At 25.4% G+C, this 101,694-nt stretch overlaps 9 protein-coding genes across 12 annotated transcripts; 3 read left to right on the top strand and 6 right to left on the bottom strand.

Moving 5' to 3' along the window:
- Window positions 1-7,303: 7,303 nt before the first annotated feature.
- LOC127286348 (ubiquitin-conjugating enzyme E2 C) lies at window positions 7,304-17,358 on the bottom strand. 2 transcript variants are annotated; one of them, XM_051312747.1, is made up of 5 exons: window positions 17,208-17,358; window positions 17,012-17,117; window positions 15,841-15,955; window positions 12,932-13,136; window positions 7,304-8,463 (listed from the first exon to the last, which is right to left on the bottom strand). In XM_051312747.1, exons 2-5 carry the CDS (start codon window positions 17,113-17,115, stop codon window positions 8,339-8,341), a joined length of 549 nt encoding a protein of 182 aa, XP_051168704.1. In that variant the 5' UTR covers window positions 17,116-17,117; window positions 17,208-17,358; the 3' UTR covers window positions 7,304-8,338. The 2 variants fall into 2 exon arrangements, with proteins under 2 accessions (XP_051168704.1, XP_051168703.1); XM_051312746.1 differs by having other exon boundaries at window positions 17,012-17,279.
- Window positions 17,359-17,830: 472 nt separating this feature from the next.
- LOC127286347 (DNA polymerase beta-like) lies at window positions 17,831-20,301 on the top strand. 2 transcript variants are annotated; one of them, XM_051312745.1, is made up of 7 exons: window positions 17,831-18,026; window positions 18,263-18,462; window positions 18,556-18,716; window positions 18,906-19,203; window positions 19,413-19,608; window positions 19,750-19,847; window positions 19,911-20,301. In XM_051312745.1, the coding sequence occupies exons 1-6, from the start codon at window positions 17,960-17,962 to the stop codon at window positions 19,842-19,844; spliced, it is 1,017 nt and encodes a 338-aa protein (XP_051168702.1). In that variant the 5' UTR covers window positions 17,831-17,959; the 3' UTR covers window positions 19,845-19,847; window positions 19,911-20,301. The 2 variants fall into 2 exon arrangements, with proteins under 2 accessions (XP_051168702.1, XP_051168701.1); XM_051312744.1 differs by having other exon boundaries at window positions 19,750-20,301.
- A 633-nt stretch (window positions 20,302-20,934) lies between these two features.
- On the bottom strand, window positions 20,935-29,044 carry LOC127286343 (heparan-alpha-glucosaminide N-acetyltransferase-like). Of its 2 annotated transcripts, none has more exons than XM_051312738.1 (12): window positions 28,879-29,044; window positions 26,498-26,708; window positions 26,058-26,176; window positions 25,852-25,961; window positions 24,786-24,898; window positions 24,522-24,616; window positions 24,342-24,449; window positions 23,921-24,185; window positions 23,461-23,755; window positions 22,307-22,431; window positions 21,830-22,013; window positions 20,935-21,317 (listed from the first exon to the last, which is right to left on the bottom strand). In XM_051312738.1, the coding sequence occupies exons 2-12, from the start codon at window positions 26,645-26,647 to the stop codon at window positions 21,136-21,138; spliced, it is 1,746 nt and encodes a 581-aa protein (XP_051168695.1). In that variant the 5' UTR covers window positions 26,648-26,708; window positions 28,879-29,044; the 3' UTR covers window positions 20,935-21,135. The 2 variants fall into 2 exon arrangements, with proteins under 2 accessions (XP_051168695.1, XP_051168697.1); XM_051312740.1 differs by having other exon boundaries at window positions 23,461-23,740.
- A 556-nt stretch (window positions 29,045-29,600) lies between these two features.
- LOC127286345 (uncharacterized) lies at window positions 29,601-35,981 on the bottom strand. The gene is made up of 7 exons (XM_051312742.1): window positions 35,398-35,981; window positions 35,171-35,309; window positions 32,741-32,976; window positions 32,376-32,557; window positions 31,263-31,431; window positions 30,246-30,376; window positions 29,601-30,080 (listed from the first exon to the last, which is right to left on the bottom strand). Exons 1-7 carry the CDS (start codon window positions 35,606-35,608, stop codon window positions 29,760-29,762), a joined length of 1,389 nt encoding a protein of 462 aa, XP_051168699.1. The 5' UTR covers window positions 35,609-35,981; the 3' UTR covers window positions 29,601-29,759.
- Window positions 35,982-38,071: 2,090 nt separating this feature from the next.
- On the bottom strand, window positions 38,072-46,002 carry LOC127286346 (QRFP-like peptide receptor). The gene is made up of 4 exons (XM_051312743.1): window positions 45,543-46,002; window positions 42,837-43,004; window positions 42,221-42,423; window positions 38,072-38,556 (listed from the first exon to the last, which is right to left on the bottom strand). The coding sequence occupies exons 1-4, from the start codon at window positions 45,917-45,919 to the stop codon at window positions 38,114-38,116; spliced, it is 1,191 nt and encodes a 396-aa protein (XP_051168700.1). The 5' UTR covers window positions 45,920-46,002; the 3' UTR covers window positions 38,072-38,113.
- A 5,089-nt stretch (window positions 46,003-51,091) lies between these two features.
- On the bottom strand, window positions 51,092-75,119 carry LOC127286344 (protein NDNF-like). Its single transcript, XM_051312741.1, has 7 exons — window positions 74,702-75,119; window positions 63,001-63,131; window positions 58,290-58,596; window positions 57,032-57,269; window positions 54,489-54,725; window positions 53,303-53,452; window positions 51,092-52,431 (listed from the first exon to the last, which is right to left on the bottom strand). Exons 1-7 carry the CDS (start codon window positions 74,938-74,940, stop codon window positions 52,063-52,065), a joined length of 1,671 nt encoding a protein of 556 aa, XP_051168698.1. The 5' UTR covers window positions 74,941-75,119; the 3' UTR covers window positions 51,092-52,062.
- A 15,159-nt stretch (window positions 75,120-90,278) lies between these two features.
- Window positions 90,279-93,335, top strand: LOC127286312 (sarcoplasmic reticulum histidine-rich calcium-binding protein-like). Its single transcript, XM_051312697.1, has 5 exons — window positions 90,279-90,729; window positions 90,816-91,124; window positions 91,202-91,316; window positions 92,939-93,180; window positions 93,279-93,335. The coding sequence occupies exons 1-5, from the start codon at window positions 90,529-90,531 to the stop codon at window positions 93,333-93,335; spliced, it is 924 nt and encodes a 307-aa protein (XP_051168654.1). The 5' UTR covers window positions 90,279-90,528.
- Window positions 93,336-95,112: 1,777 nt separating this feature from the next.
- On the bottom strand, window positions 95,113-96,339 carry LOC127286311 (uncharacterized). The gene has a single exon (XM_051312696.1). It carries the CDS (start codon window positions 96,337-96,339, stop codon window positions 95,113-95,115), a length of 1,227 nt encoding a protein of 408 aa, XP_051168653.1.
- Window positions 96,340-101,150: 4,811 nt separating this feature from the next.
- Window positions 101,151-101,654, top strand: LOC127286286 (uncharacterized). Its single transcript, XM_051312665.1, has one exon. The coding sequence runs from the start codon at window positions 101,151-101,153 to the stop codon at window positions 101,652-101,654; it is 504 nt and encodes a 167-aa protein (XP_051168622.1).
- The last annotated feature ends 40 nt before the right edge of the window (window positions 101,655-101,694 follow it).

The raw sequence follows: 101,694 nt of genomic DNA, 5'->3' as shown, positions 1-101,694 counted from the left end.
TATCTGTGCGAATTAAATTTAAATAACGATCGAATTCAGGAAGTTCTTGATTCCTTATCATTTCCTTTAATCTCGCGATCACGTTAGCATTAATCACGCTTCAGTTATGTTTCTGATTATTTTAATTAATTTACTTGAGTTGATGAACTCAATAGTTAAAACGGAAAATTCAAGTCAATCGTTATTTCTATATATATAATATAGCTAAAGAAATAAATCACGTATTGTATTCATATTAATAAAAATAAAGTCAAAATATTTATATTAGGAATATTTATAGATATATAGATTTATATTATAATAATTATTATTCGCATTGAATAAAACAAAATAAAAAATTGAATTATAATTTATTTATAATAAATATAAAGATACAAAAAACAATTTTTGAGTAAAAACAATTGTTTATTGTTGAATCTTTTAATAATAAAGAATTAAAACGTTATTTTTTACCTTTATATTTATATGATGATGAATAAAATTACTATAACAAGTTTCATTTAAATTGGAGATGAGATTTTATTCCAAAATGTCATTAAAAAATTCCTGGAATAAATAATAATAAATTTTCTGACACATGCAAATATTTTTTGGTGGTTATGTTGTTCGATTGTAAATTTAGAAATTGATTAACACACTTGAAATCCTTGAGATATATATATACAATAAAGTACTCATTTCGTAGTCACTTATTGCTCCCTTCACTTCTTTAATTTTGACCACCCTTCTAGAAAAAATCGATTGAAAACGATTGAAAACAATAGGAAAGAAATTTCTATTGTCCCCAATCGTGTTTCTTAATCGTGTTCTTACAATTGAAGACGATTGACTTTCTTATTAAATTCAATCGTTTTCAATCGTGTTCTATAGATTGTATTCCATGCACTATTGCATGGTGGGAGTTTTTGAAAATTTTTAAAAATGCAACTAATTAAACAGTCTAGAAACATATAATTATTTCAAAGATTATTTTCCGAACTAAAAAATTAAAATATTTATCAATGTATTTGTCACCAAAGAAGAAAATCATATATTTTATCAAAAATTAATTAAAAGTTATTTTTTAATTTATCTTTGAATGAAACTGCACAAGACGAAATGTTTCTCGTTTATAATTTATCGAAAAAATGTTTAAAAAATAATTTTTGACAGATACATCAAGTATTGTTTTAAATTGAATTACTGAAAATTTTTTTTTAATTTCAGTCAATAGTGAATTTTTTTAAATAATCGAATATTGGAAGATCTAAAATAATTATAAGATTCATTAGAAATAATTAAATTTCAGGTGATTTTAAATTGAAAATTTTGAAAATATTTTAATAAATGAAAAACTTTATACAAATGTAACGGGTTTAACATCCGTTTCTAGCACGAAATAAGTTTGTAAAGAATTTTAATTTAAAATTTTTAGAAAAAATTGATATTTCGAAGAGTTGCAATCAAAGTTTTTAATAAAAAATATTTTTTTTTAAATTTATGATAAAATTTGCAAAAAGTATTAGTTAAAATTTTTTATAAATAAAATAATTATAGAATTTAATAGAAGTAATTCAATTTTGGAAGAGTTAGAATTGAAAGGTTTTGACTTATTATTTTTAAATAATTGAAATTTTGTAAAATTTAATTGAAAAATTTGAAAACAATTGAACTTTTTAAAGAATTTGATTACAATTTTTGAAAATATTTAATTGAAAAATTATGGTTTTTTGTTGTTGGAAGGAGTTTAGGTGAACTTCGAACAAAATTTATTCTGAATAATTTTCTTGTTAAATTTTTTTGAAAAGCTGCTGGACACCTAAAGTTTAGAAAAACTAAAAATTTTGTTCTAAAAAAAATTAAAAACTGAAATTATTTTAAAATGTAAGAAATAGAATTTTTTCTTATATTTATTTTTATATGTACCTAATTATTTATTTAATTTCTGTTTATATGTATTTTTTTACGTACCCATTTATTTATTTTTATTTTTTTGAGGTTATGTATTAACAACTCGAAGATTGTCGTATTTAATTTGTTCATATATAGGATAAGTAAACATATTGACATTATCCATATCACTAGAAATTTTACTTTAGATTTTAAATATTTGACACATATGCACGAACAGAACAAACTATATATTACAAAAGACTTATAAGAATAACATCTTTCCTGTTTGATTCAACACTTTTCTTATTCTTATAATTAACTATTTGCGCATGTGCGTATATCGTTCTAACGATAGCAGCCGATTAAAAACAATTGAAAAAGATTAACTTATTTTACACGATTGAAAACAATTCGAATCAATTGAAAAAATATATACTCCAATTGAAAACAATTCAAAACGATTAAAAAATTTTTGTACTCCATCGTTCTGAATCGTGTTTAATTGATTTTTTCTAGAAGGGCAATGATTTACTATATGTAAAGTTTAATTAAAAATAATATTTTAACACACAAATACGTATTTATAGCAAAATTCACTTTTGTCAACTGTAATCAGCAAATTATAAACATCAAAATAAGTTTATAAAGGTTTTCTACCATTGCGCTAGATGTCACTTTCGATACGTAACTTGACATTGAAATATATTAATGAAAATTATTACTATTAGGTTTTTTAGGTTGGTTCCACAATAGGCAAAATTGTATCCTATTTCCTGCTTTATTTTTTTAATTTTTCTATTACATTATACAAAATAAGTAAATGAGTGATATTCCTTGTACCCTTCTCTATCATTTCTAAAAAAAATTTAACCTCAAAAATCTTTTTTCATTTCATAACAAGTTTGATAGTTTTAAAAAATGTCTTTTTCCAACTAGGTCTTAAGGCCAGGTGCAACTCGTTAAATGTAAACAAACATGAAAATGTACGTAATTATTGACAAATTTGCGACAGACTATTTTTTAAATAGAAAATAAAAATTATTCTTTCTCTATGTGAAAATGGAAAATTCATATATGAGTCGCCGGAAAGTAAAACCACACATAAAATTCTGACTCCCATTGAATTAACATGGCCGTCAGAATTTTATGTGTGGTTTTACTTTCCGGCGACTCATATAAAACTACAGTCTGACACCGTATTTGACCAATAATATGAATAATATTAATAATTATAATAAAATGAAAATTACACTGAAACAACAATTTTCTCAAGGTTACGAAAAAATAACCATTTGAGTATATCTGACGCATGGACGAAGTAGACCTCCCAGATAGTACGTAAGCTTGCAGCAACCTTGCGGCAAGCTTTCCGCGCAATATTGCCAACCTTGCATGGTAAGTTTGCCGCAAGCTTCAAATGTCCCACCTAACCCAAGCTTGCATGGTAAGCTTGCCGAAAGATTGCACAGTAAGATTATCGCAAGATTGCTCCGTAAGCTTGCACCGTAAGCTTGCCATGCAAGTTTTCTCGGCAACCTTATGGCAAGCTTGGCGTAAGCTTGCGGAATATAATAAAAAAAATTTTGGGCGGGAGGAAATTCATTTTTGTACATACATTAAGCACTAGTTCCTGCGAGGTCAAAAAAATGTACTGCGCAGCCGTAAGTGCTTATGATTGCTAGTGCGCATAGTCCTCATTTTCAATGCAAACTTCTCTGCTGATTGGGCAAGGTTATTGGGCAACCTTGCACCAACCTTGCGACAAGCTTACCGTGCAAGCTTACTAAGCAATCCTGCGATAATCATACTATGAAATCTTGCAACAACCTTACACTGAAATCTTTCGGTAAGCTTACCATGCAAGCTTGGGTTAGGTGGAACATTTGAAGCTTGCGGCAAACCTGCCATGCAAGGTTGGCAATATTGAGCGGCAAGGTTGCAGCAAGCTTACGTGCTATCTGGGCTGAATGGGAGAAATAGTGTGGGAAGGGGTAAAAGACCCAGTCTCTGTCATCTGTTGGGGGTATAATTTCAAAATTTTACCCTTTCGAACATGTGACTGTCCAATCGCTCAACTCTTTCTCCCATCTACACTGTAAAAAAATTCTCTGTAATTTTACATACAGTGTATGCGAGGAAAAAAACCTACACGGTGTTGGACATTTTTACAGGATATAGTAACTGTACATTGAGGTTATGTGGATTCACTAGCGCCTGTAAAATTACTAAAAGTTGTAAATTTAATAAATTTAACTAATAATTGTGATTCGAAGTACACGATATAACCAAGACGACATACGAAACGAAATTAATTTAATTATAACAGATTATTAAAATAGTTGTTTAGTAAACGAAATCAGACAAAAAAATTCGAAAGTAAACAAATTTTTAAATTTAAAGAAAATTTAATTGTCGATGTATTTTTCTATCAATATGTGATTTTACAATGAAAAAATTGCTTTTTTACTTTTTATTTAGTAATTTTACAAAATTCATAATATTCACATTTTTAAAATGTAAATTAAGTAAAAAATGTAACTTTACACTCGTCCATAAAATTACATAATAGTATATGCGAGGAAAAAAACCATGCCACAGCAGGGCAATTTTACAATCGCCATTTAAAATCGCTATACACTGTACTTTAAGTTTACGGAATCTTGTATTTTTAACCTCAAAATCATTAATATTGTCAAACTGAGTGCAGTAAAATCACATAATTTTGTAACGAAATTTGTTACAGAATCTTGTAATTCTACTATTTAAATAGTAAAATTAAAACCTTTTTTACAGTGTAGGTTTTTTCCGTCCGTGCGTCAGATATACTCAAATGGTTTTTTTTCATAACTTTGAGAAAATTGTTGTTTCAGTGTAATTTTCATTTTATTATAATTATTAATATTATTCATATTATTAGTCAAATACGGTGTCAGGCTGTAGTTTTATATATGAATTTTCAATTTTCACGTAGAAAAAGAATAATTTTTATTTTCTATTAAATAAAATGCTGTCGCAAATTTGTCAATAATTACGTACATTTTCATGTTTGTTTACATTAATGATGAGTTGCACTTGGCCTTAAGTGATGAATACTTTGCAAACATTTTTTTAAATTTTATTTCATGCAAAATAAATTTATTTACAAAGTGTAAGTCAGAATATAAAAAATGAAATAATTTTTTGGTAATTATAATAGCAGTGATCCATTATCAATTGTAATAAATATATTATATTAACAAAAAAGTGCTCAAAATTTTTTTAATTATAATATTACTACGGCTTTGAAAAAAATTGATCCATTTTAGCTCAATTTCATCTATTTGTAAATAAATTTATGAATAAAAGAATTTCCATATTTCTATCGTCATTATTTTAGTTGACGATAGGTATAATAATAATAATAATATGTAGAAAATATGAGTACAATATTTCCTTTTATTTTTTTTTTTCATTACAATCTCATAAATCTATTATTATTTCTTCTATTACTATATATATATTCGTTTCACATTTGCACTCCATATGAATAATTCTGAAGACACCTACGATTTGTGATATCTATTCAGAGCACGAGTTTTACAAAATAGGAGAGAATATAAATTTTCTTTTTTCAAGTGTCTTTTACAATAAATATCATAAATTCATTTTGTTGTTGTTAACTTTCAATTCCCCTCATTTTTAAAAATTAATATACGCAAAAATTGATAATTTATCAACAAAAAAAAAAATTAAATTTCCTTTCATAATTTTTTAAATCTAAAACGCGTTTTTCCGACATTTTTAAAATTGAAAAATTTTACATTATTTAATTGTTACTTAAATGAATTTTAATTTAACAGACTATTTATTTAATCGAATTTGAATTTTTCAAAATTATTATTTCCTCGAATTTTTAATAGAATGGTCAATTTAAACGAATTTTTATTTTACAAAAAAAATATTAGAATTCATTTTTAGCTGAATTTTATCATTTATTCCAATTTACATTTGACAGAATTCTTAACACGCCGAATTTATATTTTACAAAACTTTCATTTGTCCGAATAAATATCTTGCAGCATTTGCGCACCCAAAAATTTTCTGCCAGTTATTTATTCGGACAAATGAAAGTTCTGTAAAATAAAAATTCAAATTGAAATTCATTTCAATTCTGTAAAATTCAAATTTGACTAGAAACGAATTTTTTCTAATATTCTTTATGTAAAATAAATATTCTTTTAAATGACAATTCTGTTTAATAAAAAATTCGAGAAAATAATAATTTTACTAAATTCAAATTCGATGAATTAAAAAGTTTGTAAAATGAAAATTTGTATAATAATTTTGTAATATAGAAATTCAGATAAATGAAATTTCTGTTAAACAATAATTTGAAGAAATGAAAATTCGGTTAAAAGTAAATTTTAGGTAGCGAAATTCTGACATATGAAAATTCTAAAAAATTAATTTTGTATTTTATTCATGCGTCTCAAAAAAATTATTTTTATAAAAAAAAAAAAATAAATAAAAAAGAAGAAAAATTGAGTGTACAATACAATTAATGAATTTTTCTTTTTTTGATCTTCAAAAATTTGAATCTTCCATATTGAATTAGCAATTTTTCATTTTATACTTCTTATGACAACAATTTTTATCAGTAATCTCTAAAGAATTTCTATAAAATTGAGAATAATTTTATTTATTATTTCCTTATTTTTTTGAAGAAACATTTTTTTTTCTAATACCAATTCGATGGAACCAAATTTGTGTAGGTTTAAATTTATTTCATTTTTTTTTTTCAATAAACAGAAAAATAATTTTATTGATAGATATCAGAGATTCAAATTAATATTTATGAATTTCTGTTATACATAACTTAAAAATTGGTTCATTAAAAAATTGAAAGTTTTTCTCATAATATTATTGAAAAATCGAAATAACTGTTCACTTGAATATAAACGTGAACCTTTATAAAGCTTTGTCAGCAATTTTTTTTTTTTTTTTTTTTTTTTTCAAAAAGGTTTCCAACGATTCCTCCTCGCCCACGATCCGAAGTCACGACTTTCCTTTCCTTATATTCCCTCCGACCGGTTATCCCACGTTTTTCTTTTTCTGCCACGTCATTCATTTATTGTATATATATATACACTTTTTTTTATGCACCTACTCTTATATTTAAATCAAAACAATCTCTTACTTAATTTTTAATACATGCACGTACACAAAACCAACAAAATATTACAGAAATAAAAAAAAAATCATATGTCGCACAATAATTATTTCCGAATAAAAAAGAGAAATTTCAAATGTAATTCATTAAGTAAAATTAATTTTTAATAATGAAAAAGCAAGAATAGAAATGACTTTTGTTAGATGATTTTGTTTTTCAATTTTCCCATTCTAAAACTCTTTCAAAAGGGATAAGAATCATAAAAGCACTAACAATAAAAAATGATGATTAATGAAGATTTATTCAATTCTAAAGTCACGTATAAGAATCAAGAATAATACATTGAAAGACGAATTTTCTAATTTTTAAAATTAATTAACTAAAGTATTATTAAATATATATATTTATGTATAATAATAATTCTTGATAAACGTAGACCAGAAAACCGAATCAGTACTTTTTTTGCTTCTTTTTTCTTCTTTTTTTTTGTAATATTTATTTCAAAAGTACATGACGTTACACAGTAAACGAAATGATCATATATTTTCACTAATCATTATAATTCATTAGTACACAATTTACCAAACAATGTTTTACATTGATATGGTTTTTTTTCAAAATCGATCACTCGTTTAAATAAATATTTACGTTCAATAAAAAAAAAAGAAAGAAAAAAAAAATTACAAAATTCGTGATGATAATAATGATTATGAGCTTTCTTTCTTTCAATCTCGTATTCGTGATTCGTTTTCATTTAGCGTTACATACAATTTTTATTATTTATTTTTTTTTTTTATTTTTTATTATATTTTGAAAGCACTTAGGAGAGACAATTTACGTGAACACATTTTATTTATATAGAGACAGCTAAACAATCTCGAGTCCCGAATACAAGTTTCTTTTTTTTTCTTCTTCTTTTTTTTCTATATCCTAATGTACTTGACACAAAAATCATTCTATAAATTCCTAATTTGATCCCTTGACAATTACAAAAAAAAAAAAAATAAAAAAAAAATAGGGTGAATAATATTAAAGTATATATCTGTAATATAAACTTATAGCCGATTTTACAATAAAAATTGCTCTACAAAAAAACCAAAAAAAAATTAAAATAAAAAATAAAAAACATTTCTCAAAAATTATATGTGTTGATGTATAGAAGGAAAAGGGAGGGAGGGAAGGACTCAGTGCATAAGTGTTCTTTGGGAATTTTCAAACGGAAATAGTGTTTGATTTTGGATATTTAATTAATTAATAATAGGTATTAGGTAAGAATTGCATCAGTTAGTTTTTGAATCGAAAGATAAATATTGCTTATCATGAGTCTTGTTGACTTCTACTCAGAGCCCTGTCATATTCGTCCTTCAGGTGTTTCTTGTATTTTGTTTGATCGTTCCAAAGTTCCGCAGCTTGGATATTAAGGGGACTCTCATTATTTGGTTCTGTCAAGCACAAAAACAATGTACAATTATTGTTAATACAATGGAGTTTATAAGCAAATCATTAGTTTCAATATATAGTTTAATCCTTTTAAAGGCATGTTCAACTTAATTACGTCACACCATTAAATTTAAAGCGACGCGTCGCACAAATGACGTCATTTCTTTTTCTTTTTTGTTTATTTTGAAGTTATGAAAAATTAATTTTTTTCAGAATAAATATAATTTTTTTTTTTATTTGTCCGAAATTACAAATGGTCGAACAAAAATCGACAGAAAAATTTTGGCTCAAATTTTTAAATAAGGTAAAAGCACCAGTACCTGGACGCTATTGTAGGGGTCTCAAATTTATTTGTTTTCTACTAAGATAATTCAATATAATTGATAAAATAAAATGCTTGGTCTGTCCTTCTGTCCTAACTTGAAGTTGGCCTTTTCTGATTTTACGTGTTTTTTTTTGAATAGTAATTTTATGACGTGTCAAATTTTGACAATTCTTTTTCTCATTTTTGCCAAAGTTGTATAATTGTGTCTCCAAATTTCGGAATAAGTTTCTTTAAAATTCCAAATTCGAAAATTCAATTCACGAAGCTGAAGTACACAACGTTTACCAACGAAATTTTTTTTAAAGTTGTATATTGATTCAAAAATTGTATACAAATACAAAAAATTTATGATTAACAAAAAAGCTGCGCCAGGAAATTTCGTACAAGATAGTAATTTAAAAAAAATTAATTTTTAAGGTACCAGGGGCCAACGAACACCTATTAAATATTAATTATAAAAACACAGGCCTCGAATCAACTTAAAGACACAAAAAGTCGTTTTAGTCGATTTATATTCCAAAAAAAAGTGGATTTTTTTTTTTTTTTTATTTTAACAAAAATATTTTACAGATTTTTAAATAAAAAATTTTTTTTTAATAATAATCCTTTTCGAAGGATTAAAGTTGAAATTTTTAGAAATAATTAAATTTCAACAGATATTGTTAATTTTCAAATAATTATTAAATTTTACAGAACTAAAAATAATTTATCAAACAATTATTGGAAAACATTTTTTAAATTTAATTGAATTTTCAAAGATTTAAAATTGAGATTTTTGAAATTAATTGAAACTTTAAGTGATTTTTAATTAAAATTTTAGATGATTTCACTAAAAATTTATTAGAAAATGCGGACAAAATACAATAATTTGAAAATCATTTTTAATTGAAAAATGGTTTCAGATAGTTGAATTTTCAAAGAATATTATTAAAATAGTTAAAAATAATTAAATTTCCTTAGAGTTATAATTGAAATTATTAAATTTAAAAAAAAAATTTTCGATGGAAAATTTTAGAAATAATTAAATTTTAGACGCTTTTAAATTCAAATTATTGAAAATTCAATTAATTTTGAATTCAAATTTTTGAAAATAATTAAATTTTATTTGATTTTAAATTTGGAAAATAATTGAATTTCAGTTCATTTTGAATTGAAAATTTTGGGAAATCATTGAAATTTAATTGAAATTTTGGATAATAATTTAATTTAAGTTCATTTTTGATTGAAAATTTGGATAATTAATTTTGAATAGAAATTTTAGAAAATAATTGAATTTTATTTCATTTTAAATTGAAAATTAGGTAAATAATTAAATTTTAAATTGAAAATTTTTGATAATTATTGGATTTTTAATTGATTTTGAATTACAATTTCGGGTAATAATTGAATTTTAGTTTATTTTGAATTGAAATTTTTAAAAAATAATTAAATTTTATTGTGATATTTTTTTTTAAATTATAAATAATTGTTAAATTTCATAAAAATTTTAATTGAAAAATAATTTTGATATAATTAAATTTGTGATGTATTTCATTAAAATTATTAAAAATAATTAATTTAGTGAAGAATCAATTTAGTTCAAAATTTGTTAAATAATTGAATTGAAGTAGATCTGAAGAAGATCTACATTTTATACTAAAAAAAATGTATTTTATTTACATTTTTTTTCAAATATAAAAAAAATGTCGCATTTTATAAAAATAAGTCGATAAAAGTCGTATTTTTGAAAAAAAAGTCGGAAAAAGTCGTATAATCCGAGGCCTGTAAACATATAATTTTCATTATTATCATTTAATATCTAATAATATTCTAATAAATTAAATTATTATTGATAATATTAATCTTTAATTTCTTTATAACAAACAATTAAATACCCAATTTGGCGCGCTTGCGCCCGTTTAATTTTGCTATATTAATTGATAAAATGTTTGTATTTTCGTTTTATTTACCTTTAAAAAATACTAATTAGACAAAATTAATAATAATAGATGTTTTAATTAAATTAAAATCATGAAATTGCACATTTGCAGCAGAAGTTGGACATGGTATTTCGAAAGCCGTAGTAGTTGGACATTAAATAAGTAAATTAAATAATAATTTATTTATTTAGTTATTTTGATTATTTAATAAATTAAATAATTGGACTAAAATATAATTAAACTAATTAAATTAATTAAACTGATTGAGTTAATTGAATTAAATCTTTGTCCAACTATTGGGTACAACATATAAAGCGGTAGGTTAACTTGGACAGTCAATTCAGACAGAATTGGACAGCGATTTTAGAGAAATTGTTTTATATATTTTTTTTACTCCTACAATTAATAAATTTTATTTTGCCTAAAAGCTAATTATCTAAAGAGTATCTCAAAATTTTTTTAACTTAATTTAAGTGATATTTTAATTTCTTTTTGCTACTGTCCATCTGCTGGTTCCAATTTTTCCTTTGTCCAGGTACTGGTGCTTTTATCTTAATTGCCTAATCACGATTTTCTTGATAATTTCTAATTGGTCAATTTTCAAAATTGTAACGATATCTTTCTATCGATTGTTTGTTCGGTAATTTGTAATTTCGGAAAAATAAAAATTCGGCGTCTTAAAAATTATATAAATTAAAATTTGGTGAATTGGAATTTCTGTCATTTAAAAAATGAAAAAAAAATTGATAGTTAAAACCAATTAACGTGAAAAATAATTAATTTGTAGGTATCTATTTGAATTTAAATTAATTGTAATTTTCCGTTAATAATTGAAGCATTAAAAGTTTAAATTTTGGATAATTTGAAACCTAAACCAATTATTAAATTTTAGACAGATTGAATTTTCGTTAATTATAAGTTTGGATCGATTGAATTTGTATTTGATTCAAAATTTTAATAAAATAAATTTATTTTCACCAATACAAATTGGTATTGATTGAAAATTGAAGGAATTGAAATTTGGCTCAATTAAAATTTTTTTTAATTCAAAATTAGATGAATAAAAATTTGAATCTTTTCAAATTTTAATTAATTGAATTGATGGTTAATTAAAATTAGAATAAATTTATCTTTATATCGATTACAATTTTATCTAATGAATTCATCGGCTAATTTAAATTTATTGAAATTTGACCTCAATTTTTAAATAAAATTAAAAATATTTATTGAACTATGAAGAAATAAAGAAATTTATATTTGTTAAATTATTTCAGTGTTTTTTTCCAAAATTATTCATAAAATTGTGATTGGTTGATTTTAAAAATCGCGCCGAAATCTTTCTGTCGATTGTTTATTCGGCTATTTGCAATTTCGAACAAATGAAAATTCTATTAATTAGAAATTCTGTTAAATGAGTATTCGGTTAAGTAAAAATTCTGTAGTATGAAAAATCGGTTATATATGGAAATTATATCAAATAATAATTCGAACAAATAAAAATTCGACTCAAAAATAATTATGACTAATGAAATTCCATAAAATGAAAATTCTAAATAATGATTTTTAGATCATATTCATGCGTCCCCTTAAACTTTGTTCATGAAAGAAAATTTTTAAAATTAAATAAAAATATAAAGTAGCTCGTTCTCCAACGCCAAATTTTGATAAGATAAACAAAAAATGTAACATAAATATTAAAATAAAAATTGGACATTTTCGTTTTTCTCCAAAGAAATCATTAGTGTTGAAAATAATCAAAAATTATCAAAACTTCATGATTAAAGGTAAACTTTTTCATATTTCTGAATTAAAAAAATTAATAATTGAATAATATTTTTAAATTTTCATTACAAAAAAAACATATGTAATTAAAATGTAGGTATTAAATTTTTAACATTACATTGGAAAGTTTAAATAATAATTTTTAATATTTTGGATTTGTTTTTAAAGAATAATCAATTATTATATTAGTAAATTAAAATATTATGAATACTAATAAATTTTTGTAACTATTAAAATAACCCTTCTTCTTTCGATCTCAATTTTATAATTCAAATTCAAAGTTATAAATGCAGAAAATTTTTATAAAATAATTGTCAAAATTTGTATTCTAAAATTATTTAAAAAAAAATTTCTTCGATTTAGGAAAAATTTTTCTAAAAATAGGTCACAATAATTTTTAATGAAATATTTAATTGATTAATCGCATTATTTTTGAATACTTACCACCAAGCAATGACTGTATAGAGAGTAAAATTGTGCGCACGTCATACAATGCACTCCACTTGTCCTTTAAAATGTCAAGGCAAATATTGCCAGCATTGTCTACATTAGGATGAAAACATTGCGTTGCAAAACGTACAGTTGGTGCACTATAAGGATAACTTTGCGGAAATTCCAGAGACAATTTGTATGTCAAACCGGCATAAACCTAGAAAAAATATTAATAAATTGAAGTAAACTATTTTTTTTAAATGTAAATACTTAATTAAATTAATAAATTACTTATTAACTTTGATCAAGTTTCAATTAGAAAAAACTAACAAAATAAAATCTTAACTGATTTTTAACTGCATATAGCAATCAATGAAAAATAATAATACACACTATTTTCATTAACAAAATTTCTCATTAAAAAAGTTCAATATTTAACGATTTTATTATTACGGAGAATTTTTATTCTAAATAATTTTTATTTAACACAATTTCTACTTAGCGGAAACTCCATTTGATTAAAATTTTAATTGTCCAAATATTGACATTTTATGGAACTTTTAAGGGGAGGGACCAGTGAAATTTAAATCCATCAAAATTATTGTTGTTTAGGGTTGTCAATTAATTTGTTAATATTTTTTTCAACTAAAACTAATTTCCAATTCACCGAATAGATTTTTTAAAACGCCAAATTTTCATTACCACAAAATTTCAAATATCCTAAAAAAATTTTTTAGAAATAATTGAATTTCAAAAGATTTTGTTAATTTTCAGACAATAATTAAATTTCACAGAACTAAAAATAATTTATCAAACAATTTTAGATAACATTTTTTAAATGTTATTGAATTTTCAAAGATTTACAATTGTTATTTTTGAAATTAATTGAACTTCAAGTGATTTTTAATTAAATTTTTTTTGATGATTTCACTAACACATTTATTAGAAATTTCGGACAAAAATACAACAATTTGAGAACCATTTTTAATTGCAAAATGGTTTTGGAAAGTTGAATTTTTAAAGAATATTATAAAAATAGTTAAAAATAATTGAATTTCCGAAAAGTTATAATTGAAATTATTAAATTTCAAAAATTTTTCGATGGAAAATGTTAGAAGCTTTTAAATTCCAATGTTTGAAAATAATTGAATTCCAATAGAAATTTTAGACAATAATTCAATTTTAGTTGATTTTTGATTGAAAATTTTGATAATAATTAATTTTGAATTGAAATTAAGAATAATAATTGAATTTTAGTTGATTTTGAATTGAAATTTTTTAAAATAATTGAATTTTATTTGATTTAGAATTAAAAATTGGCGGTAATTTTATTTGAAATTATTGAATTTGTGATGAATTACATTAAAATTAGTAAAAATAATTAATTTAGTGAAGAGTTTTAGTTAAAAATTTGTTAAATAATTGAAATAAAGAAAATCTGAAGAAGATCTGCAATTTATACTAAAAAAAACGTATTTTATTAAAAAATTTTTTTTTTAAATGTAAAAAAAAATCGAAAAAGTCGCATTTTATTAAAATAAGTTGAAAAAAGTTGTAATTTTGAAAAAAAAGTCGGAAATAGTCGAAAAAGTCGTATAATCCGAGGCCTGAAATAACAATTTGTGCAAATGAAAATTCTGACAAATGTAAATTCGGTGAAATTGGAAATTCTGACATTTAAAAATTAGAATCACTGAAAATTCCGTTGAATGAGAATTTTACTAAATTAATATTCGATTAAATTAGAATTTTTTTTAAATAAAAAATTGTGTAAATAGAAATTCTGTGAAATAAAAATTTTTCCAATTAAAATTTTGGTACTTAAAAATTTTGTTAATTAAAAATTACTTTAAAAATAAATTCTGTTTAATGATAATTCAAAAAATAAAAATTTGTTTAAAAAATCATTACATATAATAAAATTCAATCAATCAAATTCTGACAAATGAAAATTCTAAAAAATTAATTTTAGAGGCATGCGTCGCATTTTGGATAATTTTTTGATTGATTGATTTTAAAATTTCCATTGAAATATTTTGGCAGAGTATTTATTTAGAAAAATAAAACTTTTGTCTAATTGAAATTTATCGTTTTATAAGTTTAAAAATAACAAATATTCGGATAAGTAAAAGTTCAATTAACTAAGTTTCGGAGAAATAAAAATTCTTACAGTCAAAAATCCAGCTAAGTAGAAATTCGGTTAAATAAAAATGATTTGGAATAAAAATTCTCCTTATTGAAAATATAGTTGAATACTGAAATTTTTTTTTTTTAGAAATTTAGTTAAATGTGAATTTTGTTTAATGAAAATAGTGCGTCAAGCGAATATTCTGATAAAAGTAAAAATTCGATTAAAGAACAAATCTGTTAAATTAAATTATTTTTTAAAGAAAATTTTACTAAATATAAATTCTGTTAAATGAAAATTCTATAAACTAAAATATCAGCTATATAAAATTTCAGCTTAATATAAATTCTGTTAAGAATTTAGTTAACTGAAATTTCTTCAATATGGAAATTTGGTTTGATATAAAGTCCCCCTTTATAAAATTCTACTAAATAGAAATTTGATAATTTTTAATTTATCACCACAAAAATTCCTTGAAAGCCTAATGTGGTAAATATTCATGCGTCTCAAAATAATTAATTATTGAAAAAGGACTAATTATCCATAAAAAAAATATTGAACAAATAATAAAAATTTATTCATTGAATTAAGAATAATTAATTAATAGTAATTTACTGTTTCATTAAGTTCTACATAATTTTAAAAAAGAATTTAAATATTTAAATTTTTATTTTAAGAGATTAGTAAAATAAATACTATTTGAAAAATTAGTGACTGCTTCTTTTTTACTGATATATTATTTTTTTTACTAATTCAAATTTAGAGGGTAATGGAGAAATAATGATAAATATACCGTGTCAAGAGGTCCTGTGATAGTTCCAACCCATTTAAAAAGGTTTTCTCCTTCCGGAAAAGCAGAAACTCCTTTCTCTGAGCTCATCATTAGGACCATCAGTTCTTTTTGAAGTCTGCAATGTAAATAAATATATCCTTGGTCTTTAGAAAATAATTATAAAAATTGTTAACTAATTTTTCTGTTTCGTATTTTTGATAATAGTTTCTGTAATTCTCTGGTAACATATATTTTTTACAAAACTATTATTATTAACTATACAAGTTATATTTATACACTATATAGATATACAAATAAAATTCTATATAAATAATTAACAATTTTTCTCATTTTCTTGATAGAAATTTTACTCCACTATTTATTTTCATTGACAAAATATCATTAGTTATCATCATTTTTTCCCCCCAAAAATTATATATAATTTTTTGTAATAAAAAAAAAAAAAAAATGTAAATACATAACTAAATGAAAATAATTCTCAAAAATTTTGACCACTAAAACATACTTACTTTCGTATAATTCACTGTAAAGATTAATTCTCACATTTCAAATTTAAAAATTTTAAACTATTTAAAAAAAAAATTGTAAATCAAACTAAATGTCAAAAAAAAAATATTAATAATTCACAATTCACAAAAATACACCGTTCAAAAAAAAAAGAATATTTCACACAAAAAAGCATAAACAATCTGAATAAGTAAAATTATAAAAACTCAATTTCTACATAGATATAATATTATCCAAGAAAAATTGTAGTTTACAAAATATATTTATAATTACTCTAATTAAAAGTTACATTGGAAAAAATACATAAAATGCAATTGACTTCTTTGCATAATACATACACAAAAGAAAATATATTTCACGTATGTGACACATTTTTTTTTATAACTGACAGATTAAAACATATCTAAATTGATTAAATTATATATATATACATATACACAGATGCTTCAAATATATTTTAAGGTTATGTTTGTTTTACAAGGCCAAAAATAAATATCCACAAATCATTGAGAAATTATTATATAAATATTAATTATAATTTACGCCAAAATAATCAAATAATATTGAAACATTTGCAATTTAATAATAAAAATTACATAATAAATTTCTCTATTATAAGAATAAATAATGAATTAATAATTATATATTGCGTCCATTGGCGTACCTTTTGCTTACTGCATGATTATCTTTTGGTAAATTGGGCTTCTCCTCCTTAGCTTTATTTTGAGGATTTTGCGACGAATAGAAAGGATTAATGTTTTGTGCCATTCCTATTTAATATGAAGTGAAATAGATAAATATCCGAGAATTGAAATGAATCCTTGATTTTTTTTTTTTGTTCGAACAGATATAAGTTATACCTGGGAGAAGAAGCACAACAGTCACCACAAACAGTCACTTGAAATTTGAATGCTCCCTATTATATTCTACTGACTTTTCCAAAAACATTATTCCAGCTAACAGCTGTTTAAAGCATACACGCATCCATTGATTTATTTCTCGTCAATGCAATTCTATATATATTTTTTGGTGGCTATTAAATTTTTAATAATGTATTTAAGTTTTATATTCTAAAATTAATTAACATAATTATAATATTATAATCTATTTTCTGTATTTGGTGTATATAATTTTATATTAGTAAATAGAAGGACAATAATGAATATTTATGCACTATTATTGCAGAATGGCCTTTATGAGTCTTATGGAAAATTGGGTCACGTGACCCAATCGAAATCGACGATTGGTTATTTATTGAAAATATCAGTAACGTAACAATATTAATTGTTTAATGTAGGTTTAGTGTTTCGATTAATTAGATGAATTTTTATTATTACAAAAAATTAGTTGCGAGAATTTTTTAAAATTACATACATTATTCTTTTGGTAAATATTAAAAATTAATGCGGTGAATTAAAAAAATGTATATATATATATATTTTTGACGTTTTTGACGCAGATAATAGGAATAAAATGACGTTTTGTCTGGGTTGTTAGCTAACTTCACATCGTTTACATTTCTACGCACTTTTTGCTATTTGAAAATATATATACAAAATACGTAAATGTAAACATTTAATTTTATTTACAAAAATTGTTTTCTATTCTAAAAATGGGCAAAAGAAAAGCACCTGAAAATTCTGAAAATCCAAATCATGATTTGTGTGAATTTTTAACAGGTAAATTATAAAATATTTTTAGATTTCTTTTTTAAAAATTATATATATACTTTTAAATATATCTGTAACCTCTAAATTTTTTTTGCTACTTATTTATATTAGTTGAAAAAAATTTTAGATTTTTTTTTCAATCATATTTGTAAATCTTATTTTTTTTTTTCTCAAATTTGAATGTCGATTACAAATTATAATTTCTTCTATAAAAAGAATCAAAATTTATACGGATTTTTTTTTAGAGCTTGCAAATTATGAGCGTAATGTTACTAAAAATATTTATAAATCCAATGCATATCGAAAGGCAGCAGTGACTCTCAGTAAATTATCAGAAAGAGTGAAAAATGGAAAAGAGGCGAAAAAGCTGCCTGGAATTGGTGATAAAATTTCAAAAAAAATTGATGAATTTTTAGAAACTGGAAAATTGCAAAAACTCGAAGATGTCTGTTATTTTATTTTTTTTCCATTATTATATTACAAGTATTTTTTTTAAAAATCTCCATAAATATTTAAAATAAAATTTTGTTTTTTCTAGATAAAAAAAGATGAAGGAAATTTAGCAATTAATCTACTTACAAGAGTATCCGGAATTGGTCCATCGAAAGCGAAAGAATTGGTGGATTCTGGAATAAAAACTTTGGAAGATTTAAAATTGCATCAGGACAAATTAACCCATCATCAAAAACTTGGTTTAAAGTAGGATAAAAAAAAAAAATTATTTTAGTCTTTAAAATCTAAGTTTTCTAAAAGAATAATTAGAATAATTTTAAAATAAAATAATAAATTTCAATTTTATTCTATTCATTCTTAAAGAAGATGAAAATTACTTATTTTTTTAAACTATTGGGAAAAAATCAATTTTATATACCTTCTTCCGTTTTTTAGATATTTTGAAGATTTTGAGAAAAAAATACCACGCATGGAAATTAAGAAAATCGAGAAAATTCTCAAGGAAGCGATAAATAAACTCGATGATAAATATTTAATAACAATTTGCGGAAGTTACAGACGTGGAAAAGAAGAAAGTGGCGATATTGATGTTTTATTGACTCATCCAAATTTTACATCATCAATTAAAGAATCGAAAAAGAAAAATAATCAAATTTTAAAATCTATCATTCAATGTCTTGAAAAAGTAAAATTAATCACTGATACAATTTCACTTGGTGAAACAAAATTTATGGTAATTGAAACAAATTTTATGGATTAAAAAAAAAGTTTCTTGAATTTTTTTTTATCTTTCGTTAATATTTAAACTTTTTTTAAATTTCAATTGTTTCTAGATTAAAAAAAAAATTTAGTCATTTTTTTAAAAATATTTTTAAAATTTTTACAAATATTCATTTTTTTCTAAATGCTAAATAGAATAATGTAAAAGATAATAATTTACAGGGAGTTTGCAAACTTACCACAGATGAGAAAGCTTTGTTTAGAAGACTCGATATAAGACTTGCACCTTATGATCAATATTATTGTGCAGTTTTGTATTTCACGGGTAGCGATTTGTTCAATAAGGAAATGCGAGCTCATGCTTTGGAGAAGAAATTCACTCTAAATGAATATACATTGAGACATTTGACTCTGGAAGGTAAACAAAAATTATTATATTATAAAAGAAGATTCGTTTTAATAAAATGAATACTATAAAATAATAGTTAAAACAAATTTTTAAAAATTAATATATTTAAATTAATTATAATAAAAAGCATTAATTTTTATATTATCAAAGGAGTTCCAGGAGAGCCGGAAAAAATTACCAGCGAGGAGGATATTTTTAAAATTCTTAATTATCCATACAAAACTCCAGAGGAAAGAAATGAGTAAATTTTCATTTTTTTAGGGAACGTGAAGATAATTAAGTATAAATGCCAATGAAATTTCCATAAATTTATAGTTCTACTATAAAATTTAATTCAATATTTAAAAACTTAAGTTAAAAAATAAATAATTTAACTTAATTAAAAACCAAAAATTTTTGTAAACTATTTAAAAAAAAACTCTAAGAGTAATCCTATTTCAGGGTGGCCGTTTTTTTCACCAAAAAAAATTCCCGGTCATTTCCCGGTCATGAATTATTTTTCCCGGTCATAAAGGAAAATTCCCAAAAAAATTATTCTATAAATTTATTGAATATTGACTCTTTATTAAACATAAAACATATAAATACGTAATATACATTTAAAAAAAAACGTTTTATCACGTTTATCACATTTTGTTTCTTACTTAATGTTTATAATAAACACATACTATATATTTTTTTAATAAAATAAACTTTTTCGTAGATATTTGTATCTCTTTTCAATTAAACTAGAAGTTAACTTTTAAAAACTACATTTTTAATATCACATTCAATATTTTAACATCTTAATACTTTGAGTTTTAAGATAAACATATATATATATATATATATTTTAAATTAAAGATACGTTCAGATACGTATTCAGTTAAAAATCAGGTTTGGTTATTTAATTGTTTAAGTTCTAAATCAATGTCTTCTGCACACTTGCGAGCATTTTCTAAGATCAAAGCTTTTTTTTCTTTCAACAATTTTTGAATTAAATAAAATACTTTTTAATAAAAAATTTCAAAATTCCCGGTCAAGGTAAAAATTCCCTGTCATTTCCCGGTTTTTCCAGGTCAAAACAAATTCCCTGTCATTTCCCGGTTTCCCGGTCCACTGGCCACCCTGTAATTTATTAAAATCTATACATAGGATGTTAATTTCTATAAGAAAAAAAAAAGATTTTACAATACAATTTTTTTATTTAAAAAATGTTTTTCAATATTTTGTTTTTTCTATCAAAAATTTTGTTTTGTGTTTTCGAAAAATATATCATGAATCAGTTTGTTTAAATTCATGTTTATAAAACACAAAAATTAAAAAGGTACGTAATAAAAATAATGTACACGTATATATAGTAAATATATCACATAATACTGTATATTAGTGAAAATTACTGTATAACACAAAATGTAAAAACAAAAATTTTTTTTCTTGTATATATAAATAAAATAAATGTATATATAAATCTAATCACAATCAACGAATAAATCAAATTTAATTCTAATTCTCTTTAGGAAGATTCTCTTTTAGAATTTTTTTTTTTTTTTTTTTTTAAATACTTATAATAATATCTTTTCTATAAAGTAAATAGGCAATAAAACCCCAAAGAACAGTTGTCCATAAATTCATCAGTAAAGCAAAAGTATGTGTTGGTGTTCCCATAATATCCCAGGCAAATGGAAAAAGACCTTTTGTCAAATAATGTCCAACGTAAAGTAAAATTGGATTTGCTCCTAGAAAAAGTTATTTAATTATACAAGTTTCACATAAATGATCATTGGCAATCGTTATTAATATTATAAATTATATAAATTTAAATTAATACTAAAAAATTAATTTTTCTTTTTGAATGGATGATAAGAAATTGAAGCAACTTTTAAAAATAAAACATACAAAATTGTTCAATAATCTAAATTTTGAAAAAACAAAAAATGTGATGAAAATCCCTAATAACTTACAATTAGTTCTCAAAAATCATTACTTCACAAATTAATCAAAAAATTTTTTTACAATTTTTCAATCATAATTTTTTAAAAAGTTGGAATTTCAAAATAGAAAAAAAACAAAATAATTTTTGTAAAATGAAAATTTCAAATAAAACAAAAATTGAGAAAAAAAAGTGAAATAAGTTACAAATTTTCAAATAGGTGAAAAAAAAGTAATTTGGGAATAACATGTGATCAATTTATAAATTTAATTAAAATTTTCGTAACTAACTGATAATAATTTATTAAAAATGACAAACCTGCGTAAATAAAAGGTGCGCCAGTCCAATATTTTTTGTAATCAATTAATAAATGCAGAATTGTAAATAAAAGAAATGCAAAAGACGAAGTGGCAAGAACATAGGATAAAGACATCATATTCTTGTTTATTGGTATCACACCATTTTCCTTTTCGAAATTGCACAATAGTCCAGCAATGAGACCCTAATTTATTTTAAAAAAGAAAATTTTTTTATTAAATTTATTTATAAACAAAATTACATTTATACTAGTATGAATTTGTTACTTTGTAAATAATATGAGATAAAAAATAAAATTTTCGGCAAAGTTACGATTTTACAAAATAAAAAAATTTGAAATGAAATATTTATGTAGTATTATTAAAATTATTTTGGGGACCTCATTAGTTTTATCATTTTAATTAAAATTCATTTTTGTCTATTGAAATACAATTTTAATGTTATAAAACTGTGATTATAGAAAAAAAAAATACCTACCGTGACAACGGACCACACGAGCCATCGTATCATTTTCGCTGTACATTGGTAATAAGTGAAAAAAATTCTGCCCGCATGAACACCCAAATAAACGATTAAAACCGCCGATAATGTATTCATTAATCCTATAAATTAATTTAAAAAAAGAAATTTATTTCCTCATTTTTAAAATTTAATTAACGTTTATAAAATTTTGTATAAATTATAATTTTTCAACGCATGAATATTACCGACTTTAGATTTGTAGGAATTTCTGTGGCATAGAATCACTAATTTTTAAATTTCTATTTAGCAGAATATATTATTTTTTATTGAACCAAATTTTGAAATCGAAAAATTTTTATTTAAATAAATTCGACGTTTTAGATTTTTTTCTTGTAAAACGACAATTTGAACCAGTAAAAGTTCCAACAAATGGAGTTTCGGTAAAATACAAATTTTCATGCTAAATTCTGTTAAATAAGAATTTAGTTAACTAAAAAGTCTTCAACATGAAAATTCGGTTTAATATTAAGTCCAATTTATAAAATTCTACTAAATATTAATTCGATGATTAGTAATTCGAAGCCACAAAAATTTCTACAAGTCTAATGTTGGTAATATTCATGCGTTCTATTATTTTTTTTTTTTTTCATTTTAAGGAAAAAAATAATTCAGGGTGTCAAGCAAATTTTAGAAAAAAAAAATTCAAAGACTTATCATGGTTTCTTAAGATCCAAAATAATTTTTTTCAAGGTCCACTTTTGGCGTAGAAACTATGATTATTAATAAAAAAAAAAATTGATTATTATTAAAAGTTTTATATATTTTTAAACTTGATAAACAAATTAGTTTGCATTTAACAGTTTAAGAATTGAAAAAATGAAATGATAAATAAATGTTTAGAAATCCTAAAATAAAAGGAGAATTTGAAGGAAAAATTTAAAACACGAACAATTTAAGGAAAACAATGAGAAATAAAAAAAAAAATTGAGAAAGAAAAATAGAAAATTTAAGGAAAAACAATTTTAATAATTCAAGGTTTTTCTTATAAAATTCAAGGACTTTTTAACGATTTCAATGTCCGCTGGACACCCTGTTAATTTATAGGAAAAAAATAAAAAATAAAAAAAATTACAAAATTTATTATTGTTTTAGAGGAAAAAATAACTCACCTTCGGGATCATGTGGCAATGTATGACGATAAAGTGGATTTTCCGTTTTATTGTACAAATGATTACCAAAAATTTCTCTGTCTATATAGCCAACAGCACCACCAGTACAATTAACATATTTACCACGACGATGACATCCACCGGGTCCAAAGTAACCATCAGGACAACCGGGAACGTGAAGTAAAAATATCATCAAAGTATGCAATGTTGTGAGTGCCGTAACAATCAACCATTGTGGCCAACTATCAAAAATATCCGAAAGAAATACTAATCGGCCGTACTGCAAAAAAATCTCCTGAAATATTATTATTACTCTTTTGGTTTTAATTATTATTATTGATAAATGAATTAATTAGATAATTAATTAATAATAAAGTTGAAAATTTAATTTTTAAAGACAAAAATTAATAAACATAGAAATTATAGAAGAAATACAGAATTTTGACTCTTTTTTTTTTACCTGAAAACTTCGTTGGGGTTTTAGAAAAATAGTCTCTATAGCCGCACAAATGAAAAATGTAATTGCTAAAAGTTGTAAAATTCCCGGAAATCGTAAATTCCACAAAGTGTATTTTGTTTGCGCATATGAATTCACCATTAAACCCAAAAGAATAAGAATTAAAGAACGTCTCATCAATTTAAATAATATTCGCTTTCGTGAAATGGATAATTGTAAACTAACTCGAATCGATTTTACAATCATGAATCCCATAATCCAAGCAAACCTAAAACAAATTTCGAAAAGAACTTTTAACAGTTGAACATTTTCAAATTGTATATAATTATAAATTATTATTATAATTTAATATAGTAAAATTCATTAATATTAATTCATTATGTGTAAATTAATCGCGTTTTATTAAATTTTTCAATAAAATTACCAAGGTAAAACGAGATCCGCTACAGTGAGACCATTCCAAGGGCTATGCTCAAAGAAATAATATTTTCCTCCACCATTATTGACAAATATCATCAATAAAATAGCAATTCTAAAACACACAAATTGTCTCTTATAATTATCTGAAATGAAATTTTTTAAAATTACAAAAAATTGAAAATACCCTCGAAACGCATCGACCGATTTCATTCTCGATGATGTTTTTGAAATGCTAATTAATCCTGGCGATGCGTCTGATTCTTGTAATCTCTCGTGATCCTGCGACGGAAAAAATTAATTATTTTACTCAAAATCAAAATGAAAAGTGAAATAAAAATATTTTTTTATTCTCATAAAAAAAATTTTTTTCCAAATAATAATTTTTTTTACATATGTATACACTTTTTTTGTTTTAGTTTCTTATTCTTTAAATTTACATAATACTTACATTGTCAATACCATTTTCACGTTGTCGAAAAAGTTTCACTGTTCTTATAATCATTTTTGATGTTGTGAAAATAGTAGCGACGAGTACAAACATCATTAAGGCTGCTAAGATTGCTGTAATAAACAAAAATTGATCGATAAAAAAAATAAATATTAAAAATTGTATTAAATAAATAAAAAGTGAAAAACGTTTTTCAAGAAAAATTCAAGTCAATTATAAATGGAATTGAAAATTTTTTCGAAATTAATAACTTTCAAATCATTGTAGGATATATTCGATACAAACGGAAAAAAACAAATGAAAGAAAATAAAAAAATTATTTCAACTTAAAAAAATCTGGAAAAAGGACAAAATTGTTGAATTAAGGTAAAAGCACCAGTACCTGGACAAAGCAAAAATTGGAACCAGTAGATGGACAGTAGCTAAAAGAAATTAAAATAGCCCTCAAATTAAGTAAAAAAAAATTTGAGATACTCTTTAGATAATTAGCTTTTAGGCAAAATAAAATTTATTAATTGTAGGATTTAAAAAAATATATAAAACAATTTCTCTAAAATCGATGTCCAATTCTGTCTGAATTGACTGTCCAAGTTAACCTACCGCTTTATATTAATTTCCAACTTTCAATAATTGGACAAAGATTTAATTCAATTAACTCAATCAGTTTAATTAATTTAATTAGTTTAATTATATTTTAGTTAAATTATTTAATTTATTAAATAATCAAAATAACTAAATAAATAAATTATTATTTAATTTACTTATTTAATGTCCAACTACTACGGCTTTCGAAATACCATGTCCAACTTCTGCTGCAAATGTGCAATTTCATGATTTTAATTTAATTAAAACATCTATTATTATTAATTTTGTCTAATTAGTATATTTTAAAGGTAAATAAAACGAAAATACCAAAATTTTATCAATTATATTGAATTATCTTAGTAGAAAACACAAATAAATTTGAGACCCCTTCAATAGCGTCCAGGTACTGGTGCTTTTACCTTAATCAATGAAATTAAAAGTTGTAAAAAAATAGATTTTTTGGGGGAAAAACATTACTTACGTAAATAAGGATTCCAGGAAGTGTACATAGTATAAATTGAAGAACATCCTCCATTTTCGTCCGTAATATTCCAACCGTAATGTCCATATTGTCTAAAGTTGAAAGTATCACTATAAAAATAAAAATTTTTTCAATTAAATTCCTCTCAATACAAATGAAAATATAACGAAACTAATTTTGCCTAAATAAAAAAAATATATACTCACTGACACCATTCGTAACCTTTTTTTGAATCTTTGAAAAAAATATGTAAAGGTAATTTTGCCTCTGTAACAAGTGTCGTATTGCTGTGAGGTAATAATGTTGCCCATTTTAATCCTTCGCACTGAAAATTTTATCAAGTAAAATTTTCAAAAATAAAATACAAAAAAAAATGAAAAGAATAAAAGAAAATAAATTTTTCTAAATAAAAAATAAATAAATTATAAAATATTATTTTTAATAATAAAATATTATTCTTATTTTTATATTTCATAAATAAAATTATTAAAGAAAAAAATGTTTAAAAAAGTAAATAAATGTTTTTATGTATCAGAAATAAAAACAAAAATTGAAAATAAAAGAAAAAAAAAGTTAAAAGTAATAACAAATAATAAAATTTGAGTAATTTTAAAAAATAGATAATTAAATTATAATCGTAACTTACATTTACCACGTAGCAATCATTAATTACTGAATACAATGTTAAATTTCCCGGAGTATCATTAATAACACTGAAACAGGCTTGATCTATTCCAAGAGATAAATTTTTATTTAGGCACGGATTGTCTTTATCATTATTAATTAATGTTAACATTTTGACACTATTATTAATTTCTTAAGACCAGCTTAATTTGTCAAATGCAAATAACGTAAACCTGTAAGAAATATATTGCAAATATTACTGTAAAACATTATTTTATATTTTCACAAAATCTAATATCGATTGATGGCGTCGGTGAAGTTCACAATGTTTATGATCAACGATTTAAAAGAAAAAAAAATTTTTTTTACATGCAAATTATTAAAATATTCTAAATAAAAGGGTTAGCCCACTGACTTTCGTCTAATAGTGGTTGCGACCAAATTTTAAAAAAATCTAGTTTTAATATATGTGAAACTCGATGATTCCCTGAGTTCATTAACCATAATATTATGGTAAAAATTTTATTCCCTTTAAAAATATTAAATATCAAAAGTAGGAGGTTCACAATGTGATTTTGTAACCTTAAATTTTTCAATTTTTTTAAAAACGCTATTATTAAAAAACTATTAAAAATTAGATGTTGGAACTCACCAAAAACATAAATCACTTTATTTCGCACAGAGGAACGAAAGAATTATTGCAAAAATTTATTATTTTTGGATGATATACGATTTTAAAAAAAATTTTATTTAAATATTCTCAAGATTTTTATTTACTTATAACTTTTTTGTCGGTGCTCCGAAAAAATTGAGGTTTTGCACAAAGATTTTTTAAAATATTCTTTATCTTCTATTAAAATCTTACGAAGGTATTTTGCTTCGTTTTGGAGATATTAATTTTCCAAATTTTTTATTTAAAAAGGTTAATTAAAAGACTTGAAGTTAACTGACCAATTTCAAATCGCCACATTTTAATATATTTTTATAAAAAATGGAGTAGTTTGAATTTGGTTAGTTAACTTCAAGTCGTTTAATTAACCTTTTTAAATAGAAAATTTTGAAAATTAATATCTCTAAAACGAAGCAAAACACCTTCGTGAGATTTTAAAGGAAGGTAAAGAATATTATAAAAAATCTTTGTGCAAAACCTCAATTTTTTCGGAGCACCAACAAAAAAGTTATAAGTAAATAAAAATCTTGAGAATATTTAAGTTAAATTTTTTTTAAAATCGTATATCATCCAAAAATAATAAATTTTTGCAATAATTCTTTCGTTCCTCTGTGCAAAATAAAGTGATTTATGTTTTTGGTGAGTTCCAACAGCTAATTTTTAATAGTTTTTTAATAATAGCGTTTTTAAAAAAATTGAAAAATTTAAGGTTACAAAATCACATTGTGAACCTCCTATTTTTGATATTTAATATTTTTAAAGGGAATAAAATTTTTACCATAATATTATGGTTAATGAACTCAGGGAATCATCGAGTTTCACATATATTAAAACTAGATTTTTTTAAAATTTGGTCGCAACCACTATTAGACGAAAGTCAGTGGACTAACCCAAAAATATTATTGCAATACTTCTAGATTTATAGGACAAAAGTGTTATTATTTTTTGCATGAATTTCACCGACGTGATTAATGTTAAATTATTTAAATTATATTAAATATTATACACATTTTTTATTTTTATAATAAATATTTTTAATAGTAAAATTGAAATATCAATTATATTTATTTAATATTATAAATATTTTTGATTCAAATAAATTATATTTGTTCTAAATAAATGCAGATAAAAAATTTCTCTTTGTGTTTTATTATTTATTTTTCTATTTTCTATATCAAATTTTAATTTAAAACTTTTTCTTCTTGAATGACTTTTGGCATAGTCAAATGTCAGAATTATTATAATTTAATTTTATTAAATATTCTATTTATTGTTACATATAAAAACTGAAATGTATTCTTAATTATTTTTCACAGTAGCATATCGCAGAAAAATACTGATATATTTTTAATTAGATATCAACGATGATGAATAATCTTTTTAGAGGAAAAATTGATAATGAGTTATTTTTATGCGTAAAATGTCAGTAAAAATGTAAAATTTGTCAAATGTGCGAATATATGTAATGTTTAGATGTCATAGTAATAATATATTCCATGACAATATGAATATTAAAACATATAAAACATTCAATTATATCAGTTATTCGAAAATAACAACAATTTTTCAACAATATTACTTTATATATGCGTATTTTTGCATTTTTCCCATAATCAAAACAAAGAAATTTTGAGGTTAGGAATGAAAAATGACAAAGGAATCAAAACATCAGCTGAATCTGACAATTTTATAGAAAAGAAAATGCTGATTAAAATATGATAATTTTCTCTTACCTCTCTTGAAATCATCACCCTACTGCAATTTAGAGATAGTTTGTTGAAAATTTGCGACTTTAAATCGCTTGTCAAACATTACTTGTCATTGCAATATTAAAAACTGAAATTGCAAATTGCGATGTTGCACTGTGCCAATTAAGTTAGTCTGCGCGATTGTGACATCATAATGCGTCGGTAAAATCAACACGCTCAATTACCGGTTGGTAGTCATATTATTCAAACTTATATGTAATTAAATTCAAAATTAAATTTATTATTATTAAATGATTTCATTAGTTAAAGAAGATAAAAAATAATAATATAAAATTTTTTTAGTTAAAAAATTGTACTTTCTTGATTTTTCCGATTTTCAAACTAAACGGTAAATAGCTCTTTTGGAGAAAAACGAAAAAAAAACTCCGCAAAAGTGTTTGAAAATTGGAAAAATCAACAGATGTGAATTTACAATTAAAAAAGATTGTATATTTATAAAATTAAATAAAAAAGCAAGAAAATCTGAAAGTACTTTATGTTGAGTAAAATCTTAAATTATATATATTTTATAATTCAAATTGAAATAATTAATTATTTTATTAATTAATTAATTAATTGAAAAAAATCTCAAAATTTAGTTATTTTTCAAGTGAAATTTTTAAAACTAATTCTATTTTTGTAATTAGACTACAACTACCTTAGTCGAAATATACTGAAGTGACTTTGGGTTTTAAATTAAATAATAATTATATTAAAAATAAAAATATTTATATTTCTAAATTTACAAGCATTTTTTACAATACCAATTATAAAATTCAAATTTTTAATTTTGCTTTAAGTAAGCATGATAAAATATTCAAAATATTATTACAAAAAAAAAATTAAAAGTTAAAAAAAAAAAAATTCTACTGTAACTGAGTAATTAGCTTATTAACAGCTGAGTCTTCTCTCTCTATTGGAATATTAAAAACAAATTTTTGAAGAAACACCCAGCAACCTTTGCTTTCAAGAGGATAATTTGTATTAAGTGCAAAAAAAGCTTTAAAACAAATATCAATTGCTTTTAAAGGCGTATCAATTAAATATTCTACGTCATTTATAATTACAAATGAACTATGAATTTTATCTAATGAACCACATAATACTGGATACGGTTGAAAATTTATATTTTCCTCTAAGTAAATTTTTCTTTTCCTTTCTTGATATAATATCAATTCCTCGTATGTCTATAAAAACATGAATATAAATATTTACTTAAGTATAATTTTTAAATAAATAAAAAATTTATAAATTTTTACCTAATTTGTCTAAATTTTTTTATCTAATTTATCTAAATTTTTTATTTAATTTATCTAAATTTTTTATCTATAATTTATTTAAATTTATTATACCTCAATGTGAAGTATAAAAGAATCCAGAACATCTTGTTTGCTAGGAGTCCAAATGCTATCCTTCTTTCGTTTACGATACGACGATCCCAATAAATATGGTAGAAGAATAAGTGCAACTAATTCTATGTTACCTATATATAAAAATAAACGAATATTCAAAGGTAAATAATTTATATTGCAGTAAAATTTAATTGACTGGTAGAATAAATATTCTAAAATGAAAAAAGAAAATGAATATTTCCTATATTATATAGAGTTGTAGACATTTTTGTGGCGTCGAATTAAAAATTTAATTGAATTTTTATTTAGCAAAATTTTACAAAAGTGTACTTTTATATTGAATTAGATTTTTATATTGAAGAATTTTATAGTTAACTAAATTCTGATTTAACGGAATTTATTTTCTGAGGAACTTTTTTTTATAACAGATATTTTAGTTCATCGAATTTTCATTTAATAGAATTTATATTTAGCAAAATTTTATAGGACGAAGCTGAAGTACACAACGTTTAAATGATAAACAATTTTTAAAAAAATAATTTTTTAAAATGAAAAATTCTATAATTTTTTGCCTAAAAAATATTTTTTTTTATTTTTCATTAATCAAAGAATTGTAAAAAAAATATTTATTAGACAAAAAATTATAGAATTTTTTATTGTAAAAAAATTATTTCTTTAAAAATCGTTTATCAGAAAACGTTGCGTATTTCAACTTCGTAATTTTATTATTTTTAACTAATATTGATGAGAGGTCTATTATTTTTGAAAATTTTCCAAATAATGAAGAATGATTTTTATTTTTCTATAGAAAAACTATTTTCCCCCTTTTTTTTTGAGGGAAAATAATTCCTAACAAGCATTTGGAAAATCTGTTTCTCTCTTCATTTCGGAAATTCGATGTCACAAAAATTACTACAAATCCGCAATGTGAGGGAAATATTTATTCTTCTCAAAGAGCTAGGAATATTATTTATTCAATGATCAAAAGATAAAAATATGATTTTAATTATTATATACCTTCGTTGATTAATCTTTTATTTTTTTCTAGCATTTCATTAAGTTCAACATATTGTCTACTTTTACCCCTCTTTTTTGAAACATTAATAATATTTTTTGCTACTGTTGACCAATTTTGAAGAAAATTTTCACTATTTTCTTTATAAATCAAATCAAAATCTTTTAGAAGCTGAAAAAAAAATTAATTAATTTTTCTAAAATTATTAAATATTTATTTCTTTTATATTACATATTTTATTCTACGATAAAAATATGAAGGGTAGAATGACAAAAGGGGTCAAGCGCCAATTTATCGAAAATGAGGTTTTTGCATAAAAAAATCAAGAAAATTCATTTACACATTTCTGTAGAAGGATTTCCTTTTTTATTGCGTATTTAAATCAGTTTTTAATAAAAATTAAATTAATAAAATAGCCTCAAATTTACTTTATTGCAACCTAATTGAAAAACAAAAGAAAGTGGTGTTCAATTTTGATCAAAAATATTATTTTTTTAGGTTTTATTTTAATATTTTATTTTAATTTTATTTTAATTTTATTTTAATTTTATTTTAATTTTATTTTAATTTTATTTTAATTAATAAAATTAATAATAATAATATATTTTCAATTTTAAACAATTTTAAAATCATTTTGTTATTAATTTTTAAATATTTTTATGGTTATACTAAGTGAACAATTGAATTTAAAGATGAAAGTATTGCTCAATTCCAAAGCAAGCAATTAATTCGTAATTTTCTTGAAAACAAACAATTTTTTAAAGGAATTTTTTTTTCTATTCATTTCGTCGATTCCATAGAAAGAAACTAATTTTCCAGTTTTTCTTTAAACTGTATATTTTTTTTATAATTAATGCTTAAAGAAAATGTGCGCAGTTGATATAACCTCAAGGAACCACAGTTTTTTTTAATTTTATCGTTAATATGTAGGTTTATTTCAACAAATTGTTGTTTATTTATTAAAACATACTAATATATCGAAACGGTTTTCTCAGTTTTTTTTTAAATGACCTGCAAAATTTTTAAAAATGTTTTTTTTACTTCCTGTAAAAACAGTGAATTGGCGCTTGACCCTTTTTGTCATTCTACCCTTCATATATATTAACTATATTTACCAGTGTAATTCCTAAATTTCCTTGCAAGCATTTAAATGTATTATAATAATCATTGATGCCAGATTTTTTTAAATTTAATCGTGCTTGAGTTGTTGCCATCCACGCATTTATTATTCTATTTTCTGGTTCTATATTATTTTTTAAAAAATCTAAAGAATCCAACACATCCTCATCGTATAATGCTATTAAATAATTAATAAATTAAATTTAACGATTTTGTTTTTTTAAGTGATATTTTCTTTTATTTTTTATTATTTTATTAAGTATTTGAAAAAAATTTTATTTATTTGTAAATACATTCTTTTGACTTTTCTTTTTACCAATAATAATTCTTTAGTAATATGTATATAAAAAAATAGACTTACTTTCTGTAACTGTGTCCTTATTTACATTTTGCTTTCTTTTTAGTCCTTTATTCATATAATTAATTTCGTTTAAAATTCTTCTTTTTTCATTATATTTATTATATAATTTACCACGTGGGTTAATTACTTCCCCATTAATACTGCGTGTTAAAGGCGAAAACCAGGCTTCTGGTAATTCTGTTGGAAAAATTTCTTTAATTTCATCTCTCAGCTTAAGAAATCTTTCTTTCTTTATCCTATTAAAAAAATTCAATTAATTTTGTTACATTAAATTTATGTGAATTTTCAATGATAATTTTCTAATTTTGTTCTCTTTATTAAAGCATTTTTATTAAATTAAATGAAAAAAATTAATTAATTCCCTTTTTTTCAAAGACTTTTTATTTGTTTCAATAAAGAGAAAATAAAAAAAATAAGGAAAAATTGGACGAACAATTAGAACAAAAGTTAATGTATGTAATATAAAAATAATTTTTTTAGTTATGTTAAATCGTTTTCTATTGTCAAATTAAATGTAATTTTTATTGAAATATAACTTTTAATGCTTCTAAACTGTTCGAAATTAAAATAAATTCTACTTTAAAGTGTAAATAATTATTTTATTTAAAAATTCGAAAATATGTATATGAGGCATGAGAATTCCGGGTCATATCTCGGATTTTTCTCAAAATTCGGTAAATTGTAGTGATAGTGGTGCTAAATAAGTGTACAAATTTTGAATTTGAAATTTTTAATATTTTTTTCGAGATATTTACAATAACAAATTTGAGCAATATTTTTTTGCTTTACTTATAACTTTTTTCCTATTAAAAATAGAGAAAAAATGTTGTAAATGTTTTTTACGCAGAAGACCTTAAACGTTTAGAAAAAAATTAATTTTTTAAAAAAATATTAATTTTTATACAATTTTTTAAAAAATAAAATTTGTTTCTAACTTTTAAACATGTTCTCCCTCATTTTGAAGCGCGAAAAAAATCATGAATATTGTTTAAGTCATAATAAATCGATAGTTAAATTTTTGAGATGGCATTATTTTTTGTTTTCGAGATATTAATTAATTATCTAACAAAAGTTAATAAAAAATGAAATATTTTACGAACAAATAAAATTAGATGTAATTTTAAAAACACCATTAGAATGCTTATCAAAATCCGCATCCAACAAGTCCCAAATATGAACTATTTCTGATAAATGGGTGTTAAATTAATGATTAATAATAAAAATTATTTAAATAATTAATAACATTTGAAGAAATGAAGATAAATCGTCAATTCTTTTTTTATTTGGAAGATCATCTACTTCTGTGTTAAATAAAACCAGTGTAAATAACATTTTTAACAAATTTAAATTATTAACAGATGATTATTGAAAATCGATGTTTCAGCACCCCACGACACAAGTTGGAAGAGGCTGTCTACCTACTCGGCATGGTATTTTTCAGTCTTTTCCTAAATAACATTTTATAATTAATTTTTGATTCTTGGTAATACTTAATATTCTTTTTTTGACACAGAATTAGATGATCTCCCAAATAAAAAAAGAATTGACGATTTATCTTCATTTTTTCAAATAATATTAATTATTTAAATAATTTTTATTGTTAATTATTAATTTAACACCCGCTTATCCAAAATAGTTCAAATAGGACTCGTTGGATGCGGATTTTGATAAGCATTCTAATGGTGTTTTTAAAATTACTCTAATTTTATTTGTTCGTAAAATATTTCATTTTTTATTAACTTTTGTTAGTTAATTAATTAATATCTCGAAAACAAAAAATAATGCCATCTCAAAAATTTAACCATCGATTTATTATGACTTAAACAAATTCATGATTTTTTTCGCGCTTCTAAATGAGGGAGAACATGTTTAAAAGTTAGAAACAAATTTTATTATTTAAACAAATTGTTTAAAAATTAATATTTTTTAAAAAAATTAATTTTTTTCTAAAAGTTTAAGGTCTTCTGCGTAAAAAACATTTACATTTTTCTCTATTTTTAGTAGCAAAAAGTTATAAGTAAATTGAAAAAATATTGCTGAAATTTGTTATTGTAAATATCTTGAAAAATATTAAAAATTTCAAAATCCAAAATTTGTACACTTATTTAGCACCACTATCACTACAATTTACCAAATTTTGAAAAAAATTCTAGACATGACGCTGTATTCTCATATGAAATGCCTCAAAATTTTTAAACATTATCCAAATGAATCTTTCAAAGAAACAAATTATCAAAAATAAAATTGCTAAAATTACTGAAAATCTGTTTAATTAAAAAAAATTTTCTTCGTTTTCTGAAAAATACAAAAATATGAAGTTGAACTGTTTTTGACTGTCCTTCTAATTCTTCCTTATAAGTAAATTTGCGTAAACTATTTGTAATAGCGTAAGTGTAAAGGGTTTTTATCAAAATCAAATAATATAATTACTTGCAATCTAAACTATTTTCAAATTCATTTTCTATTATAATTGAACTGAGTTCGCTTTCTAAAACTCCTGTTTTGCTCTCATAATATGCTAGAACTAATTTCCCTCTGAAATTTGAATTTAGTAACCTTAGCACTGAATCTAAAACAAAAAAATTTGGATTATAAAAATTAAATTAAAAAAAAAAAATCCACTTGAAATATTAAACATTAATAAACAATAATCTTACTTGATGTCAATTGTAAATTATCTGCATATGTAGTGGCAATTGGATTTATATTTAAATTATCTTGTGTTGAATTAAAATCAACATCAAAATTATTCTCTTCTTCTTTAATATTTTCTTCTTTGATAAAAACACTTTGATAATTTTTTGATGAACTTTCTCGATTTCTTATAAAAGTATATTGATCATTTTGTTTTGATATTAATTTACTCATATTCACGTGAAAATAAAGTTTCGTAAATAATTTTATATTTTCTAAAAAAAATAAAATAAATTCAACTATAATGAAATGAAAACTATAGTTATTAGTACGTTTGAGGTTATGTTATTTGGAAAACACAAATTCTTCAAATAAATTGCGGATAATCTCCACTTTCCCGCAATTATCGAAAAATTATTTTGGTTAGATTAATTCACCGCTATTACTTTGAAACTCTCAACCATAGAGTTAGACTATAAAAAAAAAATTGAGTTTCTGACACATAAATTGGGAATAGCACAATTCAATTTGCGTTAATACAGAGGCTTAACGCATGCGCAAAAAAAATGTAAGTGTGTCACACACTCAATCAGATTTGTGTGTTTCCCAAAAGTCATCTTTTGTGAATACTTCAATTGCGATTTTTAGATGGCGCCAGAAATGCTGTTGATAACACAGAAAATTTTTTTCCGTGAATAAATCTAACCGTCTTGTGAAGTTTTGCGCCAAGTGAATATAAGTGACTGTCGGTATAGTAATGTTCATCGATGCCAATCGATGCTTTCCTGGGATTAACCGAATACACATTTAATTCAATTAACTCAATGAATTTAAAAAATTTAATTAATATAATTAGTTTAATTATATTTTAGTTCAATTATTTAATATATTAAATAATCAAAATAACAAAATAAATCAATTTTTATTTAATTTACTTACTTAGTCTCCAACTACTGGGTCTTATCATGTCCAACTATGCATCCGCTGGTCCAATAAAAGAGTGCCCCATACATTTTTTGGTCAGAACATTCTTCTAACTACATTGGGGGTATTCCCGAACGATTATCTCGCAAATTTTATTTTCCGAAAATTTTTCCAAAATTATTTTAATTGTAGCTCAGCATCCGCTGGACCAATCTAAAAGTGCGCTATACATTTTTTGTTCGAAACTTTTTCCCTATTTTATTGGCGGTATTCCGGAACGATTATCTCGCAAATTTAATTTTTCTAAATTTTTTCCAAATTTGTTTTCTAGTGTAGCTCAGCATCTGCTGGACCAATCAAAAAGTGCGCCATACATTTTTTGTTCAGAACTTTCTTCTAATTACTTTGGCGGTATTCCCTAACAAATATCTCGCGAATTTTATTTTTCGAAAATTCTTCCAAAATTATTTTAAGCGTAGCTCAGGATCCGCTGGACCAATCAAAAAATACGCCATACATTTCTTGTTCAAAACTTTTTCCTTATTTTATTGGTGGTATTCCAGAGCGAATAGCTCGAAAATTTAATTTTTCTAAATTTTTTCCCAATTTGTTTTCTAGTGTAGCTCAGCATCCGCTGGACCAATCAAAAAGTGCGCCATACATTTTTTGTTCAGAACTTTCTTCTAATTACTTTGGCTGTATTCCCTAACAAATATCTCGCGAATTTAATTTTTCGAAAATTATTTTAAGTGTAGCTCAGCATCCGCTGGACCAATCAAAAAGTACGCCATACATTTCTTGTTCAAAACTTTTTCCTTATTTTATTGGTGGTATTCCGGAGCGATTATCTCGAAAATTTAATTTTTCGAAAATTTTTCATTAATTTATTTAAGTGTAGCTCAGCATCCGCTGGACCAATCTAAAAGTGCGCTATACATTTTTTGTTCGAAACTTGTTCCCTATTTTATTGGCGGTATTCCGGAACGATTATCTCGCAAATTTAATTTTTCTAAATTTTTTCCAAATTTGTTTTCTAGTGTAGCTCAGCATCCGCTGGACCAATCAAAAAGTGTGCCATACATTTTTTGTTCAGAACTTTCTTCTAATTACTTTGGCGGTATTCCCTAACAAATATCTCGCGAATTTAATTTTTTGAAATTTTTTCGGTACTTCATTTGAGTGTACCTCAGCATCCGGAAACAGTAGAATTATATATAAATTTTCAATAAAATATGAATAATAATATATTACTATTTGGTTCTAAAAATAGATTTGTTTTCTTTATTTGGGTAAATTTTACACATATATTATTGCATATTTGGTATAATAAGATAACGAGGGGATTAAATTTTCATTAGATATATATAATAGGTATATATTTATGTAAATTTTATTCATCTTAACTGAAATTACAAAATTTTTATTATTTATAATTAACATTCTTAACATGAATTTTTTTTTAAGTTAATCATTGCACACATAAACTATTTCTATATTGAAAAACGAAATAATTTTTAATTCTGCTTTTAATATTTTTTTTGTTAAAATAATATTATAATAAAACCGTCTACTTTGGAGAAAAATATTCTTATTTTGAAAGAATAACTGGGTGTAAAATTAATTTTGCAATTTTTTTTATTAATAACTATTTTCTGAATATTTTTTTTAAATTACTTTTTTTTAAATGTATCATACATTTTATTCCTACATTTTAAAAAAGTAATTAAAAAAAAATATTCATATATTTTATTCTCAATATTTTTTTTCCTTTTTTAGTTGGGATATATTATTTCTTAATTTATTGTAAAAATCGAATCAATTATTTCTATCCTGTTGTAAATAAGGACCTCGAGGAATAATTTTAATAGCGTCTTTTTCAGTTACATTTTCCCTTTCATTTCCATTTGTATTATTGTTAATTGACGTGACTTCAAAATTTCCTTTTTTCCATGAGCAAATTGTTGACACAAGTGATAAAGTTTCATTCAAAAAAGCATAGAGAAAAGGATCGACAGTTGCATTGAGAAGGGATAAAGTTGAAAATACAGTTTGCAAATACCACCAAAAGTTTCCCTCGAGTCTCACGTGTAATTTAACAAGAAGAAAAATCCAAAGTGGCAATCTACAAACTGCAAATACTATAATCAGAATCAAAATAATATTGAGGGTTCTCTTTTTACGTTTAATATGCGTTGGCCATTGAGAAGACTTTTTATTATTGTTAATCTGATGTCTGGATGAGTTTCCACTGTTTGATACTAAAAATAGAACAAAATTTTAGTTGAGAACAAAGAATTTAGGAAAGTGGCGTATATATGTGAATAGGAAGTTTGAGAATCACGCAGTTATATTCAACTGGACATTTTAAACAAAATTTGTAATTGACTTTGAACTGCCAATTTGTTTTTGTAAACGCAAACTTGATTATATATACATCGTTTAACATGGAGAATTTTCAATGAAATTTGAGAAAAGACCTCCCACTTAGATGTCGACATTGTTGCTCTCTATATCATCATCAATGAGTTGTTTATTTTGTGCCGATTCTCGCTCTCAGTTTTAGGGAGATTGTTTCTTAAGGCCAGGTCCAAGTGAGGCAGCGCCATCTACATTGATACTAAAATTTTAGAAAATTTTCAACAGCCTTTTCTTGAAAACAAGAAGGTAAAATGCTTTTTCCTTTATGGGTAATTGATTATTGGCAAGATATACACCAGCTAAAACTTTTTTTGAGTTAAAATAATGAAAAAAATTTCATGTCGATAAATTAAATATGAGCACTTTTTTCACAAAAACTGTAACAGTACTTTCTCAGAAATTACAATCAAAAATGCAATTTCCATTTGGAAAATTAATAAACGCTAAAAAATACACGACCTAAGATTTACCAATCACGAAAATAACAAAAAAAAAATTTTATTACATATTTAACATATGGACACTGTTTTACTGATTGTGACAGCCCTTTGGTAGATTATGTATTTCAGGTGGTTAGCAACAGCGCCAATCTCCTCCTTTCGGCAAAACCGCGAAACGTCTGGTGACATACATAACCTGCCAAACGGCTGTCATAATGAGTAAAATATGTTATGTTAAAAAACTTTTTTTTTTGTTATTTTCGTGATTGGTAATTCTTAGGTCGTGTATTTTTTAGCGTTTATTAATTTTCCAAATGGAAATTGCATTTTTGATTGTAATTTCTGAGAAAGTACTGTTACAGTTTTTGTGAAAAAAGTGCTCATATTTAATTTATTGACATGAAATTTTTTTTATTATTTTAACTCAAAAAAAGTTTTAGCTGGTGTAAATCTTGCTAATAATCAATTATCCATAAAGGAAAAAGCATTTTACTTTCTTGTTTTCAAGAAAAGGCTGTTGAAAATTTTCCAAAATTTTAGTTTCAATGTAGATGGCGCTGCCTCACTTGGACCTGGCCTTAATGCGGGGATATTTAACCTGATTATATAATTTTTCCCCGTGTCATATATGAATTTATTTTTCAAAAATCGAGTGGGAATATTTACATTAATAAACATATTTATTATGTGGATATTATAATATTTCGATTAAAGTCATCGCCGATTACACGGAAAGAAAATAAATACCAAATTTTATATAAAAATATTTTTAAATTTTGTAAAAGGTATTTTCAAGTCGTGAAAAATATTGTAAAAAGCGAAACTTCCATATAAGAAATACTAATCTTTAATAAACTTTTATGAAATTTATTATATTTAGTAGAACGTATTTGATTTATTATATTAAATGATACAAAATTTTATTAAATCCTGTATAAAGTTTATAAAAGTTTATTAAAGATTAGTATTTCTTATATATATGGAAATTTCGCTTTTTACAATATTTTCCACGACTTGAAAATACTTTTAGAAAATTTTAAAATGCTTTTAGAAAATTGTTCTAGATTTGTGCTACATTGTGCAGCAAAAAAATTTTTTTTTAGTTTTTATTTTTTCTAAAAAACTCAAAAAACTTTTATAAGGCCCAAAACTGCAATCTTTAAAAATTGAAAAGTGCTCACTTGTGCTGAATTCCACTAACATAGCTCAACATTGTGCAGCAACAAACTTTTCAAAAAAAAATTTTTAACTTTAGAAAAAAAAATTAAAAGTAAAAATTTTTTTTCATGAAATTTAAAAAAAAAGTTGTGTTTAGTTGTGCTAACCGAGCACAGTAAAAAGTCTTAATAATGTTTTTCCTGAAATCTACATTTTCCATGAAAAATCACACTTTTTGGAATTCAAAAATTTCAAAAATGAGAATTTTAAATAACCCAAAGTTGTGCTCAGTTGTGAACAACAGTTGTTGTTCATTTCCAGTAGCTCAACTCAGAACAAAATTACATTTTTCGAATTTCTTTTTTTAAAAAATTAGCGTCAAAAAACTAATTGCAATCATAAATGTATAATCATTTTCGAAAAATTTAATTTTTAAAAAATAATTTTTATAGAATTTTGTTAAGCTCGAGTAGCACAACTCAGCACAAGTTTCCATTTTTGAAATTTCTCTTCTTTGAAAAAACTAAGAGCAAAAAATCATAAATGTTAAATCATTTTCGAAATTTTAATTTTGAAAAAATAATTTTTCAGGACATTTGTTAAGCTCAGTTGGCACATCCCTTGATGTTTTCAAAATTCTCATTTTTGAAAAACTTTTGTTAAAAAAAATTCAAAAATTTAAAAAATCATAATTTTCTATGGAAAATATGAAATTTAGGGAAAAGTTTTTACAGACTTTTTTACTGTGCTCGGTTAGCACAAGTCAGCACAACATTTTATTTTTTATAATTCTACTTTTTAAACATTTTTGTTAATCAAAAAAATTTTTAATTAGAAAAATCATGATTTTCCATGGAAAACATTATTTTAGGGAAAAGTTTATCAAGATTTATTTACTGTGTTCGGTTAGCACAAGTCAGCACAACATTTTATTTCTTATAATTCTCATTTTTAAACATTTTTGTTAATCAATAACATTTTTAATTAGATAAATCATGATCTTCCATGGAAAACATTATTTTAGGCCAAAGTTTATGAAGACTTTCTTTTACTGTGCTCCGCTAGCACAACTAATCACAATTTTTTTTAGAAAAAATAATAATTAAAAAAAAATTTTTGCGGCACAATATAGCACAAACCTAGCACAATTCAGCACAATTTTTTTTTTCAAAAAAAATAATTTGCGGTGCTAACTTCCTGGACATCTATTTTTTTCATTTTGAAATTCGATTGTTTTCATGTTTTTTTTACTATTTGTTTATAAATAAACAATTTTTTTTTTGCAATAAAAATCAATATTTTTGCACCAAAAAAATATCAATAAAACTATGGTTCAAGACAAGAAGAATGCCGTTTAGATCACTAAAATCGATCAATTAATTTCTTTGAAATTAATTTTTTTAAAAAATGGGTCAAAAATATTAAATTGTTAATAACAACAAAATAACAACAATAACAACAAATTTTTTTTTACAAAATCCTTTTAGGCCCGATTATGCATATAAAATACTATAAGAAAAATAACATTTCAACAAAAAATAAATTTTTTCAGGTTTAAGTAGCACATTTCAGAATGAGCCAAAAGTTTTGAACGTTCAAATGAACAAAATTTTTTTTTCCAATCTGTAAATTATTAAAAATTATAATGTCAATGTAAAATAAAACAGTAAATTAAACTAATATTAAATTAATAATTTATTTTTAGATATTTAAAACAATATTTTGTAATAAAATTCATATTTAAAGAAGTTACAAAAAAAATTTTGTTCATTTGAACGTTCAAAACTTTTGGTTTATATTTCAGAAATTCTTACCAATATCATTATTTTATTATTATTATTATTTTTATTATTATTTTTATTATTATTTTTATTATATTAATATTAAATTAAAATACGATTATTACCTATAGAAAGAGTATTTGACCGAGTCTCTCGATTAGTAGAAATATGAGATTTTCCCATGAGTCCTTTTCGTTGAGAAATATTTAGAGCAAGAAGTACGTGCACAAGTACAAAAACTGTAGCCAGGGGAAGAAATATTGTAACGAAGAGCCAAGTGTATGCATATGCTGCCTTATTGATATTAAATGTCACGCATAATTTCCCTCTGTTTTTATTCATTTTTTTTATTATTTTTTTTTTTAAGGAAAAAAAAGAACAATGATTTATTGTTTTAGGACAATTTAAAAGATTCTCACGCAATTAGATAAGGTAGAAAATTGCTAATAAATACTTAATACAGAAAATATAATATTAAGCCTCATGATAAAAAGAAAATTCAATTTTGTAAAAAAAAAAAAATTGAAAATTACAATTTTCTTTTCATTTTTTTAAGATATTATTAATTTTCTTTAATTTATATTTTATATAAGCATATGAAAAAAAACATGAAAATAAGAGGAAAATTATTATTAAGTAATAAATATTCTTATTATTATTATTTATTATATTAAAAAATATTAAATTTAAAAAAGGAACAATAAACATAAAAAATATGGAAATAATCATTATTATATTTACGTGTAATAACTGTCATCATTAACAACAATCACAGTTGCAATTTCATAAATTTGTAAAATTGGATAGGAAGCTCCAATAGCGATTAACCAAATAGCAAAAATAAAAAGAATTGCAGAAGTCCATTTTTCTCCTTTAATTGTTGAATGCTTTGGTTTCATTGCTGCATATCTTTAAAAAAAATTAAATAATTACTTACACCAAAAAAAACAATATTCTAAATTTAATAATATAATTTTGGAATGAGCCAAAAGTTTTGAACGTTCAAATGAACAAAATATTTTTTTCAATCTATAAATTATTAAAAACTATAAAATGTCAATGTAAAATTAAATAGTAAATTAAATAAATATTAAATTAAAATTTTTCTCGTTAAGATATTTAAAACAATATTATATAATAATAAAATGCTTGGTCTGTCCTTCTGTCCTAACTTGAAGTTGGCCTTTTCTGATTTCACGTGTTTTTTTTGAATAGTAATCTTATAACGTGTCAAATTTTGACAATTCTTTTTCTCATTTTTGCCAAAGTTGTATAATTGTGTTTCCAAATTTCGGAATAAGTTTCTTTAAAATTTCAAATTTGAAAATTCAATTCACGAAGCTGAAGTACACAACGTTTACCAACGAAATTTTTTTTAAAGTTGTATATTGATTCAAAAATTGTATACAAATACAAAAAATTTATGAAAAGAAAAAAGATGCGCCAGGAAATTTCGTACAAGATAGTAATTTGAAAAAAATTTATTTTTAAAAGTTAATTTTTAAGGTACCAGGGGCCAACGAATACCTATTAAATATTAATTATAAAAACACAGGCCTCGAATCAACTTAAAGACACAAAAAGTCTGTCGCGTAGCGAATGTGTGAAAGAATGAAAATTGTACAACGAATGGAAAGGGAAATTTCTATAATATGTTTTTGGTAATGAAAAGACGAAAGCAGAGAGTCAGTTCCTGACGAGCACAACAACAAAACAGACGCGAAATTTATACGAATTATTTTCAATGAAATCTGCTTCAAAGTTTAATATTTATTTTATGTAATTTTTAATGAAATAAACAACAGTTTTTAATTTAATGTGATTAGTGAATTCTTTTAACAAACTAACAAAAAAAACTAGACTCAGCCGCCTTTGCAAAAGAACCAAGATTATTCAGATTGTTAAGGTTGAACAAAGTCGTTTTAGTCGATTTATATTCCAAAAAAAGTGGATTTGTTTTTTTTTTTATTTTAACAAAAATATTTTACAGATTTTTAAATAAAAAAATTTTTTTTTAATAATAATCCTTTTCGAAGGGTTAAAGTTGAAATTTTAAGAAATAACTAAATTTCAAAAGATATTGTTAATTTTCAAATAATTATTAAATTTTACAGAACTAAAAATAATTTATCAAATAATTTTTGTAAAACATTTTTTAAATTTAATTGAATTTTTAAAGATTTAAAATTGAGATTTTTGAAATTAATTGAAACTTTAAGTGTTCTGTAATTAAAATTTTAGATGATTTCACTAAAAATTTATTAGAAAATGCGGACAAAATACAATAATTTGAAAATCATTTTTAATTGAAAAATGGTTTCACATAGTTGAATTTTCAAAGAATATTATTAAAATAGTTAAAAATAATTGAATTTCCTTAGAGTTATAATTGAAATTATTAAATTTAAAAAAAAAATTTTTCGATGGAAAATTTTAGAAATAAATAAATTTTAGATGCTTTTAAATTCAAATTATGGAAAATTCAATTAATTTTGAATTCAAATTTTTGAGAATAATTAAATTTTATTTGATTTTAAATTTGGAAAATAATTGAATTTCAGTTCATTTTGAATTGAAAATTTTGGGAAATAATTGAATTTTAATTGAAATTTTGGATAATAATTTAATTTAAGTTCATTTTTGATTGAAAATTTTGTAAATAATTAAATTTTAAATTGAAAATTATGGATAATTATTGAATTTTAATTGATTTTGAATTAAAATTTCTTGTAATAATTGAATTTTAGTTTATTTTGAATTGAAATTTTTAAAAAATAATTCAATTTTATTGTGATATTTTTTTTTAATTATAAATAATTGTTAAATTTCATAAAAATTTTAATTGAAAAATAATTTTGATATAATTGAATTTGTGATGTATTTCATTAAAATTATTAATTAATTTAGTGAAGAATCAATTTAGTTGAAAATTTGTTAAATAATTGAATTGAAGAAGATCTGAAGAAGATCTACATTTTATAGTAAAAAAAATTTATTTTATTTACATTTTTTTTCAAATGTAAAAAAAATGTCGCATTTTATTAAAATAAGTCGATAAAAGTCGTATTTTTGAAAAAAAAGTCGGAAAAAGTCGTATAATCCAAGGCCTGAAAATATATAATTTTCATTATTATCATTTAATATGTAATAATATTCTAATAAATTAAATTATTATTGATAATATTAATCTTTAATTTCTTTATAACAAACAATTAAATACTCAATTTTGCGCGCGTTTAATTTTGCTAGTTTTGTAATAAAATTCGTACTTAAAGAAGTTGCAAAATAAATTTTGTTCATTTGAGCGTTCAAAACTTTTGGCTCCTATTTAAAAATAAACATTTTAATCTTATAGTTAAAATGAAATATTATAATAATTGTTATTATTAATAAAAATTGACAATAATAATAATAATAATAATAATAATAAAATAATAAAAATATTACCGATCAATTGCAATGCCGGCGAGTGTTAATGAGCCAACAAGAACAGCAACAGTTTGAATAAATGGTATTAACGAACAGGACCAATCAGGAAGCATCCATAGACGTTTACCAGTTTGTAAAAAACTGAGAGTATTTGCCGAAGAGCATGAAAGTAGTAAAATATCTGAGAAAGCGTATGATAATAATGCCGAACGATAAAATGGTTTTAGAAATGATTTTTTTCCATTTGAGGTAATAAAAATTCTCCATAAAACTCCTAAATTTGCCAACACTCCAATAATTACTATTGGCCAAATTATTAATTGAAAAATAATTTTACTTTCATTTTCAAAACAAATTAATGACGATTCAAAAACTCCATATATTTTTTTCAACATTTAAAACAAATTTTTTTTTTTAATGATAAAAATTTTTAATATAATTTTATTGAGATAAATTAATATTGAAGAGCATTATTATTATTGTTATTATTAACTTATAAATGTTATTTAATTTTTTTTTCAATAATGTTTAATGTGTAATTATATATAATTTTGTATTTAATATTTGAGTTCAAAAACACTACTGAAATGATTAGAATCTAAAATTTTCTTTTATACCTAAATATTAATTTTTTTTAATTTTATTTTCTACATTATAGATAACGCAATCTGTCGACAAATAATGCTTGTAAAACAATGACAGATGGTGCATGTGCATACACACAATTATATATAATTATATATGGAAGGTCAAAGAATGAAATGATTTAAAATAGATTTTTTATTAAATGGACATTTGCAAAAGTTATTTTTAAAAATTGCAGCAATAATTATAAAATAATAAGTGGGCGATCCATAAAAATCATTAGTTAAAATTTTAAAGAATTTTATTAGATATAATTATTTTTTAGACGAATTTTTATTTTTCGATTTAACATTTGACAGAATTACTTTTTAAACAAATTTTTTACTTAACAGAATTCTTATGTATCGAATTTTTATGCTTCAGAATTTTTAAAACGACGAATTTTTATTTGTCCGAAATTGTAAATGGCCGAAAAAACAATCGACAGAAAGATTTCGGCGCGATTTTAAAATCCACCAATCAAAAATTGTCAAAAAAAAATCGTGATTGGCAGATTTTAAAAATCGCGCCTAAATCTTTCTGTCGATTGTTTTTTCGGCGATTTGCAATTTCGGACAAATGAATATTCAGCGTTTTAAAAATTCTAGCAAATGAAAATTGGGTGCCTAAAAATTTTGTGAATTAAAAATTCTTTAAAAAAGAAATTCTGACAAATGTTAATTCAAAAAATTAATATTCGTGTAAAAAATAATTATATTTAATAAAATTGTTGAAATATTTATTATTATAATAAAAATTTAATTAATTGGACTATTATTGATGTTAATTAAATAATAATTTGTTTAATAATAAATGATAATTTGATTAATTAATCGTATTAATACTGATATTTTTTATTTATTTTTTATTTAAAAATTATCTTAGATTTAAATATATTTCTTTACGCACAAATAAAACATTTTAAAAGAAAAAAAAATTGAATAATTATTTATAAAAAAAAGAATTGTATTTAAATAAATTCATTTTTATTAAAAATTTGCAATTTCAATTTAGTTTGACATTTATAATAACAAAATGAAGTGTACATTTAGAAATAGCGATTTTTTTTTAATTAGACGATTGTATTGTCTCATTAAAATACGGTTTATTTTCAACTGTCTGGCCAATACAGTCTTTAACTACTGAATTTATAAGCAATCTGTATTTACAAAGATTTGTTTGTTTCTGCTTTTAACTCAAGAGAGAAGAATAATCTATAGTTTAATGCTTGTTTCACAAAATTACAAATGTGATTTTCAAATTCACAGATTTATTTTCACATACACACATGCACACACAATTACACATTTTTTTTTTATGTATATGTACAATGTAGTCCAATCGAGCAAAGATATATTTATATAATTCTAATTATAATGAGAATAATAATAATTAATAATAGTAATAATAATTAATAATAATAATAATAATAATAATAAAAATAATTAATAATAATAATATAATTGTGGAGGATTGATACTGAAAGTTTTCTTGTATTTTGAAGAAGGTAAATAAATATTTGTTTTGTTGAAACTTAATTAAATGTCGTTCTTATGTTATAATTAATACAGTCAGAAAACAGCTCAGTTTAATGAAAAAAAAATTTTTCTTGATATATTTCATCATAAAAATTCGATTGATTCTATACTGAGAAAATTTAGTTTGAACCAATCAAATTTTGATTGATAAAATTTTATCTACCTAATAACGTTTTTCATTTAACAATTTTTAACTGATAAATTTTTAAATAATTAAACGCAAAAAAAATCTTCACCTCGAACAGTGATATATTTCACTAAAACAGCAAAAGTTTTCTCTATTCTAGAGAAAAATATATCTCTGTTCCAACGAAAGTTATCGTTGTTCTAGATAAAGATTCTTTTTCCATGTATACATTTAATTTATAATTTTTATATATTTTCGTAGTACATTAATTAACAAAGTTTAGATAAAGAATGTTTTTTTTAATTATTTTACTTTTTTAATTGATTGTACATTTTTAAAAATAATAATTAACAAATTTTTTAATTAGTTAACATTAATTTCATTAATAACTTTTTTTCTATTAACTACAACTCACTTTTTTTATTTTTAATAATTTTGAATTAATATAACATTTTTTTTTCTAATTTTTACTTTTTCAACAAAATCTTATATAACTATAATAACAATTTATAATTATTAATTTTGCCAATTAATCACTTTTGAAATGAATACTAATAATTTTGTTCAAATTATTTTGTTCTAGTAAAATAAATTTTTTTCCCGTAATTTTTAAACTATAATGTTTCTATATATGTAATTTGTCTTTTTGAAATTAAATTCTATAATTATTATTATATACGTTTAATATAATACGCGTGTATTGATTAAAATTAATGTTAAAGTACAAAACTATAAGTCTTATAGAATTTGGAACGAATATTATTATTATTAATGTTATTTTTAAGTAGAAAAAAGTCTAGCCTCTACTTGTATTTCAAATACTCATTTTTATTATCATTTGTCTTAAAAAAAAGTGAAACAAAATTTACAAAATTATTTATAGTCTTTATGAAAATTTAGCAAACTTAGCAAAAATTTTGAAAATCGAACATATAAAAAAAACAAATAAAATGAGAAGAAGTGTTAAATGTTTTTTTAAATGTTAAATTCTTTTTCAAAAGAAAAATAAATTTTTGACGAAAAAAAGGATTTTATAAAAATAAATTCTAATAATTTCTTTATATAGAGAAAATCGCATGACTTTGTAGGCGAACATGTCGAATCTATCAATAAATCGAAATTTTGAAAGAACTACTAACATATATAAAAATATTTATATTCTTATTTTTGAAATTGAAAAAAAGCAAAAAAAAAATTTTCCATTTTCTTAAAAAATAATTAATTCTGCAAATTTATATTATGAATATGAGGCATTTTACGTGTAATGTCCTGAGTTAAAAAATTGATTTCTCGAAAAAAAGTGAAACTTGGGGAAATTGTTGTCCTACCCAAGAAGACTAGAACAAGGAGAGCAAAGTACAGTGGTGGGGATGGAAGAGATAGTGTGCCTAACAGTAGGCTGTCCAACGAAATTTTGATACATGACCGTGAGACGAATTTCAGTATCTGCGCATACTAACACATGCATATTTTTATATCGTTGATTTGTTTTCCTGTGTTTTGTTTTTGCGGTGTTTTTATATTCAGTATTTTTAATCAAAGTGAGAAATTTTTAATTAATAGTGTAAATTTTTTAAAGTGAACAACGGGGCGAATTTGTTGTGTTAAGAACTGCAGGAGCAGTTCTTTATGTGCAAGTGAAAATAGTGAAAATAACAATAAGAAACAGATGTTTTCTTTTCCAAAAAATGAGGTTAGTTTTTTTAATTTATTAAAATATAAATATGTTTTCACTGCAGAAAAGGGAATAAATGTTTTATTTCGAATATAATAAGATTGTTTATAATTATCTGTGATTTAATTTTATTTAGTATGTAAATCGAAAATATTAAAGGTTTTTAGGTTAGAATTGAACATATCTGTATATATTTATGTATGCGCAGATACTAAAATTCGTCTCACGGTCATCTATCAAATTTCGTTGGACAGCCTACAGCAGTGCCAATATCTACTCCCCCTATACACTGTACAATTTGAGCTTAGTTCACTCTCCTTGTTCTAGTCTTCTTGGTCCTACCTGATAGTAAAATATCCCAAAAGAAATTTTTAACTTTTTTGAAATTTTTGGGGAAGATAGAGGGGGGTCAATTTTATCAATTTTCTCTGACACCGCCTACTATTTGAATTTTTTCTATCTATAAATGCAATAAAAAAAATTTTGGCAAGTATGTTTTTTGAAGGTTTTTTCATGCTCTTTCCAATGGTAAATTTCGTTTTTTAAAATTTTTGAATTTTGACCTTGATTTTCTATAATTAAACATAAATTTGCTATTTTCACTAAAATCGGTGCGTTTTTTTTAAAATAAATAATTGCAAACGAAAGCTGAGGTTTTTATCCGATCTGTATATAAATTTTCAGAATGCCGATTTTTTTTGTTTTCGAGGTATTAAATGTTAACACAGTTTTCCTAAAAGTATCAAATTGAGACCAAAAATTGCATCAAATCTTTGCAACGTTTTGATGCACATAAGTTATATCAAAAAGAGATCGTTTTGTGTATCATTTTTAGAAATTATACTCGAAACGGTCTCATTTTTTGATGCAAAAAATTTAATCAATTTATATCAATCATGGCCGAATTGAATCGACTCAAAATTAAACGAATTTTTTTCAGATATTTTGGTAATAGTACAATTGCGGAGACCATTTCACTATTTAATTTGAAAATGAAAATAACAGAAAATCAAAGACAATGTGCAATTCGATAATTAAAAAGTGACAGCTTATAAACATAACCTAAAATGCATGAGAAAAAATTTGTCGATAAAATCAATATAGCCGAGCTTTTTAGAAGGTAGATGGCAGTTTTGCTTTTTATAAAAACGATTCAGAAAAACTTTAAAGAAAGAAAATAGATGAGTGCTGCCATCTACCTTCTAAAAAGCTCGGCTATATTGATTTTATCGACAAATTTTTTCTCATGCATTTTAGGTTATGTTTATAAGCTGTCACTTTTTAATTATCGAATTGCACATTGTCTTTGATTTTCTGTTATTTTCATTTTCAAATTAAATAGTGAAATGGTCTCCGCAATTGTACTATTACCAAAATATCTGAAAAAAATTCCTTTAATTTTGAGTCGATTCAATTCGGCCATGATTGATATAAATTGATTAAATTTTTTGCATCAAAAAATGAGACCGTTTCGTGTATCATTTCTAAAAATGATACACAAAACGATCTCTTTTTGATATATAACTTATGTGCATCAAAACATTGCAATAGAAAAAGATACAACCAAGTTTACTGTGAAAAATTTTTATACAGATCGGAAAAAACCTCAGCTTTCGTTTGCAATTATTTATTTTAAAAAAATACACACCGATTTTAGTGAAAATAGCAAATTTATGTTTAATTATAGAAAATCAAGGTCAAAATTAAAAAATTTAAAAAAACGAAATTCACGATTGGAAAGAGCATAAAAAAACCATCAAAAAACATAATTGCCAAAATTTTTTTTATTGCAAGTCAAAAACTTTTTTGGGAATATTTTACTATCAGGTAGGACAACAATTTCCCCAAGTTTCACTTTTTTTCGAGAAATCAAGTTTTTAACTCAGGACATTACACGTAAAATGCCACATATATATGTGCATGTCCGCATGAAAAGGGACCACTTTAGTTTCTTTCATAAGTGCGATATTTGCATTAATGTTCACGCAAAAATAATCCTTATTGTAATCGACAAAATTTGTCCCTTTTCATGCCGACGTACACATGTTTGGTTAGAAAAAAATTTCTTTACGATGTGCCTGAAATTCTGAATGATCAAATGAACGAAATAATTTTTGTGATCAATAAATTTTATTAAAAATTACTACATCAATGAAAAATAAAAAAAATGCATTAAATATTTAATAAATTATTTATTTTTTGGAAATGAAAAGCATTATTTTATAATTAATTTTAAATTAAAAAAAAGTAGTAAACAAATTTTTTGTTCATTTGAACGTTCAGAGAACTTCTGATATATATTCTCTGCGTAATTAAAAAAATGTGAAAAATTGATTTTTTCAATTTTCTTTGTAAATATCAAATCAATGTGGCTAAAATTTTTGGAGATAGTGTGTTGTCATAAACATGGTTTATATTTAAATTTTGGTCGAGTTTCTTTAATTAATTTTTTTTAGAAAATTAAAGTGTCCCCCATTGTTGGTCACTCTCCTCTATATAATTCATAATATAAATTACAAAGAAAAAATTTTGAAACTCTCAGTTTCGCATTTATATATAATGAAGTTTGCATATTCAAGGCAAACATGAGCGTTTTGTTCTGACGCCAAGAAGAGGATATGATAGATATTGCCCTTTAAGTTCAGCTGTGATTTGAACTAAATATTCCTTTCCTGGTTCAAGTTTTCTCACAGTAAATGGTAATGCCCTTTCTTTTGAGATACTATTTTTTTCCTCACATTCCTGATATGTATATTCCGATTGTCGACGTCGACGTTGTAATCCACATTGATCAGGAAATGTAACACTCGATATTCCAATTGGTCCACGTGCTTCGCGTACCAAAACACAATATTTCGCTGCTCCCGCTGGTTCCACGCCAACTGTCACTTGATGACATTTTCGCATTGATCGAAATTCCCATGGCACACTTTTTGATGACAACTATATATTTATATATCATCAGAAATTAAAAAAAAATTTTAAACATGAGACACTTTCATATGTGAAAAGACTCGGATTTTTCTCAAAATTCGGTAAATTTGTAGTGGTACTGATGTGCTAAAATGAATGTGTAAAAATTTTGAATTTGAAATTTTTAAATATTTTTGCAGATAATTACACTAACAAATTTTAGCGATTTTAGCCATTTTTTTTTTACTTTTTTTGCCACTTTTTTAGTTATAAGTAAAGCGAAAAAATATTGCTAAAATTTGTTATTGTAAATATGTGCAAAAATATTTTAAAAATGTCAAATTCAAAATTTGTAAACTTATTTAACATCATAACTACAATTTATCGAATTTTGAGAAAAATCCAAGACTAAGTAGTAATACTAAGTATTATTTTAAATACATAGAATTGATCCGATTTTAAGTGAGTTTTTGGTGTCACTAATTACAAATTTAATATTTGCAGATTTGTAATCAACACCTCTCTGAAGTTAGCTTCTACGCTCAGCTCTGAAAATTGTTTTTCGCAGAATAATAAATTTCAAATTATTTTTTTTTTTAATTGTTCATTCCAAATAATTCCTTGAAAGATACTTCTCAAGGCATTTTCAAAAACGTTTTAAAAAATGTTTTGATATTTTTGGTCCCATAAAAAATAATTTTCGAGCGTCGACGCCAACTTCATGGAGGTTAATCGGAAACACTGAAAAGTCCAGAGTAAATATACATCTAATAATAACTAATGTAATGTGATGATTTTGTTTTAAATTAAAATTTTTTTTAAGTATCCCTAAATTTTGTCATTTTAATTTTTGAAATTCAAAACAGTTTTAACGTTTTTTTTTTGTATATAAATATCATACCTCTGGATATGAAATTGAACCTTCATCTGTCGCAAGAACTTTGATGAGAGATATTTTCTCGTGTGGAGTTGCCGAAACTCTCAAAGTATATTGTTTTCCTGGTGGTAATGGTGGTGCTTTTATTGCAGCATGGCCAATTACTTCTGCGACCTGAAGTAGTAAGAATAATTTTATATAGTAATTAAAAACAGTAAAACTAATAATCTAATTATTATTATTTTTATTGTAAGAAAGGAACGCATGTATATATATATATATATATATAATATGTATAATCTCTAAATTCTATTTTATAAAGACCAAATTCATTTCAAATCCGGTAGGCTGAAACGCCGTTTATCTAAAATTTAGGGAAAAAAAACTTTAAAGTGTTATAACTTTCAAAGTAATTTAGATGTCTCATTTTTTCTTTTTGCATTTGAAAGAGCTTTCATTTTTCTTTCAATATCCGTTGGAAAAATTAAAAAATGTTCAAAAATAACAAAATGGCGGCCATTTCAATAAAAAAATTTTAATTTAAATTACTCAAAATTTTTTTTTATTGAAATGGCCGCCATTTTGTTATTTTTGAACATTTTTTAATTTTTCCAACGGATTTTGAAAGAAGAATGAAAGCTCTTTCAAATGCAAAAAGAAAAAATGAGACATCTAAATTACTTTAAAAGTTATAACACTTTAAAGTTTTTTTTCCCTAAATTTTAGATAAACGGCGTTTCAGCCAACTCTCTAAATCTGAATTAGTAAAAATGTTTACTAATTGAAATTAGTGACTCACTTTTTGCTTCTGAATTAGTAAAATTTTACTAATTATTAGTAACTTTTACTAACAATTAGTAAAATTTAACTAATTCTAAAGCAAAAAGTGAGTCACTAATTTCAATTAGTAAACATTTTTACTAATTCAGATTTAGAGAGTACCTGATTTGAAATGAATTTTTTCTAAAGTTTATTTATTTCTATTCGTAAAATAAATTTTAATAAAATATAGAAATTATATTTATTTAACAACCAAAATTCGGTTCAATATGCATATTTGACTTCATAAAATTTGGCTAAATGGAAATTTGGCTTTATAGTAAAATAAGTAAAAAAAAAAATTGAAAATTTAATTTCAAAGAAAAAAAACAATTTGAATACATAAAAAAAAATTGTAAATTACAGTTATTGTTGATGTATTTTATTTTACCTGAGGAACAATGCCATTGGCTCTTAGTTTTGCTGTAACGATACCACCACCACATGGCAAAATATGAAACATTGTTGTTGTATTTCCTTGTGGCACGTATTGAAAATTAATTAGTCCGTCACTTTTTTTTAAATCTACAGTCGTGTATCGTCCATTGAATAAAGTTTGCGTTGGTGTTTTGCGAAATTTCAACATATCCGAGGCGACCAAATTTGATACATTATTTCTCATATTGACCTAAAAATGAAATTTATTTCAAATAAAGTTTTTTTAGACTAACTTTATTTTAGAAATTTCTACTATTATTATTATTAATATTTATTTTTTATTTCCATTTTATTATTTTAGCTTCCTAATAATAAATTATTATTACTAATATAATTTTCAAATAAATATAAAATTGAAAAAATATTAAATTGCTGTAAATTTTATTAAATTAAAAAAAAATAATATATATGGGGCATTCCATGTGAGATTTTTATTCAACATTTTTTTTTGTCCAGAATATTTTTTTTCGAAATCTTTATGAAAAATAAGAAAATACGTAATTTTTTAATTTTTTTAACTTGATAAAAATTATGAAAGTTATGATTTTTTTAAATTTAACGTCGTCAGGAGCCGAATAATTTTTAAATGCGTTTTTCTCTGTCCTACTAATATAGGGTCAGTCGGGGTAAATCCGAACGGGGGGTAAATCCGAACGCTAATTATTTCAGCTTAATTAAAATTTTTAAAAATAAGTTCGATATGAGAATTTTTACCTCAGATCCTCTCGAAGAGATTCTAAGTATTATCCCATTTTTTGTTTGTTAATTAGCAACAGCATAAACAAAGATAACAAGTATTGCAAAAAAGATTGAAAATCAAAGATGACACTCTTTCAGTATTTTGTCTCGTATTTGAAGAAAAAGAAGCTAAAAATTCATTTTATTATTTATAATTGTTTGTTATGAATACTAGAACAGAAACTATATTTGATTTTTGCCTTCTGTAAAATTTTATTAATAATATCAGACCGTTCGTATTTACCCAAAAAAATTGGAAAACTGGGGTAAATCCGAACGGTATTTTTAATAATTTTTTTTTACATCAAAGCCACACAAAATTGTTTTTATTTGATTACACTATTATTTTAACATTATAAAAGTACATAGAAAAAAGTTTTTCTTTCTATACGTATCCTCGTTAGTAATTAATAAGCAGAAACTTAATCTCTGTTCTCTCGAAGGAATGTTTCAATTTTTTTGCCAAATGGTTTGTTGAAAAAAGTTTTTCAGGATCTTAATAAAATTTGGTATTCTACGGTTTTTGGGGTCGCTAATTACCAATTTGAAGTCAGTTTTTCAAAATTCAAAATGGCGGACGAGAATTAAAAAATTCATTGGATTCGCTCGAAAATTGTTACTCGGGGGGTTTCAGGGTTAGCAAATTTGATCATTTTTAAAAATAAGTTTTAGGAAAGTACGCCATTTTGAATTTAAAAAATTTGACTTTTATTTTTGTATTTACATTCAATCACTCCAAAATACTTTCTGTACCAAGTTTTGCAAAAATCCGTTATGATTTGATAAAGTTATTGAAGGTTTTAATTGTGTAATGCATTTTAATTTTTAACCTGTTTGATTTTTGTATTTATATATGATGCATTATTACATAATAGGTTTATTATCGTATTTTTTTTGAGTTTTTATATAAGTTTTACAATTGCAATACTTTAAATTTATTTTCCCTAAGATTTTTCTGAAATACAGTGGCGTTCGTATTTACCCCCATATTTTAGGAAAGTTGCAAAGTATCGAGGTAAATACGAACGCTAAGTTTCCTGCGATTGTAATTTATCAAAAATTTTTTCTACCCCATAAAATTGTTCTATGGAAGTAAAGTAACAACTTCATGCACCAGAATACCGGAAGTATTTTTTTTTAAAGAAAAAACTTATGTTATTGTTGAAACTTACTAAAAGCGTTCGGATTTACCCCAGTTGACCCTAGATAAAAAATTTGTTCGATTTTTCTTTAATATTTTAAATATGTATTAAAATAAAAAACGAACAAATTTTTATATATATTTTTTGTTATCTTTATACAGAGAAAAAACGTTTTTCAAAAGTATTCGGCTTCTGACGACGTTAAATTTAGAAAAAATCATAATTTTCATAATTTTTATCAAATAAAAACATTAAAAAAATACGTATTTTCTTATTTTTCATAAACATTGCGGAAAAAAAATAAAATTGAATGAAAATCTAATGTGCAATGCCCCATATAAGAAATAACAAAAAAATGTTTATAAAAATTTTACTATATAACTGAAAATATTTTCCATTCAAGAAATGTTTTGAGCTTATAAAAAAAAAAAAAAAATTTTTAATGCTTTATTGTATTATACGCATAAAATTGTTTTTCTTTTGTCGGTGAGAGAAAAAAAAATTGAAAACATAAATATAATAGTTATGAATGAAACGCATGTATGTATATATTATTACGAAACGTTTTGCTTCTGAAATCGTTTGAAATAAGAAGAAAAGTGGTTGAGTCACTGACCACATATAGTGTAAAGTTGTAATTAGTGTTGTATTTCATTCCATGAAGTGTCAGTTTCGTTTGACGTACGCAATGCAAGCCTTCCGGTACACCTCTATATTGCTGTTCTTGAAAAGAACTTCCTCTCGTGACACGGGGACGATTTTGTAAAAAATTTTTCGCCGCACATAAAGTGGAAGGGTGATATTGTACTCCTGATGTTACCACTAAACAATAACTCGACAAATGGGAATCTTGGCTGTTGTAAAAAAAAAAAAAATTACAGAAAAAAAAACAATAAATCAAATTTTTATTATTTTTTTTTAATAATTATAAGGTATGTATATTAATAAAAATTTAATAATTATTTATAAGTTTCCAATGAAAAAAAACACATTTTTTTAACATTCTCTATACTGAAAAATAAATTTATTTGGTTCAAGTAAATATTTATATAATAATAACCAAGAAACCGATTATTTGAATCAAATAATTTTTTTTTCAGTGTAGTATTTAATATTATAATAATAATAATACATATATTTTGTCCGAATTTTTAAGACGCCGAATTTTCATTTGTCCGAAATTACAAATGGCCGAACAAATAATCGACAGAAATATTTCGGCGCAAATTTTTAAAATTGACCTATTAGAAATTATCAAGAAAATTGTGATTGGTCAATTTTAAAAATTGCGCCGAAATATTTCTGTTGATTGTTTGTTCGGCCGTTTGTAATTTCGGACAAATGAAAATTCGGCGTCTTAAAAATTCGGACAAATTAAAATTGGATGAATTGGAATTTCTGTCATTAAAAAATTCGAATCACACATAAAATTCCATTGAATGAGAATTCGATTAAATTAAAATTCTTTTAAATAAAAAATCATATAAAGAAAATGACTGTATAAAATAAAAATTCGATAGCTAAAAATTTTGTAATGTAAAAATTTCGTATAAAAAGAAAAAAATCTGTTAAATTTTAATTGGAAAATTGAAAAATTCGTCTAAAAAATAATTATATTTCTTATAAAATACTTTAAAATAAAAATTCTAATTAATGATTTTTGTTGGAATAATCATGCGCCTCATATATAATAAATATAAATACTGACCAATAATTAAAAAATAATAATTTTTTTAAATGTGTTTTTTCTTTCTTACAGAATCAATTGTGATTTAGTTTCCACGATAAAATGCGAGAGTGAAATACAAAAAAAAAAAAAAAAAAAAAATGCGGATAAAAAAACGATAATGGATATATAAAGAAAAATAGAGTACCTCTTGCTCCAAGAAACCGTGAGACGACGTTTTCTTCTGCGTTGTTGGAATCGAAGAGAATAATTGCGTTTTCCTTTAAGGTTCTCAAACGAGCCTGGAAGATGATCCAGGGCATTGGATGTTGCAAAGAGAAGAACCGTGTTTGGAGATTCACTCTTTGGGTATGGGGACTCGAGGGATTTGATCTTGAACCGGTAAAGACCTGCTCGCACTCTTGGAATTGAAAAATTCTGCGCTTCCGGGCCTTTATAGGTAAACAGCGGTGAACTCTGTACTAAATTTTTCACTGGCCATCTTGTCTGCACCACTATTTATGCAGATACACAATATTATTTATATCGTTTTGTCTTCATTTTATAACGCACTATTTTTATTTTTTATTTTTTTAATATATCATGTATTCCACGCCAAAGTGTATCTGCAATTGCATCTCCAATTTTTTTTTCTTTTAGTACTAATTTAGACTAGCTTCCATGAATTTTTTCAAATTTTTTTAACAAGTCGTTTTCGAGTTATGGAATTTTTAAAATTGGAGAATTTTCATGACTTTTAATTTTTGAATGCTCATAACTTCCTTAAAAATGCATCAATTTTAAGTCTTTTTTTCAAAATGTGCTTTAAACGTACTTTTTTTCGAAATTTTTTTTAAACGATATTACTATCAAATTTTTCAGTTTTAATGATAAAATGTAATTTTTCTCATTTGACGTAGTGCTCGAATTTTTTCAAAATTTTTTCAAAAAAACTACTTCTTTTTATACGAAACTTTTAAGCCTAGCTCGATAATGGACAAACGATATTTACTATATTTTCGGAATTTTTCAAAAATTTTTGAATTTTTTTAAAAAAAATTTGGTTTTTATTATACTACGTACTTTTATGTATTTTAATGCGCTGATTACGAAAATCATAGTGACAATACCCAATAATTTGATTTTTATAATGAAAACCATAAAAAAGTCCCAAAATTTATGGTTTCTTTCGTTTATTGGGTAAAATATACAAAATTAAAAAAAACTTTCAAATAAAAGTTATAGATCTTATTGAAATAAATTTTTTTTATCTTATGCATTTTTTTTAATTTTGTATATTTTACCCAATAAACGAAAAAAACCATAAATTTTGGGACTTTTTTATGGTTTTCACCGTAAAAATCAAATTTTTGGGTTTGACACTATGATTTTCGTAATCAGCGCATCAAAATACATAAAAGTACGTAGTATAAAAAAAACCAAAAATATTTTTAAAAAATTCAAAAATTTTTGAAAAATTCCGAAAATATAGTAGGGGAATAGTGTCAGGGTTGGACACTTGGCTTTTTTTAAATAAGAACACTAGCGCCACCTGTGTGCGTACGTGACGAATCTTCTAGTAGTGTAACCTAACTTTTTGTGGCATTACATTTTTGGAGAATCAAAAGTAGCGTCTCCTGTGACTTCGGTGCAATCGAAGAGAGAAAAAAAGTTTTGTTTGACTTGTGAATAAACCTAAAAAATGTGTAAAAAAAGCAAGAATTCGGCAAGGTAAGCTTATTGAATGTATTGTGGGGTACATAATTTAAGAAGAAAAAAAGTGAAAAATCGAATCGCGACACATGTCTGGTTATGGCTAGCACAATTCGAAAATGATGCTTCTAGTTAGGGTTGGACACTTTATACAGTTATGGTTGGACACCCATATTAATTATGAATTTGACACAATTTATAAATAAATATACAAATAAATTTTATTTTATTGATATTTCAGTGCAAAATTGTGCCAAAGATATTAGAAAAATAATACTTAAATTGTATAAATTTTGTTCATCATTTCATTGAGTTATTTGGAACAATAAAGCGTTATTTTTTGTAATTTGAGTTCATTCCTTTTTTAAACCCATGAAGCTTTACAATTTGTAAACAATAAGTAAAGATAAACATGAAAAAATAAGAATAAAAAACATTACAAATGTTATTTTACGTTTTTACCAATAATGCGTTTCGATTTTCAAAAAGTGTCCAACCCTGACTGAAAAGTCCAACCCTGAATAGATTTTTTTTTTTAATTTTTATAACTTTTTTAATTTTGGATCAATCAATTTACTGTCCACAGCAAAAGTGTTCCTCTTTTGTAGATCTTTCCACCCATATACCACAATTGACTGAATTTATCTAAACAAAATATTTATAAACAAAAAACCAAAACTGTGTCCAACCCTGACATTATTCCCCTAAATATCGTTTGACCATTATCGAGCTAGGCTTAAAAGTTTCGTATAAAAAGAAGTAGTTTTTTTGAAAAAAATCGATCAGTACTTCAAATGGGAAAAATGAGTTTTTATCATTAAAACTCAAAAATTTGATAGTAATATCGTTTAAAAAAAATTTCGATTTTTTTAAAAGTAAGTTTAAAAACACACATTTTAAAAAAAAGACTTTTAAAATTGATGCATTTTTAAGGAAGTTATGAGCATTCAAAAATTAAAAGTCATGAAAATTCTCCAATTTTCAAAATTCCCTAACTCGAAAACGGGTTGCTAAAAAAATTTGAAAAAATTCATGGAAGCTAGTCTCAATGAGTGCTAAAAGAAAAAAAAATCTTAAAAAAATCAGAGATGCAATTGCAGATGGACTTACACTTTGGCGTGGAATACATCATATACACTGAGAAAAAAATTATTTATTTGATCCAAATAAATATTTTTTAAATAATTGTTATCAGTATATATATATATGTAATAAAAAAATTGTAATAAATAAATTAATAAAAAATGAATAATTAATAATAAATAAATTGTAATATGATGAAAACAATAAATTATATATGTTTATTTATTATTATCAGAAAAGTTATATAGAAATTAATAATTAATGGAAAAAAAAGTGAAAATCGGTTAATGTGTTCCAATTGCAATAATTATATATTCACGATGAATGACCTTGGCAAATAAATTTCCATTTCCTCAAGTGATTAATTGCCTCTTTCTTCTTTTAAGTCCATTAGAAGGTTCCGCGACGAGGCCGAATTTTATTTAGTCTTGACAATTTGAAATTCTAATTTTGTCACGATCCACGAAAATAAGTCGCCTGACTTGACTGAAGACGGTCTAGACGGTCCGAAATTATTTGAGAGCGGAGTCCGCACGTAAATCCTCGGATTCACGTGACTGAATGACAGTCTCTTAAAAAGTAAGGGTGGTCGCTTTTAAATATTTTACTTTCATCGCTTCCACCCTTTCTCTCTCTCTTTTTTTTTTCTTTGTTTTCTCTTTTTCTTACTTTTTCTCTCTTATAGGAATATATAGATATTACTTACACGAGATAATGTAATTTACTTACAAATTAATTTCTTTTTTTGAACTATTTTTTTTGTTATAATTTTATTAGAAAAATAATAGTCAACCCCCCCCCCACTAAATTTTTACAATTTTTTTTTTAAATTGAGTTTAGGGATTTTTTACCCTTATATAGGGGAAAAAAAAAAATTTAACAAAATTTCAAACTAATACAATAATTTTTAATTTTTACCTACGAAATTTGTGAAAGAAATAATACCCTTAGTAGAAAACTACTAATTCAAATTTAGAGAGTAGAAATTTCACTATAGTGAAACACTGAACAACAAAATAATTAATAATTAATAAATAACTTTTTTCAAATAAAAAAAAATAATATTAATTATAACATATCGTCAAAAGGATAGTTTAAGTTTTAAATTTCTGTAAATTTCATGCAGAAATATTAAAAACTTTTCATTTTAGAACGAGTTGAAATGGAAATTTCTTACAAGGTACTCTCTACATCTGAATTAGTAAAAATGTTTACTAATTTAAATTAGTTACTCACTTTTTGCTTTACAATTAATTAAATTTTACTAATTGTTAGTAAAACTTACTAATTCAGAAGCAAAAAGTGAGTCACTAATTACAATTAGTACACTCAGAGAAATGGTATATTTGTCTCCGAGCCTACTAACTCATTTATTTGTTGCAAATATATTTTATTTCATTGAAATAAAAAATTTATTTGAGCCAAAGAAAAATTTATTTCTGACAAATAAAATTTTTATTTACGCCAAATAAATAAGTTAGTAGGCTCTGAGACAAATATACGTTTATTTAATTCAAATATATTTTATTTGGTTCAAATAAATCATTTCTCTGGGTGTATAAACATTTTTACTAATTCAGATTTAGAGAGTAATAATATTAGAATTTTTTTATAAGTCAATTTTTGAGGTGTCATGGGCCAACGAATCTCACCGCAGAAATTTTTTGTGAGGTTCTAATAAACGGCCACTCAATATATTATTATTTTTTTTTTGCATTAACACAATTTTCTATAGTTAATTTAAACAAAATTTATTTAATCTAAATAAACATTTGTTTTATTTTAATTTCACAAAAATTTTTCAAACCAATTTAACCAATAGTTTGGTTATAGCAATAAATTTATTTGGTTTTTTTTCGTAAAAAAAATTTTTTTTTTTCATTTCTAAAATTTTGCTCAAAAAATAAATAATATAATAATTATATATGCACAAATAATAGTTTTGAATAGCAATTGGTTCGAGAGAAAATTTTGAAGGTGAAATTGTAATTTATAACTATACACTTTTATCATGTTTTGTGTTTAGCATATTAAATTGTATAGTGCCTTAGGATATTATATATATTTAGTGTATAGGTAATATATATGTATATGTGAAGACATGGTCTTTTTTTGGGACTCACATTTCGACCCTTCGGTTTGTTGATCTTCTTCAGGGGGGTCAACATAACTCACTGTCCAGGATATAGGCCCACTGCAAGGAGTGACAAGCAAGGTCAAAGGAGGCCCTTCGCTTGGACTGAGATAGAGGAATCTGTAATGATTTCATCTGCATCCAGTATGATATTGCCATTCAGTTAATGTTAAAAGTGAATAGAAATACGAAAAAAAAATTTTTAATTTTTTGTATTTTTAAAAACAAATAATTAGAAAAATAATTAATTCAGTGAACAAATTTTTTTTTTTTTTGAATTGAAACTTCACGTGGAATGCCCAATATGGGTCATTCCATTTTTTTTATATGAGCGTAATGTATATTGCATTAAAATTGCGTCATATTTATATTGGTAATCTTTTTTTTTTCGTGGAAAAAAATTTTAAGGAGTTACACGGAGAAAAATGATTTAGCTATAGTAGCAAATATGCAGTAGCTGAAATTATAGCTGTTTGTGCTAACGATTTAGCTGATACACCAAGTTATTTGCTATTGCAGCTAGATATTTGCTATATTTGATGAAAAGTATTAGTTTTAAGGCCAGGTCCAAGTGAGGCAGCGCCATCTACATTGAAACTAAAATTTTGGAAAATTTTCAACAGCCTTTTCTTGAAAACAAAAAGGTAAAATGCTTTTTCCTTTATGGATAATTGATTATTAGCAAGATATACACCAGCTAAAACTTTTTTTGAGTTAAAATAATAAAAAAAATTTCATGTCAATAAATTAAATATGAGCACTTTTTCACAAAAACTGTAACAGTACTTTCTCAGAAATTACAATCAAAAATGCAATTTCCATTTGGAAAATTAATAAACGCTAAAAAATACACGACCTAAGATTTACCAATCACGAAAATAACAAAAAAAAAGTTTTTTAATATAACATATTTTACTCATTATGACAGCCGTTTGCCAGGTTATGTATGTCACCAGACGTTTCGCGGTTTTGCCGAAAGGAGGAGATTGGCGCTGTTGCTAACCACCTGAAATACATAATCTACTAAAGGGCTGTCACAATCAGTAAAGCAGTATCAATATGTTAAATATTTAATAAATTTTTTTTTTTTATTATTTTCGTGATTGGTAAATCTTAGGTCGTATATTTTTTAGCGTTTATTAATTTTCCAAATGGAAATTGCATTTTTGATTGTAATTTCTGAGAAAGTACTGTTACAGTTTTTGTGAAAAAAGTGCTCATATTTAATTTCATCGACATGAAATTTTTTTCATTATTTTAACTCAAAAAAAGTTTTAGTTGGTATATATCTTGCCAATAATCAATTATGCATAAAGGAAAAAGCATTTTACCATCTTGTTTTCAAGAAAAGGCTGTTGAAAATTTTCCAAAATTTTAGTATCAATGTAGATGGCGCTGCCTCACTTGGACCTGGCCTTAATCCTCAGCTGTGGCAGCTAAGGATTAGCAAGACCGTGTGTGTGAACCCCGTAGCCGGCCGGCATTACGGTGTGACGGCAGCTTTACTTTGCGTCAAAAGGAATAGACTATTAACCGAGCCATTAATCGTATAAAATTTTTGTTAAATACAGAAATATATTAGTAAGTAAATATTAATTATCATTCAAAAATGTTGAATGAACAACTTGTGCAGTTTCTTCAAAAATGGGACTTGGAGAAACGTAACGTAAACGAATTCAGTTTCGCACACTTAACCTAAAAATGAAACCATTTATTTGAACAAAATTTTTATATTTGTAATTTTTGTCATAATTCATGCTGTTTTAAAAACAGTTAAAATAGTAATAATTTTTTTCGAAATTAACATTTTTATAATTTTTTTTCGGATAAAGAAAATCAAAACTCTTCCGAGACAAAAAATTCCGAAAATGAGGAAGCATTTAACGTTAGTCATTGGAGCTAATAATTTGCGCTCGATGTTAGTTACTTCAGCTAAATTATTAAGTCTACCAGCAAACAACTATTAGCTGCGATAGCTAACAGCATCCAGCTTACATCAGTTACATCAGTTACATCAGCTTACATCACCTGAAATAACTAATAGTTAGCTATAGGAGCTAACATTTTTCTCTGTGTAGTTTTAAAGAGAATTTTTAAAAGTGAAAATTTTTTTTATTTGAATAATATTTACCTCCTTGAAGTTGGCTTCGACGCTCAGCTCCAAAAATTGTTTTTCATAGAATCAAAAATTTCAAATTAGTTTTTTAAAATTTTCAATCCAAATAATGCCTTGAAATATACTTCTTAAGGCATTTTTAAAAAATGTTTTAATATTTTTGGTCCTATGGAAAATAATTTTCGACGTTGAGCGTCGACGCGAACTTCATGGAGATTAATATTTTTCGAATTTTATATATGAAAAATAAGAAAATCTATGTATTTTTGTAGTTTTCATAAAAAATTAGAAAACACATTATTTTTGAATAAAAACTTTAGGTGGAATGCCCAATATGGGTCATTCTTTCTCAAATATTCCAGGCAAAAATTAAGAATTACTGTATTGGTTTAAAATTTTGGTAAATTGTTGACTAAAATGAGGGTAACAGATCCCTAAAATATGAGCTAATATTAAAAAAAATAGTACTAGTAGTACTACTCTAGTTTTGACATTTTAAATGATATTGTCATTTTCAAAATTCTAACTATGGTGAAAATTTTTATTGCATTTTAAAATATTTTTCAATTTTGACCTTAAAGAGCTATACTTTATCCCTCTTTATTTTTCTATATACTGTTTTCAAAAAAAAATGATCTTATATTTTAGGAATTTATAACCCTCATTTAGAACAATAATAATTACCAAAGTTTCAAGCCAATATCGAATAACTTTTAATTTTTTGTCATGGGACGTTTGAGAAAGAAAGCCCCCATACATTTATTCAAATGACTATTCTCGAACCTCATATTTCGTGAGACGTTAACGTAATTCGACCTTCGTTTCAAATATTATGAGTGTGTGAATTTAAGAAAAATCTCTTACAGGCAAAAAAAATTATACACTGAGAAAACGATAATATGTTTAAAGAATATATATAGTTAAAAGTTGGGAAAAATGGCTAAACATGGGCATTTTTCTAATATTTAAAATTCTCTTGTATGTTTATTAAAATATATTTCTTAAAGTGTGTTCAAACAGTATAGTGTAAAGATTAAAACAAATTTTAGACTAAACTATATAGAATGCATTTGATCATAAACTGATTTACTTTTCGTAGTACTTTATGCTTTACTTGGGTACTTATTCGTCTGCATGTGTCACAGTTCGTTCAAAAGTTGAGTAAAACGTATGTCCCCCACCACGCAACTTTTGCCAGGACTGAATGTGAAACATTAGGCACCCGTAAACATTTTTTACTTAAACATTATTTATAAAACTTTTTAAAAATTTGTAAATAAGTTTACTAGTAGCATTTACTTTTAATAAAGCAGTTGAAAAAGATAAAAGTTAATAATTATCAACAATTATAGATTATAAGACCATATATATTTTAACAGGGCGCCAAGTTTTTTTTATTACGCACCTGAACCTATCACACTAAAAAATGGGATTTCATAATAAGTCTTTTCATTTAATGTTAAATATTTTATTATTATTAGTTTATTATTGTTTATTTGAAAATTGAAAAAAATTTATTTTAAAACTCTGCTTTTATGTTTGTCTTATTCACATGAAAAAATCTGTTATTCTATAAATTTCAATATAAATATTCTATTTAGTTATTTACTACAATATAAAATAAATTACTATTTCTTCTGCTAAATAATTTTTAATTTTATTTTTATTCTGTTGTTTAAAATAGATTAATATTTTTTTCATATTTTTTTTTCATTTTAAATTAAAAACTTGAATGGAATTTTAAATTTCTAAACCATAATTAATTGACCGCAATATATTTTATTCTATTAAGAGTCAATAATATAATTATAAAAGTAAAATAAATCATTTATTCACTTTACAAGCGTTTCTCACAAGCTGTGAATTTTTCTGCCACTTGATGTATAAGGACAGTTCAAATCATTCCGTTCAATGTAACTGCGAGCAAAATTAGTATTTCGTTGTATGTGTGTTAGGTTAGGTTATATGTAAGCGTATTATATGTATTTGTGCTAAGTATGAAAATCAATCATCGACATTAAAAAATAATTTTTTTGACAATTTTCATAGTGTAGATAATACAGGAATCAATGCTAGAACCAACTGTCGATAAGTAAGAATGATTTTTTGCCCGTATCCCCCCACCAATAATATTTTACCTAACTTATTCACATTTAAAGTTCACATTTTACCCAACTGTTGACTACATTTTATTCAAATGTGATTTGATAATAATTAACTCACAGTATTATATTCTTTTCAAAGTGTTGCTAAAATTTTATAAAGTTTATTTTAAAAATTCATCAATTTTATTTTCACCTACTACCCAAGAAGCACGTAATATAACCTCAATATCAAGGTAATATTACATGTAAGATTCGTAATATAACGTTGTAATATTACCGGTAATGTTACTGTAATATTAGGCGCTAATATTAAGGTAATATTACAGTAATATTGCAGTAATATTATACCGTAATATTAAGGTAATATTACAAGAGAATATTACAGTAATATTATGGGAACATTTCTTTACGAAAAAAATCTACCCATCCAGGGAATCGAACCCCGAACTCAAAGCGTTTTTTATGCTTTATGAATAACTCAAATCAGTCTGTAATATTACTGTAATATTACCGTTAATATTACAGTAATATTCCCGGTAATATTACCTTGAGGCAGACATTTTAAGATCACTGTAAGATTACTGTAATATTACAGCGTTATATTACGAATCTCACGTGTAATATTACCTTGATATTGAGGATATATTACGTGCTTCTTGGGTAAAAATTTATTTTGAACTACAGTTGGTGAAATTTTGTTCAAAAGCGCATGTGTAGCCATTTTACCCAACTTTTTGAGTAAACTTTATATACACGGAGAGAAATTTATGCTACTGGGTAACATAATGATGTTAAGGGCAACCATATTTAGTGCTAAATATACAGACAGCGATATAGATTGTAGTATTTACTATCAGATGATTATAGAAATTTGATTGTACAATTTACAATCTTTGATGTTAAAAATTTTATACGATCTCTTTACGTTCTCGAGTGGCAAATATACACGAACCTAACCTCGCTTTTTTTGTAAACTTAAATAATTTCATTTTATTTTAATAAGACATTTCGATTAGAATTTAAACTTTAAACTTTTTACATAAAAAAGAGTATGTCTATTTTTTCACTCCGTCTATAAAAAGGACTTGCTTAAACATAAATATATTTATCAAACGGTACATTTTTTTCACAGAGTCAATTGAATTTGTATTATTTTACTAATTTTTAAGTTTAAAAAAAGTAAGAAAAAATATGAAAAAGTTTTTTTTCCAAAAAAAAATTTCAATAAACACATGTACATTTATACAAACGAAAAAAAAACTTACTTGATTTTTGTAATCTTGAAATTTTTTAAAAAATTTTAAGCGAGGTTCTGGTTTTGGTATAATGAGTGATATTGTATCATTGTCCAGTAAGTAAAACGATTCTTCATCAATTTCACCGTCTAAACAGCGCAAAATTGTTTTGAGGTTATAAACACGTTCACACTTCAGTCTTCGCTAATTCAATCAAAATAATAAACCTACCTCCAAAAGATGGAATCAAAGATTCCATATTCCACGACATTAATAAATTTTTAACAAACTCGTCCATTTTTTTATTCACAACTTTTTTCACTATATATTTAAACACGTGCGTGAAAACACAAGGACCGCAATTGAATAGGCGAAGTATACACCACAATCAGCGCATGCGCTCACATTTAATTTTTACAATATTTGATAGTAGTGACTACAATCCAAAAGCTAACATATTTTACGTCTTTGGGTAACATCTTGGATAGTAAAATGTTGATAGTAGATTCTTGTCAGTAACACAATGATGGTACCTTGTACAATCTTTCTTTTTACTATCAAATTCTTACTATCCATTTCTCTCAGTGTACAAAACATTTTCTCAGTGTACCAATTTATATAACAAAAATAATATTTTAAAAATAATTTTGGAAATAATTTTATTTTTGAATTTTTTTTTTTTTTTTATATAGAAAACACGTGACTAAAGAGATGTTTGCTTCCTGAATTGACCCTTGACAAGTGTATGTGTGAGTGTGTATATATATGGTTGCAGTTTGAATAGTGCTCTGATGCGTTTAACGATGTCGCGAAGCGTCGGGACGCGTCGCACGTGCTCTTACAGTTTAAAGCCAAGAAGGCTTTTCAAGAAGCCTTTGTAAAATTAGCGTCGGGACACAATGTCGACGTCGCGGCGTCTAAAGGGGTCGTACCTCGCGACCCCCGATGCTAAATTCAGCGTCGTCTTGTCTCATAGTCCTATTTGAACCTAAACTCTCTTTAAGGTCTAACGTCATTTCAACGAGACACTATATAATCTCGCAGAAGATAAACCTATATAATACGTTTGCTTTTCCCGCTTGTTTCTGTGTAACATATATATATATATATATATATATATATATATATATATATATATATATATATATACAGCGCGTCGCGCGACATGTCGTCTCGCGTCATATAAATGAATTGACATGAATCAACTGGATTTTTAATTTTTATTTTTAATATCCAAACATAATCACTGCTTTTCAAGGTGACAGATTCCAAATTTTATAAAAATTTAATGTTATAACCCATAATCATCGATCCTAAAAACCCATGAGTAATGAGTTTAAAACAAATTCGATTGATTTTTAAAATCCCCCCTCCCATATTGTGTCTATCATTTTGAATTTTTAAAAACTGACATCGGATTCGTAATCAGCGATCCATGAAACTCCCAATAAACGCGTTTTAAGCGAATATGATCAATTTATTTTTTAAATGCCCGCCATATTGGATCCACCATTTGGAATTTTTGAAAACTGATATGAAATTCGTAATCAGCGACCCCAAAAACCCCCGAGTGATGTGTTTGAAAAGAATTCGACCAACTTTTTAAATTTCGTCTGCCATATTTGATCCGCCATTTTGAATTTTAAAAATCTAACATCGGATTCGTAATCAACGATTCCGAAAACGCTTCGTAACGCCTTTTTAAGCGAATCTGATTAATTTTTTTTAAAAGTCCGCCATTATTGGATCTGCCATTTTGAATTTTTGAAATCTCCCATCTAGTTAATATTATAAATAATTGTAATTAATATTATAATTATAATATATAATAATTCAGATTATATAATTAATCATTGTACAAATATTGTTCACGATATTTCCACAATACTTCTTCTCTAGCCTAAATCTTATTTAAACTAATTTTGTATTGGACCGAACGTTATTTAACCAAATTCTTATTTTCCTAATTTTTATAAGGCGTAAATAATATTTATCTAAAAATTCAACAATAAGCAAAAGAAAAACGTTTTTTAATAAAAAATCTACGACATAAAATTTTGGATAAATAAATATTAGGCAAGAAAAATTTTTGGCAAAAAATTTGAGTTAAATAAAACTTATATCACATAAAATTTATGATAGATAAAGATTAAGACAAAAAGTAACTAGATTAAAAAAGATATTATGTCAAAAGAGAAATAGATTAAATAAATTAGCAGGCTAAAAAGAAGTTACACAAATAATAGACCAAAGTAAAATTAGGTTAACAATAAATTGGTTAGATAAATATTAAGCTAAAAAAGTAGGTTAAAAATATTAAGCCAAATAAAACTAGGTTAAATAAATATTGTGCCATAAAATAAATAAGTTAAATAAATATTAGGCTAAAAATATGTAGATTAAATAAATATTAGCCTAAAAATATGTAGATTAAATAAATATTAAGCCAAAAAAGAATTAGGCGAAATACAAATTAGCTCAAAAGAGAATGAGGTTAATAAATATTAGACCAAATAGGAATTAGGTTAAATACATATTTATTCGAAAAATAATTAGGTTAAATATATAATTTATGCCAAATGCCAAAAGAAAATAGGGTTAATAAAATTTAGCTCATAAGAAAATTAAAAGTTAATAAATATTATGATAAAAAGGAACCATGTTAAATAAATATTTAGCCAAAAATGAACTAGGTTAAATACATATCAAATCAAAATAGAATTAGGTGAAATAAATATACTAACTCAAAAAAAGAATAAGGTTATTAATTATTAGGCCAAAAAAGAAATAGGTTAAATAAATATTAAGCCGAAAAAGAATTAGGTTAAATACATATTTTATGCCAGAACGGAATTAGATTAATAAAGTTAAGGTCAAAAGATAATTAATGGTTAATAAATATAAGGCCGAAAAGGAACTAAGTTAAAAACATGTTAAGACAAAAATGAATTGGGTTAAATAAATATTAGGCCAAAGTACATTTAGTTTAAGTAAATATTAAGCCGCAAAAGAATTATTAAACTGAATTATCGGGCCAAAAATGATCCAAGTTTAATAAATATTAGGCAAAAAAATTTGTTTAACAGTTATTTTAAAACAAATAAGAAAAATAATTTGTTTTTTTTATTTTGCAAGAATAAAAAATTGCGTTATTAAAAACTTAAATATATATGTTAAAAATTGAATTATTTATTAAAATACCAAACTACCCTTTTTATAATTAGAATATTTTTTTAATTTATTATATACAAAACTTGAAAAAAAATAATATCTTTAAAATTAAATTCCTAGAATATTATTATTATAAAAATTAAATCAATTAGTATAGAAATTATATAAATATGAGAAAGATGATTTAAAATTTTTTTTTTAAATTAATGCAAATAATTTTTAATAAAAAAGTAATTGGAATGTTTTGCGCGTAATTATTGTCGATGCAAAATCGTGTTTTGATTTAAAATATATTGCATTAGACATATATATGATTTTATTCGCGGAGGAATTATATATAAAATTAGTTATTATATAAGAAAAATAAAAGATTGATAAAACCTGATCATAAAGTTGCTCAACCAGATTTGGGTGTTTTTCTCAGTTAATTGATAACATTAACATAGCACGCGGAATGCATTTATTTATTTATTTATTTTTTTTGATAAAAATATAATTTAAATGATTTCGTGCAATAAATATAGTAAGCTCATTAGTACAATTAAAATTTAATTTAGAATTTTTTTTTCTTTTATTTTAATTATAAGAATAAAAATAATTTTTAATTTGAAACATATTTGCATTTGAGCGTTAGGGCTATTTGTAATATTTTCTCTTAACGCCGTAAACTTTAGTTTCTTTTTTTTTCCTTAATGATAAGAAATTAACAAAAAAAAATTTAAAATTTAATTTCGGTGTAAAATTCAAAAAAAAAATTTTCTTGAAATTCAAGTAAATTATTATTATTATTATAAAAATATAATTATTATTTATAACCTTAAATTTTTTTTTGATACCTGGCAACATTATAATTATTGAAACTTATAATTATAAATAAATTTTTAAAGTTTTTGTAATAAAAATTTTATAACTGTCCCAAAATTAGTTAATTAACTTTAGTTTCTTCTTCTTGTGAGAAGGATGGCCTAACATAACCTCCTAATTGAAAAATGATTTTCAATGCACTGTAAAAAATCTTTTTGGACAATCACAATTTGTATTTAATGTTAAAATTTGTAAAATTACTACATTCAATAAGGTTATGTTACTACATTAAAAAAAGCACTTTTACAATTTTCTGTAAATTTACTACTTTCAAAGTGGGTAATAGGTGAAACATAATTAGTTGTTGCATCCGTCACCTATTACCCACTTTGAAAGTAGTAAATTTACAGAAAATTGTAAAAGTGCTTTTTTTAATGTAGTAACATAACCTTATTGAATATAGTAATTTTACAAATTTTAACATAAATACAAATTGTGAATGTACAATCTCCAAAAAGATTTTTTACAGTGTGCAAAGAAAATTAAAAAAAAATTTTAAAAACTACTTTTTAGTTTTGAGGTTATGTTAAGGCCTTCCTCTTTAAAGATAATAAAAAAAACAAACATATTTTTAGAGAAAAAATCAAAAAATTAATTTTTCTTCATACTTAAATAAATTATTAATATTATTATTATTATTATTATTATTATAAAAATAATATTTTATATTTTTCTAATGTGATTATTAATGTTTTTTTTATAATAAAAATTTGTTTGATTTTCGCAGAATTTATTTATTTAAATTGAATGCTTTAATGAAAATTAAAACATCAAAGAAGGGATTTTTAGTGTGATTTCATCTCTTTGCATAATAAAACATATTTATAACCACACATCCCGCACAAGGGGAGGTTTAAGTTGTAATATAATGCTTGAAAAGATATATGAGGTTCACTTTTCACTTTCAGTGAAATTATTCTCTTATTCGAAATTGTTCTATGTATGTATATATTTATATTCAGGAACAACGTGGCTCTCTTTAGGCACGTGGTATTTCTTTGACGTGTTATTTGGCACGCGTCCGACGCTCTTTGAAAATTTCATGCCTTCCGTTACTAGAGAGCATCCACCTCGAGGATGTTATTTAGCTATTTACAAATTGATACCGCGGTTAAAACTCAAATAAATCTTATTCGCCATTATATTTGTCTATTTGGACTTTCATTGACATTTAAATTAAAAAAAAAAAACAAACAAACAAAATTTAAATACAATATGAAACATTTTTTTTTTTTTTATAAAAATTTATAAAAAAAAATTTTATTTAGTTCTGCCCTCTCTGAATCTGAATTAGTGAAAACTGAGCTACTATTTTAAATTAGTAAGAATTTTCATTAATTTTTAGTCATTTTTTACTAAAATTTTAGTCAATAATTTTAAAACTACTAAAACAAATAGTAATATTTTAATAAAAATTCTTACTAATGTGAATTAGTAGCTCACTTTTCACTAATTCAAATTTAGAGAGCACTAAAGGTCATTTTTTTTATTATAAATTTGAATGCCCGTACATTGCAAATTAAATAAATATTATAATAAATAAATAAATAAAAAAAAATTGCTTTAAATAATAAAAGTTTTTTTGTGGATCAATTCATTGTTTCAAAAGGACACGATTTATTTGTATAGTTTTGGAAAAATAAATTTATATAGTAAGCAATAAAAAATAATAAATAAACAAATAAAAAAATTATTTTAAATAATAAAATTTCTTTTTTCTGGATTAATTCATTGCTTCAAAAGGACACGAATTATTTATTTAGTTTTTAAAAAATAAGTAATAAAAATAATCAATCTATTGTTTCAAAAAATACGATTAAAAAAATTAAATAAAAAGTCTAATTAAGTTTTTAAAACATAATTAATTTTGCACATGGATCTCATTAAAAAAAAAAAATTTTTTTTTTTGCCGAATTTGATAAAAACTTACATAAATTAAAATTTTTCACCTAGTCTCAACGCAGTTGTCTGAAGATATAATGAACAAAAATTTCTTTATATACTGGCACAAAATTCCAAATACAGCGAAAGTTGATTAAATTTTTATTTCGAAAAAAATCACTAAAATTAATCGTTTTTATATATATACTCACAAAACGATTATTATCTCTTTAAAAAAAAAATTCAAAAGAAATCTTTTGATTCAAATCGAAAAATTACACAAAAAAATATATAGGAAAATAAAAAAAAATTGCTCACTCAGACACGTTGTGGGGATTCAGTGTTGCTGGTAATTGATATTCCGGAAGTAGAACACCGGTACGATTGAATTCTTCCGCTTTGGTTGGCTTTTCAGATCTGTAGGGTCGGGGATTCCCCATGGCGAATCTCATTGAAAGATAACCAGCGCCAAATGCCCGGCAAATTTTTGCATTTAAAACTAAACACAAGACTAGTATAATAAACACCTTAACTGATGAAAAATTAAAATTTTGCATTATGACAAATTTGTATTTTTTTTTTTTAATATTTATTTTTATTAAAAATTTTTTTTGTTTTTCTTTATTAATTTTTCGAAAAAAAAATTATTATTTTTTTTTTTTTTGCAAAACTGCGCGAAAATTTAACGAAATATTTATATTTATTTATATATGTATATATCTATATAAGTGATCCGCCGTCCAGTAACGAAGGAGTCCGACTGTGGTCGCTGGATAAGTCGCGACAGCGGTAAGCTGCTTAAACCCATGCCATGCCAAGAAACCCCTCGCATTGACTTACACACTGCCCCGAATTCAGGAGGGGACTTTCCGTGTCCGCACGCTTCTGTTCCTCCCCGCCCCCCTCACCCCATCCTATGCAAAAAAAAAAAAAAAAAACCCATGCACTTAATTGTGGCCATAAGGGTGGTCCGATAATTCTCCTTTACCATTTTTCTTTTTAAATATATATATATGAATTTTGTTATAACTGAATAATGAAATAAAAATTTACCGATACTTTCACTATATGAAATACCTACACCTGCATAATTAATAATATATTTTTTATTACAGTTTTAAATACTATTAAAAAAAATGGATATTATAACGTGATTAAATTAACGCTTAACTAGCATCAAGGGTCCAGTAGACCCGAGCATTTTTTCGAGCTCAAATTAGAATGTGTAGCTTTTGAATATTTTTTATATTTTAATATACACTAGAACGTCAATCGAGAACACGTCAGTCGAGAACAGAGCATGGGAACACTTGAAGGGAAGTGGGGAAGCGGGTAGAATTTAGGTTATGACTGACGCCAAAGTCGTACTTGTGATTTTTAAATTTAAGGTGGATTCAGTGCCCCACTAGTGAAAATCCCCTAGATAGAATTCACATTGTTGCGTAAGGCCCTTCATACGGCCCTGAGTGTTTTTATTTTCGAGCGATAAAAATCGCGTCAATCGAGAACAGCACTGCACATTCGTCTGTTCTCGATTGACGTTTTAGTGTATTAGTTTGACATATAATCTTAGTAATTTTCTATGTTTTTTGATACAACTAACTCGATACAAAAGAATAAATTAACTTCAAAGATTAATAATTATAAATTTTTAATTTTAACCTAAAAAGTTACATTTTATTCTGCAAAATAAATAATAAAAAATAAAAATTTGACAAGTCCAGAATTTTTTAAAACGAGATTCAGTATTTAATAAATTTCATTTTTAACCTTTGTTTGACACACTGGGGTACAAAATACCCCACGTTTTTCCATTCTTACCAATTTTTCTCGAAATACCTCACGTTTTCCAATTTTTTAAAAATACTTACTTTAAATATTCTACTATATAACTTATATAGTTTTCAGAAGATACCTCTCAAGAATATGTAAAAAAAAATTGAAGTAGATATATTTAATATTTTATTTTTCATGATGATTTTTGTCGATGGGGTACAAAAAACCCCAATGTGTCAAGTATGATACTCAGAAAAAGTGTGTCAAGTAAAGGTTAAAGAATTACCTTAAATCGTTTTATATAGCTGCTAGTTTCACAAATAATATTAATATTAACATTGCAATATTATTTCAATGCCCTTTTAATTATGACACTAATTTAATAATAGAATTTAAAAATATTTCGTTGAAAACATTTTTAAATTTTCCCGCCATTCGTGTCAACTGATGACGACAAGGCTTGCAGCTTATAAAGACCCGAAAGTTACCCACCTTCAGGTCGTTGGTTAGGTTAGTGGTTAGGGTTCTTGGCTGTTGTGTTGCGCGTCCGGGTTCAATCCCCAGCTCCTCCAAATTTATTTCCGAAAATTGCGCCGTTAATGTCGGGGAAAAATAAAAGAAAGCGCAATAAGGGAAAAATAAATTTTTTTAATTTTACTTTTATTTAATAAATATTATAAAACATTTATAATAAACTTACCTTATAAAATTCACTGAAAACTTGCATTTTAATTTTACAGGAAATTTGTCTATATATCTTTAGAGTACTTTCCGGAGATAGTTTTAAAGAAATTCACAAAGCAAATTTCTGTAAAACTCAAAATTTAATATTTCCTAAACTTTTATCCACAATTTTTCGGCAAACTTAATCGGATAACTAACCTGAACTTCGCACCGCGAGTTATAAAACCGAGGACATATAGAGCTCGCCTGAACTTTCCCTGAAGCTCCCCAACTTAGTTTCCGAACTTAACACGGGGAACTCCCCGCGAACTCCCTGCGAAAAACGGTGCTGTCTGGGTAATTTATTCCTTAAAGAATAATACATTAAGAGTATAACCTTAAATTTTAAAGTCATAATATTATAAATCATGAATTTTTAAGTAAAAACACGAAATTTTTATTTTTCACAATTTTTTTAACTAACTTAAAATAAATTAATCCCTGTAAAACTAATGAAATTTAAAAAAAACATAATAAGCTACCTCAGATTAAATTTTTGTGCAAAAATATTCAATACCGGCTGTAAAATACACGTTTTTGAATACGTCGGGTCCGACAGACCCGTTGTGCCATTTTGTGTCATTTTCTTTAAATCAAATAACGATATTTCATGTTTTTCAGATCCATTTCGACGTGTCATCTTTTTGAAAACAATTTCGAGGACCCGTGTAGAAATAACCAACGTATGCCTAAAATGATTGTTGGCCCAACATTGGTCCTACCTAGGCAGCCCCTGTTTATATATTCTAAACTGGTCTTAACTTGGACTTAGCTAGAACATCTAGTTAAGTGTTAGAAAATTTTTTTTTGAAAAAAAGTGATTGAATTTAGGATTTGAAAAATATTTTCAGATAATACTTATTTCATTAATTGATAATTATTTATATGGTTTTAATTATTTATTAATTTGCAATAAATATTAAAAGACATTTTTCCATAGTTATATTTGTTAATTTATTTAATTGTTATAAATATTGCCAAATAATATATTTCAAAAATATTTTGTTGAATTTTTATTTGTTTAAACAATTTATTGTTCATAATTTATAACTTTTTTAAATACACATAGAGAGTAGCACAATTTTATAAATTTTTTACCTTCTCTTAGTAGTTATTAATTTAAAGGTTATAAATAAAATAAAATATAGAATTAAATTTGCAACAACTATTATGTTAAATTGTTTTAACAAATAATTGTTTCTATTTATTAACATTTTTCATAATTTTTCTAGAAAAATGCAGTATTTTTTCCTATTGTAAAATTAGGAAAAAGCTGCATCTTTCTAGATGCACTACAAAAAAGTTAATAAATAACAACAATAAATTGTTTAAACAATTGTTGAATTAATAATTTTACATCAAATCTATCTGGCTTTATATTCGATTTGATAAATTGTAAAATTAGAAAAAAACAGCATCTTTCTAGGTGCACTGCAAAAAAAGTTAATATAAATAACAATAAATTGTTTAAACAATTAAACAATGCAATATAATGTTTTAAATCCATTATTTGACAACATTAAACACTTACAGTGAATGTTCTGAATGATTTCAAGTATTTTTGTAAAATAGAATTAAAAAAATATAGTGAAAATTTATATACGCTTTTTAGAAGGTAGATGGCAGTTTTGCTTTTTATAAAAACGATTCAGAAAAAATTTAAAGAAAGAAAATAGATGAGTGCTGCCATCTACCTTCTAAAAAGCTCGGCTATATTGATTTTATCGACAAATTTTTTCTCATGCATTTTAGGTTATGTTTATAAGCTGTCACTTTTTAATTATCGAATTGCACATTGTCTTTGATTTTCTGTTATTTTCATTTTCAAATTAAATAGTGAAATGGTCTCCGCAATTGTACTATTGGCAAAATATCTGAAAAAAATTCGTTTAATTTTGAGTCGATTCAATTCGGCCATGATTGATATAAATTGATTAAATTTTTTGCATCAAAAAATGAGACCGTTTCGTGTATCATTTCTAAAAATGATACACAAAACGATCTCTTTTTATATAACTTATGTGCATCAAAACGTTGCAAAGATTTGATGCAATTTTTGGTCTCTATTTGATACTTTTAGGAAAACTGTGTAAAATAATGTGTTTTATCATAGTTCATTTAGCGGCCACTTGCTCGAATTGGCGCTGTTTACTGGAGCACTGATACACTCAAGCAACGTCTGTGTATGCGCAGCCATGTTTGTTTTCATTTTCGTTTAAAAATGCCAATTTTTAAATTTCTTTTTTTTTATAATTTAACACAAAATTATGTATTTTTCGGAGAACAGCGAGATTCCTTGTACCCAAATCTATCATCACTCAAAATTTTAGACAAAAATCTTTTCTCGTTTTAGAGTAAGATGTATACTATCAAAACACATTTTCCCATACTAGGTCACGTGGGAGGTTCCCACATACCCTTAAGAGAATTTTAATTTAGTAGAATTTTCATTCAATCGAAATTTCTGTAATTCGAATTTTTAAATGACAAAAATTCCAATACACCAAATTTTAATTTGTCCGAAGTTTTAATTGATATCATTTTTAAGGCGCCAAATTTTCATTTATCCGAAATTAAAAATGTCCGAAAAAAAAATTCGACAGAAAGATTTCGGGGCAATTTTTAAAATTCACCAATTAGAAATTGTCAAGAAAATCGTTAATCATCAATTTTAAAAACTGCAAATGAAAATTCGGTGTCTTCACTGCTTGAATATTAAAACTGTCTGTGCCTTTAAATAATTCTTTTTAAATAATTTATTTAAAAACAAAATTAATCAATTTTTTCAATAATAATAAATTTCATAAAATTATACTTACCCGTGTAGAAAATGAAAACTGGTCCTAGCTTGGTCCTATCTATTTTGACCTATTATTAACTAGGTTCAAGTTTGGCATTCTAGCTTGGTCCTACAATGGTTTGTGATGCGATTTTACCCTGGTCCTAACTTGGGTGCCTAGTTAGGACCAGTTTTAATAATAAATAATAAATAAATTAATTAATTTTAACCACAATTAATACTAACTTTCTAGAAGGAATAGCCTGTAAATTTTAAATTAAACTCTGAGAGTTGAATTAAAATTTGAACCCTACGGGAATTGAACCCCAGACGCATGACCTAAGAGACCTAACGAACGCTTTAACGACCGCGGCTACCAAACCTAATTAGATATTTTTATTTGATTTGTCTATATAAATTTTCACTATACTTTTTTAATTCTATTTTACAAAAATACTTGAAATCATCTAGAATTTTCACTGTAAGTGTTTCATGTTGTCAAATAATGGATTTAAAACATTATATTGCATTGTTTAATTGTTTAAACAATTTATTGTTATTTACATTAACTTTTTTTGTACTGCACCTAGAAAGATGCAGTTTTTTCCTAATTTTACAATTTATCAAATCGAATATAAAGCCAGATAGATTTGATGTAAAATTATTAATTCAACAATTGTTTAAACAATTTATTGTTGTTATTTATTAACTTTGTTGTAGTGCACCTAGAAAGATGCAGCTTTTTTCTAATTTTACAATAGGAAAAAATACTGCATTTTTCTAGGATAATTATGAAAAATATTAATAAATATAAACAATTATTTGTTTAAACAATTTAACATAATAGTTGTTGCAATTTTAATTCTACATTTTATTTTATTTATAACCTTAAAATTAATAACTACTAAGAGAAGATAACAAATTTATAAAATTGTGCTACTGTGTATGTGTATTTAAAAAAGTTATAAATTATGAACAATAAATTGTTTAAACAAATAAAAATTCAACAAAATATTTTTGAAATATATTATTTCGCAATATATATAACAATTAAATAAATTAACACATATAACTATGGAAAAATGTCTTTTAATATTTATTGCAAATTAATAAATAATTAAAACCATATAAATAATTATCAATTAATTAAATAAGTATTATTTGAGAATATTTTACAAATCTTAAATTCAATCACTTTTTTTCATAAAAAATTTTCTAACCCATAGATGTTCTAGCTAAGTCCAAGTTAGGACCAGTCTTGAATATATAAACAGGGGCTTCCAAGGTAGGACCAATGTTGGGCCAACAATCATTTTAGGCATACTTTGGTTATTTCTATACGGGATATATAGAATATAATTAATGTTGAAAGTATATACAACGATGTACTGTTCCTAAACATTGTCAATTCTATGATGGTAGAAGGGGCAGTCCAGGTATATGAAGTACCGTCTAGCTCAGGGTAGTGAGGGTGTACTTTGGGCATAATTAGTCAGTTACCTGCTAACCACTCAACCAGAAACATATCTAAAAATAATATTCTTTTCTACGGAGTTTTGTAATCAATCTTATATTGATGTTTATAATAAATATACGTATTATTAAATATTAATATTGTGTCACTGTATCATTCGTACTCCCTTTATTGTTTTTCATTAATTAATTACTTCGCATAGGCTGGTATTAAATGGCATACGCCAACAATTAATAATTCTACATATAATATAATTATGTAGAAAAAAAATTTATTTAAATTAACTTTTATCTTCAGTATTTTTTAAAAATATTATAAATATATATTTTCAAAACACGATTATAAATTTAAAAGGTTATATAATAATTATTATTAGAAGGGAAAATAGTCTTTATTTTTCTTATTAAATATTTTATTAATATTTTTTGCGTGTTACATGACTAATCGTGTGTGTTACTGAAATTTTTACGGTATAATAACAGAAAGTCACGCACAGGCGTTCATTTTTAAGAGACCATTTTGGATATTATCTATATCGTTGGTCTCTAATTCTAACTTTTGTAGTTAATATATTTAGACTCACATCAATATATGTATATGAATAATACAAATATAGTATAAGGATGGGAAAAATTAGATAATTATGTTATTTTGAATTTAAAAATTGAAACAATTTTTTAATTTAAAAATATATTTTTAGAATATTATTATATTGAAATTCGAAGAATAATATATGATTTATACTCTTAAATATATTAACCAAAATTTTTTTATAATATGAGGCAAAATTTCTGAAGCCGTTTTTGAGAAAATCAATTTTTTAAGTTAAAAAATTGAATTTTTCGTCTTCTTTGAGAAACGTTTTGTAATATCCCAGTAAAAGTTTCCATACAATCTAACTTTATAAAGAATATGTAAATTTTTACTTGGATATTATACATAATGTTTTTCAAAGAAAAAGAAAAATTTAATTTTTTAACCTAAAAAATCGATTTTTTCAAAAACGGCTCGATGAAAGATTTTAAATTTTTTTGCAAAATACTGAGAAAAGTGTCCAGATTGATATGAAAGAAATTTTACAGTGAAAGAACTTTTGGGTTAAAGTGTGTTAAGGACCACTGTGGTGTACATTATTTTTAAAAAAGTACTTTAAGTACTTTTCAAATTTTGAATATATCTATAGAAAATTTTTTTAGAAAATAAAATTGAATTATTTTTTTATAAGTAAAAAAGCAATTTTCGCAATTGTTAGATTTTAAAAATTATAAAGAATTATTTGCTTCTCAAATAAAAGCGATTTTAATAGTATAAAATTGTTTCCCTAATAAAACTATTTATATATACACAGTAATTGAGTCATTGAAGAATTATGTGTCTTTATTTTATCAATGACTTGGGCTGACTTAAAAAGTATATTTCTACTTGGCAAGTAGTAAAATACGGTTTGCAGTCAGACTACTTTATATATATATACTATCTCATTTAAATAATTACCATTTACTACGATTTAATTAAAAGCTTTTCATTCACAACAAATATCAAAATAGATAATAATTATTATTTATTATTATTATTATTATTATTTTATATATACAACTATAAAAATGAATTTTTATCTCTTTAATTGTGTTTTTTTAACATTATTCGATTCGGTATTATTTATATCTATTGAGATGTAGTTCTATGCCAGTACTGTATATAAATAAAGATGTGTATTAAAATAGTATAAGTAAGACGAATTGTATTTTTTTTTTTTGTAAATATTCGTATATAATTACCCCGTACACAAATATATTTATAGTATCACAGTTGAAGCAAAATGCGATGACAGCTGGTCTGGCGGGTTGCAGGCCAATAATTCATGTCAAAATCTTAATTTACATGTCATACATACATACTATTGTTGTACATCATGAAACCATGAAATTGTTATATGGTTCATTATATATTTCTGCCCTTTTCGTTATAAAAACAAAAACAAAAAAAACATTGCTATATAACTCATATTACCACAAATAAAATGAAAAAATAACGAATTTAATTATTTCATTATAAAAACAGATTGGTATTATAAAAAATTAGCATTTGTCATATAATTTAATTTATGCTACGCATAAATTTAACAGGAATTTCATTTAACCGAATATTAAACAGAATTCATTTTCTAACCGAATTTTCATTTAACAGATTTCTTAAAACGACGAATTTTTATTTCACAGGACTTTCATTTTGCCGAATAAATATCTGGTCGTAAAATTTGGGCACAATTTTGAAATGAACCAATCATAATTTTGTTCATAACTTTTGGTTGGTCAATTTTAAAAATTGCGCCAAAATTTTTCTGCCAAATTATATTTATTCGGCAAAATGAAAGTTCTGTGAAATAAAAATTCGTCGTTTTAAGAAATTCTGTTAAACGTAAAACTTCAAAGATGAAAAATTCGGCTAAAAAAAAATTTTAATATTTTTTCTGTCAAAAAAAATTCTTTAAAATTTTTGTCTGCCATTTTGGATCCGCCATTTTGAATTTTGGAAAAAAAACTTTAGATTTATAAACAGTGACCCTATAAAACTGTTAAAGAATGAGTTTCAGAATTATAAACTTCGTTTTTAGCTTTTAATTCGTAAAAGTATTTTAAAATTTCTAGACTTTTTGACTTTTGACAGCTCTATTGGCATCAAAAATGAAATTTTTTAAAAAACGCCCATCGGCATCTTAAAGTACACGAATGTAGAAATCTTTTAAGTTCTAGAACGTTTAAATCCATCAAAACCATTTTTGTGTAGAGTTCTGTCCGTGAAGGCGTGGAATGTCCCTTATAATAATAATTGTATTAAATTCAAATTCAATGACGAAAAAAAAGTCTGTAAAATGAAATGTTTTTCAAGTAACAATTCTGTATAATACAGAAAAATTCGGTTACATAGAATTTTGTGTTGAATAATAATTCGAAAAAATAAAAATTCTGCTAAAAGTAAATTCTAAAAATGAAATTCTGTCAAATGAAAATTCTAAAAAATTAATTTTACTTCTTATTCATGCGTCTGGAAAAATTTAATTAAGGGGGGAACACCAGTTGTAACTCAAAAAATAATGCTTTTTTCAAGAATATTTTCCAAAAGAACAATGAATCTTTTTAAAGAATACTATTTATTAGTTAAAAGTACATGTAAAAAGCTGTAATTTAAAAGAAAAAAAAAAATTTTTTTAACAAAAACTTTTGGAGATATGAGCCATTGAAGTGGCGTCTTAAGAAAAAAGGCGAATTGCGGTGACCAGCATTCTGCAAGTATACTTCGTCTGAAATACAAAAATGAAATTGATTTACATTTATTATAAGATTATCTAGTTCGTGATCGAAGGATTTAAAAAAAAAAAAAAATTTGACAAAATGGCGACCTGTCAAAGTCAAAAGTATGATTTTCGTTAAAAAAATACGGTCGATTTTCAGCTATATAAAAAAAAGTTTTGATTAAAAAAAAAAATCCTTCGATCACGAACTAGACTTATATGTGTAAATGAAGCACACTAAATTTTAAATAAATCGGTTTAATGGTATTCGACTAATCATGGTCACCGACTTGGAAAATGTCATTTTGAGAAAAACGCATTAAAAGTTTCAACTTACTTTTTTTTGTTCAGAAGAAATTTTGTTTCTAAGTTACAAAGAGTCATCGATTCCTGGACCATATAATAACTCTTCCGCAGTGGTTGCCGTTTCTAAATCATAGGAAAAGGCCATCTGTCGTTAGGGTCAGGTATGGCTGGCCACCTTGTATGAAGCCACGGGACGCGCCGCTGCAGTGTTCTGTATATCTCATTTATTTTTCACCGGATCAACTTTGAAATTTACAGACACATTTCTAAATATGTATACTTTAAGAAAATGCACCAAAAAAAAAATCGATTTTTCGAAAGTTACAACTGGTGTTCCCCCCTTAAACTCAAGGAAATTCTTTTAATTTTTTTTTCCCCGTTAACATTTTTAAAGATATTGAATTTCTGTGGCGTGAATCATGACCCTTTGAGCCACATACGTCACAAAACCCTGAAATCTTGAAAGAAGAAAAAAAAACTATACCTCTTATTTGAGGCTAGCGAAATTAGAAATGTCGAATTTTCGAATATATATGTGTATACTTGAAAGAGAACAGTGAGTTCAAATGCTATGAAAGTGCATATATATATACTTTCAAGATTTAAACGAACGTCGTCCTATAGAAATTTATGACACACGGCTCCAATTTCATGCGGATAAAGTGAGACCTTATATACCAGAAAAGAATCAACGCGCGTCTTTTCGAGGACATGGTTCTTTGAATGGGAAAATCCTCGTGTATATAGTTCCGTGGCTCGTAAACAAAACTTTTATTTTACACTAAATCGTCCAGTGGGCAGGGTCTTGGAGGAAGTTTATGAGGTTTGGACCCATATGTATATACATATATGTGTATATATATATATTTATACACATACAATGTATATAGTGCCTTGGGCTCGCGCCTTTACGATCCTCGAATTGGCCCCCTTGGCCCCGTAACAAAACGCATCAGAACCAAACTCTATATATCCAATGGGGTCTTTCCACTTCTTTGGTGGAGCCGTCACTCATGTATATATATACACGACACAGACTATGCGCTTCCAAGAACGTGTATATAGTCTTTACTTAACTTTCCATACTTAAATTATTAAAATTACTGTTATTCAGAAAAACTAGTTCATTTCTTATTCATCTCTTCACTCTATATGTATAAATACCACTTCACATTCGAACGTTTTCATTTTAAATAATGCCTCCAAATTCTGATTTTAAAAATAAATTCACAGGCGAAAAAAATTTTATGCAATTTATGCACTACCATAATCAAAAATTGACTAGTGGCGCGGTACACCAGTATCAGTAACAATTGGGCTGGGTAAAAATTAGGTATACATTAGAATTCACAAATATCTAATATACACGGAGAGAAATAGATGGTACGGGGTACTATCTAGATAGTACTAGGTACCAAATTTGATCTTACATATACGGACAGCAATCTAGATTCTATCAGTTACTATCCAGATTGTACGGGGTAACATCATGATTGTAATGGGTAACATAACCATACTTTTTGTAACATCTTTGATAGTACCGAGTAGCATAACGATAGTACCGGATAACATCTACTTTTTACCATCTTAAGATCATAAATTCTTACCATCTATTTCTCTCCGTGATAGCTCATTATAATGGTGCCGTCAGATTTTTCATTTTTCAAATTATTTACTTTTTTTATAATAAAAGTTTTAAATATAATAAAATTTTGTAAACGCCCGAGTAGAAATCCCCAAGGTATGCCTTAAATGATAATTGGCCCTAAGCTGGTCCTAACTTGGCAGAAAATGTTAATATTTCCTAATTTGGTCCTGACTTGGTCCTGCTTTTACAAGCCATTTTAGTAATATCGGAGTATTTTGGCATTATTAATTATAATTCACAGTAAACTTGGTTGTATCTTTTTCTATTGCAACGTTTTGATGCACATGAGTTATATCAAAAAGAGATCGTTTTGTGTATCATTTTTAGAAATGATACACGAAACGGTCTCATTTTTTGATGCAAAAAATTTAATCAATTTATATCAATCATGGCCGAATTGAATCGACTCAAAATTAAACGAATTTTTTCAGATATTTTGGTAATAGTACAATTGCGGAGACCATTTCACTATTTAATTTGAAAATGAAAATAACAGAAAATCAAAGACAATGTGCAATTCGATAATTAAAAAGTAGTAGTATAGCTAGGAGAGTTCTAGACCACTTACCTACAGTCGGTAAAGTAGATTCCTGTAATTTCTGCTTTATCAACCGTGTTGCTGATTCCTACCTTACCGACCGAGTTAGTTCAGGCTGCCTCCGCAAGATGGCGCCACTAAATTTTTATCAACCAAGTTAAAGTCGCTTGGGAATGGGGATTTTTGAATTTCGCGCCCAATTTATCGACCGAGTTAGTTCGGGCTGCCTCCGCAAGATGGCGCCACTAAATTTTTATCAACCAAGTTAAAGTCGCTTGGGAATGGGGATTTTTGAATTTCGCGCCCAATTTATCGACCCAGTTAGTTCGGGCTGCCTCCGCAAGATGGCGCGAATAAATTTTATTGGCTAATTTCCTGCCTTTTGTGAATGGGTACAAATGCTTGGACAAGTTTAAATTGCTGGGGAGTAGGGTTGAAATTTTTAGATCCAATTTACTGACTATGTTATTACCAGCAGTTGTCTCTTTTTTAGCGTTAAAGTTATACTTGCCTGGTGAAGGGTTAGGGTGAAATCACATGGCGGCGTCAAACGTCATCCAGAAATTCATGAGTGCAAGAGTAGCAGGAACATAGGTTATCTTTTTCTCTCATGAATTTCCGGTTGACGTTTGACGCCGCCATGTGATTTCACCCTTACTTCTTAAAATTCCACTCTAGTGTCAATAACTGTTTACCTACCCATCGCTGGTCACATTGCATGTAAACCCGGCAAGTTCAGATTAGAAATAGCATATATATGTGAAAGTGTACACTTTTTGTTAGAGTTGTGAACACTTTTAACAATTTTGTTTAATATACAAGTTTCCATATGTATCAGAAGAAGAGAGAGAGATGTGAGCAGAAACAGTGTGTGCAAATGAGTGTTGTGATATATAATTTCAACTATCCAAAAACTGTTTGTAATAATAGTATTGCTCCCACCAAATGTTTTTCCACAATTAGAACAATACGAGAAAGAAAGAAAGAAAGAAAGAAAGAAAGAAAGAGCAAAGTATATACTTTTCATGCTGTTTATTTCCTGAAGAAGATTGTGTTTAGACCCTAAAGGTCACACTGACAATTGTACACATTATTGTTACCAGTGTATTTGATGAGTAAAGGACATGTAATAAACAAGTTTGTTTCCGTGAAGACACCGTTGAAAATGAATTTCAAACGACCAAAAAGAAATTTTAAAGGATTTAAAATTAAGGTAGGTTAAACTTTACTATCTATCATGTTGATTATACACTCTTAGTACAAAATAAAGTGCAATTTTACTACGCTTAAAAATGTGTTACTATATCCAAAGATGTAAATAAATCCTAATAAGTGTTCTATTGTACAAGCTCAAAGTAAAAGAAAAATTATAAATGGGTAAATTTATTATATCTTAAAATCTAAAAAAAAAAACATAACCTCTTTCTCTATAAATAAGTGAAATTTTTACACATTTAAAGAAAAAAAATGTTGAACCTAGGAATTTATGGAAATATTTTTATTTACAATAAACCGAAAACCATTTATATTTTTAACAAAGTTTGTTTATTTTAAAATTTAATTTTGAGGAAATAAAACGCTGTCTATCTCAAATACAAATTGACAACCGTGCAAAATTATCCTTTAATCAATGTCATTTTTCTTTGGAGTGCGTCTTATTTATCAAAAGAAATTGCACATTTATTTTTTTACTATATCTTCATTAATTTTAATTCAGACTTTACCCAACGGCAAGATGATGAGGTTCACAAGGTGGGATTTTCCTCGTTATATCCCATACGTTCCGGAAACTAATGTTAGAAGAAAATTCACAAGATGGGATTTAAATGTTCCAAGAAAATCAATAGCCATATCACCAGACGTTCCACCACCAAGTCCTTACATACCAGGATTTGTAGAAGAATCCTTATTACATTTTTATCCTGAGGAAGATGTTAATTCAGATAGTAAAGAGAGGTGCTCAATGGAACAAGAAATCAATCATCTTCAGAGTCCAGATAAAAATGAAAATGTGGAACTTCAAAAACATAATTTACTGAATATTAGCGAAATTCTAGAAACTATAGCAGATCAAGAACAATATTTAGTGGATATTGACGAAATTCTTCAACAGAGTTTTGTAAGCGAGGAAAATACGGCTAATCAAGAACAATATTTAGTAGATATTGATGAAATACTTCGTCAGAGTTTTGTAACTGAGGAAAATACAGCAGACCAAGAACAATATTTAGCGAATATTAGCGAAATTCTGGAGAGTCTAAGAAAAGTAGAATGTACAGCAAATAAAGTACAATATTTAGCGGATATTGATGAAATTCCTCTTCAGAGTTTGGTAAACGAGGAAGATAACAGATCTGGGCATTGAAATTACAACTGCTTTGTCAAATTCCTAAAGCCCAATTAATATTTAACTTAAAAAATTCTCGTAAGTTTTTAATATAAAAAAGGTATGTCATATAACCATTTAATATATGAATTCATTGTTACCAAAAACAAAAGTTACTTTTAATCGCTTCTGCAAGAAGACTTTAGTGTTGTGTGTGTGTGTGTGTGCGCAAAATTGAAAACAATTTTATTTTGTAAAATGCTTAGGAAACTATTGTTTTAACATAAAAGAAACAAAACGTTATTTTTTTATTTGCTTCTGCAAGAAGGCTTAAGTGTTGTGTGTGCACAAAATTAAAAACTTTATTTTTCTTGAGAAGTTATTGTTCTTAACCTAGAAAAAAAAACAAATGTTACTTTTTTTTCTGCAAGAAAGGCTTGAATGTTGTGCATGAGTTTTCCTATTATTTTTCTTGAGAAGTTATTGTTCTTAACCTAGAAAAAAAAAACAAATGTTACTTTTTTTCTGCAAGAAAGGCTTGAATGTTGTGCATGAGTTTTCCTCTTATTTTTAAAAATAGGTCTATTTTGAGACATTAAGATAACTATTTTTTGTTAATTCTTCCGTACTAAAAAGAAAGATTAAGTTTATTTTTTACTCCTAAAAGGCTTGTGAGTAATGTATGCACAAATCTGAATATTCTCAAAGTAGTTAGTCTTTTTTTCAATGTTTAAAATATTTTTTTTATTTTGTAGAATTGTGTTTTTATTTATTTATTTTAATTTTTCTTGATCATCCTATTATTAAAATTTCTGAACTTAGTTGTGTTTTTATTTATTTATTTTAATTTTTCTTGATCATCCTATTATTAAAATTTCTGAACTTAGTTGTGTTTTTATTTATTTTAATTTTTCTTGATCATCCTATTATTAAAATTTCTGAACTTAGTTGTGTTTTTATTTATTTTAATTTTTCTTGATCATCCTATTATTAAAATTTCTGAACTTAGTTGTGTTTTTTATTTATTTTAATTTTTCTTGATCATCCTATTATTAAAATTTCTGAATTAGTTGTGTCAGACTTTGTAAATTTAAAATTTAATGTGTATTTTATTAGTTCGAATAAGAGTGTGCGCTTAGACAGAAGTGGGAGGGGCCCGCTGCGGTGTATAAATTTGAGGAGCGTGAGTTACGAGGACGCACTACTTTTACAGATTTCGAGGTTAACACTTGAAGCATTTCTCTATTTAAATTATATTTCAGAAATAAAAAAAAAAAAAAAAAATGGAAAACGAACATAACCGACCGTCAATTGAAATTCGTATAAAAATATACGACGAACAATACGACAGTGAAGGAAACAGTATTGTTTCTAGTAGTGACAGTGAAGCCACTACTGTTATATTCACCAATGAAGATCAGGGTAACAATATTCCAGTATATGATGATGACGATATATTAGAAAATAATATTAGCGATGAAGAGGTAGCTTAAATATTAAATTAAATATTAACTTAAATATTTTGTATATAAAATTTTATTAAATTATTTATAATTGATTTTTTTTTCAGATTTCAGAAATGGATGCATTACTACAATCCCCAGATTTACCAGCTACGGAGGAAACCTTTAATAATGAATATCACCACGGTTATATGGAGAATCAAGATGTTGAAGTTGATGACGATGTATTGATAATCGATGAAACCTTTAATAATGAATATCACCACGGTTATATGGAGAATCAAGATGTTGAAGTTGATGACGATGTATTGATAATCGATGAAACCTTTAATAATGAATATCACCACGGTTATATGGAGAATCAAGATGTTGAAGTTGATGACGATGTATTGATAATCGATATTAGCGATGAGGAAGTACGTATTTATTTATTTATTATATTAATTTATGTATACACATATACTTATTTACTCATATGCCTACTTTTTTTCAGGTTTCTGAAATATTAGAAAATCCTCTAGACAACGAGATTGACATGTCACCGGAGCCTCCCCAAACACCATCTCCAATTCTATCTGAATCATCAGATATTTTCACTGATTTCAATGGTAAAAGATACCGACACAGGTCACAATCCCCTTAGTTTATTTACTAAATACTTTTAAAAACTGTTACTAATGTAATAATAACAGTAGAAAAAAGATGTAATTTTTAACATCTCTTAAAGAATTAAAGTTTTTTTTTCCTTTCAGCATTTGTTTTTTCAGGTGATTATTCTAGGATTTCATATTTTTAGCATTTCTTTTAGTTTTTTTTTTTGTTTCATCTTTTCTTGCAGCTTGTTCTAGAATTTCAGTTTTTCTTTCAGGTTTTTTTTTGTTTTCAACCTTTCATGCAGCTTCTGTTCTAGAATTTCATTTTTTTTTTTTCAGGTTTTTTTGTTTTCAGGCTTTCTTGCAACTTTCCTTCTAGAATTTCAGTTTATGTTTTCAGCCTTTCATGCAGCTTCTGTTCTAGAATTTCATTTTTTTTTTTGTTTTCAGGTTTTTTATGTTTTCAGCCTTTCATGCAGCTTCTGTTCTAGAATTTCATTTTTTTTTTTCAGGTTTTTTTTGTTTTCAGGCTTTCTTGCAACTTTCCTTCTAGAATTTCAGTTTCTGTTTCAGGTTTTTTTTTCGTTTTCAGCCTTTCATGCAGCTTCTGTTCTAGAATTTCATTTTTTTTTTTTCAGTTTTTTTTTTGTTTTCAGGCTTTCTTGCAACTTTCCTTCTAGAATTTCAGTTTCTGTTTCAGGTTTTTTTTTCGTTTTCAGCCTTTCTTGCAGCTTCTGTTCTAGAATTTCATTTTTTTTTTTTTTTGTTTTCAGGTTTTTTATGTTTTCAGCCTTTCATGCAGCTTCTGTTCTAGAATTTCATTTTTTTTTTTCAGGTTTTTTTTGTTTTCAGGCTTTCTTGCAACTTTCCTTCTAGAATTTCAGTTTCTGTTTCAGATTTTTTTTTCGTTTTCAGCCTTTCATGCAGCTTCTGTTCTAGAATTTCATTTTTTTTTCAGTTTTTTTTTGTTTTCAGGCTTTCTTGCAACTTTCCTTCTAGAATTTCAGTTTCTGTTTCAGGTTTTTTTTCGTTTTCAGCCTTTCTTGCAGCTTCTGTTCTAGAATTTCAAGATTCTATAAAATTTTTTAGAATTTTAGCTTTTCTCAAAGAATTTTTTTAGCTTTTTTTTTCTCAAATTTCTTATTAGGTTTTTTTTTTCAGTTGGCTATCCTCGATTATTTTCTCAAAGAATTTTTTTTTAGCTTTTTTCTCAGATTTCTTATTAGGTTTTTTTTTTTTTTTTCAGTTGGCTATCCTCGATTATTTTCTTTGAGTTATTCTTATAGAATTTTAGCTTTTTATTTCATAATTTTGTTATTAGATTGGCATCCAGGATTTTTAATTTTTTTTTCTACTCTTTTATTTCAGTTTCAGATTTTTTTTTTACTAAGATTTCAAAAAAATTTTTTTTTCTACTCGTCTCTTATTTCAGTTTTAGTTAATTTTTTCTTTTTTTATTTTTTTTTTTTACTAAGATTTCTGATTTAATCCTTCTCTTAAGGACAGGTCCAAGTCGTTCAGATTTTTTTGCATGGAGCTTCAATGGAAAAATCGGAACGACTTGGACCTGCCCTTAAACTCCTTTCACATTGGCTTTTTATTGAGAAATTTAAATTACATGTTATGATTTTTTTCAGATAAAAGAAAAATGGAAAAATCACTTTCTCATTCCTATTATGATGATGATGATGACAGTAATGATGGAGCGGAAAGGACGTTCATCTTAATTTTTGAGAGTGATGAAGATGATTATGATAGTGAAGGGTCCACTATATCTGAAAGCTCTGATGATAGTGAGGTTGATAGTGAGATTGATAGTGAGGATGATGATGATGATGATGTATCCCTCATTGTCAGTCGGATTATTGTTATTACAGGGGTAATGAATTTTACAACATTGACATTTTTATAATAATAATAATAAGAATAATAATAATAATAATAATAATAATAATAATAATAATAATAATTTTTCAGGTGGATTTGTTACAACTCCCCTCCGAGTCATCAGTTACAACAGATTCTAAAAAATAAAATTCATATATAGATTTAATTAATAAATAATCTTTTTCAACACTAATTGCTTTATGTAATTGTATAAGAGTGCGTTTGTTTCTATGTTAATAAAGAGGGACTTAGTAATATCATATAGGAATTGCGCGCGCATATTAGGAACTTCACAAATTAGCGCACATTATAGTGGTGGGGTTAAGGAGAAAAGTGGGGGCTAGTGGTGATATAAGGCGACTCTTGAGCCGCAAGTGACATTCTCTTCTTCAGATCCCCAAGTAACAGTAAGTATAAATTTCTTTGTTACAGATCCTTTATTTTCAGGTTTTATTTTCAGGTTCTATTTTCTGGTTTTTTTTCAGGTTTTATTTTCAGCTTTTATTTTCAGCATTTGCTTTCAGGTTTTCTTTTCAGCATTTATTTTCAGCATTTATTTTCAGCATTTATTTACAGGTTTTCAGAGCATTTAATATATTTTTTTTTTCTTTATCTTTCTGTTTTAGGTTTTATCAAAAAAAAGAAAAAAAAAAATGGATTTAGAAAAAGTAAATGCTGTTGGACGTATGGAATGTACTCTGCCAACGAAGCCTCTTTCCGAATTGGTTGCAAAGGGTCGCTACATGATCAATAAACTTACAAAAGTGCAGACACGGTTTGGATCAAGAATCATGACTGAAGTTGATAATGAATTTATCACTTTCCTGCCAGCTAGATTTGTGAAATTTTTCGAGGATGAGCCAAACACCCTTGAGATGATGCAAGAAGCTGCAAGTTCAAACAAGTTGTACATGAAGTACTTGGGAGGAACATACAACGCCTTGGAATTTAAATTTAAATAAACTTAAATGATTTTTACAATTATATTTGTAAAAAAAAAAAAAGCATTTTGACATCAATAAAAGAAATAATTTTATTTAAAAATTGGTTTCAAATTTATTTAATTCCCTGAATTAGTTTTAAGTTTTATTTTAAGGAATTAGTTTTAAATTTTATTTTCAGGAATTAGTTTTCAGCTTTATTATTTTCAGCAATAAATTTTATTTTTCAGGCGCTATAAAATAATAATAATTATATTTAAGGGTAGGTTTTGTAATTAAAAAAAGAGATATTAAGTAAATTTAAATTACTGTTTATTGTTTAAACAACTTTAAAATTTTACAAAAAAGATTCACAATTTTCATAGAATGCTTTCAGCGTAGAATCAACTTCTTCAATACCTTTAGCAACAACACTTATATATTGGTTTGGAGGTTCCAAAAACCAATCACGAAGAATTTTTACATTTCTCACAGCACAGTTTTCATTATGAAGCGTATGATGAGTACATGTAGTTATCATTTGAGACTTAATTTTTTTCAACGATGGACAATCAAAGTCTTCTAAATTTTGTACATTCAATAGATATTTCTCGAACCACGTTTTTTTCTCTAAGCCCTTAACGTAGATGACACTAGCACCTCGTAGTACATCTTGTAGAATTAAACGAAGTTCATCGTAAGAGACGTCTCCAGCAGTCCAGTGGATTCCATGGTAATTATGTGTTAGCCAAAGATTTTCACTTTTGTAGCGTCCTGGCAACGATTCCCACGTACAAGGAGGTTCGAATAGGTAGACGAGAGGCTGTGCGTCTGCTTGAAGTGGTAATATTGCCAACTCTTTAAAAACAAAATCGTTGTAGGGTCTTTTAAAACCTTGGACGTCTACGATGAACTCCATCCTGAAACAGAAATGAATTTCTGCCCCAAAGTAACTGCTTTTATACCTGCGATTACCCCACCACTTTTACATAACCCCTACTCCTTTACAGCAACTTCTTCACAACGCCGCTGATTGGTTTGTATTGCACAACACGGTCGTGAATAATGAGGCAATAGGCAGTGGTCTCAGCTGGCATGTTGATTCCTGCTTCAAATTCTAAACGCACGTCAACTGATGCCTGCTTCAAAAACTCATTTTGCTTTGAACAATCAATGACAATTAGAGGGAATAAGCTTTTAAAAATATCCTTTGTTAAGAGAGGCTTAGAATCTTTTCCATAATATGAAGTTTGGAAATTTGCATACATTTCGTAAAGTAGGGCATACTGATTTTGATCAAAGTTTAAATTTAAATTTCCATATGGGTAATACTGTGAATTCAAAAAGAGTTTAACGTTTGTAATGTTGCAATGATCAAAATGACAGGCATATTTTTTCTGTTTATCTTTTCTAGCTGTTTGAAATCCAACAATTACATAACGTGGTTTTTCCAACTGAGTTGAAGTTTTAATTTGCCACATGACTTTTGAACTTAATGGAATTAAAGGATACTCATACATTTCCCATGACCGAAAACTCATTGAAATTAAAGGATCTTTTTCAATAAATTTTAATAATTTCACTTTATTATTATCAGCGGGTAAAACGTATGGAACCATCCATTCAATTTTATTGATTGAAATTTTAAATTGTTCATTTTCTCCTTGTCCTGTTTGAAATATTGCATTCATATCATTACGTGCTCTTGTTAAAATGAGTTCATGTTTAGCATTTATAATAATTTTTTTATAGTCTTCAGCGAATCCGAAAATCATGCCAAGTGGTATAGTAACATCAAAATATCCATTTTCTAATGTAATTCTTGCGTCCGCTGTAATTTTAGAAAATCCAGCATTTTCAATGAAATTCAGCTGCGGAGGCGTTACAGAAACATAATTTTTCATAATGGTTGTATGTCCAACGTATTTGCATCGGTCAATCTCAATACCATTTAATTCATAGCGAATTTCATCAAATAAAAAACATACAGCGTTGCTACTCAAGTGCACAGTTTCCGTAAGTGTAATTCCATCGGTCCTTGTCAATCTTCCAAATACATGCAATGAACTTTTACTTGGTAAAATACACAAGTCTTGATGTTGTACTGCAATTCGAATTTCATCGCTATTGTTAAAAGATGAAGAAGCATACGGTTGATGAGCATGAATTTCATAATGAGCTATAGACTCATCAAAATTCACTGCTGCTGGAATGTTGAGAATTTCGTCCATTTTTATTACAGCAACACCCCAAAAATATGTAGATTAATTGTCTTGTCGTTTTCTCTTTCCTTGAGTTATAACTTTTAGACCTAATTTTTTTAGGAATAGGCGATTCTGAGGTGTTAACACCTTGTGAGACAAATCTCGACTGATTTGCTTCTTGCATGGTGATTGACTTTTATAGTTTCCACCAACTTTTTGATTATATACAATTCCCATTACATTGACTTTATGTGCAATCGGATTGTTATAGTTTCTCCTCGAAAATTAATCAAATCACCGTCCTGATCGACAATGCGGAGTTGAATATTATGTATTGTCTTGACAACAATCGGAAGGTAAATGACGTGTGCTGGCACTTCCACAATCTTATATCCTGGTGGAACGCTAGGGAAGAATTCATGGATGGTGTGGGCTTTTTGATTATTTATATATGCTCCAGATGTAATGCTACACTCAACTCTGACTGAATTTATCTTGAGAATTGCTACAGGTAAATCAGAGATGTGTGTTTCATTAGGTGATAATTTACGCGGCATAAATCCCAATAATTTACCAATTGAATCTTTATGTTTAAAATCAATTGGTAAATTTGATTCAACTAAACTGCGTAATGTATTGTTATTAGGTTTTATACTAATAACAGTTCCAAGTTTTACTGAATTTTTTATACATGTTTCAATATCTGTAATTTCATAACTTCCAGTTGGTATATCAATTATATGATTACCAATGTAAAATTTATTGTTACCTTCATCAATATTGGGAATAGAATTAAAAGTCAGTAATTCAACAAGACCGAGGACATAATTTTTATTTGGATTAAGTTCTATTGGTGGGAAATATTCAGCTTCAAGAACTGAACTGTTTCCACTTAGTGTTAAAGTAAACGAATCACTCATGATGCTGTCAGTTTATATACTAAAAGATTACAAAAGTTACATGTTCTTATATAGACTAAAGCTGCTCTTAACATTAAGTTGTTTACATAAAAATTTTAAACATAAATGTCCACACACATAAGTATCATAACTTTGATATCTCTCATGATTATATTTTATTAAGCTACCATCACCCAAGTATGTGATTAGATCTGTTGGTGGAGGAAGGTTGCCAAAACTATCAAAATACATTATTTCGTTATTACATTTTTTATATGCCACCCAATGTGTTCCTGGGCCTTCTTTATTATCCAAGTTAATAATTCCCGACTCATATCGATAAGGTCCTTTAAAAGGTAGTTCATTTCGCATAAAAACTCCTCGAAAATATGGTATTTTCATAGTTTTAGCATATTTCAACAGATCAAAATCAGTTAGAGGACGGTGAGGTAGCTTCAATGCAAGTTTTTTTTCTTCCTTAATGTTGGTTTCTTCCTTAATGTTGGTTTCTTCTTCTTTTTTAATCCTTTCCCCTGAATGTATGGTTTAATATGAAGACCAAGTCCTTGTCGGTAGGGTTTGAGATGTAATCCTTTTCCAAGAGATATTGCTTCCATTGCTTTATTATGTCGTTGAGCTTCAACAAGTTGTTCCTTGGCAGTTTTAGCCTTATTTACAGCTTTCACTATACCTGAAGCTCCACCAGCAAGAGCTCCCAAAGCACTAAGTCCAGCAAAAATGGGAACTAGTGGTAAAATACCACCAACTTTAGAAGGTACAGGTAGAATTCGCGGTGACAAAATTTTTGATTTACCACCAGCATTCTTTATTGCTTCTTTTGCACCAATCAGAGCAGCTTGAATTGATTCTCCAGAATTATGATTGGGTAGCATACTTTTTCTAGCAGCATCAACAACTCTTCTTAATGCTAGTCGCTTTTTCTTACACATGGTTTTTCTTTTCTTCTTCATTGTAGACTTTTTCTTCCTTTTCATTCCCATACCTAATGTTGATTTAGCTTTCATCGTTCCAGATATCGCTAAAGCTGCTGCCTTTTCACTAATACTAGAATCCTTAGATGTAACACGTTGCCACGCCTTTTCAGCTAGCTCTTGGTCTGCAACGTTTCTTGCTTTAATGTTTTCTCGATTTTGCGAATATGCAATATCATGTGCTTTACATGCAGCGTCTAATGGGTTAACACCTTTATCACCACGTGCTAATCTTTTTGTCAACTTTGTACCGGGTCCACAGAATTGGTATCCAGGTAAATGTAATTCAAAAGGTAAACTATTGATAATACGGTTAACTAATCCTCTACCACGACAAAGATGTTTTTTATCACTTCGATGTAAAATCATTCTACACTCTATGAAGTTTGATGTGCAACTGACTGTAAGACTATAAAAGCCGAGTATTTATAGTTTACAGAGCAGTTACTGTCAAGATGCAGTTCACGAAACAACCTGTAGCACTCCCAATCACAAGTATTGACGTTGAAACTAGTGAGAAAAAAGTTCAACGTCATGGTAGTTTGTTTTCAGATAGCATCCGAGCTGTCTTTTGTGGTCCCTCAAATTGTGGTAAAACAAACGCTCTTCTCTCTTTAATCATACATCCAAATGGTTTAAGTTTTGAAAATATTTACCTATACTCTAAATCTCTGCAGCAGCCAAAATATCAATTTTTGAAAAATGTAATTCATGGCGTGGATGGAATTGAATACTTTCCATTTAGTGAGCATGAAGAAGTAGTATCTCCAAAAGATGCTAAACCAAACTCAATATTCATCTTTGATGATATTGCTTGTGAAAAGCAAGACAATGTTAGAGCTTTCTTTTGTATGGGTAGACATGTAAATGTTGACAGTTTTTACTTGTGTCAAACGTATGCTCGTATTCCAAAACATTTGGTGCGAGATAATGTAAATTTACTGGTGCTTTTCAGACAAGATGAAAAAAATTTAAAACATGTCTATGAAGATCATGTAAATACAGACATGTCTTATACTCAATTTCGTGATTTATGTTCAGAATGTTGGAAATCTGATAAATATGGATTTGTCGTTATTGATAAAGATAGGAATTTTAATGAGGGAAGATATAGAAAGGGATTTGATTGCTTTATTACACTATAAATATAAGGACTTTATTTCATTTTAAATTAGTATAGTTTATGTTATCAAGACGAAAACATGTATCGAAAAGAGCAAGAAACACTTCGTCAAATAGCAAAAGCAAGCGACGCTATTAGACGAAAACATCGCTTACTTAAGATGGGTAAAGAGGCTGCAGAGACATTGTTAAAAGAAACTCTGCAACCAATAGTTACACCTCTTCAAAAGTTGGCAAATGTAACTGAAACTCCTTTCAAAAATGTTAAAATTGAAAAATTCAAGAAAGATGATAATGATTTCTCTTTTTCAACTGCTGTTGACGATGATGAAGAATTTGATAAAACTTTACTAAATTCAACTTTACTTGATAAGAGCAATAACTTTGAAAAAGAAGAAGAAGAAGAAGAAGAAGATTATAAAAAAATTACAAATAAATTTATTTTTATGTTAGATAAAAATAGAAAACTGTTTTTAGATACGGTTTATGGAGTACGTAAACTTGCCAACGGTTCTTTTATGATTGGTGATACACCTATTGAATTTGAAGGTTCACATATTAAGCTTGTTGGAAAGAAAAATTATTTAAAAACTGCTGGGTTACTCGAACTATTATTTAAACAAAAACCAAAAGAAGCTTTAATAAGTTCAGATGATTTTTCAAATTATAAAGAAATTCTCATTGCTACGAATGCACATCGAAAAAATTATAGTCCAAGTGAATCTGTCAACATAAGTAGAACTTCCAAGTACACTGATGTTATTGCAAAACTTATCAAAAGTACACCAAAGAAAAGTGGTGGTGGTTCTTTAAAGAAGCATAAAAATATATTACCACAATTCATGATTGCAAAAAGACAATTTAATCCAGACTACATCTATTGGGATGATCCAAATGAACTCGTTGACCGTTTACGACTACTCATAGGATCACAGCAAGCTGGTAATCCAAGTCATAATAATGAGATTATGTCAATTATCGAAGAACTGCGTGAAGCTCGAATTATATATTAAGAGAGAGCACATAGAATAATTGCTTAGTATTACAATGAGCATTGATGTGTTCGGACATTCTTTAACACGACCTGTTGCAAGTCGTGGACTACCTGGACCTTCTGGTATTGGATTTAAAGTTACTCCAAGTGGAGATTACAATATTGAAGGCAAAAGACTTTGTAACGTTCAAGACGCTGAAGAGCTGCATGATGCAGTAAATTTACGACTTGTACAACAAATTATCCGAAACGAGATAAAAACTATTTTTCAAATTACATCTTCTTTAAGATCAGCCATTGATGATTTGAATATTTTAATACAAGTTGTTGAAGATAGAGTTAACGAAAAACTAAAACAAATTGAATTCCAACAGAATATTATTATCAAGGAAACTACATTTATTCCAAATGATGAATGATAAAAAGTTAACAGTTGTAACTGAACTGCATAAACAAGCGAGAAGGAATTATCCTCGTCGTAAAGTTCAAATGCGTGGCATAGATGAAACCTGGCAAGCAGATTTGGTAGAAATGATACCTTACTCCTATTCCAATAAAGGTTTCAAATACATGCTCACAGTAATAGACATATTTTCCAAATATGCCTGGGCTGTACCTGTAAAAAGTAAAAATGGAAAAGATATTTCTTTAGCCATGAAATTGATATTAAAAGAAGGTCGTATTCCAAAAAATTTACACACTGATAGAGGCAAGGAATTTTATAACTCTGAATTTCAGAGTTTAATGCAAGAATTTAATATTAATCTCTATTCGACTTATAGTAATTTAAAAGCATCAATTGTTGAAAGGTTTAACCGCACTCTAAAAAATATGATGTGGCCTGAATTCAATTTACAAGGCAATTACAAATGGATTAATCTTTTACCAATTCTCATATCAAAGTACAATAATAAAAAACATCGTACGATTGGTATGAAACCTAAAGATGTCACCGTAGAAGATACAAGAGAATTGCTGAGACGTATCCGTAAACTAAGAAGAATTCCGCTAAGAAGACCAAAATTTAAAGTTGGAGACAGTGTTCGAGTCAGCAAACATAAAAACATCTTTGAAAAAGGTTACACCCCCAACTGGACAACGGAAATATTCACTGTAGATCAAGTTAAACGAACAAAACCAGTTACATACAAACTTACAGATTATGAAAATCACCCAATCGAAGGTGGTTTCTACGAAGAAGAACTATTAAAAGTTAAATATCCAGATGTATATCTCGTAGAAAAAGTTCTCAAGACTCGCGGCAATAATGTCTACGTGAAATGGCTTGGATTTGATAATTCACACAATAGTTGGATTAAAAAATCTGATATGTAATAAGTTATTTTAATGTTAAAATAGGTTAAAGTAACGTTAA

Source organism: Leptopilina boulardi, unplaced genomic scaffold (assembly GCF_019393585.1).
Source record: "Leptopilina boulardi isolate dan_hultmark-lab unplaced genomic scaffold, ZJU_Lbou_2.1 LbouV2_352, whole genome shotgun sequence".
NCBI lineage: Eukaryota > Metazoa > Arthropoda > Insecta > Hymenoptera > Figitidae > Leptopilina > Leptopilina boulardi.
Note: the sequence above shows the minus strand (reverse complement) of the source record. Positions and strands in the feature narration are given on the sequence as shown.

What these genes read in the sequence shown, in the direction of transcription:
- LOC127286344 (XM_051312741.1), bottom strand. Translation starts at nt 74,940, where the DNA reads ATGCAAAATTTTAATTTTTCATCAGTTAAGGTGTTTATTATACTAGTC. An exon ending in AATCCCCACAACGTGTCTGA is followed by an intron (nt 63,132 to 74,701) that starts GTGAGCAATTTT and finishes AAATCATTACAG; the next exon opens with ATTCCTCTATCTCAGTCCAA. An exon ending in ACAAACCGAAGGGTCGAAAT is followed by an intron (nt 58,597 to 63,000) that starts GTGAGTCCCAAA and finishes CTGCATAAATAG; the next exon opens with TGGTGCAGACAAGATGGCCA.
- LOC127286348 (XM_051312747.1), bottom strand. Translation starts at nt 17,115, where the DNA reads ATGGCACAAAACATTAATCCTTTCTATTCGTCGCAAAATCCTCAAAAT. An exon ending in TCACAGGACCTCTTGACACG is followed by an intron (nt 13,137 to 15,840) that starts GTATATTTATCA and finishes TATTTTTTCTAG; the next exon opens with GTTTATGCCGGTTTGACATA. An exon ending in TATACAGTCATTGCTTGGTG is followed by an intron (nt 8,464 to 12,931) that starts GTAAGTATTCAA and finishes TGTGCTTGACAG; the next exon opens with AACCAAATAATGAGAGTCCC.
- LOC127286312 (XM_051312697.1), top strand. Translation starts at nt 90,529, where the DNA reads ATGGAAAACGAACATAACCGACCGTCAATTGAAATTCGTATAAAAATA. An exon ending in TCGATATTAGCGATGAGGAA is followed by an intron (nt 91,125 to 91,201) that starts GTACGTATTTAT and finishes ACTTTTTTTCAG; the next exon opens with GTTTCTGAAATATTAGAAAA. An exon ending in TATTTTCACTGATTTCAATG is followed by an intron (nt 91,317 to 92,938) that starts GTAAAAGATACC and finishes GATTTTTTTCAG; the next exon opens with ATAAAAGAAAAATGGAAAAA.
- LOC127286346 (XM_051312743.1), bottom strand. Translation starts at nt 45,919, where the DNA reads ATGTTGAAAAAAATATATGGAGTTTTTGAATCGTCATTAATTTGTTTT. An exon ending in GCCGGCATTGCAATTGATCG is followed by an intron (nt 43,005 to 45,542) that starts GTAATATTTTTA and finishes TTTTTTTTAAAG; the next exon opens with ATATGCAGCAATGAAACCAA. An exon ending in AATGATGACAGTTATTACAC is followed by an intron (nt 42,424 to 42,836) that starts GTAAATATAATA and finishes GAATAAAAACAG; the next exon opens with AGGGAAATTATGCGTGACAT.
- LOC127286343 (XM_051312738.1), bottom strand. Translation starts at nt 26,647, where the DNA reads ATGTTAACATTAATTAATAATGATAAAGACAATCCGTGCCTAAATAAA. An exon ending in GTGAAAATGGTATTGACAAT is followed by an intron (nt 24,617 to 24,785) that starts GTAAGTATTATG and finishes TTTCCGTCGCAG; the next exon opens with GATCACGAGAGATTACAAGA. An exon ending in CGCACCTTTTATTTACGCAG is followed by an intron (nt 21,318 to 21,829) that starts GTTTGTCATTTT and finishes AACTTTTTCTAG; the next exon opens with GAGCAAATCCAATTTTACTT.
- LOC127286286 (XM_051312665.1), top strand. Translation starts at nt 101,151, where the DNA reads ATGATGTGGCCTGAATTCAATTTACAAGGCAATTACAAATGGATTAAT.
- LOC127286345 (XM_051312742.1), bottom strand. Translation starts at nt 35,608, where the DNA reads ATGAGTAAATTAATATCAAAACAAAATGATCAATATACTTTTATAAGA. An exon ending in GAAAATAGTTTAGATTGCAA is followed by an intron (nt 32,977 to 35,170) that starts GTAATTATATTA and finishes TTTTTTTAATAG; the next exon opens with GATAAAGAAAGAAAGATTTC. An exon ending in TAAAAGATTAATCAACGAAG is followed by an intron (nt 30,377 to 31,262) that starts GTATATAATAAT and finishes TTTTATATATAG; the next exon opens with GTAACATAGAATTAGTTGCA.
- LOC127286311 (XM_051312696.1), bottom strand. Translation starts at nt 96,339, where the DNA reads ATGGACGAAATTCTCAACATTCCAGCAGCAGTGAATTTTGATGAGTCT.
- LOC127286347 (XM_051312745.1), top strand. Translation starts at nt 17,960, where the DNA reads ATGGGCAAAAGAAAAGCACCTGAAAATTCTGAAAATCCAAATCATGAT. An exon ending in AATTGCAAAAACTCGAAGAT is followed by an intron (nt 18,463 to 18,555) that starts GTCTGTTATTTT and finishes TGTTTTTTCTAG; the next exon opens with ATAAAAAAAGATGAAGGAAA. An exon ending in CATCAAAAACTTGGTTTAAA is followed by an intron (nt 18,717 to 18,905) that starts GTAGGATAAAAA and finishes TCCGTTTTTTAG; the next exon opens with ATATTTTGAAGATTTTGAGA.